The following is a 137720-nucleotide window of genomic DNA, read 5'->3' as shown; positions in this document are numbered from 1 at the left end:
TCCACAGAACCGTTGCAACGGGGGAAATGTCATTCATTTTCATTTGAAAGAAAATGAAGATCTAATAGGATTTCAACTGGAATTTAAATGGAATTTCACACAATGCTTTTTTCATACATATCTTTTATTAAATGAAAGAACCTTCCTGGAAAGCCAAACGAAAGTTAGTTACGGCAACTTTTCCCCAAAGTCACGCGCCCCAAACCCGTCAGAGCCATTGAGAACCATTAGTTTCTACCATTTTCTTCGAAGAGTTCCACAGAACTGGCGCTTTTCAGGGGTTTTCCCGTGGGTCAAACAATCGAAATTAAATTTATATTTCTTACAAACATTTTGCTGGGAGGAAAGACCTTTCTCTCTCTCTCTCTGGGTGGGTGTGTGTGTGCTGTAAACAATAAGCTAGCAATATCTTTGTATCTCTTTGATGATAGCAACGCCGGGGGCACACTCGGAAGTGCGCGTCAAGTGCGAAGCGAGAGAGAGAGAGAGGGAGAGGGAACGACATCCGGCAATGGGAAAAATGCGCCATAAATGGAAATTAATTTCGAATACATTTTCGATCGATTGGCGGGCCCTAGATTTCTGCTTGAACTTCACTTTAAGGCCGTCTCAGTTTCCAGCGATGGATTCCTTTGTTTTCGATCTACAGGTGGCGCCGTATCGCGTATCTTCCGGCGTGAAATTTGACACCTGCTGCTGCTGGCCGGAAACTCCGGGAAACTGCGGCTTGCGGTTCAAGCAAAAAGTTAATTATACGATATGGAAAAGGGTTAATTTTCCCGGCTCTTGTCTCTGCTTGGAGTGTCCTGGAGCGTGACATGTGTATCTCCTTTGCATCCAGTGGAAACATTAATCATACGCATCAGCGTCTACTTGTCTCCTCACCCCCCACACCCCCTTGGGGGGAAATACTTTCCTCCAAGGCATACTTTCTGCCGCAATTTGTATAATACTCAACTTTTCGATTGCATACTTTTTCCCACGAAAGAAACTTTTCAGCTGAAAGAAAATTCTTTCTCTCCCTCTTAATTTGCATATATTTCTGCCTTGGGGGTTTTCTTTGTGGGGGGCGGGGAGGGGAGGGGTCTGTTACCCATTTTTCTCCGTTGCAATCAAATCTTATGCCACACGCAAATAATGACAAGCTTAAGGCGCAAACAAAAAGTGGCAGCGGATACGCAAGGAAAACTAAGAAAATTGCCAGGGAATGGCGGAAAAGTTGCTGCCAGGCAGCTGGGTTTTTCGTGGAATTGCAAGGAATATAATTGAGGAAACTGATACGGCAGGAAAAGGGCTGCCGCTCTTAAGGCGATTTTCCAGATTTTTCCAGATGGCCGCAAATAAACTGCAATTATTTTTGTAGCCCCAATACCATTTCAAGTGCGGGAAAACCTTCACCTTTGGCCAGGAAAAGCGTTGAATTTGGCCAGGACTTTCCCCATTTAATGTGGAGACTCCTGACCCCCTGTGAGTGCTTTCCATGTCCTGAAAAATCTTCTCCATCTTCACACCCATTCCGCATTTTGTACTTGAAATTTTCTTGCCACAAATTGAAGCACTCACCTCGACAGCTGCGACACGGGTCACCAGAGAGGAGGAGGCAGCAAGAAGGCCTGCAGCCTCGGCTTTGGGCTCGAATGAACCGCTCCTCGACCGCTCTAATGGTTAACATAAATCATAAGCCAATTGACTGGCTCCAGCCCCGAAAGCTGCCTTGACTCCTTGAATGCCTGATGATGATCCCTTTTTATGGCATTTCCAGGCTCATTCGGAATGCGGATGCGACACTTCCTAAAGCAACAATATATGGGGATTTCTGCGGCGTTCTTTTTGGTTTAAATATTTTATAAACAAAAATCTACTGATGAAGGGAAAGGCTTGCGGCAGCGACAGCGACAGCGACAGCAACACACAGTTTGACAGGATTTGTGGCCATAAATTAATGAGCTTTTCTCATTGAGTTTTCCCTCTGGGAAACATCCGTGCCGTGCCTTGCCTTTCCTCTAATGTTTATTAATGAGTGAAGCCTCTTGTCTTTGATTTCTGGGCGTGTACACGCCCTCAAGGAAGCGATTGAATGGTGGGGGGGGGATTGCCTTTCCTTGAAAGCCTACCTTTACATTCTGTGGTTTCTCTTGTTTATGTTACTCTGTCAATGGCACACATGGCGTATGATTAATGTTTGAGAAACGGCACCCACGTGCGGCTGCCTCTCTCTCTCTCTCTGCCTGCCTGAGATTTTAATCGAAATACTAGGCCACAAATGCCGAATCGAACAGGCAAATTCTGTGGCAATTTACGATGATATTTATGCCGAATCAAGGGTCTTGGCATTGCAGCTGGCCTTGAGTGTGCTTCTGGCTCTGTTCAACATTTTCGAGTGCATTAACTCGCTTGAGCAGCACCAGATGCTCCTGCGCTTTGCTGCTAATGAACTTTGCTCTCGCATCCAGAAGTGTCTTATTTGGGCCCCATTTTAGCCATCTCTTATTGGAACTCGTCCATAATCCTGTCTTGGATTCGTGGGACGGCAGTTCCAGCGAAGTAATTAACCCAGAAAGTCGGCAGCAAGTCAAGGACTCAGTCGAGTGGTAAATCCCCCAACGAGAGTCCCACAGACACAATCCCACAGCTCCCATAGTCGACTCGAAGATACCCTTCAATGGGGGCAACGCCTATCTGTTTGTCCCTTCTGAGTACGGGGTAGCACAGGCGTAGAAGCCCTCTCTTCACAGGCCAATTGTTTGTGGGAGTTGGGATACAGCCAGACATCCCTTTGGCCAATTTCTGTGGATATTGGGCTGGAGCAGACACCTCCTCTTCGCTTCAAGGAATTTCTCTGGGCGGCTGAGGGGCTGAGACCCAGTCGCAAAACTGAGGCAAATATGTAATGAAGTCACGTAAACATTTTAATTTGGCATTAAGTCCGCTCCTTCTTCCTTATCCTGCGGATACACACGCACTCCAATATGGGTTCTATAAGTATATACATATATATTTACTGTCGCCCCCGTCATTCGTCAGCGCGTTAACTTATTAATGTGTAGAAGGTATCGTCCTCGTACTCGTAATTGAGAGGCTCATAACATTTGTCATTCCATTCAGTGGCCCGTTGAATTTCTCCTCTGCTTCTGCTTCTTGGGGTCCTTCTGCCGGCTCCTGATTTGATTGTGATTGTTGGAGGATACATATGGCAGCTGTACGATTTCCTTGCTTTCCGCAGCAGTTTCCCCCGCACTTTTCCCGAGCTGTTGTAAATATTTAATATGCACATCAATACATTCCAAAGAGGCGGATAGCTCATATTTATGGCCGCATCTTGAGTGCGTGCTAACATGTCGGCTTTCTGCCTCCTGCCTCCTGCCTCCTGCTGCCTGCCTCCTGCCTCCTGCTGCCTGTTGCCTGTGGCCTTCCCTTCTTTCGTTGGCCCCTCCTCTGGCGGAGAATCCTTAAATAGTTTCGAGGATTTGATGGGTTAACCAGCTTCCCCGAGAGAGGACCTTTTCGACTCCTTTTGAAGTGAATGCGGAAGGAAAACCCTTGTGTTTTCTTTGGTTGGAAAAACTTTAACGAATTATAAAGGTTTTTCTTTTAGGAAGAAGCTTTTTTGGGCAGATTTGCAATAATTGCAATAATTGATGCAAGTTTTCCCTGGTTTTCCCAGGGATGCGGACTCTCCCATGTGTCCGCTTCAATCGATTGATGGAACATGAATAGAGAGACTCCTCAATGGAAAAGTAAAAGAGCCGAACGGTCCTTAATCTGTCGTCAATCGTTGAAAACCCCATAACTCTCAACTAATTACAGGACCCAAAAGAACGCAACAAAAATGGACGAAAGTTTCCCCCCGCAATGAAATCAACAGCCAAGCACGCTCCTGGTGTGTGGGTTTTGTGGAAAGTTTTCCCAAGGCCATTAAGTGATTTAAAAGTTTTCCACAGCTTTTCGAAGGGGGTTTTGTGGGGGGGGGGGGGGGGACACCGTAAACACATGTCTGGTCTGGGGCCGGAAAATTGATAAATTTCCACCTGTAGATGGAAGATGGAAGATGGAAAATGGAAAATGGAAGACAGACTGACAGGCGGTACATCATTCAATGAAAGCAGCAGAAAGCACTCTTCAAACCGAATCTGAAGGCAACGAAGCATCAAAGTTCGATGCGAGAGTGGCACTTCTTTTGAGATTCTTTCAGCCTTTTTTTTCCCCCCCTGCCTCAAGGAAAGAACTCAGCCGCAGAGAGAGCGTCAACCAATCATAGAACAGGAAATGGAGATCCAATTGTTGGAAAAAATCTATGCTTTAGTCAAGTCAAAGTCCCTGTCTTTCTGTCCTTCTGTCTTTCGTTCTGGTTTTGAGATTTAAATTGAAATGCAATCCGAAGCGAAGCTAAAAGCAGGACTTAGCACACTCCGCACTCCAGAGTGCAGTTCAAGGACTTCGGAGAACACAAAGAGAAAGTAAATATATATGCAAATGCTGCCCGTAAATCCCCGGTAATGCAGGGGAGACTGCTGCAGAAGGGATAAAGGATAAACATCATGCAAGCCATTGAACAGAAATGACAAATGACGAGCTTTTTCTTTTTTTCTTTCACAGAATCGCTTTACGCTCTCATAAGTCCCCAAAATGATGCCGGAAAAGTCATGACAAAGCACGAAAGAGGCCAAGAAAAGCCAGCAAAAATCCTTCACTTGAATGTTTCGACCAAATATTTGCATTAAAATGTCATTTTTTCAGCGAATGATTGTAATATTTGACAAAAGCTGGGCCAGCTTTCTCATTAAAACCCCCCCAAAAGGTAATCACAGTCTAAGACCCCCACACAAAAATAAATATACAAAAAAAGAACCACAAAATTAATGGCCAACTGTCAAATTTATGGAATGCCCATCCGTCCATCCATCCATCCATCCATCCATCCATCCGTCCATCTCTGGTCTCTCTCGTTCGAGGGAATACTCGCACATTCCTTTGTGAGTATTATATTTTTTATCTTTGGGAAAACAGGCAGGAAAAATAACAAAAATCATCAAAGCATTCAACGAATGAACCTTTTTTTGGTCTCTAAATTAAGATAAATGTATATTTTTTGGGGGCTCATTTAGAGGAAAGGAAACCCTTGCCTTTCCTGTAGTTTCGGAAAACCCTGGCCGTAGTTTCCGCAAAACTGACCTTTCATTCAGCAGGGAGCCTTTCCTTTTTGTTTTTTTGTCCTTTCATAAATCATTTTTCACATTTTCCACTATCGCAAGCATGAAATATTTTCACTTAAATCATAGACTAGAGAAAGCACAGAAAAATGACTAATTATACTGGTTTTGAGGGAACAAAATACCCCCTTGTGCCACACAGGAGTCCCAGAAGCCCCAGCAGCCCCCACCAGCTGTGCTAATTATAATCATTTCTAGAGAATCACTTTACGGAGACACTGAGACAACATTCCACATGCAATTTGCTATAAATAACATCGTAATATCTTTAATCAGAGTATGAGCTAGCATTACGGAGGGCACACTCGTATTTGTTGCATTCATTCGCCTGCAATTTGCATAATGAGGGAACCGACCCCGCCCACACTGCCATAATCCTTCGACATTTTGCCCAGCTTCAGGCGAACGAATGTGGACATTATTCTGGCCAATTAGTGTCTCGATTTGCCTGCTGCCTGCTGCCCTCCTGCCTCCTACACATCACTTGTATGGACATACGATACGTCGTAATGCGGAATAATTTACGCTTAAATGGCTGATAATTTGACCTCTCTAAGGGGTCCTCTCGGCCTTAAATTTCATACCAAAAAGCCAATGAACAGTGTTAGTCCTTTATTAATTGTGGGGAAACTCTCGTCAATTAAAGCAAATGAAAATTGTGGTGCCTCAGGATACAGACATTGCCAAAAGGAGACCCCTCCCCGCCCATCAGAGTGAAGCATGTCGAAAGGTCACCATCATTCGCTTGAAAAATCCCCAAAAACCTGCTTCAAAAGGCACAAGACAATGAACCGAACTCTGATGTTTTCTGACATTTAAAAATACAATACTGAGAAGCGAGAATACAGAGAAAACTCTGGAAAAGTGTACGAGAAGAACCTCTTGGAAACAATCAACCAGATTGATGGAAAAACTTTAATTAACCGTCGGAAAGTTGTGCATATTGTTGTCCGAAATTTCAAGCATTCTCATCGGGAAAGTTATGATTGATAAAGTGAGAGGAGAGAGTGCCACATGTGGCAGTGGAACAAGAGCCGAACGGTAAACAAAGGGCTATCATAGAACGGCAGTGGAGCGGGAATTTCGAAGACTGGGATACCCTTATTTGTATTATTATTAATACGCACTGTTGCACACTTGTAACTTTCTTGGAAATACCTTAAGACCTGAAGGCTTTCTCACAACTAGTACTTATACTTCAACTTGTACATAAACTAATCGACTGATACTTCAACCTGTAATCTCAAGTATACTCCGTCTTATAATCCATCCTCCACTCACGCTTATTCTACGACTTATACCCTTAGATATACTCTTACCTATACTCCGACATGTCCTCCCGTCTTATACCGTCTTCTTCTTATACAAATGTGCTTTCACTTATACTACGGCCTATGCCTACTTACACTTTAACGCCGAATTATAATAATACGATGGATGTCGTATAAGTTCCCGTCGAATACTCCCAATTATGGCCTGACTTATACTCCGACAAGTGCATCCTTAACTTATAACTCGATTCGCACACTCCCACTCTTATACTTGGACTCATGTACTGCTACTCGTATACTAATACGCCTACTTTTATACTATTACTCCTATACTCCCACTCTTATACTCCTACTTTTATGCTGCGTTCTTGTACTGCTAGTCTTATATTTATGCTCTTACACTCCTCGTATACTTATACTCCAACTCTTATACCCCGACTCTTATAATCCTATTCTTATTCTACTTATCTTATGCTTATACATTTATACTCCGATTACTGCTAGTCTTATATTTGTACTCGTATACTCCTTGTATATTTACAGTCTAATACTCCCACTCGCATACGCACACTCTTATTCTCCCACTCGTATACGTACACTCGTGTACTCCCACTCTTATACGCCCATTCTTATACGCACACTATTATACCCCACTCTTATACTCCCACTCCTATACTCCCACTCTTATACTCCTACTTTTATGCTCCGTTCTTGTACTGCTAGTCCTATATTTATGCTCTTACACTCCTCGTATACTTATACTTTTATACTCCGACTCTTATACTCTGACTCTTATAATCCTACTCTTATTCTCCTTATCTTATGCCTATACATTTATACTCCGATTTTGTACTGCTAGTCTTATATTTGTACTCGTATACTCCCTGTATATATTTATAGTCTTATACGCACACTCTTATACTCCCACTCTTTTACTTCCACTCTTATACTCCCACTCTTATGCTCCCACTCGTATACTCCCATTCCTATACTCTGCCACTCGTATACTCCCACTCTTATACGCTCACTCTTATACCCACTCTTATACTCCCACTCTTATACTTCGACTTTTCTACTCCTTGCTGTACAAAAATCAACTATGCAAAGTTGCACTAAGAATAATGAAAAAAAAATAGATCGACTCGCCAATAAATACTTTAAAGGATCGCCGATCCTTCCTTCTTCGCAGTCCGAATCATAAGCTCCCCCCAAAGTCTTGCTACCCTCTGCAAAGGGTATACAAACACACTGACACAATAAACAATAAAAAGCTAAGCTTTTTGCATGGCAGTTGATTGCTCCGCATATTGTTTTGGCCTTGGTGCTGCTCACACGACAGAGACAGAGAGAGAGAGAGAGAGTAAATAGTTATAGTTTTTATGGGAAAAAGCAGGAAATCCATTAAACCAAAAGCTCGGTTAAATACTTGCCACTCAACGGAGACCGTTTTTGCCGGACTGAATCCCTTTCGTGGGGGGGGGGGGGGGGGTCCACTGACTTTTATTTTGTTGATTGAAAAAAGTTCTGGATGATGCTCGTGTAAATATTTTGCCAGCCTGCTGTTTCGGCCCTCCGTGATGGCTGATTGGATGCCGAATTGCATGGAGTTAAATTAAATTTTCATTTGTTGCCCGCAAAGAGATCTCCCGGTATTGAATTTTATATTTTTAGGCTTATGCTCCTCCTTAAAGCCGGGCGTCGTGGCTTTTTATAATCGTTTTGTTTACACGCAAGTTTATGGCGCTAGCGAGGGCGTGGCAGTTGCCAGTTGCCAGTTTTTACGGCCCCGTTTTGCGATGTTAGCGTAGGCCCAGCGTCCCCAGCGTCCCCAGCGTCCCAGCGTCCCAATGTAGTGGCAGCACAAGTACCGGGTACTTGTTCCGGAAAAACCCATTAAAAAAGATTGCTCCAAACAACGTGAAGAGTGTAAATGGTACGCAATCTTGTCGGAAAATGCCATAACATTATGTCCTTGGGGCTCTGTTGTCATCGTATTTCATAAACTACCCCATTCCTGGATGCCATAATCTCTGGTTAGGGCTTAACCAAATCTAGACCAAGGATAAAGGCTTTAACTCGGGCCCAGGACCCATCTGCTGCATATATTCCATCTCTACGCGTATTCAGATTTCATTCTGGTCCTGGGCTTCCGATTGCCGTCGATTTGTAGCGGCGGGGGGGGGCAGCCCAAGAAAAGTTTTTGGGTCCCGCAACGACCTTTGTCCTGGCACCTGACCGCAGGAGCGAAAAACTTTCATTTCCGCCTGCGGGGACACCTCCCCCCCCCCCCCCTCCACTGGATGGCAGGTGTCCGCCCGCCTCTGGGCCATCTACGGTGATGGTGTGCGAATGCTGCAACTATTTCCACATCTGCTCCACTCCTCTCGCAATCAGTGCCGCGATGCGTGCGCCTGTGGCTGTGGCATTATTTTAGACAGGGTGGCCAGGCCGCAGCGCCGTAAGCGGCGCGTGCAACAACTTTTTGCAACCGTAGATCTGTTTTTCAGCGCATGCCGTGACCATGCCGCATGTGCATCGACCATTAGCGGAGCGGACGAATACCATGCGAATACTCCACGCGCCCCCAAGGGGTATGCTCGATCTGCTGTGGGGCACATTCCGGCCGAATCCCGTACATATTTTCCCAATACACGTAATCTTTTATTCGAAAATCCTCTCTAGTTGGGGGTTTGTTTTCGCATAAAGAAAAAAAAACACATAGACTGGAGCTTGTGTGCGCGCGGAAAATGGACAAAAAATATGCTGAAAATCCGGGCACAACGGTTGCCAGTGGGCAACCAACTTTTAAATCAATTTGTTGCGGCGGTTGCAACATTAATTACGGGCCACGCACCCGAGCGACGGTTGAGCGGTTGCAACATTTGCATAACCCTTGCAGCTACCGCGGATTATGACCGACCACCGCTGCGGCGTCGATGATGAGCCGTTGCCACGGCGGCTGTGGGTAAACACGGGCTGCATTCACGGGCTGCCTGCGAGTGTACTCGCAATTAATTTGAATTCAATTTCGGCGAAAGCACTGAGAAAGATGCCAGGAATACCAGGAGTGGAGGGGATTCCAGCACTCGTCCCAAGAAATATTCACTGAACCTTGGAGAGATGCACACGGGTATCCCAAACCTTTCCTCGACTTTCCACTGACCGCACGCTCCCCAAATGCTTTTTAGTGCAAAAACAATGAAGCAACGTTTGGCTGCAGATGAAAATTGTAATTTTCCGCATCAATGCCGGCGATTTCGTATGCGTATCCATGAGTGTGTTCGAGTGCGTGTGCGAGTGTGTGTGCATTCATATACTCGTGAATCGTGAATCGTGAATCGTGAATCGTGGAGCATGTGTGTGCGTATGAATATTAATGCCTGCTTATGAATAAAACTTGCCTTTTGTGCTGATGCTCTCTGAAGCAATTTTCGTTTCTCGTTCGCTTTTCTCGCTTTTCTTCTACGCATTCGCATTGTTTGCATTAATTGTTGTTCTTTTGTTGTTTGTTCTTTGGATTTAATATGCCAGCAGAGAGGGAGGGGCAGAGAGAGAGAGAGAGAGAGAGAGAGCGCCATTAACACTGATTAATCTGCACTTAAGCGAACAAAGGGGAACGGGTCTCCCCGCCCTGCTGCACCCACCCAGGGGCTAGATATTAGCCAGGCTGTTGCACGACACCTTTTCGTGCCCCCAAACAGATCTTTACTGGAAGGCGACTCAAGGCGATGGCTGGTCAGAGTTTTCTCTGAGGGAGATATGGAGGTTTACTGCCTGCTATTCCAAGGAGTTTCCATTCGTTTGTTTATGGGAACAAAAGAAACCAAAGAAACCCAAAAAGCATCGGTGAAAAACCCATAGTCCCTGAGTTTCTTAACGAGCGAAGGAATACGAAGATTGGTAACAGGTTTAGGGCCAGTCCAAGGCACTTAAGCAGCGCCAAGCTTGCACATTTGTCACCTCAAGAGCCCCCATGAATACCTCTTAAAGATGCCACGAATATGCATTCAAACACACGTGTGATTAATGCCCGAAGCGAGCGTGTGAATACATTCAAACACTTGATTTATGCCCAAAGAAGGAGTCGGCTAATTGGGGAATATATTTGGGATCGAAAACACTTTTCCTTAAAGTTCATCAGCACCCAGAGGGGCAGAGAGAGGGAGATACAAACAGGGGAAAACACTTGTAGAAGTTCAATGTGTTTTTCATTACGGGGGATAATTAGAAGCAGCCATCTCTCCAGTCCCCAAGCCCCAATCCCCAATCCCCAGGCCCCGATGGGGGTAGCGCATAGCAACTAATAACCTCACAACTGATCCCACGAATCGCGGACCCCAGACAGATTGAGTTTTTAATTTAATTAAATCCCAAAGTCAAATGAGAGAAGGGCCCTTGGCCACTGCCTCCCTCCTTGGGCGGGAGGGAGACGGAGAGGGAGCGGGAGGCAGGGAAAATCCCAAAAACCTTTTGCGTCATTTGTCACAAAGGCAACGGAGCATTCAAACTGCGGCACAGATCAACAAAAACCAACAACAAAAACTGAGAAGAAAAAGTCCAGAAAAAAAAGGGAGGAAAAAAATGTATAAATTCTACTCTTAAGAGAGAAAAAACTAATTCGCATCAATTTCAGGGTCATTAAGTGGACGATTGTCCGCAGTCGAAGGAAAATGGATGAAAAGTACGGGTCATATATTCCGATGGGACGACGGACGGCCACGAGGATGATTGTTGAAACTTGTTTTTCTTTTTGGGCGGGAGAATCCTTTGTTTGTGCAAAGGGGATCTTTCGAGAAGAAAACGGCCATATCTTTGGGGAGAATTAACTTAAGACTCAACTTGATCAATTGCCTCCCCATGAAGAGGTTTCCCTGAAGAGCGTCCCCTGAAGAGCGTCCTCTGAAGAGCGTCCTCTGAAGAGCGTCCCCCGAAGAGCGTCCTCTGAAGACTGTACTCTGAAGAGAGTCCCCTGAAGGGCGTCCCCCGAAAAGCGTCCCCTTAAGACTGTACCCTGAAGACTGTCCCCTGAAGACTGTCCCCTGACATCTCTCCTACGAGTACGAATGAACTCTACAGATGAGTGTTTTGCCAATATTTGGGAGACAATATTGATGTAGGAAGATGATGGAGTGTAGGTGGAGTGCAGAAGGAGTCATGGCTGGAATTTATGGCATATAAATTTAAGACCCAATGGAAATGGAATGAATGTTTCTTAGGGAAGAGTAACGGCTAGCCTTCATATCATTCAACGATAACTTTCAGACCAATTTTCGAATTCTTTCCTCCTCGAAATCAGTTTTGAACTCGTCTCACCTTTTAAACCCTTTTCCATCGATTTATTCCAATTTATCATTTAATTTTCTTTGTTTCCTGAAGGGTTTCCTCTTCTTGCTGTTTGTTTAACCTTTCTTCCTGTCTGTTTTACCTTTCTTCTTGCAGGTTATCCCCCACCTTTTTCTCTCACTTTAGAAAAAACAAAGGCTGGCACCCTGGCGTCCTCCTCCTTGTTTCTGTTATCAACATTTACTCCCTATTACGTTATTGCTCATTCAATTGCTATCAATTTAAAATAATATTTACACACTCCGCACACATTCAAACCCCCCCACCCCCGCCGCCTCAGGCCCCGCCCATTTTCTGCGGGTTTTAAGGCGATTTTCCCAAAAACACACGAGGGAAAAGCGGTGGAGCGGGGGGAGCGGGGGAGCGGTGGAGCGGGGGAGCGGGTAGAGAGCGAGAAACCAAAACACGAGCCGCATATAAACATTCGCATTTTGTGTGCCTCACATGTCGCGAATGAATGGAATGGATGGTACTTTTGGGCGGGGGGTGGCGACGGAAGGGGGAGGAGACATATCTTGTGGTTACAGAACCTTCTCATCCACCTCCTCCTCCACTCCCCTCTTCCGTTTGTGGTTCTATATGTGTGCGTGTGTGTCTCGTATGTAGATTTCCCAAGTGCTTTTTTCGGTGTTGCCCCAACACTGGTGGCAGTGCGGCTATAAGCTGTTTATGCAACATTGCGCCGATTTCCAAGCGCGATAATCTCAGAATTGGATTTGCTAAGGAAGGGGGGGGGGGGGGGGGGGGGGCACACACAATGTCCTATGTGTGTGCGTGTGTGTGTTTTCCCTAAAACACAATTGAAGATTATTGGTTTATTCGTTGTTTATTGATTAAGACCAAGTGAAATTTTGGATATCAAGCTTTCTGGGAGGGAGATTTGGGAATGTTTAAATGAAATTTCTAAAAAGGTAATTATATCCTTGGGTTTTTCACACAAACTCATCTACCATGGGTTTTCCTTCCACCAAGAGCATATTTGCAGGTCTTTATTTGTTCCCTTCGATCATCTTTCCCTTAGAGCATCGCCAAGTCGTTGCCAGTGGGGCCCAGAAGATTCTTTTATTTTCCTTGAGAATCAATGCCTGTTATTCAAATATTTATTGCCGGGCATATATATGTATATCATTTCTAATTTTTGAATGTCTTGTGTCGGCATCTGCGGCCCCAGTTTACGGGCAACGGGCAACGGACTGAGGCTGCAAAATATTTACATAAAACATTGCTCGAGCAAGCGAAAAATTGCCAAAAGAAATATAAATTATTTGTTATAAATGATATGGGGGCAGCGGCAGAGGCAGAGGCAGAGCAATGCCCCCCGCTTGTCTGTGGTCTGTCGCCCGACAGTCCATTCCATTACACAGTCCATAATGCCGAAAGTCAATGCCAGGCGGCAGCTCTAATGGTCCTTTATCCTTTTTCCGCCTCGCCTGTCAACGTGTGGCCATTGTTGGGGCCCGGCACCTGCCTGGACACGCACTGCATTTCACACAGAATACAATTAAATGTCACACCTTTTGCAGCTAGTCCTGCAAATCCTTTAGGCCTTAAAAGCCAACACACAGGAGTTGTAGCCATCAAATCGAATGACACGCCCATCTAAAGCAATAAGGCGAGCTGCTGTCCCGGGGCCAGGACTCGACTCACTTCGTTTGTGGAGCAGTTAATTCTATTAAAATGTCAGTCGACAACAGGCAGAATGCCTGCCTGCCTGCTGCCTGCCTGCTGCCACAGATGCTGCTCTCCTTTCACTCGAACTGTCGCAGTCGTTCTGTTGTCTTAATTTGCATGCAAAATACATCGGGGGGAATGAGAGTCAATATGGGAGTGGGAGTGGGAATGGGACTGGGAATATGGCCGTGTGACGGCTATGGGAAGGACTGTACCCATTTCTGGGAAGGTTTCTGCCGTTCCGTTTTTGGTTATTTGAAATTCTGCAACAGTTTTCTGTGTGTGTGTATTCGAAACAAGTTGAAAATTATACACAAAATTGTAGTTAAAACATGTAAATTTATTTGGGCCTGTCATTTCGCTTGCCAGAAACAGAGAGCGACACGCCGAGAGGGGGGAGGGGGTGGAGCCCCTTCCTCCGATAAACAGCTGCTGCTGAAGAGAGACCGGGGGGGGGGGGGGCTACTCAATCGAGTTAACAGGGATTTCTGTTCAAAAAGAGAGAGAGAGAGAGAGGGGGGAGGCGGGGGGACTCAATTTTCGGAGTGCGAGTGTGCGTGGGGTTAGTGGAGCATTGGAGCCTCACAAACTGTTTGACACAATGGGGTCGATGGGCCGTTGTGGAGCTGTGGAGCTGCGTTTCAATGCGGCTCGTTGGTGGCTTTGGTGAGCCTTTCCGCCTGCCACCTGCCACCTGCCACCTGCTGCCTGCTGCCCGTTGTTGTTTGTTGTTTGTTGTGGGGAAAAAAGAATTGGTTCAAGGAGACAAACAATTGCAACGAACGGCACCGCGACCCGCAGCGCCACCGCATAAATGTCGTACAAAATAACAGAGCCACAACTCTGTTAACATCATACCTTTCCCCCACACACAGTTACTCGGAAAAGTACATGCACTGTTCATAGTTTCATGGGGGCATGGGTGCATGGGGCATGGGGCACGGGTGCATGGGGGCACGGGGCGTATGAGTGACAACAATTCCAGTGGAAGCGATTTTTTAATGAGTTTCGGAAATTGCTAAAACAAAACATGGAACAAAAGGAGAACAAGGAAAAGGGTTCCGTCTGTGGGTGAAACCGAAGCATTAGATACCCTAGATATGCACCCATTGATCGATTGATAGACGCCTTTGTCTCCTTTCTTATAAACACTCTTCATTTTCTTCTATATTTATAGGGTACAAATCTCCTCGTATCCTTCGCTTTCCAGAGCACAGAAGTAGCTCTTTTTCCTGGTTTTGGTTGGAAGTTTTCCTTTGCTTTTCCTACCTGTAGACACCTTTGAGCCAATTGCTGCAGCAACAACACAAGCACACAAAGCGGGCAAAAGGGGGGGCGAGGCGGGGGGGCGAAAAGTTGTAACCATTTTCGCAATATTTGTAGTCGTAGTCGTAGTCGAAGGGTCGCTTACTCCTTCACAATTGTTGAACGACGGCTGGTGGTCACGCCCCGCCCCGCCCCGCCCCGCCCCGCCCCGCCCCGCCCCACATCCGAAATGACAACAAAACACGCAACGGCCAAAAAGAGGGGCAAAAAGAGTTGTTGCAACACGGCAGCATAGACCTTTAATGAGGTTTTGGGGCACATTGCGTGCTGGCAAAGGATATACCATGCCCCATGCCCCATGCCGCATGCCCCAACCATCGGTGGAACACACATTCTTTCCTACTATTCATTTTTGCTATTGAAAAGCAATTAAGCGGCGGCTGAAACTTTCGGGCAAAACTCGAAAGTTTTCGCTGGCCGACGGTTTTTTGGGGTCACTGGACAGCGAGAAGGCTTTAAGCCACAATGGCATTCAGGGCTTAAACAGGGATTATTGGCTTCGAGAACATTGCAGGCCAACGAACTGGAAACAAACGAAAGATTTCCCCAATGCTTGCCACTTGCCGCTTGCCGCTTGCCACTTGCCACTTGCCACTCGTACTTGCTGTTTGCTCTTCTTGTCAGCTGTTGCCTTCCGTTTGCTTGCCAATCAATCAATCAATCAATCAATTACGAATGATGGCACGTGCATCTCGGGCGCCCTGCCTTTTCGCCTTTGACCCTGATTTTGTTGGCCCTAATTTTTGCACAAATAAATATTTCACAATTTCCTTAGGCCCCCCCCACCGCCCCACCCACCCAAAAATAAAATGCAGAAAGCATCAGAGCATAAATCAGCATGGGCGTCGATGGATCTGTCTTTGGTGAATAATTTAAGGCTCCGCCATTGCGTATACGCCACGTGTTGCGGAAGGCAGAGGCGCCGCCAAAGGGAAGCACAAGAAGTCGCAGATCTTTGGCCCCGGCCATCATCTGAAGAGAAACCACTTTGAAAAAAGGGATTTAAGGGGCAAATTATCCCTAGATTTTGATGGCCACGTAGAAAGCTGAAGCTCAAGCCCTTTGGACCTCAGACCTTCAGACCTTCAGACCTTCGGGCAACCTTTGGCTTTGGTGGAAGCCAGCACCTTGACAACGAGAAATGTCGCGCAATTTAATATTTTCTTGGCTGGCAGGGGCGGGGGGGAGGGGCAAGGCGGCCCATAATTAAAACATTTATCACTTTTCTGTTCTGTTGACAAATGACTTGACATTGTTTTTGTTTCTGTATTTCATTGTGTGGCACGAACGTGGGGCAGGCGACAATCTATTGCGATTTGGGTTTTGTATTTTTGTTGCGCATTTGATAAATTGGGTAAATTGGTGGTGGATTTGGCAGGAGGTGGAGGGGGAGGCTTAGGGTTTCCTTCAGGTGGATTCAGGTTTCGCATTACTGCCCTGAATATGCGCCACGTCCAGGGACAAGTCTTGAGGGAATCTTCGGGCGAATCAAGATGAAAGCGGACGAGGTTCTGCTTTCACAGGCCAAGATTTCTCTGAAGTTTCGCTCTGTTCAGGTGGCGTCAAACTTGTCCAAAGTCGAGCCAAAGCAGGCCAGTTTTCAGTGGAAAATGTCCAGCCAAAGCAGGCCAGTTTTCAGTGGAAAATGTCCAGCCAAAGCAGGAAGGTTTTCAGTGGAAATTATCCACCCAAAGCAGGAAGGTTTTCAGTGGAAATTATCCACCCAAAGCAGGACAGTTTTCAGGGGAAAATGTCCAGCCAAAGCAGGAAGGTTTTCAGTGGAAAATGTCCAGCCAAAGCAGGAAGGTTTTCAGTGGAAATTATCCACCCAAAGCAAGACAGTTTTCAGTGGAAATTGTCCATCGAAAGTAAGCCAGTTTTCAGTGGCAAATTTCCATCGAAACTATGTGACTTTTTTGGTTCCAATTTCATTGTAAAAGTGAGAATTTTCCCCCCTAATTAGAGACCTTTGCAGACACGTTGAATGCTCCAACATTCTTGGAATCTGCTCCATCGAAGGGCATGCCATCTATCAATCATAGTCCCGGATTTCCATGGATTTCCGTTAGTTTTCATTGAAAGCTCTGCAATTTATGGCCCAGAATATGCGCCAAACTCCTTTTGAAATATGTTTTCCCCCCAGGAAAGACATTGGCCTATAAACAAGGCGAGCATGTGGCGTGTGAGGTCGTCAAGAGCCGCAGCTGTCAATGGATTTTGGCTAACGATAACACATAAATATTCGAAGGGGGGGGGGGGGGGGGGGGGGGGGGGAATCTACGGATCGTCAAGGAAATTTCCTAGATGACAAACGCTATGGAAAATTCCCACATGACGGCGGGAATACACGATGGAAATGTGGGGAAAAAGACCTGGGATGAGATTTCTGTTTGAAGAAAAGAAACTTTTATGCCTTCGGACGAATTTTCGTAATCAAATTCAAGTTTTTTCCCCCTTATTAATGAACGATCAATGAGACAATGGGAAATTCCATGCGAGAGCCAGTGGAAAATTCATTGATTGACAGGCTATTCTCCGCCCGATTGGAGAGTGTGGAGGGGGGGGAGGAGGAGTGCCAGAGCGTGGCGTAAATCAATCAAAAGTTTTGACATGAAATTGCTCTGCAAAAATGTTCACACATCGAGCGACGCGAGGGGGCAGGCATAAATTACAGGGTAATTAGAGGGGGGCGTGGTGCCTCCCCTTCATTTGAATTTTCTCCTCCCGCTCGGACCCAGCAATTATGCTAATTTCTATTTTGGCCTTTGCCGCCAGTGCCCGGCCAGCTGTGGCGCCACTCGTTAAACAGTCGAAAATTTTCAGAGCCAAGGTCCAGCCACTCTCCATGGCCCCCCTTTTCCCGCCACCAAGTTCTAGGTCTCGTGCTCGGCGGCGGCCTTGATGTGGCGCTTAACTCAATGAAATTTGTAACAATTGCATTTGGGGAAAATGCTCTGGCCCCCGGCGTTGGTGGATTTTATAATTAACTGATGATGATTTAGCGGAAACAGAAGGAAACAGAAAATATGCTCTGCAGTGAGGGTAATATTTTCCATATTTTAACTGCAAAAAAAGGGCAAACGAATCAACGAATGGGGGGGTTTTTCACTTGAGCTGTTTTCCCCCTCTTAAATAATTAGTTGGGGTTTTAGGGAAGCTGGCAAACAGATAGTTTCATTGGCAATTGATTCATAATTGATTGGGTTTGGCTTGCGAAACACAACTGCCATTTCCTGTGGGGTTTTTACTCTGCTTTTGATAGGTTTTTCCCTGCAAAAACTGTTCGCTGTTGCCATTTTCCATTCCTCGGGTTTCCCTCCGTTTACTGGACTTTAATCCGACTGTTCTTTAGCTGCTTTTAGCATTAGCTTTTCGATTGTATTGCCACTCATAGGACATCAGTGACATTTCCACCTCTTCAGTAGGGTGTCTGCTTGAAGCCTTTTTAAAGAGATTTTCAACTTTAAAAAGCTGAAAGTTTATTCTTTTTTTTTAAGAATTTTCAACCCAAAAATTAGCTGGAATTTGCTGGAAGTTGCCTCAAAGAGAGTTCATTTATAAATTCAAGCAATAATCATGTATTCATTGAATATCTGTAATTTCCAATGGAAAAAGGGGTGTCCCCTCAGTGCTTTCCTTCATTAAAATCCATTTAAAATTTACCAAAAAAATACACATTAAATATATTAGCTCCATTAAAGCCCCATAATTGCCATTTGGCCAGCATAATTGGCTTTGGCATTGAGTCATTATAAAATGAATACGTAATTAGCAAATATTTCAATCCCCTGGGAGTTTCCGAGCTGCATTTGATTTATTTTTAAGAGCTGATAAATCCATAATTTCCACTAATTTAGTCTTAATTTTCACCCCTCAAACACTTTATTAATTTTCGCATTTGGGGAAATGGGGTGTGGGGGGGATGGGTCATTGTTTTACACATTTTCTTCTTTGGCTTTTCCGGGTTTATCTCTAACTTTTTCTCTTTTTCTTTATCCTTTTTTTTTTAGCAAATTAATTTAGCAAAAATGTATTTCGCATTAAATGAATCGGAAAATGTGCATTTATGGAAAATCTATAAATTAATGCTGGCCTCAAATTGTAATTTCCGCCAAAAAGAAAGTGATAATTATGCAAGGCAATGTCTTGGAGGGGAAATTTAATGCCCATCTGCGCCCGCGTCCACGCCCACGCCCACGGCCTGGTGGAGGTCCTTTATCAAAAATTTATGACAGTCCCCCCCGCGTTTTGGGGGGCGAGTGACACTCCCTCCCTCCGCAGTGAGTGATGAAACACTTTGAATTTTCTAATTTCCGAAGAGCAGACGGCACCTCCTTCCACGTCCCTCCTTCTTTGTTAATCGATTGAGGCATCTTTTTTGGGGCAAGTATCTTTTGTTTTTGCATTAGAAGCCATGAAGATACATCATATTTTAAGTATCTGTCGGCCATTGAACGAATGCTGAAGTGCTGGCCATTAGCAGGCTACAAATTGGGTCATCTGTTTGTGCTTTTCGTGTACCCTATATGCGCCAAAGAAAGATGGAATGTGGGGAGATAGAAATGGAAAACTCGTATTTGAAAGACGCTCCTTATGGCCAGGTTCCTCCGTGCTTGTCTGTGGAAAAACAAAGATTCAGGAGAGAACTTTGACACCACTTTGACTCGATATAGTCTAACCTTTTGTCTACCAGACACCGAAGGAGATACTAATAGGCATTCTGGATGCCTGGCATACTACCCGTGTAATAGGTACCGCATTCCTGTACCTGTGGCATCCCTTAGTTTAATCCTGAACCCTGAAAGATCTCCCTATTTCGCATCTGGGGCTAAAGTCGGAAAAGAAAAGGAAGATTCCTTCCCTTTTTACTCCCAGCAATCTATCTGAAAGGATTCTAGCAAAAGTTCCCCTATAATGGAGTCTAGGGACCATAAAAGCAGGACCATATCTGCCTTTTCTGTGGGAAATATGTAATAAAACGAAGAGTAGAGGTTTCCCCGATGGATGCATTCCCAATGGCTCTTGTGCTGCCCTTCTGCTGGGTATCTTTTATTCGTTTATCGATCAGTCCACTTCACTTTGACAAATACGCATTGCCCTGCCCTGTCCGCCCCCACCATTTGATTAAACTTACAATTAATCAACGGTCTCCAAACACTGCTGCCATTTGTTTTTCATTCACTTTTTACTGTCATTTGTCGTTTGCTACTCGTTTATTTCATTTAGGCCTTAATACCAGCAGAGTGCCAGCAGAGTGTCAGCAGAATGGCAACAGAATGGCAGCGGAATGCGGGCCAAAAGATGCGCGAACGGCGAACGAGTGTCTGCCTGATGTTTGAGTGTCAATCACAGGAGAGGAGCAGCTTAAAGGGGAAATGAAATTAAATTGAGGGCAGAATTTGGCAGCAGGAATCCTCCAAGGCCAAAACAAACAGAACTTTGAGGGAGTTTTCCTCTTCTTAGACTTTATTTTCCACAAGAAAAGATTTATGTATGTATTTTTTGTTGAATTTGTTAGATCTTAGATGCCTAGAAATCATTCCAATTTATCCATAGTTAAACTACAACTAAATGATGCGCTTTGCACTTAGACAACTGTATTTAGAGGGGGGTGGGGGAGGGGTAGGGGGAGGGTGTTAAAGGTCACTCTTAATCGTAAGTATCACCTCATCAAGTGGCGCCACAAAATGCGTTTGGTATGCTGCTCGGCTCCACCCCCCCCAAGCCCCACACCCCCCCCCGAAAGGCCAGGCCGATGCGGAAAGGGGCTCTCGATCCGCAACTGCACTGCCGGGGGGGAGTGGCGGGAGGCGGTGGGGCTTGGAAGCAGCAATAGAAAACCATTTTTTTTTATTTTTGTTGGTCTTTATCTAAATATTAGTTATTAATTAGGTATTACTTAATCTAAGGGGGCGGGGGAGGGGGTGGCTTACAGCCACAGAGCATCGATGGCATCCTCGACGTCGTCCTGCGGATGGATTTGTGGCTGGTCGTCGCGCGGCTGCTGCTCCTCGTTGACGAGCACCGCCTTGGCCTTCATTTCGTCGGTGGACGAGCTGTGCAGCAGGACCATCAACAGGACACTGCTGCGCCGCTGCGGCTGCGGATCCAGCTGCTCCTCGCTGCTCCCCGCGGCCGCCGAGAGCGTTCGGTTGGCTCTCAGCTTGCGCAGCCACTCGGTCGAGGGCCAAATGCACTTGCCACTGCCACGGCGCTGTCTCCGGCGGGCGCTGGCGGCAGTCCCCTTGGGCGCGGGCGCGGGCGGGGGCTGCGGCGGGGGCTGGGGCTGGGGCTGTTCCCTGTTCAACATCTCCACCATACTGATGTCATTGGCTGCAGCCACACCACATCCCCCACCCCCACCCCCTGGTGCTGTGGCCGATGCAGTGTTGGCGCGGCCGCTGCTCTCGTGCTACACATTTGTCACCTGCGTCGTGAGACCCACCAGATCGATGGCCATGCTCTTGCTCACGGCGTCCGTGTGGAGCAGTCGCTGCCTGCCGCCCCCCTCCCGCTGCCCGCCGTGGCGGCCATCGGCGTCGTGCTGCGACAGGGGCAGCCATCGCTCCAGCCAGCGGGGCCGGAACAGCAGGGTGAAGGTGGTGCGGAACTGCCGGCTCATCGAGCAGTAGAGAATGAAGTTGATGCTGGAGTTGATCAGGGCCAGAATGTCCATCAGGTCACCTGGAAAGGCAGGGATTAGAAGAGCCAAGGGAGCCCCAAGGGACAAGGGACAAGGGACCAAACACTCACTCAACTTCAGGTAGCACTGCAGAAAGAAGGCGTCCCCCAGGAGGGCGTTCAGCAGACCCATGATACCCTGGGGAAATTCCGTGATCAGAAAGAGCAGCAGCACCGCCAGCAGCATGCGCGTGGTGCGATCCGTCTGCTTCTCCTTCTCGAGGAGCTTGCAGCTCTTGGGCGTGGGCGTGGGCGTGACGACCTTGCCGTTGACGATCGGCTGCATGTCGCTGGCCGCGTGGCAGGCGAGCACCTTGCGCCGCCGCTTGGCCTCCAGCAGGGCGCCAATGAGCCGCACGGAGAGCACCGTCAGGGCGAAGCAGGGTATCAGCTTGATGAGCACACTGTAGATGAGGAACGTGGCGTTCCTCAGCTGGCGGTCGTGCAGCGCGAGGGCGCTGTGGTAGAGCTTGAACACGGTGACGTTTCGCACCCCGGGCAGGTCCCCCGCTGCCGTCGTGGTCGTCGTCAGAGGCACCACCGTGGTGAGCGAGGCGTTGCTGTAGCCCCTGTGCTGCATCCAAGAGATCTCCGGCGTCGTGCTGGACATCACCTGCATCGTGACGGTGTCCTCCTCGCGATTGTAGTCCAGAATGTACTGGCTCAGCGGCACCGAGTGGACCGTCTTGCCGCTCGCGTCGAGCGTCTCCAGGAACTTCGCAATGGCCGTGACGAGGTACAGCCACGGCGACACCACCAGCACGCACACCACATAGGCCGTGGCAATGGTTATCAGCGTCGTCCGCATGCCGCACCAGATGCGATTCCTCTGCGGATAGCTGACGGCTATGTAGCGCCACACCGCGAGGGTGACCGTCAGCCAAATGGAGATCGTGTGCAGCACCTGGGGGAACACCGAGTGGAACTTGATGAAGCAGGCCCACTCGTAGCTCAGCTGCCGCTCCCGCGGCAGGCGGGCGCTCAAGATGTAGTCGTGGATCGTGTAGGGTATGTACTCGAGCATCACCGCAAGGTCTGCCACCGCCAGGCCCGTGAGTATCGCGTTCGTCGGGGAGCGCATCTCGCGGCGGGTCAGTACAATGATGTTCAGCGTGTTGGCTATCGTTCCCAGCAGGCAGACAATCAGCGAGAAGTAGCCATGGAAATACTTGTAGCTGAAACGAGCAGAGCGGGGGAGGAGAGGAGAGGGCACATTCGGATTAGAGCAGCGATTCCCACACCCTTTTCCAGGGGCCATTACACACGTGATTGTATTACAGGCGATTCCCGTGGCCACGTCAAATCATTATGCAAATTGCATTTGCGATTGAAAGGGCCTACATATGGGCTGGAAGATACCCTCTAATGGGAGGGCGAATCTCATGTCTGGCGACACGAACATTTCCCCACAGAAGCCGAGTTTCTCCTGACGGAAAGAAGCTTCCTCCCTGCTGCCCAGAGTACAGGGCATCAAAGAGTAATTAATATGCAGACATCCCCAGAGCCAGACATCAGCAGCATCGCCCCTATATCACGCGTGGCCTTGGCCCCATCCCCGGTGCTTCCGCCTGCCCTTTTGCCCCTGGAAAAGCAAAAGCGACTTCGCACTTACTTTGTGTGGAAATCATCGATGGCAGTGCCGCAATAATGCGGCTGCGACATGTTCGTGACCATGATGAGGGCGATGAGGGCGATGGCGATGGCGATGATGATGTTGTTGTTGTCCAGTGAATGATGAGACCAGGAGCTGGTGGCTGGTGGAGCAGTCCTCTGTTGATTGACTCGACCGCCAACCGAGGGTCGAGTGCTGCGTGCGCCTCTTTTTTTGGGCCAGAGAGGCGGCGCCTCCTACCCCCTCCCCCCTGCTGTTCGCTCCCTCGCCGTTCAGCTGTTGACAGGCGGCAGCCAGCGGCTTTGGCGTCTCATTAAAATTACTGTTTTTATATTATTTGGAAACTCTCAATATTCCCAATATTTCTGATATTTAATATTCAAGCAGCGTGTCGATGTAGATTCCTGTAATGAGACAAACAGAAGGCACACGTTTTAGTGGCAGTGGCAGGACACCTACTTTTATTACGTGATGATGGGAAATGTTGCATGCCACATGCCAACGGAAATGCAAACAAAGTTCAAGGCGCGAGGGACCACAAAATATGAATGGTATAAATGGAAGAACCTTTTAGGCAGGGAATAGAAGGTGGGCTTTGTTTCTCTTCCAAAGAGATTATTGCTTATTAAAAGCGGCTTATGGAGAACCTGATTTGTGGGGAATGTGGATTCAATGTGGAATCATTTCCTTTCCATCAGACGCCCCATCCTCGGCCCATCCTCGGCCCATTCTCGGCCCATCCTCGGCCCATCCTCGGCCCATCCTCGGCCCTCCTTGAATGTGAGACTTTGCCCTGCCCTCCTCGAAACCTTTGGACTTGTGTTCTCGTAATTCCATTAGACAAATGGGAAAATATGCAACAGCAAACCGAAGGAGCGAACGGGGCAGGACACGGCACAGACTTTTGCCCCGAACCGGAAACCAAACTTTGAGTCATGCAAAAATATGTCCAACATTTAATTAAACGTGTTGTTGTCCTGCTGACTTGCTTCAATGGCTTTTTCAGCATTTTTCTCTAAGCTCTAAGAGAATTTTCCTGACCATCTGACACTTTTTCCATGGTGCTTCACTCACTCACTCGCTCAGTGGTTGGCCAAACAATTTTCAATGCTGTTTTCCCACTCTGTGACTAGGTGTTTTCCCCATAAATCCCCGTAGGCTTCGCAAATTCCATTGTATTCCATTGTTTGCAGCCAAACAAATACACAAAAACCGAAAACCGAAAAACCGAAAACCAAACAAGGTATTTTGTCAGCCATAAAGTGAAAGATTATTGAGAAAATATAATGAAATAAATTCAGTTTTCAGCATTTTTCCATGCATTTTCATCTTGTTAGGAGATTTAGTGAGGCGCAAAATCTCTCCAGACACCAGGGGCCAGGCACCAGGCACCAGGCACCAGGCACCAGAGAGAAAAGGGAGGGGGAGAGCGGGAGAGAGAGGGCGCTCCTTTACAGTGATTAAATCGTTACAGAGGAACGATTTTCGTCCAGGGATTTGCCCCAAAATGTGAGGCTTAGTTCTGACTTGTGGCAGCGGGCAAAAGACGGGGGGATAAACTCTGGCCCAAATGGGATATCCAAGTTTTATTTAAGGGAATAATTAATCCATTGAGTGGAAACATCGAAGAGGGGAGAATGGGTTTCCCTTTGAGGTGGGAAAAGCCTCCAGTATGTGGAAGTATTTGCCTAATTTCCCGGCACATCATAATTGAATTGGATTTCGTTTCGTGGAAAGCCCACACAGACCAAAAACAACTAGTAGAGGGTGTTCCGCTTTGTTCCATGGCTTTTCCCACTAATGTTACTAATACGCAACGTATGCCGCCCATTATCAGAACTTTCGGAACGAAACTTGTGCCACGAATGTCCCTTAAAGCTGTGCCCCAAGTCACGTAACGTGACTCTTCCTTCCCGCCCAGCAGACGACTTGTTGACGACGACAGAAACAGCAGCCACGAACAGCACAGGAGAGAATCTTTTGCTATACAGGTCGCCGGCTGTTCGCCTCCATTTGACAGCTGCCACTGCCACGCACTTAAGAGGGGGCAGCACTGGGGGCTCGTGGCACTCGTGGTCGCTTAATAGACAACACAACAGGCATTTAAATGATGTAATGAAGCCATTGGCGAAGGCTGTCATCTGCTCCGCCCCTCTAGATTATCAATGCCTTGCAGCCGCCTCCCCGCCTCCCCGCCTAATGGCCGCCGCCTGCCCAGGGCGTCTCATTTTAATTGCAATTGCGTGGCCACGCCCCTTTTGACACTTGCCACATGGTCTGAATGGCCCCAAATGGTTCACTCGAAAGGTGATTAATGCCCCCAATTGTCCTTCGATTCGGTGTTTGAATCGCATTAACAGCATTTCGATTGTTTCCCCCCCGTTTACAAATGATCTGTTTCGGAGATCCTTGGGGGGGAGGGCTTTGAGTGTAAAAGATTATCATTCTTGGTGAAGAAAAGAAGCCGAAACCATGAGCTTTAAAGTGGACAAACACCAGAAACATCATCAATGGAGACTTGAGAGTGCTGAACGATCATCCTCCAAGGGGTCCATCGAGTGCGGACATCCTTGGGGGCTTTAAAGTGTGGAAGAATAGCAGAGTCTCAACTATTGGGGACTTCAAGTGCTAAAGGGATAAGCCATTTCAGAGATGAGCAGGATTAAGGGCTGGATTTGTTGAGGCCAACGAATGTAACACAGAAAAGTTGTAATTTCCAGTCACAATTCTGGCCACAAGCCAATGGCCAATGGCTTGGCACTGGCAATGGGAATGGGAATGGGAATTGCCTTTTTCCATTCCCAGAACGCAAATTGCAGACCAAATATCTGTGGCATGTCCTCGGGGGCAGGCAGGCAGGCAGACGGCACTGCAGAAATGCTGCAGACTCTGTATTCTTTTCCGAGTTTTTGTGGGGGGTCCATCTAATGAGCATACATCTGTAGGTCTGAGGGAAATGTGCCAGGGAGTGCTGGGCCCTCCATGTGTGCCCTTCGCTGCCCAGGAGGACGATAGAGAGCCCTCCTGATGTGGTGTGGTTTGGTTTGCGCCAGACGAGCCACTGGAAAATGTACGAAAATGAAAAGCTTTGGCATACATTTTCAGCATTTTCCGGGTAAGCAGAAACATTAGGGAATGCGATACGAGAAAGATGGCTTACGGTAAGGTGGAGGAGGAGGAGGAGGGGGAGGGAAATTATGCCAGAAGGTAAACGTGCCACGTGCCACGTGCAGCCTGCTGCCTGCTGCCTGTTGGGGTCTCCATTTCAGTTTCAGTTTTTCGTGTGAGTTTTTCTGGGTCGGAAATCCGCTCAGAGAGGCAGTACGGGCAGCCGTGGCATGTGGCACAACAATATTTGTGGTTCTACTTAGCAGAGAGTGGGCTTTCTCTCTCTCTCTCTCTCTCTCTCCAAAAAAAGAGAGCGGCAAGGCAAAGGCCCAGGAAGGGGGGAGAAACCAATGAGAGCCGACGGCGGATCAGGAGTCCAGCGGAGCGAAACATTTAAGCGAAATAATTGAACTCTTGACACGCGGATACATGGCGGGACACACGCTCTAAATCGCATCCACCGCCATGATACCCTGGACAGAGCATTGCTGGAGGGTTTCTGGGGTCTTTGGTATGAGTGGAAATGTGCCGCCCTTCGGCTGCTCCCATTTAAACACAGTCCTTCAACGCTTTATCTACAGGGTATCCCTCCAGTGTGTTGTGTTTCCTATCCAGTGGTCCCCAGGGATCATTCTCTTGCCACGGATCTACAGGGTATCTTTTACTTTGATTTCCTGCTTTCTTGATCGTTTTTGACCGCCCCCCCCCCCTCTCCCTTCCTTTCTTCAACAATCAAAAACAAAATCGAATATGACTTGCGGTCTGAGGGGAAAAATTGGAAAAAAAAACTGAAACAATTTTTCCGCTTTGTGGCAGGAATTATTCCGACTCCTCCTGTGGCATGTGGCAGTGGGGGGAGCTTTGTTTAGGATGTGGCCTGTTGATGCCCGCCTTGGGGTGATTCTTTAATTTACTCCCACTCCCCCCGCCCCCTCCACCACCCACATTTCCTACTTTTCCCTCCCTAGAAATTTTCCTCGTGTGTAACTTGAAAATTCTGAACTTTTTCTTTTGGCTTTTTCTTTTTTCGGTTGCTTTGGTCTCTTTGGTTGTTGCTGCCTCTAATTGCTGTGGTCTTGGCCCCACCCCCCTCCACACCCCACAACAAAAAATTGTTGTATTATTTTTGCTACAATTTTTCCCCAATTTTTTCGCCCCATTTTTGTGTTCACTCGTGGAATTTTCAACATCCAATCCTTGTTTTTGGCACTTTTTCTCACTTTTTTTGACATCTTGTTGGTGTTTTTTTTTTTTTTCTTTTGTTTTGTTAAAGTTTTACCCGCAATTCTCTTCGTAGATTCTTTGGTTTCTTTGTTTTGTGTGCGCTTAATTTTTGCAGTTTCCCCAAAGACGCTTCAAGAGCTCAAGGAGGGCTTAAGGCGTTTTTTTTGGTGAAAATACTGTGTCCATTATTGGAGTCTCTGTTAATTCAATCGTTCATTGAATGTCTGATGGACAGCTGTCGAAATGAGAGAGACAGGCAGATAAAGAAAGAGAGAGATATGATTGAAGGATGGCCCAAGGATGTGAGAGTCCAGGACTCAGAAAGTACTCGTATCATCATGCATGAGACAAGAGCCTCAGGGCAGTGTATTTTCTTTTCTTTTGACACAAATGAGGCTGCCTTTCCCTTGTTCGCCTTTGACACAAATGAGGATAATTTCCCTGGGACCCTTGAACCCTCGACCCCTCGTACTAGGGGTCTCCTTAGTTCTTCTGTTGGTCTTCCTTGAGGCCTTTTCTTCACAACATTGCCGCAATGTATCTTGTATCTGTCACATTTGTAGCTACTTCCTGGATTTCCTTGATGGCATTTCCCTGGTTAATTTTTCCGCTCCATGCAGATTCGAAGAAAACCCAATTTTGGCTGTAACTTTTGTTGGTTCTTCGCGCTCTGCTCTCTTTATATTTGTTCATTGATTTCGCCGCTCGCCTCTCGCTTTTGGCCCTGATCTGCGGCATGTGGTATGTGGCATGTGGCAGGTACGGGCACGTGTGCGTGGCAAAAGCGTGTGTCAACAGACCACAGAACGAAATGTCAATGGTTATGGCGCCCTGGCGCTTTTCTACAAATATTTGTTTGACGGTTAAAGCGGCGCGAAAGTCTGGAACCCAAACATGAGAGCCATTTTGTAATTAAGCATTCACAAAACGCTTCTCCCGAAGCCCATGCAAACATGCCCTGTGCGGTGCGGGGGGGAGGGAGGCGTGGCATGAGCAAACACGGGCCGCCGAAAGACCGAAGGCCGCAAAGCCCGCGCCTCTGAACGGCATATCCTTCGCTGCCTCACGCGGAAGAGGGATCCACTCGAGGCGCGGAAATCCCTTTTTCATGCCATTGTTTCGGGTCAAGGTTCATGGTAATTGCTACAGTGTTTAGGCCACAAGCTCAAGCGGCGTTTTAGCCAGCCAAAAATTTGGGTTTTCCCATTGTTTTGTTTCGTATTAGTTTTCCCCTATCGGAAAAACCTCTTTTACTCGTAGTTTTTTTTGGCTAATTAAAAGCCTTGACAATACATTAATGGCCCTGTGGTCGGAATTTCAATTATTTATTTGTAATTTTTGGCCAGGGGACCAGGGGGCCGCGGGGGGACCGCGGGGGCGGGGGGCACCCACCCCCCTCTGGCTTTTCTAATGAAAAGTGGATTTTCGCATTAAATAATTATTGCCTGCAATAAATAGCACTTATCACTCGAAAAGTGGGCTAATGAAACCCACCAAATGGCAGGGCCTTTTATGATTGATGGACCATGCGCGTACCCTAGAGAATGGCATCCCTCGAATCCGATTGTTGGGCACCAACAAATATACGTATCTGTGCCTGGGTGTGGTGGCATTATCTTCGATTATATCATCATTTGGCGCCGACACTTGTTACCGCCCCCACGTCAACGCCTACACTGCCAGTCATAGGCATATGGCCCGGTCGCCTACTGCTGTGCCACTGGCACTGCTGCTTCAGCAATTCATTTCAATTTAGCAGCTCTCATGTGAGTCGACAGTTTTTCCCTGTTTGCTTTTCATATTATACCCTGGACAGAGGGCGGCACGGGCATGCTTGGACGACGGCTTGTACTCGATTATCGTGGGTTTGAATGGAACCAGGGATTCTAGACATTATTAGGGATATTTTCCATGGATATAGTTCCAAAAAAACCTTCTTTTCGCTGCTAAGATCGGTTCAATATACTTTTCGTAGAAACAAATAATTAAATTAAACAAATTCCTTACAAAACTTTAATTTCCTACAATCTAAACATACTTCGGGTGAAATTAAATCTACATCGGATCCACTATATAGTCGGTAAATGGACAATTACCTAAACCTATCTTTAATCCGTTGCATCCCCTAATAAAGCGTAGTTTTAAGGGGTATCTAAGGTCTCGCCCCCGGAAGGTCCGAGCCACTGGCGTTGTTTTTTTTTTCTGGTTTTAATTTGTTTGGATTCTATATAGCCATGAGGCTCGCACGGCTCACGCTGATGCCTGGCATGATATTATTAATCTGTGGAGCTTATCGCTGCTTGTTTATTGTATTGTGTCTGGGAGGAGGCCCATCGATGGTTTATTGGCAATGGACATGTTTATTACAGAATGCGATTCGTGGGAGTACTCCCCCACCCCCACCCCCCCGTTCGGTCGCTAGGCAGTTGATTAGCGGCATAAACCCCTGGCTATGGCATGATTTTTCCTTTGTTTTCCCATTTGTTTGTATCTCCATAGAATATCAATAAATTATTATATATTTATATGAGGCCGAACGCCCCAGACACATAGCGGCAATAAATCGAATTTTTCCCACCTCAAATGATTCGTTTTTGTTTTTTTGTGCAACAAAATATGTGTCTAATGAAGCATTTCCATTTGGGGAAAGCTCAATAATAAACACAACTTTTCACCCCATAAGCGGATTAAACAAATTTCAATGCAAGCATCGAACTTTTTTTATGGTGGAAAAAGAAAAGTTTGAATGATTAATTTGGCTAAAATCACTCCCTAATTGGCTTTCAGCTTTATTCGACTCCATTAAAAATACTTTGCTAATTGTTATGGCCCCAAGATGGGGCAGATAATCCACTGGCAAAAGGCACTTGCAGCCCCATAAAAAAATCACCCGAAATACTCCATAATACTCCATAATAATGTAATTGTTGCAATGCCAAAAGCTTCCGCTTTTCCCCCCATAAATTGAATCCAGAAGGAAGACGAAACCATGTTAGCAACTCGTTCTTATTTTTCCTGCTGCCAAATAAACTTTGGAGAAGATTATCGCAGCCTCGGAATCGATGGGGAGACGCCACAACGGAAGCACCGCTGCTCCCCAGTGGCGGCTGTCAGGCAAAAGGAAAATAATATCCGTTGCTGGTCCTCCGAAAAAACCAAAGAGAAAAGGCTTGGGGGGGGAGAGAAAGAGTTCGGTCTTCTTCGGGCTTCTTCCTGAATCAATGATACTGCAGTGGGTACAAATCTGTGGAAGCACATGTTGGAAGCACGTCCTCGTCCTGGCCGCGACATCCTGGGGAATCCCCCCTCCCCCGCGCAACGGGAATCGTGAGCAAAATACGTTTGCCAAAGTCTGCTCAATATTATTTTTCAATTTATTATCAAGTACCTGCTACTGCGGCTGCCTGTTTGCCCCCCCTGCCCCGCTGCCCCACTGCCCCCTCTGCCTGTCTTCGCGTTTCGCGGTTCATCGGTTTTTATTTCTTGCAAAATTTTCATTCTATTAAAGCGCCATCAATTGCTGGAGGCTGGGGGCTGGAGGCTGGGGGCTGGAGGCTGGGGCTGGGGTAGACGTCAGACAGAAAGCCAGGCCAGACAATCGGCCGCGGGAAAGCCATCAAAAATTTAGTTTGTGGAAAAAAAGCAAAAGATAAATAATGGCTTTAAGTGAATTTTCCAGACAGTGAGTAAAATGGGATGCTTATTGAATGATTTCTGGGATGCTTTCGCAGTTGAGGAAAACTTGAAGAGATTAATTTTTCCTTTGCTTTTTTTGGCTTACCAAAAATATTACAACTTTTTACATTTTCACGTCAATAAGCGACAAGAAGTAGCCAGTTTTTAGCCCAGTTTGAAACCTTGAAAATTCATAGAAAACACATAGAAAACACTTGGTAAATTGTGCTGATAGTGAAAGTGGAGAAAGTAAAGTGCCATCAATTTTTCAACAAATTAAATGAATAAAAAAAGAAGACCAGATGGCACCCGAGCTGTTTTTATTGTTACACGAATTTAATGAATAAATTTAGAATCCATTCCAGACATTCGTATTATTTTCTGTACAAGCAATGTGCCCAAAGATGGGATGTTCCCCCAAGATTAGATGTGCCCGTATGATTGATCGCTCGCCGGAGCTGCTCCTCTAGGCCCTGTCTAGTCCTAGACCTAGTCCTTGCTGGTCCCAGCCATGGAAAACTCTCGCCCTTTCGAATGAATTTCTGCTGGCGAATTGTTCACTAATTTACGCAAAAAAGTTTTCTCTGCTGAAATTATCATGAATTTTTCGAGTTTGTAATTACAAATAATTTTTGTGAAAAACAATGCGCCACGAGAATTCTTCATCGGGAATACCTTTCAAAGCGAATTCCGGCGAATAAGGGCTCTATGGGCGAATGAAGAGCTGCTTCGAAGTGCATCAGAAAGAAGGGGGAAAGGGGGAAAGGGGGGAGGGGAGATGCGAGATGGAGGCACTTTTCAGATGAAGAGATTTTCATTTTCTATTGCAATGGAAGCGGCACAAAAAACCAGAAAATTATTCCCAATGACTGCAGCTTTTACATAAAGTAAAAAAAAAATTATAAAAAGAAAAAAGGAAAAGCGGAATTTTTCCAATGAAGGCTGTGCGCGCGTGTGTGTGTGTGTGTGTGTGTGTGTGGGCGGATAACTTTTCATTTGGCATCAACATCCTTGGGTTTAGTCATAATGCTTCAGTGGTGCTCCACCTGCGGCTGTTGATCCCAGGAGTTTCCCATTCCCCGCCATCAATCGCATCCCCATGGCATGCCACCAATTGGGGCATTAAAACTCATGCCACGCTCCATTAAACGCCGGAGCCAGGGCCGTGCCATCCATACTAATACATATACTAATACTAATCAGATGTGTGTGTGTGTGGGTGTGCTATAATGTTAATTATACCCTGTAGTAACCATAGAGACGAAAGGGGTATATGCGCGGAAGGGCAGCTGCCAGGCTTTCGCCTATGCCATCCATCCTACAGGGTATCCGTCAGTCGCAATGGCACAAAGACTGCCTTGCGTACTTATTTGTATGCGGCATACTTTGAGGAGAGTCCCCCAGCACTTGGGAGGCTGCTTTTCGTTACGTTTCGGGTGTCCCTTCCGCCGCGTGTGTGGGCGAATAATATTCATTAGAAAATTACAAAAATGGTTAACGTTAACGCCATTTATATTTGTGGCTGCCGCACCCGTGCGCCCACACCTTTGCGCCCACCCACCCCGTCCCCCTCCCCACACGCGACCTTGAGCATTATTTATGTTTATTTATATTTGTTTGGCCTCAGTCCCATTTCCGAGGCTTTCCCTGGCTTTTGCCTATTTTGAAATGGGTTCTAGATCGCATTTTCTGGCGGTGGCAACACCATGCTTTGCTGCCACTTTTAAAGACATTCTTTTGGGCTGGAAAACCCGGTTGGGGGGGGGGGGGGGGGGTCGTGTCCGTGTCACGAACAGAAGGCGCTACATAAATTGCATTTTTTGCTAGTTTTTCCCCAGTGAAAAAAAGAATAAAGATCCTTTATGGCCGTCAGTGGCACACACAAGGGCGTGGGGCAGCCGGGTGACAACATTATTGGAATTAACGTGAAAGAAAAGTGGGAAATGCTGGAAGAGAAGGGCTCCCCACCCACAGAGAAAGCCACTCAACGGAGCTCTGTTTTGTGCCTCTGACTCGCCTTTAACTTGTTGACTTTTTATACGAGTATTGCTCATACGAACTGTTATCCAGGCACACAGAACACACACACACACACACAGACACACAATGGAATGGAAAAGCGTACTACATGCTGCAATTAAGTTTTCTCCCCAGGGGATGCTGCTGCTGTTCCCCGAGAGGTGTTTTCCCTTTTGAGGTTTTCCCGTATCTCGTATCTCGTATTTTATGGCGCCGTACTTCTGTACCAAAGCAATTTCTATGGCTGCCTCTTATGTGCGCCAAGGTGGGGCCTTTAAACCGACTGAAGTTGCAGTCGCCCAGTTGATTAAAGAAAGATCTTCGCCTTCTGCCTTCTGCCTCTTGTGCATTGAGAAATATGCAAAATGAAACAAAGGATTCGAGAGAAGGGCTCTTCTCGTTCGGCAAATGCATATTCAACCAAAAGGGAATACAATGGAGAGAGTTGCCAAAATTTGCACAGTTCTTCGCCAAAGGGCCGGCCCGGAAAGGGGAAAGAGGAACTGCAGGTGGACAAAAGCTCGGCTATCGCGGAACTGTGCCAGCCGAAAGGAGCTGAGAACTCGACTAAAACTGAAACTTAACTGAATGGGCCACGAGAACGTTTCTGTCCTTTCTCCTTTCTGCTTTCTCTGAAAGTATTTGCTGGGCTGCTCCACATCCCGAGGCGCTCCTTTGGCGGCAGCACCACTTGAATTCTTAAGCGGTTTTCTTTCATCGCACCTGCCACCAGATAAGCCACATTTCAAAAGGGAAAATGTTTTAATTAAATTAAAGTCCTTCTCCCAAATACTCGACACAAAATCTTCTCTTCAAACAGAAAACCGAAAACAGTAACAAAATAAAAACACAATTTGGGTCAAGTATTTGGGCAACGGAAGAAGGAGCTTGGGAAAATTACACTGGACTTTGAGTAGTTGCTTTCTCTGAATGTGAATGTGAATGTGAATTTTAATGTGAATGTGAATGTGAATCACAATGTAGCACGGAATAGAATTTGCTGCATTGTGGGGCACTGCTGTTGCTGCTGTAAGTGCACCGGAGAGCCGTCGGAGGTGCCAGCGTGTGCTGTTCGTAGGTGACACTAAGACAAGGCCAAGTGGCCCGGTAACTGTAACGCACTTTAGGACGCTTGAGACATGTAACACACACACACACACAGCAGAGCAGACAGCGTAACTGAGAGACCAAAAGACTGAGAGGTGGAGAGACCCATGGCAGGAGCATTAAGTAGAAGGACTCTGAGATAATACGAGACAGAGAGTGGGCGGCTGAGTGGCTCCTCTGCTCGGAGAAGTCGATTTTCAGACCAGGCAAAGTGTTTTCTTTTCGGACAAGAAACGTAAAAGAATACAAGCCGTGCATGCGACTATGCGATACCCCTTACCCTCCTCGTAAGGAGGGTGTGAGGCTCTAAGTAAATCTTGGTATTTTTCTGGTATATATTTAATATACTTTGGTTTTCTCTCTATTTATTATTTGGTACTTTTCAGTATTTCTTTTGCATTTTCGGTATATTTCGGTATTTTTTTTGGTATTTATTTTGATTTTATTATAAAATATCGTTGTAAAAGAATACAAGCCAAGGAACTCTGTGGACAACTCGTTGCGTACCCCTTACCCCGTACGCTCTCAGTCATTTTTGGTATTTTTCTCTGCGTTTTTCTCTGTATTTATTATTTGGTATTTTTCAGTATTATTTTTGTATTTTCGGTATTTTTTTGTTATTTATTTTATTTTATTCTTCCTTTTTCTTTCGATTCGCATAACACATATACCCTGGGAGAGTGTACTCCCCACAATTACAGGGTATTTGGGAAACTTTTAGCATCATCTGAAAGCCGAAAGCAAATGTTTGAGCACTAAGTAAGTGCCCGTGACTGTCAGTCAGAACTGCCACGCCCTCACCACCGGCCCACGCCCCAAAAAGCTTGGCCATTGACATGCATTTTCATGCGACTGCATGGCATCGCGAGATTAGAAGGACCCTCTCTCTCTCTCTCGCTGGCCATTATTCCACCTTTGAGAGCGGGAAATGGCTGTGTTTTTCCACCTGCCTGAAATTGGAAATGCGTGGATTGGGATTCAATAAATTGCCAGCCTCTGACTGGAAGCCTGAAGGAGATTTTACAGTCCGGTGTTGGAGTCCTGGTCCATTTGGAGCATGACTCGCAGAAAAACAGAATGATTTGTGGGCCTAAAAAGGAGCAACAGCTGTGGCAGTGGCAGTGGCAGGACTACTGTTGATTGGATCGATGTCATGGGGCCACTAATGCCATTAGCTCAATGCAATTGAAACGTTTGAGAGGGCTGCTGCCACGGCAATCGATTACAAAGCGAAAGCCAAAGGCAAAGGTGCGGGCGCCGCACCACATCACACGATGAATGAATAAATGAATGAATTAAGCGTGTCGGTTGGCCAGAACAAGGTCCAGAACAGAGCAGAGCATTGATGACTGGCATGACATGCGGGTCTTTTGGCCATCAAATGGAAGAGGTGGAAGGATGACTAAACAAAGTGCCCGTCAGAGCTCTCGTTGGGAGAACAGAGCACAGAGGACAGAGGAACGAAGCGAGTCAGATAGTAGAATCTGCCATTCAGGTAACTTTTAAATTAAATTTTAAACATTTCAAGTCAACAAATGTCTGCCCGACTCGCACATCCCTGCTATGTTTTACCAGCTGTGAGTGTTTTCCAAGGAAAAAGGGCAACGCGGCAATGGGGGAGGGGGGGGACGGGGAACAACAGCAGGCTTCCCTTAGATCTTTTTTAAACCCAAGAGCTCACGTCTCTCGATGTCTCGAAGCTAATGTCAACAGCAGGTAATGTGTCCTTAGTGTTTCCTGTTTGTGTCGTCGTCGTCGGAGGGGGGGGGCAACAGGGAGCGGCCGGAGAACTTTCATCCTTCTGTCTGGCATGCTTCTGGCATACATCTTCTATTCATATCGTTGCCTTGCCATCTGTCTATCTTTCTATCTGCCGTTCCGCCTCAGAATCGCTGTCTCCACGCTGCAATTGCCATTTCTTTTGTTGCATGCAAAATGGGAAGACAAATTGTGGATACTCGCGTGTGTGTGTGTGTGTGGCCTGTAGCTGCCTTTCCTGATAAGCACTCACGTATGCAAACTATGGACTGAATACTGGAACTCCCAATAACGGGACAAATAAAACAGAACCAGCTTTTCCCTTAAGGAAAACGTGCTAACAATCGCATGAAACTTGTGCCTTGCCACCATGTGTGTGTGTCTGTGTCTGTGTGTGTGTGTGTGTTGCAGGAGCAAAAAACTCATAACTCAGACAAGTGCCGGGATTGGCCTGTCAATACGAGGAGCGCACTACAGTCTGGACAGGACATAAACTTGTGAAATATAAAGCTGAATGTTGTTAAATCGTAACTTTCTCCGGTCAGCGGCATCATGGAATTGACAGAAATCTTCCCGAATAATGAGGGCCATGTCACCACCACTTATGCGATGTCTATATCTATATCTATATCCACGAGATTGTTCGAGCTTCATGGAGCATGGTGGAGCAACAGTTCTGGTGTCTGGACTGTGACTGCCACAAGCGCTCCACCCACGCGCTGCCACGCTGCCTGCCACGCTCTGCGGAGCGTTTGTTCGTTTCTTTATAATCTTTTAAGGGCCGGCTGTCTGTCGTCGCGGCTTTTGTCTTGTGCCGTTTGCCGTTTGCTTTTGGCTTTTGTCCTGTTCTCTGTAGTTCTCTGGTCCTGTCTTGGGTTTGTCCATAGTCGTCGTCTGTCGCTGGTTTGTTCATCTTTCGCTGCTCGATTGCTGGCCAAACAAAGCACTTGAGCTTAAAGACCTCCCCCAACCAGCGCACGGGTTGTCGGGTTGTCGGGTTGTCGGGCTCTCCAGAGCCATGGCAATAGTGCTATCCATCCTTCATCAATGTAATTGCATTCGATTTATCTCTGGCTGGCTTGCCCCGAATCGAATGCATTGACAAAGTCGAATATTTCTAATCGAATTTCCAGCCAAACAACATTCTGTCTCTTCTCCGATTGAATCCCTGTTGATGTGGAAGATTGTCGAGCTGATGCCATAACCCTGCCACATGATTGGGGCAGCATTTAATTCCATTAAAGCCGATCCGCCTCAAGGACAGGCACGGACTGTTTTGGTTAGAACGAATGCATCTTCATAAATTATATTTAAATGCAATCATCATTTATGGCTGAAATGAGATTTTCCTGCCAACAACTGCAGCCACCCACCGTCCCCCCACCCCTGAAGGCAGACACACTCCTGACAGATTGCAGCATGCAACCAGAGATGGCTTTTCCTCGCTGGCGTATGCGTAATATTTGACTGGATTTATGAAAATGCTACTTTTCCGACAGAGCGGAGGGGGAGGACGGGAAAGCGGAGCGGAAGTGATATAAATACAGCATCATGCATGCGGAAAACCAGTGCAAAACTATGTCTGTGTGGGGAGAACTTTTGCGATTATGATGAGGCTTGTCGGGTTCTTCGGTTCTTCGGTTCTTCGGTTCTTCGGTTCTCGGTCTCCGTTTCGTTCTCTGACCTTGGATCTCTGTCGGAGGAGCGTTGCATGCAACATACATTACGCAGAGTATCCTCTTCTCGTCGATGCACTCGAAGAGGCACATACGCTGTAAGCCGCAACCCTTTGGCCGCCTCTGCGACCGCTCTTCCCCCCTCCCCCTTCCCCTGCCGCTGATTTATTTCAACTGTTCACCCGCTTGGCCTCGTACATGAAATATTGATCCGTTTACGGGTGCCCCCTGCCCCCTGCCGCTTGCCCCTTGCCCCTTGCCACTGCCCTTTGCTCTCAGCTCGTGCCCTGGGCTCTACACACTTGTCCTCAGGGCTCGGGGCAGGCATTCGCATATACTTAAGCTCTGTGTTTGTGGGCAACACCTTCCCCATTCTTCTGCTCTGCGTTTGGGGGGCCGCCTTGGGCTCGGGCTCTGTTCCGCTCTGTCTCTCGGCGGATGCCTGATGAATGGAGGTCTTTGGTGGCCTCCACTTTTTTTTTTATCAAACCTTGGGGCAGACACAGGCCTTTCCCTTTCGCTTTGGTGGAGCGTCCCAAGGAAATGAGCATAAATCTTGGCCAAAAGGAACCCAGGGAATGCCCAAATGTTTGACCGAAAATCATTTGAATATAAACTTAATGTCGGAGTAAACTCTTTTCATTATTTACTGGGCGAAATGCAAAACTTTTTGCGAGGCACAAACTTTTCAAACAGGCTGTAAAATGTCCTCACTTCCTTAACAAATTTGTGTGTGTGTGTGTGTTTGTGTCCTTTTGCCCCCTGCAGCCAGAGGCAGAAACAGCAGCAGTTTCGCATTTAAGTTCAACAAAAGTGACATTATTTTAACGAATTATGATGTTTTTGTTTGTGCCGCGTGTGGGGGAGGAGGGGGGAGGGTGGTGCCACATGTGTGCGTTAAATATGAGGCAAAACCCAGGGAAAACCATGGACTAACTTCATTTGCCAGCCAATTAATTGAAGGCTCATCAAATTAAATGTTTTCCCAGTATTTCTTTCTTTTTCTGCTCCTGCCGACTCCTTTGGCAATTCATTTAAATGATACTCAAAACCGAAACCGAAACCGAAAGAGAACGAAGACCCAAAAACATGTAACCGAAAGTTTGTCTTGGCCAAAACGCCAAAGCCACAATGGCAGTCGGCACGTGGAGGGGAAAACCACTCTTCCATTCAGTGGCAGCCACAGTGGACAATTACTGTCTCATCTGGCGGCATTAGCAGTCGTCGGCGGCGGGACTCTCCAAGCGAGAGAGACTCCTGACTCTGGCAGTTGGCAGGCAGCACGAAAAATTAATTAGCTGCCTGCCCAACTTATTTGGGAGGTCTTCTGGCGACCCATAAGTTCAACGGAGGCCGCCGCTGCCTCAAAGCGGGGCTGGAAAGTGGTACTGAATGTGGCATAGGAGGGACTGTGGATTCTGGATTGCGGATTGCGGATTTCGGATTGCGGGCTGCGGGCTGCGGGCTGCGGGCTGCTACGGCTATTGACTTTTGACACTGACATGCAGTGATGGGTACGACAGCGCCCCCAAAATTGCCAGCAAATACAACCGAATAGGCACCCGCCATTAGGCGGCACAATTTATGGTCTGGCCGGGCGAAATCTGCGAGTAAATGTGTCAACAATTCGACTGGCAATTAAAGCCAGCGGCCATGCACATAAATTCACTCACATTATGGCCGCTGTGCCATCATCGCAGATCTCGGGCACATGCTTCTAATTGTTGCAAGCTGTTGTTGACCCTGCCCCCTGGCTACGCTTCCTGGCCCTGCCACTGCCACTGGCACTGGCATCTCTTACTCGCTGTGGCAGTGGCATTCATAAATTGCAAGCTTTATGCATTGTCTTGCCTCTGTTATTGACGCGACGTCTTTTGTTTGCCTCGTGCTTTGTCGCTGAAATGCTTCCGAACGCAATTTCCTTAAAGGGAAATACCATGGACGAATCGTATTTCGACTAAAAGATACCTATTATTCCCTAAGGAACGAAATAATAGAAAAAATATCGGCAAAATACTCGAAAACATCAGAAAATACTAGAAAATATACCAGGAAAGAAGTAACGAACTATACATAAAATACAAATTAGACCAAAAAAAATACTAGAAAAATCTGAAAGTACAAACAATACACAAAAAAAAATACAAAATTCTAGAATACCTAAATATCTGAACGTTCCTTAAAAATGGAAATAATAGAAAAATACCAGCAAAATACTCGGGAACATCAGAAAATACTGGAAAAATACCAGAATATAAGTAAATAACCATAATTAAAATATAGATTAGACAAAATACAAAAAAAATACTAGAAAAATCGGAAAATAAAAATAATACACGATATAACAAAATACTAGAATAAATACCAGAAACCTTGAATAAAATACTTAAATAAAATACTAGAGTAAGTACTAGAAAATATTGATTTCCACTAAGGAACAGAACGAAGGAGAAAAACTACTCTAAAAAGTAGTGTGTGATATATATGAGGGGAAAAACTAAAAAAAATACTACAACCAATTTTTTTTTTAAATAAACAATAAAAAGACTCCTGCCCGCTGCAATGCACTGGATCGTTGTGGATCCTCAGATCTTCCTCCCGCTGTTACAAGCGACTGCAATATACCCTAGAATTCTCGATGGTGCCAGGGTATAATTAGAAAAGTTTCCCTCAGACGAAACCACAATTCCGGTGACTATTGTGGCGCTGCCTTTTGGCCTGTGCAAATATTTCTGCAACCTAAACCTGTCCTCCATTGTGGCCCTGCCGCCCCCAGCCAACCCTTTGCACTGCCCCGCCTCCCTGTGCCTCTGTAGTTCTATAGTCGCTGCACTCTCTTGAATGTATTTCTATAGTTGACTTTTATTGTTTTATTTACGGTTGCCCCATAAAAGCGTGGCAGCAAACGAGAAGCCAGAACACTTCGAAATGAACCCAAAAAAGGAGTCTAGAGCACAAAATGCAAAAATATCGTCAGTTCTTCTGTTTCCTTTCGCATTTGTTTGAGCATTCTGTGTGGAAGTACTTGTCTGTTTGTTGCCCCCTCTTCACGGCTGTTGGGTTTCCTTTCTCGCCCCGCATTATCACTGGAAAATTCAAATTTTATTAGTGGTCCCCACAGTGTAGCACTCTTTTTACGACTCCGAATGATATAATTCCTGTTTGCTTTTGTGGCATCACCATTTCCATTCTCTTTTTATTGACAGCAACATATAGATTTAAACAAGATGTGCTCTCTGTGGCTGTATCTCTCAGGTTGCTGTGTCAGTGTGTGGGTGGGAAAGTGCTCCCCAGTCGCTAGTTGTCGGCCTTCGGATTGCACTTCTGTGTGCGGCCACACATAGATCATAAAAATGCTACACCAAATTTATGGCCAAGAGACGGCCAAGCCAAATGCTATCCCAAAAGTATGACAAGGCAAAGATCTGTAAAGTTTCGCTAAGACACTGAACGGCGGGTGGCTTACGCTCTTTGGCTGGAATTAATTGCAAAAGTTTTTCCCAAATCAGAGATGAGAGACGAGCAGGGCAGGGCAGGGCAGAGCCGAGCAGAGAAAGGGCTGTAGGGCTGAACGGCTGACAGGGTGGGATTTTCTGAATATCAATTTCGAAAATAGTTTCAATTATTCATTAACTTTGCCCAGCGAATACTCTCTCAAGCTCAATCTCAATCTCAATCTCGAGTCTGTTGTTCCCTCATAAATATTTGTCTTAAAAATTAAAAACCAAGTTATTTACATTGGAAGGCAGGGTTCTTAAGCTCATTTTAAATTTATTAGACCCCCCCCCTTGACCGCACCCGCACCCGCACCCGTTCCTTCATCTTTTGTTAACTTTCTGCTGTGTTCTTACGGTGTGCCGTTTCTGTGCCACAATTATTCGTCGGCAGAGGTAGGACCTACATCAATCTTGAAGATTACGCACAGATACAATTTGCAGAACATTAAGCAGCAACAGCAGTGTTCTCCCAATGGAGAACCAGAACCAGAACCAGAACCATCATGGACATTATGCTAATCGGATAAACCTTTTTCTGCCTGATTCTCTGGGACATAAATGAAATATAACTTTGGGTCCCCACAGGCGGCAGTCAAGCAGCAGCAGATGTTAGATTGCAAGAAGAATGGCCAGAAAATCTCTTCTGCCGGCTGGCCATTCCCCAAGTTCATTGACCAAAAGAGAAATTATTTTCCACTCACCAAAAGATGTCCAGTTGGAAGGTTCGAAAACAGCAAAATTCACTTTTAAGCCATCGAATGCTCAAGATTTTAAATCGAATCTAGGATTTATTTGAAACATTTCGGAACATAGTTTTGGCCAGGAACTAACTGCATCTGCCATCCATGTGTGGCCCGTGTGGCAGTCAGTCAGTGGCGCATCTTTGCTTTCACACATACAAAAAACAAATGAATTTCCAAGTAACCAAAAAATGTCGAGAAAATTCCGAGAAAAGCGTGCGTGCGGCGCAGCTATGGAAAACCAACTGAAAAACTGCGAATAACGTATGCCGCTGCGGCGGCCCCAGACGATTGTCGCTGTTGGCAGCACGGAGCGCGGGGCGCGGGGCACGGGGTGGCACTTTCGTTGCTCGGTATTTCCTGCGCGCCTGTCGAAAGTGTTGCCAGCTTTGTGGCGTCGGCAGTGGAGTCGATCAGCTGTTTTGCTTAGCGCCGGGTTCCACACCAGATTGAAGCAACTGGTGCAGAACAGCGTCCACACGGAATGGGATCCACAGCAACAGCAACGTGTGGACGGCGGCAACAGCTGGTCGGTGGACTTGTTGAGGATTTTGCAGACTTTCCCAAAGAGAGGCAGCCCCAGACCGAAGAGCGACCCCTAAGAGAGAGCAAAGAGAGAACTGCCAGCTCTGTGCAGAATTGTCTTTGGCCTTTGCAAAGACATTTTGCTGTGGATCGCATTCGAAACGGATTCTTATGAATGAAAAACCCCCAGTGGACCCAGTGAGCCCTCTACGGTCCGAAGCGCGCCAAAAAGTTGTCTGTCTGCCACTTGCCTCATATTCGGAGTCTATTTATGCCACAACAACTTTTTTGCTGGTCAAATTTATGGTAGAACCCCCCACCATATGGCAGTTTAACCTTTTTTTCCTGCTGTTGGCCTGGGCGTATGGGGCTATAAATCATCCAATGATAAACCTACTTTCCTCACTCTCCGCCACTTTTTTGTTGTTGTTTATTTAAGCCAACTACAACGGAGTTTTAATAGACCCTCCCTCTGGTTCCTGCAGGGTGCTGGGGAGGGCGGAGGGGGGAGGGGGCGATGGGGTGTAAATGTATCTAAAAGTACCCGTTCGAGTGGTCGTAAAACTCGTATCTTCTGCTGAGGGATTTGAATTTATTTATTTTCTCTTTATTTTTGTGCATTTTTCAAGTGCTTTATTGTTGGAGATTTATGCGCTAGGGGGGCTAAGGGGAGAGGGCCCCAAATGGGGATTTATTCGTGAAAATATATGCTTGCATTTCAATTTACTCTCCCCCTCTCTCACTCTCCTATCCTTTTTGAGCATATGTTGATTAACTTAAGCTACTATTTATGGCAGGATTTTCACCACTTTTTTGCAGACATTTTCACACGAAAACGTAGGCCAGAGCGTTAAGATTGATAGAGTTTACCAGAGAAAATTAACTTAACGGGAATTCATGCCTGAAAATCCTAAAAGAACACTAAATGGAGGATGTTATGGGCGGAAAAATCGTATGTAAGTGAGAGGAAAAGTCTTCAACAAATCAAAGAATATGCCTTTAGGTTTTTGTCCGCCTGTTTTCGTACCTTTTTGATATTTGGGGAAAGAAATTCCATGAAAATAGACTTAAGATCAATTTATTTTTGGTAAATTTGGAGAGCAAAATAGTTATAAATTTCCTGCACATTTTTTGTATATTTTGTATGGGGCTGCCAAGCTTTTTGTCATATTTCCCCTCAAACAGCATGGAAAAATGGTGAAAAATTATTTAAAATTCAAAAAAAACAGCAAATTTAAGCCACATTTAAGCTACTGTACTCATACTTCCCCTTGATTGACGTGCCCCCAGGCGGTGGCACTACCAAAAATTCCACCAGCCGCAAAAGAAACACATAATCTCTCTTTTCCCCCGCCCCAAGAAAAAAAATCATCCTTCAATTTATGTCACATTTCGTACAAGAATCTGACATTTCAATCTCACACCTCCGCTCGTGGGGGCAGGGGGCAGTGCGGGAGGAGCCCTCAATTATGTGCCTCTAAGTGCCGTTAAAACCAAATCAATAATATTTCCCCTTTTCCCAGGAACCACCGACAGCACCGGCAGCACCGCCAGCAACGTGCAGAGAATGGGGAATGAGAGGAATGGGGAATGTTGACAATGTGGAAATTTCTGTGGAAGGAGGAAAAGGAAGGAAAAGCCTCCCATTAGAGATGCAGGGTAAACGCCTCCTGCTTCCTCCCTCCGAAACAGCCTCCTCCTACCCCACCCCCGCCGAGTGAATGAATTGTGAAATGACATTCAATAAGCATTCAAACATTCGTACATTCGAGAGATGTTCAATTATTTTTCAATTGCATCGATTTGCGGAACGACTGCGAGTATATTCCGGGCTAACAAAAGGAAAATGTAATTATCCTCGTGGCCCAGGGAAAATGCAAAAATTGGGGATTGGAAGATTTGCCTTTGTTTGCACGTGACCCATTGAAAATAAGCCCGAAAGATGGAAGGCGGAAGGCGGAAGACGGAAGTCGGAAGTCGTTTGGCAGTCACTTTTGTGGCAGACAGAGCTGTCTCTGTTTTGCTGGCTGCCGGCTGCCACATGGCCCACATATTGTGTGGCCTGTGGGCGTGTATCTATCTGTCAGATGGTTAGCTACTTTGCATTAAAGCTGCCCCAGAGAGCCAGAGAGAAGCAGCAGGAGCGTTGAGAACTACAATATCCAATCCGATGGCTGTCCAGCCATGGGGCTCGGCTCTGACTCTCGATGGAAATGCGTGTTAGCGCGGGTAATGGCCCCAAGTTAAGAGATGGAAGGGGAGAGGAGGTGGAGAAGGAGGAGGCTGGGAATGGCCAAACGGATGTGTGTGTTTGGGGTCTGGGAAATGCTGACTTGACAGCGGACACAGCCCCAAAAAGCGTAGCACAGACAGGCAGAGAAGCGTAAGCCCCAGGAGCGCTATAATCTCTAACCAATTCACATGGAAATGGAAGGGAAATGGAATGGAATGGTGGATGGAGGGACGTATCTCCACTTAGGCGGCAGACGGCAAACGATAGACGGTAGATGGCAGCCAGGAGTATCTCTAGAGCCATTATCTTGGAAGACTTTGAAGAGCATCAAAGTTAAATCAGAGTGAAATCTCTGGGAAATGCCAACTATTCTCAGCTTTAATGTGCTCTCTCTCTCTCTCTCTCTCTCTCTCTCTCTCTGCCTTGCTCTCTGCCGTGTTGATATTTTGTTAACAAATTTATTTGCAAAACATTTTCATGGTTTCGTTTTTGGCATTTTCCACAGCTCTCCCAGTCCTTTACAGTCTTTCGATTAACCAGAAAAGTGCTTCGAATGTTTTGTTCAGCTTTCGAACACAAAAGAAATCAAAGCATTCTCTGAAATGTTGCCATTCCCTTCCCCTACCTCCCCCCATCCCTCCCTCCCTCCCTGCCTCCTGTCAAAACCCATTTCAAGTGGGCGCCAGAGTGTAGTGTCGTCTACTACGAACCTACAAACCGCAGGATAAACATTCCCTACACCTAACCCATGGATAAGCTTCCCCACATTCCCGACGGTAGTCCCTCCCGAGGGGAGGTCCTGCGGCTGACAGCCTACGTTTTTTGACAGTCCCAAGTCGCAGTCACTTTTCAGTGAGGAGATTGGCAAAGAAGAGAATACTCACTCGTGCTGTCAATCTCTCGTATGGATTGGAGTTGATTTAGCCACGGGGATAAGGCCTTAAAAGTGTACCCAACTGTCAGATAGAGCAGCATTTAGACATCATTCGAATGTCGGGGGACATGTTGCACAAGATGGGGCGAAATATATTCACTCAAATTGAGTTTTCTGTCGCTGTTTAGGCCGTCTATCTTTTCATGATGTTCCTGAGAAGGGAGCCTCCCTTCCCTCCAGGGGGAGAGGAGTTGAGTCCCCAAAGGGACCTTTTGTACGCCGCCCCAAAGTGCAGGAAAATGCCTTCTCCTTCTCCTCCTCAAAGTCCAGGAAAAATTTAAAATTGCACGTCTTTCCGCGGCTTCTGGCCGTGGCTTTCAGCATTAATATAATTACAGTCTGGGGTTTATTTTTTATTTTTTCGGTGGACCCTCTGCAGCGGAAAATCATTTGTCAGTCTTTCTGCTGCTCTGCTGCTGTGCTGCTGTGGCTGTCATCTGTTGTCAGATGCTCCTTTGACGTCCTTGATGCCACGTTTGCTTGCAACTTTTGCTTTTACCTTACCCCTTTCTCAGACAGAGAGAGCGACGGTCTGTCGTGGCTGCGGTTCTTGCAAACGAAACACTTTTCTTTCTTAACAAATTTATTTGTAATTCTATTTTATTTATCCGCCTTTGTCACATCAAAGGGCAGCCAGCGCCAGCCTTTGGGAAAAGCACTTTCTCTTACGAGAATTTCCTTTCTTTGCTTTCTTTTCTGCAAAGCTTTTTAAAGGTGATTTGGAGTTGTGAAATTAAATTTCAATTATTTGCAGTCAAGAACACATAAGTGAAAGATACTTTTCCATTTATGGGTATCTTTCTTTTTCACTTTAATTTAAAAAAATCTCTAGATGGAATTACGGGTATTTTTGTACAGAATATTCCTTTGACTCGCATTTTCTTGTTCATTGAACTCTGAAAAAAAAGGTTGTCGTCTCTTCATTCATTTCGCAGTTTAGTTCAATCAAAAAGTTATAAAGCTCTTCGCAAAACTCGAAATAATATTTCCCCGCACCCCCCCTCTGGAGACCTAATTAAGCAAAATATTTGTATACTTTGTTTTGTATTTATTTAGTTTTTTTTACCTTTTTTTCTGTATTCATTTGCAGCTGCAGTTCTTTTTTTTTCCTGCTTTTTTGTTGGAGTTGCTGTCTTTCGACTTTTTTGGGTGCCACGCCCACGCAGTTCTGCGTTTGTAAATCAAGCGAGAGACAAGTTTATCGTCGCTTTTGTTGCTGGTGTGACAGCTGCTTCCAGTCCCAGATGAGGCAGAGAGAGGGGGAGGGAGAGACAGGCCACAATTTGGGGCAACGGCAGGGGTTCTATCTATCTATCTATCTCCCGTGGTTCTTTCGGGGATTAAAGGGTCAGAAAGGTGACCTTTCCATGAGCACTAAAGAGTATTAAAGCACTAGGAATAATGGATCTGTGTGGGGACACTGGGTTCTACGATGAAATAACTATCGGTACTGTCGGGTATCGGAGCAGGAAATTCACTTTGGGCAGAAGTGTGCAGTACTGCCAGTAGTGATTGCTCAGTGACCTTTGGACCCCCCCAAAAAAACCCCTTCTCAATGAGTGCGAAAATTGCGAAAAAGGCGTTGCAACATTGTGTCCTGGGCGCTGGCGAGAGTGGGCGTAATTAACACGCCACGAAGCCATAACGAAAAACCAAAGGACAAAGATCGCAGAAAGAGGACGACAGAGAGGGAGAGGGAGACAGACAAGAGCTGCTGATTAATTGATTTTTTATTGGGGGAAACAACTCTTTCGACGCCTTTCGGCTGTTTCCCCAAAGTGAATCGGAAGCCACTGCAACGCTGACTCGGCGGTAGACTGAATGGAGGAAGGGAGCCCCCTCCAGACAGACGCCACGGCCTTGCCCGTGCCCGTGCCCATGCCCATGTCCGTGTCCGTGTCCGTGTCGTGCAATTTATCAGCCAACTTTCCAATTAGTGGTAGCATTAAAGATGAACAGAGAGAGTCGACACAGGAGTCGAGTCGCGCGACTCGCGTCTCCGGGGCAATTACGTGGCCAACTTCAGTGCGGAGCTACCGAAGGAATGGCGGCGCCAAGTGGCAGAGCAGTTCCGCAGTTCCGTTGCGGGAAAACGATATGGAAATGGAGCAATGCAATCAGGGCATCCCCATCCTCCTGCATGGGCAATGTGTTTGGCATGGAACCTGGCGACAGATCAGACAGCTGCAATTTGCTTTGTTCATTTTAATATAAGAGATTTTTCAACACTCTCTAGGAAAATGTACAGAATCCAAGGGAATTCGAAGGTTGACTCTTTTAAGAGGTACGATACTCTATAATAGATCATTTCTGATTTAATGATAGGGGAACAATCTATAAAGATCTATAAAAAAGGTCCAAGAAGCTATTTCCTACTGAATTCTGTATTTTTTTGATACAGAGATGTTCAGGGGTCATATATGGAGATGCTATCGAACTTCTCTTCCCTTTTCACTCCAAACTTTGGGCATTTAAGGGGGTTTTCCTTTAAGAAGGTCCGAGTATTGACCTCCACAAATGTGAGTATCGTATGCCAATGGTCAATCGAATCGAATCGTAGCTTAAGGCTATTCCAAACTGTAACTGAAACTGACTCTGAAACTGAAGATAATTTTGGCAATGCAGAAAAGTTGAATGAACTGCAGGACACCGAAAAAAAACCCACTGGAAAGCCATCGAGTATCCCTTGGATATTTATTTACTTTACTCTTCCCTCTCCCACTCGCTCTCCCTCTCTCTGTCTGTCTGTCTCTCTCTGTGTGTTTGAAGAACAATCAAATGTTTATTTTCTTAACTTAGATAACAACAGCGAAAAACAGTGGACAAAAGTCGTTTAGTTTATGTACAAAAACTGCATTCAAGAGCGCCCGAAAAAAAGGGGGATTCGATTCTCATTCTCCGGCGCGAAACAGCATTTTCCAGGGGCTTGGGGGGGAAATGTTTTGTGTGTGTGTGTGTGTGTGTGTGTGTGTGTGTGTGTGGACTGGTATATCTGTGTTGAGTGCTCTATGGTCCATGGGGCGCTCTACCAGCATCCCTGCATGAGACCCAACTGCTGTATGGCACCACAGCCCACACGGTTCTGCATATAGTCGGGGAAATTGCTCTGCAACACACGCATCGTGTTCCGTTTGTAGTCGGGCACCGCATGGGTCACCAGCTGACACGTTTGACTCCTGTACACGGGCTTAAAGTTGGCCTCCGCGAAGGTGGAGTTCGTGTCCCAGCGATAGACCTCGGCGTCGCCTTCATTGCGGAAGAATATGGCCGAGCCGTTGTCGGTGCCGATGATGACCATGCGAGTGGGTTTCTTGCCAAGATCTAGGGGATACATAGAGATGGAGGAATGCGAGAGATAGAGGGAGATTCAGGACTTACCCAAGATACGGCCATCGGCAACGCCACTGCGAAGGTACTCGGATTTGAGGGAGAAAAGCTTGCTGGTGCTCAAGTAGGTGAAGTACAGCTCGGTGGAGCCGCAGTCCCTCCGGATGAGAGCAATGTAGAGGACATCCCTCGAACGGCAGCCGGCAGAGACAGCCTTCGGGAGGACCACGCGGAAGCCGCGATCCGCCTGCAGATTATAGACGATGATGGCACGGTTGGCGGCATCGCTGACGTACACAAAGCAGCCCCCATCCGGGGCATAGTCCACCACCAGATACTGCAGTCGCGAACTGCTCGACGTGAGGCCCTCCAGGGAGACTGTCTTGAGGACCTTGCCCGTCTTCACGGACATGGCCACCACCTTGGGGGCGCACTTGCGCACGGGGGTCTCGAGGGTGTTGACAATGCCCGTGTCGAGGACCCACAGCACCTCGTTCTGATCCACCACTAGATCCACGACGGACTGGAGGGCCTTGCAGTTGCCCTCCTCCTGGAGATCCCAGCAGGGATACGGCTTGAAGGTCGTGGAGCAGGTGCCCGGCTTCACGCTCGTCTTGACCAGGGTGGCGGGCACTCCCTTCCGGTAGCGGGGCAGCGCCAGATAGATGGTGTCCCCAATGAGCTGTGCCCGTGTCGCGATCACATTCTTGGAGACGTACTTCCCCGAGCTCTTGAACAGCGACTTGGTGCTGGCGCAGGGGAACTCGAACTGTCCGCCCGTCCACTGGATGGGCTGGGCGTCGGAGTGGGCCCGATCTGGGGTCCACAGCCCGTACTTTGTACCCTGCGCGTGGCACAGATCTGCCGCCCAAAGGAGCACGACTGCGGCGAGCCAAGGGAGCCTCGTCTTGAGTGCCATTCTGTGATGCTGGGGCTAATGCTGGGGCTTTTGATGGGTGCAGACTGCTGCAGACGACGTGTGCGGCTATGCTCTCAGACTCCATTAAGTGTCGTGCTTTTATAACCATAGTCGCGCCACCAGAAACGTTCCAGGGCATCGTGCAACGTGCTCTGCCGCCGATTCTCAATTTCAAAACTAGCAAAAACAACAGCAAAAAAAACCAGCAGAGAACCTTGGCCAAAAGTTTACTCAACGCGAAAGTGGAAAAATGATTGCTGGCTTCTGTGGTTAGTGCTGGAAATAATTAAAATAGTTTAAGCGCAGAAACCGCAACAAGTGGCGCCCCACCCCCCCCGTTCAAGGAGCAGCGGCAGCAGCAGCAGCAGTGCGGGAGAATGTCCTCCAAGGAGGATGTCCTCCAGCTGCGATGGGCAGCCAATGAAGTGATTGCAATTATTGTTTGATGGCCCCGAGAAAGCCCCACAAGTGTCGTCGTCGGTGGCCGGTGGCCGGTCGTCTGTCTCCTGATTGCCGGCGGTATTTTTAGCTAATTGATTATGTGCACATGCACAATCTTTGGAGAATTGACCCTCTCGGATACTGTGATTTAACGAGCTGTAATTTTCAAAGCCGCACGATGACTGCAGGCTTTGATTGTGGAGTGGAGCGAGTGCTCTGTGAAGTGGAGCGAAAAGTGGTCTCCTTGTTTGCCCGACATTCCCGTAATTACCCTCTGAATAGGGTTTAAGCTCTCTATCTGTCTCTCTCTCTCTCTTTCTCTGCTCCAGTCAAGCATTCAACCCGGAATCATGGCATGCCATGCCACACAGACATGGCCCATGGCTCCAACGTGTTTGGCATGTCAAATTGTCAGCCAAAGACCCGCATTCCCCCTCAATAGCTCAATGATTTATATGCCACCAGCAGCAGCAAGCAGTCGGCTCCCCCCACATGGCTCCACAAATTTACCCGCAAGAAAAGCAAAAAAGAAAAAAAATCGAATTGATGACAAGCATTTCCGGGATAGCCGCTCATCTGACACATAATTTATGTAAACCCCCCACCCACCCAGTGGGGGCGGGCGATAAGAGATAGCCCCTACCGCTGACCCCCATTAGCCACCACCCTCCCAGTTGTCACCTTTAGGCCACACACACACTCACACACACACACACACACACTTTAGTTGACAGGTTTTTTTTATTGCCGGTTTAACGGGGCGTATGCGTCATGAGAGCAAGGGAGAGCAAGGGAGCCACGCGAGAGCGGGATTTATGCAAACTCCAACAAAATACTTCTTTAAAACTCTCTTCCCCCCACCCCCCACTCTTAGCCTCCTCCCCTGCCGGTCGATGGATGAACTTTTATATATGCCAATGCTCGTAAAATTCCAATTGAAAACGCAAATAAGCCAATAATTTGTCCGGCCAGAAAACAAAACAAAGCAAAAATAAACAGAAATATAAAGCAAACAATATAAAGAAGAATTCTTGATAGACAAAGGGGATACCTCTCCTCTTATAGGGAGCAGAAAACGCAATTTAAAGACGGGAAAACCCCAAGAAAACTAAAGAAAAATACTTTACTGGGAGCACATTTGGTACATTCCTATAGGGGGACTCGGTAGATCTGTAGTAGACCCCAAAAGGGTGTCCGGAAGCAGCATAGACCTGCCCGTCACATAACCACCGACCACACCAATATACCCTTCCGGAGTGCGAGGCCCAGCTACAAGAAGAACAATAAATATTGTCTGTGGTCACGTTTGAATTTCTTTGGTAAATGGGCCGCGACTTGTATTTAATTTTACGAGTATTTATGCAAAGTCAAGCGATTTAAGCGACAAAAATCACATAAATTACGGCCGCACGAGAGTTTATAAGATATTCTGCGGAATTAGAAGAAGTTTTGCAAACTTTCGCTGAAGCTTAAGCCGAAGTTTTGGGCAAATCTTTCAGCGATTGACCCTCGTTAGTCACAGAATATGTAAATGCTGGAGCGGGCTTAAAGTTTTGGCCTACAGGGTACTAAAAGGGCACCCGATAGAGAGGGGTATTCATCCGGCCATCCAAACATATCTTTAGATTTTTGCTGACTTTTCCCCCATTAATGACCATCGATTCAGCCCCTAACCAGTGGAGCAGCTTTGGTTAATTGAAATTCTTTTTGTCAGTGCTTTCGGAGTGCATTATTGGCGGGGGAGGGGGAGGGGGAATCCACTGAACTAAATTGAATTGTGGGTGTGTTTTCGTATTTATGATCTCAATGATGGCTCCCCACTGATGACAGCATTCTAAAACATTCCCCGTATTTATATTTACGCATCTCTCAAATACCGCAAGTAGAATAACATTTTGCGAGCATTTTGGCTGTCGACTTGTGGGGGGTTTCGGGGGCCGGAATACACTTTCCTCGAGGCAAAAAACATAAACGGAAACCCTAATCATTCGCATCGAATTTTCTAGATTTTCCCATTAGTGGCTTGCAGTTCATTCCGCTTTTCTATGCCATTCTCTATAGAGTGTTTATCGCTTTGCCTTTCGTATAATTTTAAATTTTTTGATATTTTTGCTGTTATTATTTATATTGAAACGCATAAATATTTATCTACAGCTCAGGCTTCAGCTTCAGCGTGCGGCTGATGGCTGATGGCATCGTTAGACAGAGAGGGAAGGCATGAAAGCATCAGAAAGAGGGAGACAGACTCTGTCCGACAGATTGGCAGACAATCCACCCACACACACCCATACACACCCACACACACACACACACACATGCGTTGCTGTGGGAGTGTGCTTCGGTGCCACATATTTGGCAATGACCATCTGAGGGCAGCGGAGACGAGCAGCGGCTGGGAGGGAGGCAGATTATTAAAACGAATTTCACACAAATTCAATCTGCATGTAATTTGGAATTATGGACAGACCAGCCGAGACAGCTCTCTCCCTCTATCCCCCTCTCTATCCCCCTCTCTCTCTCTCTCGCTCGTTCCTTCTCGCTCTATCTCGATATGCAGCGATACGGAAGCCAAATCTTTGAACCCTCCGAAAAAAGGGTTCAACATTTTTGTTATTCTTTCGTTTATGAAAATATTGACCAGCCGGTGGACGACAGATTAAATTTTTGCTTGCGAGATTTAATGGAGGGGCAGGTCGTAATTCAATGCACGTGCTGGCGGCGGACACTGCCACTCCACGAGGCACAGACAAAGGCGACGAAAGAACAATGAATGGGTGGCCCGGGAAGGAGGCCCAGGGTCAGACCGCCCTCCCCGCCAACCCCCGCCACCCGTATGTATATGTCAACGCGTTTTATTTGATATTATTTGATGCGTGGGCGTTCGGGGAGGGGTTGTGGGGGCTGTGGGGACTGTGGCATGACCACGTATTCCACATGTATTCTTCTTTACGAGAAAGGATAGGTCATTGTCCCGGGAGGAACGGACACCTTTAATGGGTGCCATAATCCCGGGGCGAAATAAAAAAGCGACGTGAAAAAAGTTGTGTTCCAAGGGGGCACCCGGATTTGAACCGGGGGCCTCTCGATCTGCAGTCGAATGCTCTACCCCTGAGCTATACCCCCAACTTGAAAACAGGCGCCACTGAGATGTATTTCAAACCCGAATCCGAGACCGAGTTCGAGATAAAAAGCCACCCAAAATAGGCACCGAAGCGGCATCAATATCTGGCAGATTGTTTATCAATTTACACGGACGGCCTGGAGTTGAATGGAACGCAAATAGTGTAGTGCTCGTCCCACAGGGGGGCAAAGGAGTGCCCAAGGATCTCGTGTACGGGTGGGCAGGGGGATGTGTAGGAGAACTTATTTTTGTATCTTTGCTACGTGCCTCAATGGGAATGTCAATCATTTGCAGCCTCGTTCTCTGCGTGTGCATGTGCGTGTGATTCATACTTTTCCATTGAGTCTCTCGCTTTGCCTCTTCATTGATTCTTTTGCCTTCTTTGATTCCGATTCTTGGAAAATCTTATCACAGAACAAGTCTGGGGGCTGGTGGGGGGGCAATCTCTTGCTCAACTGATAGCTCCAGAGCCCCGGACAGATGTTTTTGTCAGAAATCGAGACTTTCTCGTACCAAAGATGCAGGTCACAGAGGAGCAGCAAAGGCGGCATTTTGGGGCAACACTTTGGCAATAGTTGCGACATGAGCCGTGAACTTTAAAGAGCGTCCAATCGATCGATCGATGGCCAGACAAAGAGCCAGCCATAGCCACCGCCACGGACACAAATTGCCACAATTTTAAATTTGAAACCAATGCCAGCTTCCGCATTGCATAGAAACAGAGCCAGCGGAAAGAGAGAGAGAGAGAGAGCGATGGAGCAGAGGGTGTCCAATGGGGGGGGGGGGAAAGGGTACTGGGTGCTGGGTGCATGTGTGGTCTATTCAATTTCCGGGCGTATGGTGCGGCCAGACGTGCAGACACATGTTTCCCCCCATGTTTACCAAGCAGCCAACGGCCTTGCCACAGAACACGCACCGACACGAACGCTGCATGCAAATCTGCAGCATTTATATTTAAAAGCAGAATGCAGAAGCCCCTCTTCAGACAGACAGTTTTCATCTTCGTTGTGGCTCGGCGCTCGAACTTGGCCAAAAAAACGGCTTGACGTGTTAACCGATAAAGAAATATGGCCTCCCAGCTGCTGCACCGCCCACTGCTGGTGGTCTCCACCCTCCTGCTCCTGCTCCTCCTCCCCTCCGCGCCAGTGCAGGCCGGCTACAGTTCCTCCGGCGGCGATGAGTCCTCCGGCGGCAGTGCCTCCAACTCGATTGGGACCAGCAAATGCGACAAGAACCCGCTGGCGGAGCTCACCTTTCAGCTGAGTGGCAGCAACCTCCACTGGCCCTGCGACTCCACCAAGAACATCTACGTGCAGTCCGGCCGCTATGTGCCCCGCAACGTGATTGTCACGCGGGCCCAGCTCCAGAGGGACTCGGCATTTGTGGCACTGCCGCGCTACAAGCAGGGCGTGCCCTTCACCCTGGGGAAGGTGAATCTGAAGAAGGGCGAGTGCCTCGCCAAAATCGCACCGTATCCGTGCTGGGCCATACAGGAGGAGGGCAACTGCCAGGCGCTGCAGTCCGTCGTGGATCTGGCTGTCGATCAGAACGTGAGTGCAATTAACTTTAGCATTGTTTCAGTGGAGAAATTGGAAAGTGGACAGTGGAAAGTGAAGAGCGTCTCTCTCTCATCCAAAACTGCAATTTGTTTCATTAATTCTGCATTGCCACGTTGACACTTTGCGCGCCTCTTTGATGGCTTTAAAAATGCGTGTTTCCATGCATTTTTTGTGGGCTAAAGGAGAGGGTAGCAAAGGGTACATGGGCTAGCAGACGAAGACGCTACTTTGGGGCACAACCCACCCTCTATCTCTCTACGGGAATAAGCCCCTCTGTCGCATACAGGGTACCTTTTGAGTCTCGGACTCCCCCTGAATTCCCCCTGAATTTTTTATCGCTTCTCAGCGAAAATGGCTTTTTTAATCAAATGAACGACAACACGAAAAGCTTCAAATAAAGTTCATGGCGGGCAATCGGTGCCGAAAAAGTCAACGGAAAGAAATAAACGCAAGGAATGACAAAAACCCCCCGCCATAAAAAACGGAACTGCAGTGTGAATGGAATATTATAAAAAGGGCAAAAGGTCGTCCTCCCCTATCCTGCCAGTCCTTAAACGACGAACTGCGAACTGCAGCTGAAGCACCATGTAAATGCGATGCAAAAAAAGTTCTGGGAATTAATTTTTGAAGCGTTATGCCAGAGTCAGTGCCAGGGCCAGTGCCAGAGCCAGAGCCAGGGCCAGGGCCAAGCGCCTGCCTGCCTGCCATTTTGATGAGCCATTGGCCAAAGCTCTTTTTGCGATTTCAATTAACAAACAATCTGCTATGGCTATTGCTGCTGCTGCTGCTGCTGAAATGCTTGACAGCTTTACATTTTTGTGTGTTTGTTAAATACTTAAATTATGGCAAAGCGCGAGAGAGATGTGATCGATGGGTGTATACCCAGGGGTCACAGAAGACTGCTTCATCGGGTGCCAAAGTTTGCTGTATGACAAACAGGCGTGAATGGAGTGCCCAAAGAGGTTATTCCTATACCAGGGGAATGAGCAATCTTCGTTTCTTGAGCACCCTTATCCAGGGTATTCGTCTCTCCTCGTGTAATCCCCCTCCTCTGCTCCACCATTCAATTCCTGGCTCATTTAAATGCCATCCACAGAATTGCATTCCTCGCTTTAGCATTTCGATTGTGCAAAAGCATTTCATTATTTTATTTACACAAAAGTCACAACAAAAACAACAAGTGCATTCAACAAATATTGAAATACCCACATATCTGATGTGATGTTATGTGATGTGATGTGCTGCAGTCGGCAATAAAAACAATTGAAATGTGAGAAGAGGAGAGGAAAAAAGTGGTGGGGAGGGGAGAGGAGAGGAGAGGAGGGGAGATGTAAAACAACAATATGAATAGCAATAACTGTCAGACAATAGCAACAATTGGGTGGCATGGCATGCGAATTTATTTATTTATTTGTGGACACAATTTTTGCAATACACAAGAGATATTAATTTGATTGTCATTCAGCGGGCGATGAGTGCATTTCGATGCGCCGTCCATTGGCATTTCAATGGACATGCAAACACGAATTAAGGATACGTTTTGATGGCTTTTTCTTGATGGATTGCAGGGTCTGCTCTGGGCACTGGATGTGGGCATTGTCAATACGCTGGAGCAGCCGATCCGTCGCTGTGGCCCCAAAATAGTGGCCATCAACACGGCCAACCACAAGGTGGTGAAGAGCATCGATCTGAGCGATCTGGTGACCGCCGAGAGTCGACTGCAGTTCATAGTCGTGGACTATTCCAAGGACAACAAGCCGTTTGTGTAAGTCTGCGGAATATGCCCTGTAATCTGTATCTGTATATGTGAACCGTGTGTTATCCCTGCAGCTATGTGGCCGATGCTGGGGCTCGCAGCATTCTCGTTTATGACATCACTGGGAACAAGTCGTACCGCATTGTCCTGCCCAAGGCGACGGCCCCCACCAGCGACGTGCTGTATGTGGCACTCACCTCCAAGGCGGATGGCACCTCCACGCTGTTCTTCAGCTACCTGAGCTCGCCGCGACTGTACTCGATCAAGGGCGAGTACTTGCGCGTGGGCCAGGGAGCGGGATCCATCATCGACGTGGGACCCAAGCCGTACGGCAAGCAGGCCGTGCTCCTGGGAGCCGATGGCGGCACATCGCTGTTCTTCCGCTACAAGGGCGAGAACGACATTTATCTGTGGGACTCGGAGACGTGCTTCAAGGCCTCCAATCTGCAGGAGGTGCAGCGCGGCGGCGACTGCCGCCTGTCCACCCAAGTGCTGCCCGGACACAAGCGCTTCATGTGGGCGCTGGAAAGTAATTTCCACGACTTTATCTCGGATCGGACTGGATGCAATGGTGCCTCCATTGTCCTGCATCCAGTGGTGAAGGAGTGCGATGACTGATCATCGAAATGCCTTGCATGATTGCTGCTGCGGACTGCAGTTTATTTATGGTTAAGAATCTGCTCGAACTGTTTTTTGTTATTTGGGAGAGTAAATCGTTTTTTGTTCAACAAGTTCCTGCCTCGCAAATTAATTTCGAGAGGCTGAAAATCGTCCCGATGGGGCACGTTCCGGTGGGGGAGCGCTTCATCGTTGCCCCAACCGCATCGCAATGATAGAAGGTCGAGCAGTCGGTCAAATCGCCAACCATGCCCACGCGCTGACAGATGCCGGATCCAGTGGTGGCCCCCGAATCAGAGGGCACTTCTCCGTCGGCATCTACGGTGCCTAGGCGGCACACCAAATGCTGGGCATCAAAGTACGAGCCATCGGGGCAATTCTGCGTCTCCAGGGTTCCATTGATGCACAGGCAGTACTCATCGCTGGCCGTGGAATCGGGACACTTGGAGATGGCGAAATTCGAGCAGGATCTAGCCACGGGGGTGCTCCTGGGCGTCAGATTCCTGGTGGGAGTCACACAGCTGTAGCCGTTGAAGACGTATCCCTCGGAGCAGCGCAACAGTAGCGGGAATAAGGTGCCCTCCGAAGAGGTATCCCTCTGGCAGATGTAGTAGAATCGACTGTCCGCCGGCCAGGCGCCCGTCTGCCCTGCACGACTGCAGGCGTACTGGACGTCCGAGCACTGGTCGCTGTCCTTCGGCAGGGTGCAGCTGTCGGTGAGGGTGGAGTACGCGGCTCCATTCGCACACTGGTGGGGGGTGTCCACGTTCTGGGCGCTGCACTCGTGGTAGTTGCGGCATTCGTACGGATCTGGGAACATTCCCGGCTGCTGGCAGTAGAACTTTCCGCGCTTTGGGACGTGGCACTTGGACTGCCAGGTGCAGCCAAAGGTGCCCTCGTCCGTGCAGTAGAAGCTGTGATCCGACTCGCACGTCATCATCGTTTGCGTCTCCCACTGGCCGTTGCCATCGTGCAGGCAGTAGCCCAGCGTGGAGCAGTCCACGCAAATGAAGCCAGCCACACGCACATCCTGACAGGGATTGGACGCCTCTCTAGCTCCCAGATCGAAAGGATGCACTGCCGCTCTGCCGGCCAGGCACTGCCCAATGAGCAGCAAGAGTAATTGAAAGGATGGCCCCATCTTGAAGACTGTGATGCGGGACTCGTTTGGCCAGGTCTTATATAGCGCCTCATAATCGCAGGGGAGAATGTTTTGCACTTAATTGAAAAAAGATAAACCTGGAGAACTTCTGCAGAATAATGGATACTTCCGCAGTTCCAGAGATCTACGGCCGACCTTGGCTTCGTCGAAGTTCAAAATTTGATTTAGAGGCGAATAGTGAGACACACTCGTATCTGCGGTAAGGTACACTTCGATTCTTTATTTATTGATAATTATTACAATCGTCGCTAGCAAATACAAGTCACGAAATACACCGAACCACCTTCAGGGCTCAGCAGGTGCCCAAAACACAGGAGGACTGCTCGGGTCGGTAGTAGGTGCCGTCGGGGCACTGCATGTGCCGGAGGCTGCCATTCAAGGCCGAGCAGTAGTAGTACTTCCTGCAGTCATCCATGTCCGCCATGAGACCCACGTGCTGGCAGCTGCTGGGCATCACCGAGAAGTCATTGTCATTGGGGTCAACGACCTCCCCCGGCTGTGAGGGAACTTGGGGCAGCGTGTTGGTGGTCGAGCGGCAGACAAAGTCCACAAAGGTCTCTCCGTCGTTGCAGCGATGCAGCGAGGGATAGATGACGATCGTGTCGTTCAGATTCTGATTCACCGTCGACTTGCAAACGTAGAAGATGTTGGAATTGGTGGGCCATGGGGCCACGTAACCGGCATGGGGACAGTGGTACTGGCTCTGCAGGCAGACGGGATCTTGGAGCGTGAGCGTGCACTGTCCGGTGCTGGCATCGAAGGCCTTGTCGTTGCCGCAGTCGACGGCAGCGGCCACTAAGGTGGCGCCCACAAAATAGCACATGTGATACTTCTGGCAGTCGTACGGATCCGGGAAGATGCCCTGCGAGGTGCACTGGAAGTTCCCCTCGATGCCAAACGGATGGCAGGGTCCCGTGTCGTTGGTGCAGGTCCCCTGCCGGGCATTGCAGTAGTAGCCATTGGCCACATCGCACGATTCCACGGGAATGTTCACCCAGCCATTCGAATGGCGGACGCAGGTGGCCAGCAGCTCGCAGGACTCGCAGATGGGTCCAGGCGTCTGACGGCCCTCGCAGGAGTTGGCCTCCCGGGGCTGAACGCGTCGTGTGGTTACCACGGTGGCTGCCATCATCAAAGCCAGAACATTAAGCAGGAGCTGGAATATAAAATGTGATTAGTAAAGCTCTAGGTCTAAGATTGAGGGGATTTTACCAAGCTCAAAAGGAATTTCCTGTGGAACATGATGACGTTTTCTCTTTGTTCTTTTACGTGTGCGCGTCTAGCCGCAATGAGTCTCTCGGTTTGTCTGTGCAGATAGGGCCCCAAGTGGCAGCAATAAACGAGGAACACAGAAATATCAGGTCTTAAGATAGCACGCAGAGAGTCTTCTTTATATCTGCGGTTCGATGCGTGTTTGTTTGCCTATCAACTTTCGAAAGTTAATAGAAGTTGGGCAAAGTACCAAACCAATCAGAGCAGCAACAACTACCAAAAACTGAAACTGGAACTGGAATGCCGCAATGATGAGTAAATGATCCATATTTACCCCAAAAAAACAAATGTGACAACTTCTGACCCTATCTTCTATCTTCGTTCGCGAGAAGTGTTTGTTTAATGGGTAAATAATAGTATAATTGGCATAGAAACAGAGAAAGGCAGAGAAACGCAATGTAGGGCACTTAGAAAATGTTTGCATGCTAATATTTGGCTAAATTTTTACGAAAACACATTCCCTGGCAAAAAACAAAACAATTTCAAATTCAAATATTACCGCCAAACGGTCATACAAAACGATAGAAAGCTATCGATTTATCGAAGTTTACGTACATCCCGAGATAGCGCACGATCTGTGTTTTTTGAACACAGCGACAAACATCGGGTACGCAAACATCGATGTTTTGCGGTCAATTCGGGATATTTTAGCCTCGAAATTTCATCAATCTACTCCATATAATTTTTGGGGGGTATAGAAACTTCCATACGCAGGATTTTTCAATTTTTGCTCTTTCAATTCGTGCCTGAATTCATATCTGTTAAACAATTTCCCTTTGGCGCGCAGTCGATAGTATCGAAGGCCAATTGTTGGGACTTGCTCTCTTTTTGTAGTGGGATTTGCTCTCTTCGTACAAGCTTACGGTTTACACCTTGACCGTTTTTTTAACCTTATTTTATAAACAATCCACTAAAAGGCAGCCCTTACAATTGGAGAAACTTGTAGAAAATTGATTCGTCAATCGGATAAAATCATATGTTCAGGGCTGAGAGGCCCGACTAGCTAGTAATATTAAGCCGCATCTCAAAATCTGGGAATATGATTTCCGATCATGGACAGAGATTAACCCATATTTAAATACCACACGAGCATTCAAGAATTTTAGCGCAGTTCAGGTGTATCTTTGACCTATTTCTTTCCCTCTTTCGTGGTTTTTTTTTGCAAGTAAAACGAAAGGATGGACTAGATCAGCAAGAAGAATTTATAAAAAGTATTAAATTTTGCGGTTTAACTCGAGTGGTGCACGTGTTTAAATAAAGGGTGCTTAAGTGGGTTAAGTTCGTTTTTCCAACAACTTTTCCTTTTTCGAATAAATGAAGAAATTGGCTTGAATCACAGGGAATTTGGAAAATAATTGGCAACAATTATTGTATTACTCATTCGGTAATCGTCGTGTCTGCATTTGCTTTGGGGTACAGCGGACAGCGCCCCATCAGTCGCCCAGGATACACACATCCATTGGCCCACGCGTCGCCAACGATCTGAGTCACAACACAAAGGAGCAGCAGGCACATTGGGTGCAGCAGCAGCAACAACAGACGAGTCGAGACGAGACAATGACTTCAAAGAAGACAAAGCCAATCCCTAAATATAGGAAGCCGGGAAATTTGGAATTTGTGCGCGAGGATGACTACGTGGAGTACTTTATATTCCCGAAGCTGCCCGATAATCTCACGGATGAGTTCCAAGTGAAGGAGAAATTGTTGCGCATCAAAACGGAGATCATGGAGATTGTCAGAGAGCTGGTCGTTCAGCGGAGCTACATTTGGCACAAGGATGAGTTTCAGCTGCAAGTGCGTACTGGCAGTACCTTGGAACGCCTTCTAAATGATGAAACCAATGTGGCGGAAGACGACGAAGATGGTATGACGGGCCCGCCCCATTGAATTCTATAAATAGCCACAAATATCAATCAGAATGTTCTTTCTCTTCAGGGGATCTGCCACCTCATTTGCACGGGGTAACCCACTACGGCGACAACATTGGCGACGAATGGTTTATTGTGTACCTTCTGTTGGAAATATCGCAGGCACGCGGTGAATACATTGCTCGGGTCTGCGATTCCGATGGGGAATTCGTGCTAATCGAGGCGGCCGATGTCCTGCCCGACTGGGCCTCTCCCGACACCTGCGAACAGCGTGCCTACATAGTCAACGGTGCCCTCCAGCTGCTGCAGAACTCGGCATCCACCAACCCTGACAAGCCCATGCCCGTGCCCATCGCCTTGCAGCGTATTCGTCTCAATCCCAACCTGTATCGCTGCTCCACCGATGTCCAGAACGTACTTAAGACCCGTCTCAAGGAGTTCCTGATTGCCATGCCCCACTACTCCATCCATCGCCAGATCGTGGAGGTGCCGCACAGTGCAGCGCAGCTGCTGAAAACACGCCCCCAGCTAGTGGCATCAGCTGTGAGGGCGTTCTGCGATCGCGACACCGAGGACATCAAGGCGTTGAGAACCATGAAGTTTTTCCCACCGGAGGCATCTCGTGTCCGCACAAATGTCCGATTCACCCGCTGTCTGTACGCCATGGTGATGCACAACCAGTACACGCCGGAAAGGCGACTCGGCTGGAAGATCGCCGACGAAGTGAGCCAACCAGAGCTCCACAAGGAACAGATTCTGGGCGTTAAGTTGGCGTGCGGCCTGGAAATCCTAGCCACCCAAGCCCAGCGCGCAGGAGATTGTGCCCTGGAGGATCAGCCTGCCTGGCGGGCGTATCTGAGGAGTCTCGAGGGCAAAGGCTACTTCCGGGACAACATCGAGGGCAGTGCGGAGCACACGCGCCTGCTTGGCAAGGCCCAGGAGTACTTCAAGGGAAATCAGGATCGGTTCCGCACCGCCAAGCGCGTGGGAGCCGAGGTTCTGGCGCTGATGCTGCACCCGTCCGATACGGCCTCAGTGGCCCTGCGCGATGAACAAAACAATCTACTGCCAAGCGATAAGGATGATTGGCTCAGTATTACCGCCCACGATCTGGATGCTCTGCTCCAGGATCGCTACGGACCGAACAAACTCTACAAGCCAAATGGCGATATGGACGCCGAAGAATTCACGAAGCAGCTGAGCGACTTCCTGGATCAGCAGTCGAACTTTGAGGGCATTGAACACGCCGGTTGCGAAGCCCCCGACTTGGACTCCGATGATGACGAGCCGGCGCTGCGGCAACCAAAAGCATCCACGTCTCAAGGATCGCAGCTCAGAAAGAATCAATCCATGCGCAAGGCCTGTAACCGCAACTCTTTAATCCAATCGGAGGAGGCGGATAGCACACACGTGAGGAACTTCCTGGACTTTGTTATCCCAGAGGACAACTGGGACTCCAACTCCGAGATGAGTGACTACGCGGATGACGACGATATCGAGCGCAACTTCGATGCTTTGTCCAGCTCAAGCACCGGCTTCCCGCTGGATCGCAGCATCCAGGCGTACATGAAGAAAATGGATCGGGAATTGTCGCAGACCACCATTGGCAAGTCCTTCCAGGGCAAGAAAGCCGCCACCCAGGCAGATGAGGATGATTTCGATGACATTGAAGACTTTGAGCCCATCAATATAAATGTTAACACGCTGAAGAACATGATGGACAGCTACAAATCGCAGGCGGGTGGCGCAGGCCCGGTCTCCAATCTGCTCAGTGCGATGGGTGTGGGCATGTCGGCGGCAGCGGCAGCGGCAGCAGCACCCGAAGACGATGCCAATGATCTATCAGAGTCAGCCGTGTGAAAGGGTAGTAGGATGGAAGCATACAGGTATCTTTTATCATTATGTCGTTAAGCGAAATGAATTAAAAATATGTATATTATATGTATGTGTATAATTGATCAAACATCAAACATTGAGAGTACTTATACTAATTTCGATTGCTAATCCTTGGATGCTGGCACAAAGTTACCGTAGTCCCGTCTGACCTTGATCGGTGGCTGATCTCTGCCATGCGAGTCGTTGCGCGAGGATCGTTGATCGAAGGAACGTTTGCGGTCGCCCCCACCAGCACCACCACCATGGTGGTGGTCGTCTCCACCGCCACCACTGCGCTCATAGCCCCCGTCGCCATCTCTACTACCGCCTCCATGATGATGGCCACGATCTCTGCGCTGATATACATCGTATCTGTTCCGATTGCGATTGTGATTGTCTGAAAGGAAAGGATACACAACTATATGCAAAGGAAACCACTTTTGGACTGGACGTACCTCTGTATCCCCCCCTATCGTGGTTATTGTGATGGTATCCTCCGCCTCCGCCTCCTTCACGCCTGTTCCAGCCACGATCTCCGCCGCCTCTGCGATTGCCATTGTATCGATTGTTACCAGAGTATCCTCTGCCACCACCGCCGCCTCCTCCCCCACCGCTCATCCAGTTCCCGACTATTGGCGGCCCGGCCACTGGCTTGCTGCAGTGTGCCATAAACTCGTCATCGTCTTCTGTGTAGCGCGAGCCAAACTCAGCTTCGCATTCCTCCAGGAAGTTCAGATCCTTTACGGGCTGACGATTTATTTTACGATTCGGATCGACCATATTAACTTCTAGTGGTGGCAGTTTCTAAATATATCGCTGATGGTGACAGTTTCTCAATATCGATGCTGTTATTGAATATAAAATGAATATCGTTGTTGCGTCTAACAGCTCCCGCTCGGGGGACTAACAGTGCTAGTTTTGCGCCTAACAGCACGCTGTGGGCGAGTGGAAGGAAAAACACGATAAATTGCAAGACTGCGGGTTGCGGGGGCGTTTTTATTAAAGAAAAATGCCATTAATTAGTCAAATGTACATATCCAAATGCACCGACATCCAGCAATAAGCAGTGTATCATGCCGCCGCATCGTGGCCACAGTCAAACGCAAAGAAATAGCAACGCACACAACCTGTACGACACCACGCGAAGGAGGAGCAACAGCAGCCGCAGGAGGCGACTTCAGTAGTCATGGAGCAATCGGTGTCCGCACGCTGGCTGCGACGATATCGGCCGGTTTTGATCATCCTAGTCCTCATCTTTGGCATCCAACTGTTCCTGGCCTACAAGTCGGTGGACATTGGTGGTGGCAGCGGCTCCGGACTGGACGTGGACGCCGCCCAGCGCTCGCAGCGTGATCTGGCCTCGAATCCGGTGATAGCGGAGCCGCCAGAGAGCCTCCCCCGTCCTGCCAGGCTAACCGCCAATCAACTGGGCTTTCAGCCCGAATGTGATATCCAAGCCAAGGAAGCAATATCGGCGCTGCAGCGCGCCAAAACGAAAGACTGCCGCCAACATATCGCACAGATCGCCTGTTCCATACAGGCGGGTCGCTTCTATGCCATCCAGCTGAAGAGCAGCTGCCCGTCGGGCAACCACACAGCCAACGTGTCCCTCGGCTGTTATCGCGACGAGAAGGATCGCCGCCTGCTCGGCGGCTACTACACCAGCTTCAAGAACTCCAATTCTCCCAATCTCTGCCTGGAGCTTTGCCTGCAGAGCGGCTATCCCTATGCCGGTGTGCAGTATGGTCGCGAGTGCTTCTGCGGCTTCGATACTCCGCCCAAGGCCGCCAAGCTGCCGGACTCCAGTTGCAACATCAAATGTCTGGGCAATGCCAGAGAGATCTGCGGAGGCTTCTATGCGATGAACATCTACGAAACGGGCATTGCCAGTGAGTACAGTCGAGTGATGGTCTTTTAACTGGACTCGACACTAAACGAATCCAATCTCTTGCAGAATTCACTGCCCAACTGGCGGCGAGCACCCCACCGACGGGGGCCAAGCGCGTGCGGATTGCATTTCTGCTGACTATCAATGGCAGGGCGCTGCGTCAGGTGCATCGACTGCTGAAAGCCCTGTATGCACCCGAGCATGTCTACTACATACATGTGGACGAGGTAAGTCCGAATTCAAAGTCAATGACCGGATTCCGGCAATTAAAACGTGCGCTTGCTCGACGATTCTGCCAATTTGCACAATTTAATGCTGGACATTTGTTGTTGTAGCTGAAGGCTGGGATGAATTGCTATGAAATATTCATTTGACTGGGGCTGGGGGGTTTTCTTTTAGCGACAAGATTATCTGTACCGCAAACTGCTAGAGCTGGAACAGAAGTTCCCCAACATCCGCCTGGCCCGCAAACGCTTCTCCACCATCTGGGGCGGGGCCTCGCTCTTGACCATGCTGCTCCAGTGCATGGAGGATCTGCTCAAGTCCAAGTGGCAATGGGATTTCGTTATAAACCTAAGCGAGAGCGATTTCCCCGTAAAGACGCTGGACAAACTGGTCGATTTCTTGAGTGCCAATCGGGGCAGGAACTTTGTGAAGGGCCATGGCCGGGAGACGCAAAAGTTCATCCAGAAGCAGGGACTGGACAGGACCTTTGTGGAGTGTGACACGCACATGTGGAGGATCGGAGACCGCAAGCTGCCCGCCGGCATTCAGGTGGACGGGGGAAGCGATTGGGTGGCCCTCTCGCGGCCCTTTGTGGCCTATGTGACGCATCCCAAGAAGGAGGATGAGCTGTTGCAAGCGCTACTTAAGCTATTCAGACACACGCTGCTCCCAGCGGAATCGTTCTTCCACACGGTCCTGCGGAACACCCACCACTGCCACACGTATGTGGACAACAACCTCCATGTGACCAACTGGAAGCGGAAGCAAGGATGCAAGTGCCAGTACAAGCACGTGGTTGACTGGTGCGGCTGCAGCCCCAACGACTTCATGCCAGACGACTGGCCCCGGCTGCTGGCCACGGAACAGAAATCGCTGTTCTTTGCCCGCAAATTCGAGCCGATTATCAACCAGGCAGTGCTCCTGCAGCTGGAGGAGTGGCTGTATGGGCCCTATACCAGCGAATATCTGAACCTCCATGGGTACTGGCAGTCGCTCTACCATCACGAGGATGTGCACGGATCTGCGGATGACCTCGCCAGATCTGTGGGCGACAGCCTAATGCGCCTGGCTGGCGGTCAGGCCAGGGTCGATCCTCTGGAGTTACTGGAGCTCACGCACTACCTCCACCGGGATCAGTACAAGGGATTCCTAGTGCGGTTTAGTGCCAGGAGGGCCACCGGGCAGGATGTGCAATTGGAGACGCGAGTACGACCCGTTCAGCACGGAAAGCTGGCGCGGAATGCTCGCTTCAGCAAGAGATTACGCAACTTCGAGGTCTCCACGGACTTCGACCAGAAGGAGCAGGTGGCGCGCAACTTTGGGAAGCTATTGGGGCCACAGAGTGACTTGGTTCTCAGCTACACGTACCAGGGATCGACGGACTCCGGGGCTGCCTCACACTCGTACAACCTCACGCTGCTGTGGATCGATCCCCTGGGTCGCCTGCAGGACTTCAACGAGCTGCATGTGGAGGACTCGTCCACCGATTTAATCAACCACTCAAAAACTCTGCTCAGTCATCCCATCACACCTGGTGTATGGACAGCGAAGCTGATTGGACGCAGCTCCATCTATGCGCAGCTCAAGTTCCTGATTTCCCCCATGGCCTATGGGAATGGTGAGCCCCTGGAGACGACCCCAGAGGCGGAGAAGCGGAACGGTGGCCTGGGCATAGCCCTGCCGGACGACTTTGAGCTACCAGTGGAGTGGCAGCAGCATCTTCACACCGACGACGAGCAGTTCTCCCTGCGCGAGGAGGCCTTGGCCAACGGAAAACTCACCGGTCCGCCGCTGCACAGGTGGATTGACGATCTGGTGGGTAAATTCTTTCAGCTCAGGGAAAGCTGTGTGGTGGATGCTGGCACAGAACTGTCGCTGCCACTCTGCAGTGACGTCCCCTGGAGCTCGCTGGCCCCCGATCCCAAGAGCGACGTGGATGCCCTACTCAAATGAGGGAAAAGCTCTACTCTTATTAGGTCCATTGTATTGCCATTAATCCATTTTGTTGTTATTAATTTTCTAGTGTAAATACCTTTTCATGTCTCTGGGTGTGTATATCTCAAAGTGCAAGAATCTACAGATTCAGATTCAAAACTCAAAGAATTACTCAATTTTTATGCTCAATGCACCACCAGTAGGGTTTTTTTTTCGTAGTTTGTGATAAATGTGTAAACTTGAAACTAATCGCCATCTTGACTCGGACACTCGGCTTGGGGGAAGCAGCAACAGCAACCCCTTCCAAGTGCAGATCCACCTCTTTGTTTTTGCTTTTTAGAGCATTTTGCAATATTAAATAGCCATTAGATTAAGTTAATGACGAAACAAGGTCGACGTCCGTCGCCTGCTTTGTGAATATGCCGCAGCGCACCGGACAGAACAGGACAGAGACACTCTTCCCCATCCATTCCACTCGCAGAGTGGGGAGCTTGCAACCAAAAATTCGAGATATAAATAAGGTTTAGCTAGATCAAATTCCGCAACTAAGTCATAAGATAGGGCCGTCACTATTAACTCTCGCTATTAAACTCTGTAAGCTCTGTGTATTCATGTAAAGTTTCTTCAATTTTTTGATTCACATATCAATATGCAACGCCAACAAGTTATCCAAAATAAATGAGCAATTCTACATGTACTAAAGTGATCGGTCGGTGAATCGGTATTTCGGCAACAATTTTGTGTAACCAGCACCAGAACAGTGGTTCATCATAATCATAATCTATCTTCATCTGTTGTTTTGGGGGTCGGATTTCTGGACCGGACCTTGCTTTGCTCCTTCCTTGCAGGTATTCTATGAGTTAAGTAGGTTTAGACTTAAATAGACTTAAAGCCAAGGCTATTTGTACTGCCGTTTGCTGCTGGAGCGGACATTAGATGCACAGATCCTCATCGGGATCCTCGTCATCGAAGTCATCATCGGCATCGGGTGTGTAAATTATATTGCCCTCAGCAGGCTCGCTGGTGCTGAAATGGCAACATATTTAGTTGAGAGACAAATCGGAATTCGATGATGGCTCACCGTTCGTATGGCAATGTGAGAGCGTTACGCGCCACTACTTCATCCTCGTCCAGTTCTATTTTGAAGGTGCTGCTGGCCGGCTCTGCTGTCTGATCAGCCTCCGGCGATGGCTGCTTGGGCGAACCAACAGCTGCTGGACCGTCCAGAGGCGTCACTTGAAACTCTGTTTTGGTGATCCGGCACGCGTAGCGTTTGTTGGACACCCCGCCGCCGGGCTTGCGCGATATCAGCGATAGCAGAGTCTCCGACTCCAGGCGGAGAATCAACTCGGCTAGATACTCGCAGCCGGCGAGGATGTACTGCGCATGGTGATGCTGCAAGTGCTGGGGCGAGGCCCAGAGGAACACACGTCGCACGTGCTCCGAGCGACGCAGCCTATTGAGGAAGCTGAAGATGTACGCGGGTGTCTGGTAGCACAGCAGGTCCGCCAATGTGGGCAGTATGATATTGTATTCGGCCTTTGTGCTGCTGGTCCCCGTATCCGTGGTAGGACCGGATTTGAAATCCGCGGCCTCTCCAGACTGGTTGTTGTTGTTGTTGTTGTTGTTGCCGCACTCATTCAGCAGCGCCTCGTAGCTGGACACGTGCCTCAGATTGCCAATTGGCAGCGTTTTGATTGTGCCCGCCTCCTGCCCCTGCTCGTGCAGCAGGCTGTCAATGAACCTAAGGGCAATGCGCTCCCGATTTAGTTCATCTGCAACGAGGAAAACGCAAAGGGAATGTGGCGGCACTGCTTATGCACTTGGCACACTTAATTTGTTGGTTGGGGCTCACCTATTATGAAGACCACCTTTTGTTTGGTCACCAGCAGGTTGGAGAGCATTATATGTGCATTTATTTATAACTATTTATGTGAGAAATCGTACAAAAATTGTACACTTTGCTTTGTTGTTGTTGAGACGATGCGATTTCTGTTAGCCAAGAGGCGTTAGCGTGTTTTGTTAGCAGCGATATTTTACTATCACATGCTGCCAAAATTTCAGAGTCAATACAAGCTAGGTTCGAAAAAATTCCAGAAATGGCTAAAACCGGAACCATAGGGTGAAACTGGAAATGAAGGATGGTCCCAGTGGGAATCGGAGTGGAATCATTTTGAACATTTTTTAAATGCTTATATATGCAGCTATTTATGATATAGCCTTAAATATGCTAAAGCGGCATCAGTGCTGCACAAAATACCAAAAACGAAGGGTCACATTGATTCTGGCTCGTATAATCAGGGCTGGAAAATAGATGTTACTAAAAGTCAGATTGGGAAATGGTAATTTAATCTTGTTAAACTTTTGAATGTTAGTTGAACTGAGAACTCATTTTTACATTTTTCGGCGAAATGTTATTTCTTTGTCTGACCCTCGAATTTTGCTGTCGTTCCAGCCCTAGTATGTCTGTGTCCCGCTTTTTTCCAAATGAGTGAGCAAAGCAAACTTGTGCGAGCATTTAGACCATGAGTGGATCGATTTGTAACTTGAAACCCTTAGAGAGTGAAAGCCACCTGACCTTGCACTTGATTTGATAAGGTAAATAGCCGGTCAATGAATTCATGACGTTGTCGCAGCCGCTGCTGACGTCGCGAAATCTTGTTTTTTTGTGTGTTTTTTTTTTGGCAGCATCTAGTGTTGTTTTGATTATTTGTGTGTCGCGTGTGGTCCAGCAAAACGTTTACAAAATTAGTCAAAGTATAGTACATATTGGACGCTGACTAAGTTTGAACTGTAAGTACTGCTCTACATATACATATTTCTAATCCACGTATTAAAATGTACGAAAGTAGAACGTTGTCTTTCGCTATCTTCCATATCCAACAAGTGGTTCCCAAGTAGTTGTGTGTGTGTGTGTATTACTGTTAGAAAGCGTTTGCGTGTGCGCTTGCATGAGTGTTGAATGTTTGAGCTTTCAAACAAAAGCTCTATTATTGTGGCTTGCAGCCAGCAGGCACAGCAGGCACCCAGCATGGAAGGGCGGGCTCAACAGAGGGTGTAGGGTGCCGCCGCCCACGCAGCAGCCTTTGCAGACATTTTCACTGTTTTTCCTCCCATATGGCAGCGACAGTCATTCGAACGCAATTCGTTCAACAAGTAGAGAGTGTCGCAGCAGAAAAAATTTTGCATTTTTCCATTGTTCTCCGACAACTTAAAGTTTTATAGAGTGCTGAAAAGATAAGAAGAGATTCAACATTTACACCAACAGTATTATCTGAATCGAAAAGAAAGTAATAAGCATACGCCATGTTGTTCTCCCTGGGTAAGTGCCCCATCATCAAAAATCAGTCAGTGCCGCGCGGAGAGGGTGCGGGTACTCGTGTTAAAGAAGGAACTTCAGATGTATATCACATTATTATGCATAGAACATTATAGTCAAAGTCGCAATTGAAATGCAGCTCACTGACGGACGGGGCATCAATAGAGTAAGAGGAATGCAAAAGGTGCCCACCACCCACCTTCACCCCCTTTCGAACAGCCATATCTGGTCTGGTGTGGCATACTAACCAGAGTTTTTCCCCTCACACTCATCTACCCTCGCCCGGACTCCCCCGCCCTTTCATATCCATTTAAATCCGCACTAGTACAAACTAAACAATTAGCTACGCTTTAATAGCACCAACACATTTTGCCGTGCCAGGCAGTAAAAGCTCTTTTGGTGTATACCCTTGAAGGGGGTACATAGTATACAACACGGAATGAAGCATCCCCGAATCCATTAAGTGTACCCAGGAGGAAGTCGGCTGATATAGTCGACACAGCAATGTCCGTCTGTGCTTTTTCTCAACGAAATAGAGCCTTAAGAGTGTACGGTAAGGTCCGATTTAAGTCGGACCACAATGTCATAAAGTTGTCGTTGGAAACACGCAAACACAGTCTAACAAGAAGCCATTTTGAAGAGTCGTCGAATTTCAAGGGTATACAGGCTTCGGCGCGCTGAAGTTGGCTTTGCTGCCGTTTTTAAGCTCCGGCGGGCGGCGGCTGGAAAACTTTAAATTCACTTGCGCATTGCACGTTGAGGCGTTCGGTTGTACTAACTCGTCGTATCGCATCGTATCGTAGGTCGTGTCGCTGATCCCAGTATCGTAGTACCATAGTGCTGTATTTTTTTAGTAGTGTTGTTGTAGAGTTGCTGTAGTGTTGTGTCTTGTGGCAATTAACCGTTAGCGTTGCATGCCATTTGGTGAACTATTGATTAATCAGTGCCCCCGAACCAGAAGCCACCAACCCAACCACCGACCACACCAGAGTCCAGCAACTATGTCAAAGGATTCGGACATAGAGCAGGCGGCGGTGCCCGCGAATGAAATCAAAGTGGAGCCAGTAGCCGCCACGCCAGAGGAGCAGCTAACATCCTCCGGGACGACCACTGCAACGACAGCCACTACAGTGATCTCCGTGACGAATGGGGGAGGAGAGAAGGCGGCGGCTGTGGCGGAGAAGCCGCCCCAGCAGATAACTGCTGTGGAAGTGGCCGCTGTGGCAGCCTCGGCCACAGTAGCAGCAGAACAAGTGCGCCCAGCAACAACCATTGGAGGCATTGAATTGGCAGCCAGCAAAGGTACAACAACCACACACAGCAACAGCCAGCAGCAGGCCAGACCAGACCAGACCAGAGTCAGGGGCAGACAGGTGCAGACAGTGAATGGCTTTGCAATTCGGCTGCAAGTTTGATTAGTGCAAAGTAAAATCAACAACCTGCCAGTGCTACTGCCACTGCCACTGCCAGCAACAACCACAAGAGTTTAGTTTAGTAAAAGTTATAACAAAACGCACAGACAAACACATAAAGAGAGAGAGACCGTTAAAAACTGCATTGCCATTGCCACACCTCCCAACATGCGCCCGCCACGATGATGATCATCATCATCATCATGACGATGAGCACGACTCGACTTCAAGTTGAATTTCACTTTAGTTTTTCAACAGACATACTCGTACTCGCACAGTATATAAGATATACATATACCTATACCTATATATACATATTCATATATAAATCTCTTTGCTTTTCTTTAACTCGCTTTATTTATTTTACTTTTGCTGTCTTCACATTTTTTGTACGCTTTTCCAAAGTCGTCATCGGCGGAGAGGTTTTACTTTTCATCTTTTACGAGTATGTAGATTGTTTCTTTCAAATTTTGCGCACGATCTGTTGCAACGCTTTGCTGATCAGCCCAGACAGACGCCCTGGCACGCCCACTTAACCGTCATAATTAACAATCATAATCATTAATTAATATGCCAATTAATTTCACTTCTGAACGAAAGGATAAACACACAAGCCCGAATCTGGAGCATCGTATTCAAATTTATTGGATAACTGGGGGACACGCGTGCCTTTGAAGCAACGTAATGTCTCTGCCCCATACAGCATACAGCAGCAAGGGGCAATTTACGGCAGTTTACATCTAACAATTTTCCTCACTTTTGATTGAGTTGTCATTTGCATACGAGTATGACAGAGTTCAACATCTGATAAAAGGCCTTTATCGAGGGTGACTGCACCAAAGATTGTAACGTAGTACTACCAAGGTTAATTTGAAGTCTGGGGATACAATTCTTTTAGGGATAGATAGGCAGATAGATAGATAGATGTTTTCCCTAAACACACTTCCAGTCGCCAAATTTCCAGGGGAATTTTTAATTTATTTGCAGGTTTTATGAAGATGCAAGATACAAAATACTCGAACCACGATGCTATTTAGAGCGTTTTGATATCAGTCCGTTGGAGGAAGCCTGCTGGATGCTATCTAACAAAAACATACGAATATTTTGACAGAATGTTCGTTTTTTCGTTCGTTCGCGATAACAGAAAGTTTACTTTCTTTACGGCGTCTTGGCAGACACAAATTTTGACTTCGATAGCATAAATAATTGTTAAATAAACAATCGTAAATGTTTACGTGAGTCTTTTAGGAGAATTCAACCAGATATGGGATTGTAAGTGTAAGAACCGAGTGGTTCCAATAATTCTGTGTGTTTTTTTTAATGTCTAGATCTCGTTCAGGGTATTTATTTATCAGAATCTCAGATTGCTGGCGACAAAGCAGGGGCTTTGTTTCTGGTAGCCACATGGCTACTGATGATGCTCCAGATCGAATGTCTGTCTGGCTGCCGGGGAAAGTGGCATGTGGCATGTGGCATGTAGCATGTGGCAGGGACTATTCCGCCAATTCCAAGCAACATGTGGGCTATAATCATTGTTTATGGATTATGTAGCAACTACAGCAGCTTTGTAATCAACGAATGTGGTTATCAGCACTGGATTTTATGGTTTTTTTAATCACCTTCAGAAGTATAGGCCAGAAGGCAGTTGTAAAGTAAAACCGAATAATTTAAAGATGCAAAGGGAGGGAAAAATGTATGGCCACTAAACAAATGTTGTTGATTGGGAATATGGAAAAGCTTGAAGAATCATAGAGGGGATGGAATGCGTGCGTGTGCTTGTGTGTTTAATGATAAGATCGCATAAAAGTGTGGCAAAAGAATGCTCGGAATTCTCGGGGGCATATGGTTAATAGAGTTTTTGAATTCTATTTTTAAGAAATACTCTTTCTGCCTCTCCCTCTAGGCGGCACCAAATCCAACATGGATCCGGCGCTGATCAACTTTAAGGTGCTGTACGTACTGACGCAGCTGTGCGGCCTGACGATGATCGTGCTGGTGGGCACCTGGATAGGGCAGCACTTTGGCGGACTGGGTGGAAGTTCCAATCCCAAGCTGGAGTTCAACTGGCATCCGCTGTTCATGACCATTGGCTTCATCTATCTGTATGGCAACTGTGAGTAGAGCTGCAAGCTGCAAGCGGAAGAGGTGCAGACCGCCGACAGCAGACTGCAAACTAAACTCCACTCCCATTTCAGCCATTCTGGTGTACCGAGGCTTCCGCACCACGCGCAAGAAGACCCTGAAGCTCACCCACGCCGGCATCCATATGGCCGCCTTCGTTCTAACAGTCATTGCCCTGAAGACGGTCTTCGATTCGCATAACCTGAACAGCCCGCCCATACCCAACCTGTACTCGCTGCACTCATGGCTGGGCCTCTCCGCTGTGATCATCTTCTCGCTGCAGTACGTGGCCGGGTTCGTGGCATTCCTCGCACCGGGGATAAGGGAGAACTACAAGATTGCCATGATGCCGCTGCACATCTACTTTGGTCTGTTTGGCTTCGTCCTGGCCATTGCAAGCGCCGTCATGGGCCTCACTGAGAAGGCAATCTTTGCAATGTGAGTGGATCTTTGATTTGCGATTTTCTGACAATGTCTAAAGTATTCCCTCTATCTGCAGCACTTCTCCACCGTACTCCACCTTGCCACCTGCTGGTATCCTGGCCAATGTAATTGGAGTCCTGTATGTGGTATTTGGTGCTCTTGTGGTCTACCTGGCCACGGAGCCGTCGTACAGGCGTAAGCCCATACCCGAGGACACGGCTCTGCTAAGCTCCGGCTCTGCCAATGAGTAAGGCACTGCTACTACACTGCTACACACACCCCAAACCAGCTGCTATGCTTATATTTATGCTCAAAACTGTGCACAAAACCCAAACGAAATGGAAACCTGATACGATGTGGTGCTCTGTTGACGATTCATGCTGTTTATTTTCGTTGAGATGCATGTTTTACCCCCTAGTATCAATATATATTTAATGTGACTATGTGTAATGGAAAGCTATCCACATACTTATACACAGATTACCAGTTGTGAAAAGACGTCTGCGAGTGCTCAAATCGAACGTATTTAACCTCATATAGAACATTTGCTTATATGAATATCTATGTGTGTTATATATTCTTAATAAATCTATATTAATACTAAGTGAGAGGTGCAGGATCGGTTGGCTCCTTCTCCTACTCCCCTACTGGGACATCGTCGACATTTTACAGATAATCGACCGTAACTGTCTCTTCAGTGCTATCTGAGGACGTCTCGGCCTCTTCTTTATTGTGCTGAAACTTCAGGGAGTCATCCAGGTCCACCAGATATGTGGGATAGTTGCCCAAGCCTTTCAGCCAACGTTGCCCCCGATAGGCGCACCTGATGTTGAAGCGACGCAGCACCTGGGCAGTGGCCTCGGCCACCTGGATAGCGCCCGGTAGTCCGCTGCTTGTCAGGCGGGATGCCATGTTAACGGTGTTGCCCCAAATGTCATAGTGCGGCTTCGAGAGGCCCACAACTCCAGCCATTACAGGCCCATGAGCGATGCCTATGGCGATGTGAGACTGCGGTAAGAAATCCGGGTACTTCCAAAAGGTGGGAGGGGGACAGATCTTACCGATTTTCAGGAACCCCCGAGAGCTTTTCGGCAGATCGAGCTCGTAGAAGATATCCGCCACCTGGATTTGGTTCATGATGCGCAACAGATTAACGGCAAATTCGGTCATGACCACAACGGCGTCGTCCAAAAATACGTTACTTTCAAAGCCCTCTGATGCTGTTGCCGTTTCGAAGCGTACACTATCTGCGGATATTAACTATTCAAGAGCTTGCTATGGTAAGAAGATGGAAATGCCCACTTGATCTATTCATTGGCTCCGAAGTATTCTCTTTTTTGACAGGAATATTGATCGAGAAGTCGGTATAATGATCCACTTCGAGACCACAGGCAGCCAAGTACGTCCAGCCCATCACTTTGATCTTCTCGATCTTGTATTTGTGGCCAAAGTTCACCAGCAGCTCGTCAAAGTAGCAGATGAACTCGTGCAGCACTCGGATGCCAGCCCGGTCAGCCTCGTAGTTCTCGATGGAGGCGAACATCACGGCCACATTCTTAAAGTTCTCGTAGAAAAGCTGATCGTTGCGTCGTCGCTCAAGGAAGGTGTTGGCTACATGCGAGGGCAACATGTTGGCCATAATGATCTTTATGGACTTTGTTGTGTCCTCTGTCTGCTTTCGCTTCTCCTCGTAGCGCTCTCGGATGCTGCAAAGAAGGTAGGCAATTGTATTTTGTATTGTATTGGATACGGTGGATGTGGATGCTTACAAAAAGGTCGCCTTGTAGATATAGGTGGAGTGACGCTGCTTGATCGAGAGGGCTATAAAGTAGGCAATCAGATACCAGGTGTGGGCCCATTCCGCCTTCAGGTTCATATTTGTGGTCTCCGATCGCTCGAAAGCGAATCCGTAGTGGGCGTGGATGGTGAACAGGTGGCAGCTGAGGATGAGCAGACCCAGGCCCATCTTGAAGGCCAGCGCCATGGCACCGAAGTAGAACAGCAGGCTGAGCACAATGATCACCGATTGAGTAACTACCCAAGGATGGAAGCACATCATCTGAGGATCCTCGTCGGCCAGATCCGACTCGATTAACTCAAACTCAAACTCGGCCCTGTTGCACGATAGCTGTGAAAGGGAGTGAGATTAGCTTTGACCACCAGTTAAATCAATGCGAGTGGAGGAGGTTGCCGATGCGTACCACGCCGTTCGAGGAGATTATGTAGACAAGAAGAATGACAAATGCGGAGAGTGGTATGCCGACAAATATCGACTGCTGTTCGATATGCTCTGACACCCGGATGAGCCAACGGTTCAGGAAGAAGGAAGGCTGCCTCATGGGCGTCAGCAGATGGTACTGGACCCACAACTTCTTATAGCCGGCGGTCAAGCAGATGAGCACAAGCACAAACAGTATCACAAACAGCTCTTTGAAGTCCATGGACCTGCGAATGTGGATGATTATATGGGATCGAATCAGGTCTCTCAGTTAATTCTGCATACAAAGGCACTGTAGCATTCATGACGGTGATCACCACTGCAGCGATAAGCACAACGACTAGATTGTACTTCATCAGCAGGTCTGGCATTTTCATAAAGGCGCATTCCCTGCTCGAGCTGTGAAAGTGCAGCAAACAAAGGGAGATCTGGGAATTGAACAGTTGATCCTCGCTGAGGTCCTCTCCGTTACTTTTCGGTGCTCGCCAGATGTGGATGCGTCTACGGGAGGTATCTTTAATACAAAACAAAGGGGATAAGGAGTGTAGGTGTGTCTTCTCACTGTCCGACCGGCATGTGTTCCACCTCGTTTACTATCGTTTTCTGGGTCATCATCTCAACATCCTCGTAGATATTGCTAAAGCTCATGCGGAACGAAGTAAGCGAGACATCACTTGAATCCTGCTCCTGATCGTCGGGGTCTATAAAGTCGGAATGTCGACTACTGACCAAATACGTGGTGACCTCCGCCTTCTGCAATATGCGGTCGTTCTTGGCGTTGTCTGTGCCATCCTCGTATACGTACTCGTCGTTCAGCAGGTTGAGAGTGCGATTGGAGATGTGTACCTTGCCCGGCTCACCCCACATTTCCAGGCGGTTGGTGATATCCACGTCCTTCGACCAGATGTCGTAATGCCACTTGATGTGGCCAATGACCCCAGCGAACACCTCGCCCGAGTGCACACCGATGCGCATGTCGATGTCCAGCTTTCGTTGCTCGCGGACCTCCTGAGTAATGCTGATCATGTCGAGGGCCTGGTCCACGCAGCACCTGGCGTGGTCGGGGTTGTATACGGGAATGCCGGAGACACAAATGTAAGCATCCCCGAGGAACTTGATCCGTAGCGCGTTGTTCCGCTTGGCGGCCAGATCGTACTTGACAAACAGCTCGTGCAGGATCTCGACCAGACTCTGCACATCCAAGGTGTTGGTCAGGTTCGTGTAGTGCACCATGTCGGCTACCAGTATGGACACATCCGGGTGGGGTTCCACAAAGAGTTTGCTGCAGGCGGATCATCAGTAAGGGAAGGTAAGGGAAGGGAGTCCTTAAAGTACCGTAATTTCGGGATCTTTTTACCCAGCCGTTCATCCTCGATCCGCATGCAGATATCCTCCTGCAGTGTATGCGCCACTTTGGCTGGCATAATGGACTCCAGTAGGGCTTTTTCGTTCTTCATAACAACCTTGAGCACAATGCCTTCGTAGACCAACTGATGGCGACTGAGAATAATGCGTCGTACTTGGAATACTCTCATCGTGAAAAAGAAAGACATTACGAGATTCTGGTAAAGGAGATAAATCGCATAGCACAGGAGGTCAGCACTGAACTTGCCCAACCGCCTGTACGAGCAACAAAAGTACACCAGGGATGCGGTCAGTCCCAGGATATAGGGCCTGCCTTTCTCTAAGAACGCAATCGGCAGATAAAAGTAAACAGCAACCAGGACAACGTGATCGTAGCAGGCCAGCAGCGGCTTGTAGTCGCCATGAGAAATTAGCACAAAGGTGTCTGAGTGGAGCACAGATCATATATCTAACGAAGAACTGAATCAATTTCCTACCCGTAATTATTAGCAGAAAAACCATCACCCAGCTGGCTATCATGTTGAAGACGTAGTAGTTGCGTTCGAGGTTATCCTTCAGGCAAACCATCATGACCAGTGGCGTCAGAACAATTACCAACAGGTAAGGAATCAATGCATAAAACCGTACATTCTGAAATCATAGAATATCGTCTTTTCAGATCCAGTGCAGACCGCCAATGGATCCTCACCTTGACCAGGGTCAGCAGCAGTATAATGTGAACCATCATCAAAAATTCTATGACCATAATAAACTGAGCCGCATTGTTGGCGGCCAAACGCCTCATGTAATGCCACACGCAGCCTTCCATTTGGAGCGCCCGGCACTTTGCCTGCAATGTACGAGCAGATAGCTTGAAATACTCGCCCCGTTTTTGCACAGTTCATTTACCTCCAAGTGCCTCCATTCTAGGGTCCGAATGTTGCCCAGCGAGCGGCCGTCTCCCACATCCTCATTAAAACTCGGCCGTGGAGAATCCATTGTGATTGTGCTAATATATATAATATAATTAATATTTTGTTTCTGATTTAATTACAAGCTACAAATAGCTTGATATCCTATAGATATCCGATAACTGAAAGGGCATGACACGCCCAGATCGCCACGAAAATAAAGAAAACCAAACAAAAACATGTTTTTTATATGTATGGCATACTTTTGGGATGTGATAAAATTTTTTTAACTTTTCAGGCATAATTTTAGGCTGACCCAATGGCTTAGAATTGCCACGTGACGGTCCTCACTCAGGAGAAAAAGGACATCGGAGGATTGTACGTCTAGTCGCAGAGGGGAAACTAAAATTTTTCAAATCGGACTAGAATTGGTGTACCTAAAGCGATTAAGCTGAAAATTAAAAACTTAAATGGCAATATCCTGGTTGTCCTTGAAGCCAAAGTGGTTGCAAGCGATCAAGGACACTCTTCCGATTACGATGAGTTTTGGCACTCCCAGATCGGACAAGATATAGCGGAGATATAGCGGATTAAATATGTATTTTCATGATGTGTAAATTAACATTTTCGGAAGGCTATATCTCAGACAAATGGGGCCAGATTGGCGAAGGACCTACTCTCCCAGGATCCTAGGGATCCAGCCTGTCGGTCGGCATCAAAATCTCGACCACGAAAATGAGGCCGATTTTTGACAAATTCAATGATGTAACCATCATGATTTTTTGCGAAAATCGTGATGAGCTCGATGTCCTTTTTTCTGATGCTAATCGGTTGGCAGGACTCTCCCGCTCACGAAAAGACATGCCGCGCCCAGATCGGCCCATCAATAGTCGAGATATAGCGTGCAGAAAAAACCAGTATTTTCATGATGTCTAAATTAACATTTTCGGGAGGCTATATCTCAGGCAAATAGGGCCAGATCGGCGAAGGACCTACTCTCCCAGGATCGTGGGGATCCAGCCTGTCGAATGGCATCAAAATCTCGACCACGAAAATGAGGCCGATTTTTGACAAATTCAATGATGTAACCATCATGATATTTTGCGAAAATCGCGATGAGCTCGATGTCCTTTTTTCTGATGCCAATCGGTTGGCAGGACTCTCCCGATCACGAAAAGACATGCCGCGCCCAGATCGGCCCATCAATAGTCGAGATATAGCCTGCAGAACAAACCAGTATTTGCGTGAAATGCAAATCCACTTCTTCGGAGGGCTATATCTCAGGCAAATAGGGCCAGATCGGCGAAGGACCTACTCTCCCAGGATCGTGGGGATCCAGCCTGTCGAATGGCATCAAAATCTCGACCACGAAAATGAGGCCGATTTTTGACAAATTCAATGATGTAACCATCATGATTTTTTGCGAAAATCGTGATGAGCTCGATGTCCTTTTTTCTGATGCCAATCGGTTGGCAGGACTCTCCCGATCACGAAAAGGCATGCCGCGCCCAGATCGGCCCATCAATAGTCGAGATATAGCCTGCAGAACAAACCAGTATTTGCGTGAAATGCAAATCCACTTATTCGGAGGGCTATATCTCAGGCAAATGGGCCAGATTGGCGAAGGACCTACTCTTCCAGGATCGTGGGGATCCAGCCTGTCGAATGGCATCAAAATCTCGACCACGAAAATGAGGCCGATTTTTGACAAATTCAATGATGTAACCATCATGATTTTTTGCGAAAATCGTGATGAGCTCGATGTCCTTTTTTCTGATGCTAATCGGTTGGCAGGACTCTCCCGATCACGAATAGACATGCCACGCCCAGATCGGCCGCTGTGTAGCCGAGATATAGCCTGCAGAACAAACCAGTATTTGCATGAAATGCAAATCCACTTCTTCGGAAGGCTATATCTCAGGGAAATAGGGCCAGATCGGCGAGGGACCCACTCTCTCAGGATCGCGAGGATCCAGCCTGTCGGTCGGCATCAAAATCTCGACCACGAAAATGAGGCCGATTTTTGACAAATTCAATGATGTAACCATCATGATATTTTGCGAAAATCGCGATGAGCTCGATGTCCTTTTTTCTGATGCCAATCGGTTGGCAGGACTCTCCCGATCACGAAAAGACATGCCGCGCCCAGATCGGCCCATCAATAGTCGAGATATAGCCTGCAGAACAAACCAGTATTTGCGTGAAATGCAAATCAAAATATTCGGAAGGCTATATCTCAGGCAAATAGGGCCAGATCGGCGAAGGACCTACTCTCCCAGGATCGTGGGGATCCAGCCTGTCGAATGGCATCAAAATCTCGACCACGAAAATGAGGCCGATTTTTGACAAATTCAATGATGTAACCATCATGATTTTTTGCGAAAATCGTGATGAGCTCGATGTCCTTTTTTCTGATGCCAATCGGTTGGCAGGACTCTCCCGATCACGAAGAGACATGCCACGCCCAGATCGGCCACTGTGTAGCCGAGATATAGCCTGCAGAACAAACCAGTATTTGCATGAAATGCAAATCCACTTCTTCGGAGGGCTATATCTCAGGCAAATACGGCCAGATCGGCGAAGGACCTGCTCTCCCAGGATCCTAGGGATCCAGCCTGTCGGTCGGCATCAAAATCTCGACCACGAAAATGAGGCCGATTTTTGACAAATTCAATGATGTAACCATCATGATTTTTTGCGAAAATCGTGATGAGCTCGATGTCCTTTTTTCTGATGCCAATCGGTTGGCAGGACTCTCCCGATCACGAAGAGACATGCCACGCCCAGATCGGCCACTGTGTAGCCGAGATATAGCCTGCAGAACAAACCATTATTTGCATGAAATGCAACTCCACTTCTTCGGAGGGCTATATCTCAGGCAAATAGGGCCAGATCGGCGAAGGACCCACTCTCTCAGGATCGCGAGGATCCAGCCTGTCGGTCGGCATCAAAATCTCGACCACGAAAATGAGGCCGATTTTTGACAAATTCAATGATGTAACCATCATGATTTTTTGCGAAAATCGTGATGAGCTCGATGTCCTTTTTTCTGATGCCAATCGGTTGGCAGGACTCTCCCGATCACGAAGAGACATGCCACGCCCAGATCGGCCACTGTGTAGCCGAGATATAGCCTGCAGAACAAACCATTATTTGCATGAAATGCAACTCCACTTCTTCGGAGGGCTATATCTCAGGCAAATAGGGCCAGATCGGCGAAGGACCTACTCTCCCAGGATCGTGGGGATCCAGCCTGTCGAATGGCATCAAAATCTCGACCACGAAAATGAGGCCGATTTTTTACAAATTCAATGATGTAACCATCATGATTTTTTGCGAAAATCGTGATGAGCTCGATGTCCTTTTTTCTGATGCCAATCGGTTGGCAGGACTCTCCCGATCACGAAGAGACATGCCACGCCCAGATCGGCCACTGTGTAGCCGAGATATAGCCTGCAGAACAAACCATTATTTGCATGAAATGCAACTCCACTTCTTCGGAGGGCTATATCTCAGGCAAATAGGGCCAGATCGGCGAAGGACCCACTCTCTCAGGATCGCGAGGATCCAGCCTGTCGGTCGGCATCAAAATCTCGACCACGAAAATGAGGCCGATTTTTGACAAATTCAATGATGGTTACATCATGATTTTTTGCGAAAATCGTGATGAGCTCGATGTCCTTTTTTCTGATGCCAATCGGTTGGCAGGACTCTCCCGATCACGAAGAGACATGCCACGCCCAGATCGGCCACTGTGTAGCCGAGATATAGCCTGCAGAACAAACCAGTATTTGCATGAAATGCAACTCCACTTCTTCGGAGGGCTATATCTCAGGCAAATAGGGCCAGATCGGCGAAGGACCCACTCTCTCAGGATCGCGAGGATCCAGCCTGTCGGTCGGCATCAAAATCTCGACCACGAAAATGAGGCCGATTTTTGACAAATTCAATGATGTAACCATCATGATTTTTTGCGAAAATCGTGATGAGCTCGATGTCCTTTTTTCTGATGCCAATCGGTTGGCAGGACTCTCCCGATCACGAAAAGACATGCCACGCCCAGATCGGCCCATCAATAGTCGAGATATAGCTTGCAGAACAAACCAGTATTTTCATGATGTCTAAATTAACATTTTCGGGAGGCTATATCTCAGGCAAATAGGGCCAGATCGGCGAAGGACCTACTCTCCCAGGGTCCTAGGGATCCAGCCTGTCGAATGGCATCAAAATCTCGACCACAAAAATGAGGCCGATTTTTGACAAATTCAATGATGTAACCATCATGATATTTTGCGAAAATCGCGATGAGCTCGATGTCCTTTTTTCTGATGCCAATCGGTTGGCAGGACTCTCCCGATCACGAAAAGGCATGCCGCGCCCAGATCGGCCCATCAATAGTCGAGATATAGCCTGCAGAATAAACCAGTATTTGCATGAAATGCAAATCCACTTCTTCGGAGGGCTATATCTCAGGCAAATACGGCCAGATCGGCGAAGGACCTACTCTCCCAGGATCCTAGGGATCCAGCCTGTCGGTCGGCATCAAAATCTCGACCACGAAAATGAGGCCGATTTTTGACAAATTCAATGATGTAACCATCATGATATTTTGCGAAAATCGCGATGAGCTCGATGTCCTTTTTTCTGATGCCAATCGGTTGGCAGGACTCTCCCGATCACGAAAAGGCATGCCGCGCCCAGATCGGCCCATCAATAGTCGAGATATAGCCTGCAGAATAAACCAGTATTTGCATGAAATGCAAATCAAAATATTCGGAAGGCTATATCTCAGGCAAATAGGGCCAGATCGGCGAAGGACCTACTCTCCCAGGATCGTGGGGATCCAGCCTGTCTAATGGCATCAAAATCAAGACCACGAAAATGAGGCCGATATTTTACAAATTCAATGATGTAACCATCATGATATTTTGCGAAAATCGCGATGAGCTCGATGTCCTTTTTTCTGATGCCAATCGGTTGGCAGGACTCTCCCGATCACGAAAAGACATGCCGCGCCCAGATCAGCCCATCAATAGTCGAGATATAGCGTGCAGAAAAAACCAGTATTTTCATGATGTCTAAATTAACATTTTCGGGAGGCTATATCTCAGGCAAATAGGGCCAGATCGGCGAAGGACCTACTCTCCCAGGATCGTGGGGATCCAGCCTGTCGAATGGCATCAAAATCTCGACCACGAAAATGAGGCCGATTTTTGACAAATTCAATGATGTAACCATCATGATATTTTGCGAAAATCGCGATGAGCTCGATGTCCTTTTTTCTGATGCCAATCGGTTGGCAGGACTCTCCCGATCACGAAAAGACATGCCGCGCCCAGATCAGCCCATCAATAGTCGAGATATAGCGTGCAGAAAAAACCAGTATTTTCATGATGTCTAAATTAACATTTTCGGGAGGCTATATCTCAGGCAAATAGGGCCAGATCGGCGAAGGACCTACTCTCCCAGGATCGTGGGGATCCAGCCTGTCGAATGGCATCAAAATCAAGACCACGAAAATGAGGCCGATTTTTTACAAATTCAATGATGTAACCATCATGATATTTTGCGAAAATCGCGATGAGCTCGATGTCCTTTTTTCTGATGCCAATCGGTTGGCAGGACTCTCCCGATCACGAAAAGGCATGCCGCGCCCAGATCGGCCCATCAATAGTCGAGATATAGCCTGCAGAATAAACCAGTATTTGCATGAAATGCAAATCAAAATATTCGGAAGGCTATATCTCAGGCAAATAGGGCCAGATCGGCGAAGGACCTACTCTCCCAGGATCGTGGGGATCCAGCCTGTCGAATGGCATCAAAATCTCGACCACGAAAATGAGGCCGATTTTTGACAAATTCAATGATGTAACCATCATGATATTTTGCGAAAATCGCGATGAGCTCGATGTCCTTTTTTCTGATGCCAATCGGTTAGCGGGACTCTCCCGATCACGAAAAGACATGCCGCGCCCAGATCGGCCCATCAATAGTCGAGATATAGCCTGCAGAACAAACCAGTATTTGCGTGAAATGCAAATCCACTTCTTCGGAGGGCTATATCTCAGGCAAATAGGGCCAGATCGGCGAAGGACCTACTCTCCCAGGATCCTAGGGATCCAGCCTGTCGAATGGCATCAAAATCTCGACCACGAAAATGAGGCCGATTTTTGACAAATTCAATGATGTAACCATCATGATATTTTGCGAAAATCGCGATGAGCTCGATGTCCTTTTTTCTGATGCCAATCGGTTGGCAGGACTCTCCCGATCACGAAGAGACATGCCACGCCCAGATCGGCCACTGTGTAGCCGAGATATAGCCTGCAGAACAAACCAGTATTTGCGTGAAATGCAAATCCACTTCTTCGGAGGGTTATATCTCAGGCAAATAGGGCCAGATCGGCGAAGGACCTACTCTCCCAGGATCGTGGGGATCCAGCCTGTCGAATGGCATCAAAATCTCGACCACGAAAATGAGGCCGATTTTTGACAAATTCAATGATGTAACCATCATGATATTTTGCGAAAATCGCGATGAGCTCGATGTCCTTTTTTCTGATGCCAATCGGTTGGCAGGACTCTCCCGATCACGAAAAGACATGCCATGCCCAGATCGGCCGCTGTGTAGCCGAGATATAGCCTGCAGAACAAACCAGTATTTGCGTGAAATGCAAATCCACTTCTTCGGAGGGTTATATCTCAGGCAAATAGGGCCAGATCGGCGAAGGACCTACTCTCCCAGGATCCTAGGGATCCAGCCTGTCGAATGGCATCAAAATCTCGACCACGAAAATGAGGCCGATTTTTGACAAATTCAATGATGTAACCATCATGATATTTTGCGAAAATCGCGATGAGCTCGATGTCCTTTTTTCTGATGCCAATCGGTTGGCAGGACTCTCCCGATCACGAAAAGACATGCCGCGCCCAGATCAGCCCATCAATAGTCGAGATATAGCGTGCAGAAAAAACCAGTATTTTCATGATGTCTAAATTAACATTTTCGGGAGGCTATATCTCAGGCAAATAGGGCCAGATCGGCGAAGGACCTACTCTCCCAGGATCGTGGGATCATCATTTTTTGACAAATTCAATGATGGCTTCATGTGACCGCAAAAGCCTGTTTGTTTTGGAGTCCTTATCAAGGATCAAGAATGTTTGTGCGCTATTTAAGGACCGATTATGGGCCCGTTATGGGTTCCTATGATCAGAAAAAGTCCTTGATTTTAATGGAGTCCTTGTCAAATTTATTTAGTTTATTTTGGGTATTATAATGTAAGTATTTATATACATGGAAGCTTAAAATCGAATATCTATTAAATTCAGCTAGTCTTCTTTGTGTTGGGGCTCGATGGACGATGGGGCAGGAACTCGTATTCGCTGTCGGTGCCTATTATGTAGGTGGGAATGTTGCCACGCCCCTTGACGAAAGTCATGCCCCGATAGTTGCACTGTATGTTGAACTCCCGCAGCTTGATGGCCGTGTTCTCGGTGACCTGGATCTGGCCAGGCACCCCCGTGGAGTCCATGCGCGAGGCCATGTTGACCGGGTCGCCCCATATGTCGTAGTGTGGTTTCGATATTCCCACCACCCCGGCCATAGCCCGGCCGTGTGAGATGCCGATCCTCAGCATGCCGTAGTCGGTGCTGCCCTCGTACTCTGTCTGCATGTTTTCGGCATTGAAGCGGCGCATGGCCCGCATCAGATCCAGGGCAAACCGTGCCATTACCAGGACCACCTCATTGCTACTGTTGCCGACTTGCTGTCCAACGTTGCTAGTGCGCGGGGCACTAGTTATCACATTGCCCTCGTACTGCCCCCGTTCCAGGTCCAAGTCCAGGGCAATATTGCTGCCATTGCCGTAGGGGACGCGGTGGATTCCGTCGGAGTCGGAGGTGCGCCCCCCGTCGTAGCGACTGCGACGACCATTGGGCATCAGCGAGGCGTTGCGGAACTTCATCTGCGGGGCGTTAACCTGTTCGGAGCGGGACACGTCCAAGCCACAGGCAGCCATGTATGTCCAGTTGGCCACCTTGATCTTCTCCACGCGCAGGCACTGCGCATATTTGTTTAGCTAATGGAAGAACCGGGGAGCTAGTTAAAAACGAATAATGAATCCCCGTGGCATGGGCGAGGTACTTACCACATCATCAAAGTCGCAGATGATCTCGTTCAGTACCCGTAGTCCTATCTTGTCCGTGTCAAAGTTCTTGATGGAGGCAAACATCACGGCCACGTTATCGTACTCCTCGTAGTAGAGCTGGTTCTGCAGCTGCGTCGACAAATAGAAGTCAGCTGGAATGGAAGCCCTAAAGATCAGTGCAAGTTTCTAAGGTTTACTTCTCCGTAAAGGACTCACCCACGTGCGACGGCAATATGTTGGTTAGCAGCACTTTGATGGTGTCGTTGGTGATCAGGGCATCCTCCTGCTTCTTCATCAGCTGTCGCTTCCAGCTGAAGGGCACAGGAAGAATTGTTGTTGGTAGGTCAAAGTACTGAGAAGAAACTTAGCCATCCTCAAACTCACTTGTAGTCCACCTTCGCTATGAACTCCGTTTGTCGCTCCATCAAGTGGAAGATGCCCAGCGTGATGATCATTAGCAGAATGTGCGAGTACTTGGCGTTGAAGTTGACATTGGTGGACGGGCTGTTCGCGTAGATGTGGTTGAACTCAAATATCACCAGCGCTGCATAAACTATCGTAATGATGGTGGAGAGGCAGACCTTGATGATGAATGGAATCCGTGTGAACAGAAAGGACATGCCAATAACCAGTGTCATGCAGTTGGTGAGGATCTGGGACAAAAAGGGACAACAATTTGACAAAAGAGTTCCTGAGCGAATGGCTCATGACTCACCCAGGGATGAAAGCAGAAAAGCCGATCTTCTACGGTGGGATCGCTATCCTCGTAGTCCTCGTCTTTGCTGCAGCCCAGCACTTGCATGGTGGCCACAGCGCAGTAGGATAAAATGATGAGGAAGTAGATAAGGATGCGGAGGAATAAGTTGCGCTGCATCACATCCGACATGTTGAAGAGGCAGCCACTGAGGCGACTCGTGGGGACGGACACCTCTGCGTCGGACATGTACATTATCCAGAGCTTCTTGTACCAGGAGACGATCAGCAGCATGGTGAGCAGGATAATGGTAGTGCCATCGATGTACCAGTAATGGTATCTCGCACTGAAATAGGACTATTGATTACACTGGGAATACTGCGAAGATTATATAAGAGTATGGCTCACTCCTTGCTCAACAGTTGGATGGTCAGGAGTCCCATGTAAATCACCCAGGCGAGAGCAATGCTGTACTTGAGCATCACATCCGGCTCCCGCATGTACTGCATCTCCCAATTGCGGGTGCGAAAGAACAGACAGAACGAGCTGATGTTGCGGCGGAAGGTCTCCTCCTCAATCTCGTCCTGGGTGAGACGAGTGCTGCGCCGAAACACTTTGGTGAGCCTAGACGAGAGAACAATGACACTGGATGAGGGGCAAGCTGGTGTGCTGGAGTGAGGGTTAGAGTATACTTTATCCGACCGATGGGCATCTTGTCCAGCTCGCGACACATCTCCAGCTTGGCCTGGTTGCGCACCTGGTTGTACTGGTGCAGGGTGGAGTTGTGCATGAAGTTCGACTTGTTGGCCTCGCTCAGCTTCTTGGCCTGGCGCTCGCGCTGCACGCGTCTCGGATCGTGCATGGGGGCCTACAACTTTCGATTCGATGTAAGTGTGCGTGTGGTATCGCAGTGCCCCCAAAACCCTAAACTCGCCCTTGGGGGGATGTGCTCGTACTCACGCGCAGTGACTTGATCAGGAAGGAGCGAATGCCATGCTTCTGCAGCACGGGATCCTCGCGAGCCTTCTCCGTTCCGTCCTCGAAGAAATACTCGCCGTCCAGCAGAGACAGCGTCTTCTGACTGACATGCACGCGACCCGTGGCCCCAGTAGCCTCCAATCTGTTGGCAATGTCCACGTCCTTGGACCAAATGTCGAACTGCCATTTTGCGGCTCCAATCACCCCCGACAGCACGTCGCCAGAGTGCACGCCGATGCGCATGTCGATGTTGAGGTGCCGCTTCTCTCTGGAAATAGAGGAGAAGCTGTAGCAAATCATTGCGAGAAAACAGTGCAGGGCTAGACGAACCTGACGTCGCGTATATCCTTGATCATGCGCAGGCCCAGGTCCACACAGCACTTGGCATGATCCGCATTGGGACTGACCAGCCCTGCCACGCAGTAGTAGCAGTCCCCCAGGAACTTGATCCTCAGCACATTGTACTCCTCGCTGGCAATGTCGAAGCGCACGAAGAGGTCGTGCAGCGCCTCCACCAGCTTCTTCACATCCAGAGTGGTGGTCAGGTGGGTGTAGTTGACCACATCCGCATACAGAACAGTGACGTCTTCATGGGGTTCAATGAAGAGGGTTCTGTGGAGAGGATCATACGAGTAGAAGAATATGAGAACGAGGAAAGGAAGGCGTTGACTGACCCGTGATCCGGCTGTCGCCATCGCTTGAGGTTCTGACTGTCAGTAGTCCGCTGCGTATCTACGTGAGATCGCTGCTGGTGCTGCTGCTTGGAGCGTTCGATGCGGTTCTTGACATCCTCCTGCAGACGATCGGCGATCTGGTTAGGCAGGATGCTGAGCAGTAGGCTCCGTTCTTGGTCGCGAGCGTAGCGCAAGAGGAGATTCTCCTCCACGTACTGCCGCCGGTCGAGGAATGTGGTGCGCAACGCGATGTCCCGCATGAGGCGGAAGAAGATGCCCAGCAGGTTGACGCAACTCAGGTAAATGGCTTCGTTGAGAATGCTATGCATCTGGTTGTCCTCCTTGGAGGTGATCACGAATATGTAGTTGATGATGTAGCACAGGGTGACGGCGGATCCGAGCACGAACGGCTGCAGCAGATACGGCACCGGCATGAACATGTAGATGGCGTACAGGGTGTAGGCGTCGTAGATGGGATTCAGGATGAAGTTGTGGCTGGTAGCATGGTACACATTCAGGCCGATGTCCATCAGCACCATCACGCAAACGGCCAGCCAGGAGGAGACGTACACCACCCAGCCGTGCTTGCTGACCAGCTCGCTGCGGAAGTTAACCGAGAGGATTAGCCAGATGACCACGCCGGAAGCTATGTAGGCGGCCATATCCACGTACACGAAGGTTATGTCCGGCGTCGTCAGCAGCAGCAGGGTGTGCGTGATGGTGACCTGCAGCTGGATGAAGATGAACAGCGAGAGGTAGCCCACCCGCAGGCGACGCATGTACAGGTCGTACGACTCCTCCAGCTCCAGGTTGCGGCATTTGCGCTGAAAAGAGAAGGAAGAAGAAAAGGTTGTATGAATATGTATAGATTATAGGGCAGGAATTATGGTGATTGAGCAATTGCCTTACCACCAGATACGACCATTCCCAGTTCTTTTCATTGGAGAAGCTCTGCGATTGATCGTTGGAGTGCGCCAGGTTAATGGTGTTCGTTCGATTGTATTCGATGGCCGAATCAAAGTAGGAATTCATGATTGCATTCGTAGTCGTCAGGGGCTGAGCATTTTCGTCTATCCCCGGCAGCTATCCACAATCCACAATCCTTAATCAGATTCCAGTCGGATCTATGGGTATTATCAGATCAAACCACTGAAAACCATCCGCCAGAGGTACAGAAAAGCAATAACAACAAAGCCGCCCCAATAACAATTGAATCACTCAATGGCTGGGGACTTATCTGGGGTCTGCGGGTGAGAGAGTAGAGTAGCTAAAATTACGAGTACCGTACCGTACCACCTCTCTCGCTCGCTTGCTGTTGCTGTTGCTGTTGCTCTTGCTCTCTTTCCCCCTATCTGAGTCTCACCACGGGATTTGGGTCTCCCTCCCGAATAAAACAAAGTTTTGTTGCCTTTTTTTTGTCTGATGCAAAAACAGCAGCTAATTTAGCAATTTGTCTAATGTGTTGTTGATTGTGTGCTAATGATTTGTAAATCACACTCGCAGGCACACATACACACACACGCATGCACACACACGTAGACTTCCCATGTCCATTATCAGCTGCAGTTGGCCGAGACGACCGCAACCCGACCACGCTGATCAGACAACTTTATGGCTCTGTAATTCATTTATTGCCTTTCGCACGGACGGACACACGGCACTGGACGGAGCGGTGGGGGCGGAGGAAGCGGAGGCAGCGGAGGGTTCGATCGCACTTCACTTTCGTTCGGCAATAAATACGATAATAATTACTGAAAAATTAACACCACTTAAGCGCGTTGCGCTCTAAACAAGCCAATACACAAGGCGGACAGGTATCACAAATTACTCTTTGGCAAGGGCTGATAAGCGGTCGATTGCTGCTCGTTGAGGCTTACGCCAGTGGCTACGCTACGGGTGATATGTACTAGTACGCGTTACCCGTACCCGTATTCTCCTTATAAGAACCGCACGACCAATCCGCCTGAACTGCTGCGACCAAGTGAGCTGCACACCCCGCCCGAGCACACACCTGTCGATGGTTGAGTGCTAAGTGCTGAGTGAAGAGTAAAGAGAGCCACTGGCTTATCAGTGTGAAAAGTTTTTGGGTTGTTGATTGATGGGCTGTGATGGATGATGCATCCATCCATACATTCACCTATTAAATTAAGCAGATAAGCGTTGACTTTACGTCAGATAAACAAGCTATAATGGCCTGCCACTTTGACTGCAATGCAGGTACCGCAGGTAAAACCAATCAGTATACATTTCAATTTGAACTGCGCGCGCAATTGAAGCGCGCCAACGCAAGTATGAGCAAATACAACCCTGTGCCAGAAACGTGCTCCTTTTTTCATCGGTAATTTTGTTCAAAACTTGTTTTGCTAATATATCTGATATTGAAATTGGTCCGTTATTCTTAAATTAGATCAGAAAAAGCAAAGAGCTAGTTTACCATTGAACTTCTGCGCGTAATAAGCACGCGCTGGCCATCATCGCAGAGAGCATGGGTGGGGTAAAATCTTGGAATATTGAATTTGACTCAGCTTCTCAAAAAATTATTTTTGGCAATCAAAAGCGATTCCCTGCTCAAAGAAATTGTTTAAATGAAATTAAATATGTTTGTCATCCAGGCTCTAACGACCGATTTCATGAATTTATTGTACATTTTTGGTAGGTGTACATATGTAAAAATAGTCCCTAAATTGCAAGTCTCCACGAAATGTTGAGGTTTGCGGTATTCTTGCAGATACCGAAAATATGTATCGGGTTCGAGATATACATATATACAGTAATCGAATTAAATGCATGAATAGTTAAAAACATGTCAATCTGAGAAAAAGACGTTGTTCAAAGCAGCTGAATAATAGAACAGAGTTTTAGCATTAATTTAAGGAAATAGAGTATACAAATGTCTATTCTCCATAAATGCATGGTTGATAAGTAGTAAATGTGTAGTTACCGTGTAAGTGTAAATGTACAATGTAAAAACAAGGACATTTTGGGTTTTCCCTCTTTCATTTAAACCTTATTTAACTAACAATATAATAAAAAGGAGTCTTTAAAAATAGCCAATCTTGTAGAAAATCGATTCGACAATCGGATGAAATGATGTGGTTAGGCTGAGGGTCCTAGCTAGCTAGTAATATCAAACCGAATATCAGAATCGAGCGAATATGGACAGCGAACGATTAGCCCATTGTCGACCAGCGGGTATTTAAATACGCTCCACGAAAATTATGCATCTTGAAGAATTTTGGCGCAGATTAGGTGGAAGGATAAGATTGATCTACAAGAAGATCTTACAAATAGTATTATTTTGCGCGGTTTAACTTCAGTTGTTTCCCCGTTCAAATAGAGGCCGGCTAAGTTCGTTTTTTTTTCAGCGGTATATTTACGGTATATTTTTGAAAATCAGAGGGTATATTTCGGTATATTTCTGAGGGTCAGACCGTATATTTTATCGATAAGTCGATTGCTAGAATGTCAATTTTGTGAGAATTATTTTTGTTTTTTCCCGTGCGTCGTGTGTTTTCGTGCGTGTTTTTCGCTTCCCATATAGAATAATCCCTTTTATAGATATTTAAGAGTTTGCAGATTGGGCGGAAGTTGCAGCTGCAATGTCGGCCTTTACAGAGACCGCGCTGATCAAGAAATTGGCGGAGCTCAACAGCAGCCAGCAGAGGTGCAATATTGAAAAAAATCACCGCAACAAATGTGTATAGCAAATTCTGATACCCTCTTCTGTTTCAGCATCCAGACCCTGTCCTTGTGGCTGATTCACCACCGCAAGCATAGTGCAACTATAGTGAAGACCTGGCAGCGGGAGCTGGAGAGTGGTGGGTAGAACCCCACTCCCTCACATGCAGAACCTTCTTATATCATTCTTGCACCATTCCAGTGCCGGAACCGAAGAAGCTGACCTTCATGTACCTGGCCAACGATGTCATCCAGAACAGCAAGAAGAAGGGGCCCGAGTACGGCAGGGAGTACAGCAATGTCTTGGGAAAGGTGTTTGCCCACATCGGAGAGAAGTGCAGCTCCGACAAGCTCCTGGGCAGTCTGGGACGCATCCTCAACATTTGGCTGGAGCGCGGCGTCTACGATGCCAAGGCAATAAACGAGTATCGTGCCCGCCTGCACAGGGAGTCTGGAAGCAGCAAAAATGGCAGCAAATCGCACGACGCCGAAGCCGGGGAGCGAGATAAAGATCACAGCAGCAACGCCGGCGGCGGCGGCGGCAGCGGCAGCAGGTCAGAGAAGTCAGAGCGGAGGGAGAAGCGCAAGCATGAGGAGCGCCATTCGAAGTCGAAAAAACCGCGACACCATCACCAGAGCAGCAGTGCTCCAGCCCCAGCAGAAGAACCGGCTGTAGAGCCGGAAAACGGGCACACTCCTCCCTACCTACCACTGGGTGAGCCGCCCGAGCCGGAGGAGCTGATCAAGGCTCTCACGAGCATAGAGAACTCGGCCTCCAGTGATGCCGAGGTCAGGGAACGCATTGCGAAGCTTCCGCAGGAGATATCGGAGATCAGTTGCATCAGCAAGCTGGAGGATAAGGACAAGGCGAAGGCCTTGGCCACTCAAGTGCGTCTCTTGGAATACAAAATGCGAGTACTCGCAGGAAACCTAAACGTGTCTTTTTATTTGTAGGTCAATGAGGCCGTCGATTTGCTCAACGAGTACAATTCCCGGCTGGCAGCCGAGATGGAGGAGCGCACCAAATTGGCCGCGATGCTGCGCGACTTTCAGGCCGAACAGAAGGAGCTGCTGGCCCAGGCCGAGACACGACTCGATGTACGTTTCCCCAATCAATCAATATATAAAAGGGTGGAACTCAGTGGCAATATGAGTGGTGCTTACAGCAGAGAAACGCCTAGAATATGTTAACAAATTTAAGTTCGACCTCTTCCTGATTTAGCGAATAAGATCATGTGAGCCACTCATATTTCTCACACCCCGCATTACCTCCTAACTATCCTGCCAGCATGCTCGAGGCCTCTTTTGGGCTATCGTTTCGATTCTGTACAAATTATATATCTTTTGCTTTGAATTAAACAAAATTCCAATTAAATCACATCACCTATCGGTGCAGATTTGTGCAGTTTGCAAGCAAAAAATATCAAGCATCGTCGCCTAATGCTCTGTGTCTCTATTTGCAGGAACACAAGAAGAAGCTGGCCAAGATGTTGGGCCTGCAGAAGGAGATACACGATCACCTCTCAAATTTGCCGGATCTGACGCAGCTGCCAGATGTCACGGGCGGACTGGCACCACTGCCCTCCGCAGGCGATCTCTTCAATGCCCTGCATTGATCGAATGACGATGATAGATCGATCCGAGTGCCGTAGAGTCCGAGTCACTTAACCAGCAACTACTTAAAGAAACCTTAAATTGTACACGTACACACAAACACATACACACACACATACACATACACACACACACAAACACACACACACACAGACACATACAAAGCTTCATATACTTGCATATAATCGTCGTAGCTGTCCCCGGACCGAATCGCACTCCAGCACGCCCCCAAGATTATTGCCCAGATTATTATAGTCCGCATATTATATTGACGGTTGAATACAGAATTTAATTACGAGCAACTTACCGACACTCCCACCAGTCTTTGCAGTGCGTGCATTAGTGCATTACGTAGTTGGCGGCCCCCTGCCACTTTTCGGTGAAGCCAATGATGTCGGCTATGCCACTGCCCGGGGACATCTTCACGGCCACCGAGAACTTGCTCCAGACGTCGCGATTCACCTGGTTGCTCGACGACTGAAAGGTCACAGGCTGACGGCCACGCACCGGGAATCCACTCAGCAGGCAGGGCAAATCGTTCGGGCCCAGGCTGGACTCGTACAGGCCACGATCATCTGTGGGCAGCTGCTGATCCACCTGCTGGTCCATGCTGACGGCCAGGACCCATTCGCGCACCTCCTCATGGAGGCTGGGCTCGTTCTTCAGGTGAATGTCCTCGGGCAGGGGCACGGAGCTGGGGAAATCGGTGCTGGCCAAATCGGAGTGATCCACCAAGTTGCCAGAGCCCTCCTCGATGGCCTCGCACACGTCCAGATAGTGGTTGAGCATGACGAAAGCCTCCGCCTCTCGTCCAGCCTGCCGCAGATCCATGCCCGCTTCGTAGAAGCCCTTATCCACCGGCAGGATATCCGTGTGCCGCAGCAGTGCCAAGGAGAGCCGCAGGGCCACTGGTTGGAGCGCCTGCACCTCCTTGCAGGCTGCTCTGGTGGCATAGTAGTGTGCAATCAGGAGAAACTGCTCAATGCCGGCCGTAAACTGGGTCTGGGCCTGCTCCTGAGAGGCCCTCAGCGATTGCAGCAGGCGCTGGAGAAAGTCTCGCAACTGGCGCCACAGCGAACCGCCCTCGGACTGCTCCTCCCTCAGGGCCAGACAGTCGAGGGCGATCCGCGTGTAGATGTTGAAGTGCGCCTCGATGGGAGGCGCCCCATAGCTCAGATACAGACCTAGGGCGTTGCTACAGTTGCCCTCGCGGATGAGCTGGGCCGCGTACACGGCCACGTACTTCTGCAGCACCGAGGGATTCAGCTGCTTGGCCTTCTCCAGGCATCGCTGCCACTGGCCCTGCTCCGCCAGGAGATCCAGCGCCGAGATGATGTCAATGTCCGCCAGCTGCTCGACATTCCCCTCGTGCTTGAGGCACGACTTCTGCTGCTGCTCCACGTAGGCGAGCAGCTGGAGATCCGCATCGATTTCTTTGGCCAGCCGCCGGGCCTTGCTCCACTGCTCCGTCTTGATAAAGACATCCACCGCCTGCTTGGGCATGTCCGCGGCCAGATAGAGCTGTGCTGCAGGGCCAATCTGCTTGATGGCCAGCAGCCGTGGCCCCAAGGCCGTAGCCAGCTCCTGGGCGTCCTGTCCCTCCAGAAACTGGTTGCAGATCTCGGCGGCACGCAGGAGGGCCCTCTCCAGGGTGGCCGCATCCTCGGCATTGGAGGCATCTATCTGCATTAGGCACTCGGCGGCCTTGCGGAACTGTTCCCGCTTCGCGAACTCCGCCGCTCGCTGCAGATAGGCACGGGAGTCGGTGACGGATTCCTCCCCCGTCTGGGCCAGTCCTCTTTGCAGCTGCGCCTGCAGACGCCTCAAGTCATTGAGGGCCGAGGGATAATGCTCCTCGGCTATCCGCAGGGCATCATCGTACAAGGACTCCTGCTTGTAGTGCTCTACGATGAGATCCGGCCGCTGGGCGCGCAGCAACAGAGCCTCGTACTCCTTGTAGTTGCGGGTCTCCAGAGCGGCCGCCGCCTGGCCGATGAGCACCTCGCCCACGACATCCGGCAGATGCTGTTCGGCCACGTTGAGCGCGGCCCGCCAGTCGCCGGCGTGCTGATACATGAGGATCGCCTCCTTGGGCTTGTGGGCCTTGAGGAACTCCACTTCGGCCTCCTCGAACTTGCCCTCATCCTCGAGGGACATGGCGATCTTCAGGTGCACCTCGTCCGTGGGCTTGCCCGCAAAGCGGCACAGCTCCATGGCGAACTCGAACTGGCCCGAGTCGCAGGCGAATCCCACGGCGGTGTCCAGCAGTCCCAGTTTGCTCAGCAGTCGCACGGCGCTCTCCAGGGGCATGGACTTGGCCCACATGTAGGCCACCTGCTGGCTGGCCCCGTCCGTCCCCTTCTGCTTGGCCACGCGGTAGCCGTCCTCCCACCTGCCCGAGGAGCAGTACATGTGCACGGCCGACTTCCAGTCCCCCGAGGCGATGAAGTGCACCTCGGCGTTCTTCAGTTTGCCGCGCGACTCCAGCTGCCGCGCCAGATGCAGGTGGGTGCTGTCCAGCAGATCCTTGTGGTAGCGTTCGACCAGCCGGATCATCGAGTCGTACAGCTCCCGACGCTTGTACATGGCTATGGCCAGGTCGGGCTCATTGACGGCGATCAGAACCTTCTCCGAATCCCGGTATTTGCCCTGCTCCTCCAGGGTGCCTGCCATCTGGACGAACAGCTCGCGCAGATGCTCCGGCTTCAGGTACTTCTCCCCGATCACGTACGCCCGCTCCCACTTCCCGTGGCGGTTCAGCAGCTCGATGGCATCCTTGTGGAGGTTGGCTCTCACCAGCATGTCCTCGGCTCCGTCCAAGTCCCCGGCAAAGGCCAGGTGCTTCGACAGATCCAGGGCATAGCGCTGTATGAGCTCTGGCTCGTCCAGGACCTTGGCTATCTGCACAGCCTTCCGCCATTGCTTGGCGCCCACCGCCGCCTCCAGGGCCTTCTGCGTGGCGCCCGCCTCGATATAGTGGTTGATCGAGGCGTCCAGCTGCTTGCGACCCACCAGCCAGTCGCCCCACTCCTCCTCCAGGGCCGTCACCTCCTGCGGCTCCACGACGCGCGCGAGCTCCAGGGCCCTGGCATACGCACCTCCCTTCCGGTAGAGAGCCAAAGCAGCCTCTGGCCGGGACAGGCGATGGGCAATGTCGCCCGCCAGCTCGTAGAGCTCGCAGTGCACCAGACCCTCGGTCACCTGCAGCATCAGATGCTCGTCCTGCAGCAGCTGCGGCGTCTTCAGCGCCAGTCGAGCAGCTCTGGCCGGCTTATTCGCCTTCAGGAACAGCCCCATGGCCTGCTGCAGTTCACCCTGTTCCTCGAGCACTTGGCCGGCCTTCTCCGGCTGCTCGCTGCTCAGCAGAAAGTCCATGTGCTGCTGCTTCAGCTCCGCCAATCGCGCATATCCCCGCCTCTCGGCCAGGGCCACAGCCTCGTCCCACATCCGAAGCTGCTGGTACATCCTCAGGGCCGCCTCGATGTCGCCCTGTTCGAGATATATGCGCTCTGCGGTGCGCAGATCGGATGCCAAGAGAGCCAGCTTGGCCCGCACCTCGGGACAGAGGATTCCCGGTGAATCGGTGGCCAGCTCGAACGCGTCCGCCTCCTGGATCATCTCGGCTAGGTAGAATGCCTTGGACACGTTTCCCAGAGCGGCATAGCAGCGCTGGGCCACTCGCAGATTGCCGTCTTCCAGGGAGATTATCGCCAGGTTGTGCCACATGGCCTTGGCCGCCGGCTTGTCCCCAAGAGACTCCAGAAAGTGAACGGCTCGTCCAAAGTCGCTGTCGTTGACGGCGGTGCCGAACTCCACGAGTCCCTCGTCCAGCTGGTAGCTGTGCTCGCTGGGGCCATCCTGGGAGCGCACCACGGTGCGACCCTTTGGGCGGAGACATAGGATACACAAGTTGCGGATGCATTAGAAAGTGGGGACAGGATTAGGGGGATTAATTAGGGGGATACTCACATTCTCGCGCACCACTTCGATGGCCTCGCCGCGGATGGTCTGCATGGTCACGTGCTCCGGCAGATCGATGTTGTACCAAATGGCCAGATTGGTGTGGCTCTGGGCCACCACCACGTCGCTCTGGGGGACCCACTGGACAAAGGAGATGTTGCTGAGGAGGGTCTGCTTCTTGCCCGTGTAGTTGTCCACCAGCACGAGACGCAGTTTCTTGTCGCGGAACAGAAGCTTGTGGGCCGTCTCGCTGAGCTCCAGCCAATCGATTTTGGTCTCGTGGTTGATCTGGCCGCTGGTGAGGCGACTCTCCAGGTCCACCACGCAAATGGTCTTCGCGTCCAGGAGGAAGGCCAGCTTCTTGTTCTCCCGGGCATTGCCGCGCTCGTTGAGGCGCACGGAGATCACGTGCGGATTGACGAACTCCGTGCGCACGGAGCCCAGGATGCAGTTGTCGCCGTACTCCACGAGACTCAGTTCCCCCACATTGAACACGAGACAGACATTGGGGTTCTCGAAGTAGAAGCGCTCGTGGTGGCCGGAGGCTGTCCAGGGCACTTCGCTGGCCAGGTTGCGCGTCAGGTCGCAGAGGATCAGGGACTCCTCGGTGCGGGCCACCAGGTAGTTGTCCTTGCCCATGATCCGCACATCGTCGATCTCCAGGCCCAGCTGCGACTCGATGGTCAGCTGCTGCGTGGGCTCGGCCAGCGATCGCACCAGCAGCTGGCTGGGCGCCACAAAGATCAGCTCGAACTTGTCCTGCCAGATGGTGCGCCTCAGCACGGACTCGAACAGCAGGACAGCTCCGCTGACGGAGCCGAGAGCGAGACGGGCACCGTCCCGACGCCACAGCAGGGCGCTCAGCGTGTACAGGCAGGACACCTCCTTGCTGGCACTCTCGCTCCAGGCTCCCTGGCGTGGACTCCAGGCGTAGATGCGTATGCGATCGTAGCTGCCGAAGGCCACCGCCTGCCCGTTGGGGCTGCAGGCGGCCACCGTGAACTCGCGTTCTCCCTCGGTTCGGGAATAGTCGAATGTTCGTAGCTGGCGACCCTGAAAGTGGAGCACATAGGTAAAGGTAGGTATCATATTGAGGGAATGTACAGATGACTCTTGAATCTCTTACCATCGGGTCGTAGAAGACAATCCGCTGATCGCAGCCACCGACACAGAAGCCGCCCTGGGGCCAGGCCAGAGCGAACGGCGGCACCGGATGCTGGACCACTCTTCCCAGGGGCTCGTTGGCGTCGTCCGTCAGAAAGTAGCGGATGATGGTGCCATCGTTGTGGCCGCTTAGGAAGCCGCTGCCCTTGGTGTTGGCCGCCAGCGAGATGCAGATGCTGTCGCCACCGTACAGACTCTGCGATTTGTTGCTCTTACTGTGCAGGGCACGAATCTTTCCATCTTCGAGGCCTTGTCGTGCGATAGATATGTACTTGATTGAAGATGGGTTCCATACAGATCGAATGCAAGGGGGATGAGGATTACCTGCTATGATGGCGCCAGAGGAGAGCCAAATGAGAGCCGTGACGGCACTGGCCTGCGGGAACTTATTGCAGATGACCTTCTTGTCGTTCCAGGACTCTCCCAGCTTGTACACGTAGACGATGCAGTCGCTCTGTGCCACGGCCAGGCGGGTGGAGTCGGGACTGAAGGCCAGGCCCCGGATCACATAGGAGTTCTTGCCATTTGCCGAGTTGGCGGGCTTTGTGCTGAACTTGTCGCGTCGCTCGCCGGCATCGTCGTACAGCAGGATGTGTCGATCGGCGGTGGCTATGGCCAGCTTCTGCTGGTTGGGCGACCAGGCCAGGCCCGCAATGCGTTGGATTTGCTCCTATGGGACAAGAAGACAAAAAGTGTAGGGATATATTTAGTTTTTCCCATAAACGCGCCTTACCTGACCCTCCAGCAACGTTCGCAGGTATTTCAATTGCATTTTGGAGTTGGATCTTAAATTATTTGCCTATCGGACTGGGGTTTGCTGGTGAAATGTTGTGAATGTGAATTTTCCAGCAAGTGTTTCCTCTTGTTGTGGCTCATGTCAGTTGTTGTGGCAACCAGGAACCCAGGAACCAAGCAACCCAGCAGCGCAGCAGCCCAGCAACCCAGCAGTCCAGCAAACAATTCACCCCCGCATCGTGTTGTAGTCTGTTTTCTTGGCGCTTCCGTTTTGCGCTTGGCATTCTAAATAAATGGCCTTTGTTCGGGAATGCAGCAGGTGCCGGGCCTGCCACAGGACAGGATGTACGACAGGCGCTCCGAATGGGGGTGGGGGTGGGTGGGCCCTTTGTTTCTGCTCCTCCTCCCCCTCCTCCTGCTGCTGCTTCTCTTGTCGTCGAGGCAAACGGACAAAGCTGTTGCTGCCTCTGCAGACATCGCTGCTGCTGCTGTTGCTGCTGTTGCTGCTGCTGCGTTGTCCTAGTCCTGGCAGCAGAGCGAGCTCCTCTCCGCCGTGTGCGCAGGCCCCTCGAACAGAGGAGAGCAGCCAGCGAGAGAGCCAAATTCATACAGGTGTGCTAGAAACGGAACAGCAGCTGAACAGCGCATGACCTTGGGGGTGGGAGTGAGCCTGAAAATGGTATAAAATTTATGGACATTACAAGGGTGGCCTGCAAACTGGTATAAATCAGCCCTCTAGCGGCAAATTTTCATGTTTTTATAGCAAACATTCTGCTTAACAATAATAGCTACTATACTATCTACTTATACTAGTATAACAGATCTGTTTCGCTGCTTTGAGAGCGAAAGTTAGGCTACAATACGGAGAAACATTTAAAACTAATGAAATGAAATAGCAGAGATATTGTAATACAGATAATTAACAAACGGAAAGGACACGGAAAGACGAAAACTGAAATGAAATTGCGAAACAAGCAAAAGCAAGCAGTTCCACGGAGCCTTTTTGCGCACTGCTTGAGATGGCACACACGCTATTTGTGAACTGCTTTTGCTTAGGCAACTACTGCTTTCACTGCCTTCACTGCTTGTGAATTATGTCCTGCTTGCAGTGCTTTCGACTGCTTGCGACTGTTTACTCGTACCTTCTCCTGCAGGAGCTTTTCGGAATTCTGACCGAAAAACTTTACCACACCATTTCCCCAGCGCATCCTCTCAGCAAAGCTCTCAGGCTACGCTCTCGTTCGCCCACGCTAATTCTGAGGACTCTCTCGTGCATTCCATTCGGCAGTTGCGTTCGTGAAGTTCGCGAACGTCGTCGCTTCATCGCCTTCTGTCGTCGTGGGGCAACATCGTTTGCCTTGGCCAAAGTCAGAGGCAGGATAATGCCGCCGTCGCTGGCGTTTCTGCTGCTGATTATTTTATTCTGCGGCATAGTCTCTCCACTCAGGGGCCAGGAGCAGAGGCCAAAGCCAAGCCAAGCCCACAGCAAGCGCCATCCTGGCTAATGTATGGCAACGCATTGTGGCAGGTCGCTGGCTGGCTTTTTGGATCCGCACCGAGCCGGGTTCTTGGTTCTTTTGGGCTTGGGCTTGGACCTGGGCTTGGTCTCTCGGCCGCCTGCCGCCTGTCGCCTCTGCTGCTGCTCTTTGTGCTGGCATCCCTTTAATGAGTTTCATTAATTAAAGCTACTTTGTTGCCACTGCTTGTTCTGCTCCTCTGATGTATGTGCGTGTGTGTGCGAGTGTGTGCGAGTGTGTGCGAGTGTGTGCCAGTGTGCGCGAGTGTGCCCGTCTGTGTGTGGGAGTGTGCATGAGTAAACATGCAACATGAATTTTGTCCTTGACTTTTAATGGGTTTATGACAAAAGCGTTACCCAAACCCCGCACCCGCCACCGCCCCCACCCCACCCCACCGTCCCGAAATATAACATGGCTAATGTGCAGGGCGTTCTCATCTGTTTCTATGTGTGTGTGTGTGTGTCCTCCTCCTCCTGCCTGCCTGCCTGTGTGCGTGAGTGTGGGTAAAAGAGTTGTTAAAGCGGACGTCTGCCGGAAGCTCTTGTGGGTGCCATTTTGGTTCATGTTCCATGCGACGCATGCCATTTTTTTATCTCTTTTCCTTTTGCCATAAACCATTGCCAGACTTTTGTCTCTAAAACTTGGCTACTGCTGCTTTCGCCCCTTAAGGTTTCCTATCCTAGTGTCCACCCACCACCCCACTCCCCTCTGGTCTGGGCTGGGCTGTCATTGTTTCCACGGTTTTCCTTCCTCTGAGATGGCAGTCGTGTGGCGGTTGCCAGCAGCGTTTGCCTCTGCCTTTGCCTTTGCCGTTGCCGTTGCCGTTGCCGCTTTGTCGCTTTGTCGCTTCTCTTTGGCTGCCGCTGGCGCTGCATTTTTCGCCACTTCCGTATCCGTTTGATGCTCGGTCCTGCTTTTGGCCAGCTTAATTTGTCGACTTATAATTTATAGCATCTCCTCGAGCAGTCGAGCCGTCGAGCCGTCGAGCCGCCACTCAAGATGCTCTCAATTAGGGCGTTTATCAGGTGCCAAGCAAAAAGGAAATGAAATGCCTTTCGCCACTCGTATTTTCTCCAGCATTACCCATTTCTCTCTCTCTCTCCCTCTTCGTCTCTCTGCTGCTCTGGTGAAACTATTTAAGCCAACTTTTAGCCAGAGCCACAGGAACTGTTGGCGAGTCATAGAGCTGTTGGCGAGCTAATTCGGCTTTAAGGCGGCAATCTGGTTAAAACTCTCTCATAGCCGCAACTCAACTCAACTCAACTCAAATCTGGGCATTAGTCCTTGGCGCACTTTCCTGCCATCGCATGCCATGCAATGCAAGGCGAAAAACCGAAACTTTTTCCTTCAACTTTGGGTCACACACACACACACACACATACACACATACACATTCTCGTTCAGTCACTCACACAGTCAGAGAGTCACTCAGGGGATGCCCCAGACCGTGCGTAGAAAACTGCAACAAACTCGCGAACACCGAAGCCCGCGAACAGCGAAAGTGCGCGAAAAATAACAGCAGAAGCGGCAGCAGCGGCAACAGCGGCAGCAACGCCAGTCGAGTGGAGTCCGTCCGTGGGGGGCATAAGAGAGTAGCAGAGGGAGAGAGAGAGAGAGAGCAGGGATACCATACCAAGCTTACGGGGCAGCGGGGGAACGGGGGAGCGGGGGAACGAGTACGAGTACGAGTGCTATGCATAATGAATAACATTTTCAAATTAGTTTCCGGTCAGTGGAGATTTTAACGCAGTTTGTCAAGCGCATAAAAGAAAGCCAGCCAGCCAGCCAGCCAGCCAACGCCGCAGGGTGATTTGACTAAAAAACAAGATGAAAGGGAACGGAACGCAACGCAACGGAACACGACGGAAAGGTCGAATTCGAAAAGCCATTTGGAGATACATATGTACATAGATATGTACTCGCACTCGCACTCGCACTCGAGAGTCTCCTTCCTTAAGAGGCAGATATTCAATTTGTAATCTGATCGGATCGGATCGGCTCTGAGCCTGGAAACCTATGGCATTAAAGCTGCTCGAAATTATAGGCCGCGGCGCCCCCTCCCATCCCCTTGAGCATATAATTAAATGCTCCTAACGTGCAATCAAAGCGATTTCCATAACAATAATTCCCGGCAATGGCGATGGGCTCGGCGATGACGATGGCGACAGCAGGAACGGGGAGCGTGGGTCAATCATTTAACAGGCCCCAAGGAACGGAAGGGAGCTCTGTGTGTAAGCAAGCATAAAGTGAAAATAGGAAAAAATATGGAAAGTAAAAGCGGAATAATAATGTACAAAAATGGCTCTACATCTGCCCATTAGGATGGGGGATAGCAACGGAATCATGAACTGGAAATATTCCGCCTGCTGGCGTAATGAAATCAAAATACGAGAATGCCTTCCCGCCCGTCACCGGGCTCCTTCCTCCGGACTTTTGCCGACTTCCGAATCTCCCACGCTTATGTCCGTATTCCCATTCCCATTCACGTCCAAGTTTTTCAGTGTGTGTGTGTGTGTGTGGGTGGGTCTGGCAACAATTTGCGTTAAAAATTGGCACAACAATTGCAAAATAATCACCTTGGAGAGCTGGAGAATTGAGTGCCAGAGAGATGGACTAGTTTGCCTAGTTCCGCTTTACTGCCTCCAAGTTTTGGCCAGGGAGCAGGAGCACGAGCAGTAGCAGGAGTGGAAGCCAACCGAGTGCAACCAGCCAGCAGGCAGCAGGCAGCAGCCAGCACTGGAGGCAGTGGAAGCAGCTAAAGAATTCCCCTCTGGTTTAGCAGCTTAAAAGCATTAAAACTGCACTCATGGCCAGTCGGGGATGGAATGCGGATTGTACGTAATATGATGGGTACAGCTCTGGTACTGGGTATCCCCCAACGCATCTATTCAATCGAAAAAACGAAGCAATCGCTTTGATGGCTCACGGGCATCATTTGCAGAAGCCAGAGCAGCGGAGCAGCGGAGGAGCAGAGCAGCAGACCATGCCACGGGCACTTTTAGCCAAATGAAATGTGGCACAATGAACTTTACTGGCCAAGTCCTTTGGCCCTTTTTGGCTCCCAGCTCCCGGCTCAAGTCATAATTTTCCAACGGCGCGTAGGAAGATAGATGGTTTGTCCGCGATACGGGCCAAGCGTTTGTTTCATTTCGTTATCTCCGTATCTCCTGGCTGCTGGATGAGCTGCAACATTTTCGCGATTCCCTGGACAAAGTTTAAGCCAATGCCAAACTTTGGCCAATTACGTGATTAACAAATGCTTTGGGGGCCCAGTCCTAGCAACCCTCATCCTCCACACTGCCGTGCCCTCCCCCATGCCGTTCTGCCAATTAAAGATGTAATTAAAAGGGCCCCAAAATGTTTATCCAAGTGCCCGTTTTCAGTTCATCTGATCGAGATGGCCATAACTTATTCATAACCACATTGCGGCCTGACCGGAAATGAACGATGCTGGCCACAACCAAACCCGAACATATCGCACATAAAAGCATAAAAACTAAACCAAAGCCAATGTCTGGACACAATTGGATGACCTTTTTGTGCCCCCGCCCCCGCCCCCCCGCCTTTCAAGAGGGTATTATGATTTTGAGCAGATGTTTGGAGTGCGAAGAGGGAAATATTGGAAACACTCGTATTTTATATATAATTTTGAGCAGCATTGGGAGACGAGTAGAAATGGCCTTCATGTGGGACATTTATGGCTGAAACTTAGGGGGAAACAAGTGCAGGAGGTATCCTTTGAAAGTACTTATAAATCGGAGCACAGTTTCCCAAGGATATTGTTGATCCAAAATCGTACAGATCGTTGGGCAAGGGTATGCAAGCCCTCGGCCCTTTGGAGGCAATCCGTTCTTTCCTGTTTTGGATTGTCACTGGAGGAGGAAGGAGGAAGGGGGAAGGAGAGTCTTGCCCACACAAACACACACACACACCACACACACACCCTCTCGCACACAGTCCCATGCATGAATGGCGTTTGTGCGCTTTATTGTTGGCCTGGCCTGCCGTTTCTGCCCTGCTGCTTCGGACAAACAGCCAGCCAGCCAGCCAGCCAGCAGAACAGAAGCGGGGGCGGAAGCGGGCGAGAGGGTGTGCTATTAGCCAAAAGGCCTGCCAAATAAAAGGGAAACAGTTGTACGAACAGACACACACACACAGATGCACAGATGTACAGATGTACAGATTCATATTCATATATACTTTATGTCGCGATGTCAGCATGAACACTTTACGTTTCATATTTGCCAGGCCACTGAGCACACTCCCCCATACGCGACAGAGGGAGAGAGAGAGAGAGAGGGGTTGGGGGTGGGGGTTGGGGGTGGCGGTGGTGGGGTATAAAAATGCGAGCGAGATAGAGCGTTACATTCGAGTTTCGTTTGTCGTTTTCCTTATGCAAATTAGCCTTCAGTCAGTTGACTTTTTCCCATCCTCCCCATCCCCCTCCCCCCACGACTGACTGCCGCCGCCACCGCCGCTGCCTGCTTCTGTTGCTTTTTGCATAAATTTTAAATTTCTTCCTTTATGCCTGCTTTCTTCTTGTTTTTTGCAGCAGCATCAGCATCAGCCGTATTTATTCCGAAACATACTTTTATGGGCGCTGGCTGTGACAACTCCTGATATGTCTGTCGCTGTCGCTGTTCCCCCGTCCTCCCCCCGCCCCCCATCAACTCTGTTTCAGTCTTATTTATGCACTAACATTAAGAATTATTAACTTTGATAAGTTATTGCACTACGACCTCTCTCTCTCTCTCTCTCCCCGTCTCCTTCTCTCTCCCCCTCTGTCCTGCTCTCTTCCAGCCGATTTCTTTTCATTTTGATTCTGTACATGTGCGGAAATTTTATGTGACACTTGAGAGATTTATGTTCGGGGCTGCCGTCGAACAGTAGGCGAGCTCGGCTTTGGCTTTGCCTTTGGCCTGGGGGCGTGGCACATTGTTGAGTTTTCAAAAGTGCCACCAGAAAAATGCCAAACACGTGCGTCGCTGCCCCGCCGAAGGCGCTGGCTTTGGCATAGTCGCCAAATGAAATCCTTGGCCATATTAATCATACGCACCGCTGGCCAACAAACAGTGCTCTCAGTGCTCTCGGTGCTCTCGGTGCCGCAGTGCCTCAATGACGAAAATGTTAATTAATTTTCAAACCTATCGCCGGCAATTTCGCAATATTTGACATTTAATTTGAGTGTCAACTGAGGAAAAGTTCGCACCCCAGCACCCCCCCAGCACCCCCCAGCATCAAACAAATGCCCAATGAAATGAAATTAATTTCTAGATTTGTTTGTCTCATCATCGCCTGTTCATGTCCATCCGTCCGTCCGTCCGTCCGTCTGGCTGTTCTGCTTCTGCTTGTGTCCTGTGACATTTATTTGGCGGAGAGCTGACAAAAAACACCTTGGCGACAGGCAAATGAATGTCGTCGAGCGTTGGAAAATACGTTCACAGGGTCGCGGGTCGGGGGTCGGGGGTCGGTGGTCGGTGCCGGGGCTGCGGGGAAAGCCGCATTCGCAGCTAGCGAATTCTGAAATGAGTTCCAGTTTGAAGTCCGCAGTCTGCGTGCTGTTTATTAATTAATCTCGCAACTGGCAGCCCCCTCAGAGCCGCCCCCCCCCCACCCTTTGGATGGTGGATGGTGGATGGAGCAATCAATCTAAATCGCTTGTCAGCGGCCCGCCATAAATTAAATGTCCGACTATTTTGTGCATTTGCTGGTTGAAAGCACTCCATATCCTGTCGTGGTCCTGCCGTGGTTTGGCCGTTGTCCTGCCACGCTCCCTCTCCCTATCATTTCTGTCGCTCAAAGGGATGTCCGCGCTCCAATTAAATACCAATTGACTTTGACGGACGCGGGCCTAAAATTGTCAGGGTTTTAGTTAATTAATAAATAATTGTGTTTATGAAAATGAACAGCACGTTCTGTTCGGCCAGGTGATAATTACAGCGATGGCAGCGCAGAGATGGGATCCCATCCGCATCACGCATACGCCGCATGGCCACGCCTGGACAAAACAATTTCGGTTCGGAGGCTGCTGTCCTGGCGAGAGAGAGAGGACAATTTTCTGGTACGCCCGCCCCTTTGTCGGTGGACGCGGACTCCCCGTTTTGATTGATGGTTGGTTATGTCGGTTTGTTCCGTCAGATCCAACCCCACCCCCCGCCCCAGACCCAATCCCAATCCCAATCCCCCCAAAGCCATGTCCCAGCGGGCGCTGCATATTGTTTTTTTTCTGGGGTTTTCTTTCTGGGTTTGGTTTTGTTGGTCTGGTTTTGCTGGTTATTTGGCCAAAGGGTCATGAATTCGTGATGTGGTCGCCGGGGCAACAAATTGAAGTGGCTTTGGCACAATGTGTGCTCAATGATGGCATTGTGAGTGGCACAAAAAAGGGCAGAGGGCCGGGCGGGCAGGCAGGAACAATGCAGTTGCGGTTTCCCCCACTTGGAGGAGACAGAGAGGGACATGCCAGCCAGATTTGAGGTATTCTATTAGGGGCTTTGAGCATGATTACAACGCCTTTCTTTTGTGCGGGTCGACATCTGATTGATAAAGCCAGCAGCAGCAGCAGCAGCAGCGGCAGCGGCAGACACAAAAAGTGGTTGTCTGGATCCACAATAACACGAATCTCATTAATCATACGTATGCATAATGGCTCTTGTCGTACAAGGGACAAGGAGCATCAGCAGGAGATGGAGATGGAGATGGGGATGGGGAAAGAGTGGTGGTCCGGGTCATGCCACATGGCCATTGGCGAAAGGCGAACACGGGACAGGGCCAAGACTAATGTAATGGGCCGCAATATGTTGCAGGTGGGCGGTGGGCGGTGGGCGGTGGTGGGTTGGGCGCCCCAAACTAGGTTTCGGTCAGGTCAAAGGTGGCAGCTGCTCTATGCGCCACCCCCTCACCACCCTCCCCCCATAGCTGGCTAAACATAATCATGTGTCATTGTCGCCTGTCCGGCTCCTCTGTGATGCTCACCTTGGTTCGGTTCGGTTTTTGCAGCATCTCTCGCTCTGCTTACATTCAATTTATCCCCCAACCCCAACCCAGCCCCTCGCCCCACCCACCCCTTGACTAACAACCATATCGTGTTCCCCCGTGTCTGAGTGTGTCTGTGTGAGTGGGGGATAATTAAAGGGCCTTGCCCGTATACTTCATCAGGATCATCCACATCCACATCCACCACCAATTACTTTTGGGTTAGCAAATTTAATTATATGCAGAGCACACCTTTTTGGGGCATCGGCTTTGAAAAATTCATTGGGCCATGAATTATGCGTTTTTAATTGCTGACCTTCCCCCCTACCCCGCCCTGGGGGGCGGCACAATCGAATGGCAGGAGGAAAAGTGATCATCGCTTGATTCATTCGAGGCCAGCCAGCACCCAGCCTGACCCAACGATTCATCTTCGAAGGGTCGCTCGAGGGACAGGCACTGGGCCCCGGGGACTGGGGACTGGGGACTGGCAGCCAGGACTTCATTAAAAACAGCTCAAGTGGCGCTCTGGCCAGAAATGTGGAGCGCACTTTAAATACCTCGCAAATCGCACACCGAAATGGCCGCCGTTTTAGTTTTTCTGTTTAGCCCGGCCACAGAATGCCGAGCATCCATCATTCAGACACTTCCGCCTGACCGGAAATACTCGAAGGATGGATGGTAGAGAAGGATAGAGGAGGAGTGGGGGGTGGGGGTGTGCTACAAACATTGACATTTGCCTTGCATGTTGCAACATTTCGTGCTCGCCGTCGATTTCTGTTTGCCTTCTCGCAATGTCAATTTATTTGGACTGCAAAACGCCAAGCGGCGATGGAAATTTAAATGTTCGAAATACCAGCAGAGAGCAGAGAACGGAGAGCAGAGAACGGAGAACAGAGAACAGAGAACTGTGAGCAGTGAGTATTTTTTTTCGTCGTTTGTTTTGTGTGCGGTCTTTTGGGGATTTGCAGTAGGTATTTGTGTCGAATCTATTGGGGGGGAGGGGGTGGGGGCCCAGCCCTGTGGCATGTGGCATGTGGAATCAATGCAAAACAGAACAGAACAGAACAGAACAGAATAGAATATAGAACAGAATGGAGCAGGTTAATCGTGTGGGCAAAGCAGAGCTGAGCGAGCGAATCGAATCGAATTGAATTATGTGGATTAGATTTCGCCAATTTAAATTCCAAATTGATCAGATTTATCGTTTGTCCACAACTATTGCCCGAGCATCGACATCGATTCGAAATAGATTAGAGCTTAAGTGATTCTTATTTTGTAATCAACGTTCTGCATTGTGGCTTTCGCCCCCGCCTCGCATTCGAACATTACTCATCCGACGTGTGTGCCGGGCAGAAACTATTACGAAAAGACTTACGGCTTGGGCCATAACTAATAAAGCCGAATATTATCTGGTGCTCCCGCTCTCTTTTACGGCCCGATATGCTGTGCTGTGCTATGCTGCAAGGTGGCATAAATAACTAAAATGCCATGCGGCTTATGGGTTGAGCACTCTCCTTCGCTCTCCCACTCTCCCCCCTCTACCTTTCGGCCACTCCAGTTGGTCTTAATAACTCTGGCCCGTCGGTAAGTAGGTGTTTAGTGGCTATTATCATCTCCGTGTGTGCACGTGTACTCGCACCCGTACTCCGGTGTACGGTGCACGGTGTACGGTGTGTATATATTTTTGAACTCTTTAGCATCAATATTTTATGTATTATGCCAACAGATTATGATTAATGGCCGAGGCGCTGAAATGGCCTCGTGCTCCTTTGGCTCACTCCTCCTCCGCCTCCGCTGAATGGAGGCAATGGGGGAAATGGTAATGGGGAATCCCATTGTCTTGGGAGATTCATATTTCATGGCTGAGCTTCAATCCCCCCCCCCCCCCCCCCCCCCAGAGGGGTGCGGGTGCCTGGAATTACGTTTAAAAGTGTTTAAGTGGCGCTCGCGCTAAGTAACAAGTTGAAAAATTGCAAAGCACGCTCGTAAATTTGCTCGCCAAAAGTGAAAAGTAATAATATACAGGCATTATAAATGGCTATGCGTCCTTGAGGCGAGGGGCGGGGGGGGGGGGGTCTCTGCTGCTGCTTCTACGGGTGGCTGGTGGTGGGTGGACAGTCAGGTGAGTAAACGGAGCGGTGAGAGTGAGTCAATGGCCATGGCCACCGCAGAACATCAAAGAGACGACAGAGAGGAGAGACAGCAACAGCAACAGCAACCGAAACCGAGGGGCAGGGAGGCAGGGAGGCAGAGCCAGTGAAGCAAACGAAGCACACACATACTAACACATATGCATATGTCCTGGCTGTACAAGTATCTCTGTGTGTGTGTGTGTGTGTGAGCCAAGCATTTCAAAAGTAATTCAAGCAAGAAAAAAGTTGGGTAATTGAAAGTTTGCCCATAAAAATTTGTCGCTCTGCGAATGAGAAGGGGGTGTCGTGCCTGTCTCTCTCTCTCTCTCTCTGTCTGCCCCTCCATCTGGCGCTCTCCCTCTCGCTTTTGGTAACTTTTCATTATGCATCCCCTGCCATAACCCCCCCGTCTCGGGCCATTATCTGGAGCACTATCGAGGCGCCCGAAACTAGTTGAAGTGCTTGAATTGTTTACGTTGATAACTTTCCTTTTTTTGTGTTCGCTGTTGCCATCGAACACACCCTCCTGGGGGGCAGGAGCAGGGACAGGGTGTATAGGGGGTGATGGTGCTGTGGACTGTTGGGGTTCATTTCCAGAGACAGAAGCAGAAGGTGTAAAGTAGTGCCTAAAGAACCTGCCCTCGCTCTAGGGTATTCCCCCCGTCGAGTGTCCAGACCAGCAGAAACAAAGTTTGCCGCGGCATCAGGCGCTTCGCTTCTTTCACTCGCTTGTTTGGGGATGGATCGTATCGTGCCATCGTTTTTATGGCTTGGCATAATGAAAACGCGAAAGCGAACGCAAACGCGAACCCGATTGCAGTTTAAGTGCACTTTCAATGACAACAACACAACAGGACGAGCCTGGCCCTGCTGCCCCTGCTGCCCCTGCTGCCGTGCTCTCGGGGAGCCACTTGAAGCGGCCACAACGAATTGCCAACATTGATAAATGGCTAGCGGGTGCACATCTGAGCCGGGGACACAGTACCAGGACGAGGACGAGGACGAGGACGAGTACGAATGCGAGTGCGAGCGTGTCTGGAGCTCAAAGCCAGGGGACAGACCACAAAATAAGCGTAAATGATATGAAGACATATCGTAAAAGCAGCAGCAAATTGGAAACTGAAACAGAAAACCCCAAAACACACACACACAGAGACACACAGAGACACCCACACACACACGCACAGATGATGGAAACAGTCACATGAGATCTGCTCGACACAATCTGTGGTATTCTGTGGTATTCTGTGGCATTCTGTGGCATTCTGTGGTGGGGCTTAACACCAAAACCAACTCGCATAAAACGAGTGAGAGAGTGAGAGAGAGATTGTGGGGGAAGGATGGGGGATGGGGGATGGCTTTTGTTGGCTTTAAAACTGGACCACACAATGTAATAAATTAGATTTACAAAACTTGATGCGAGAAATGCCGCCGCCAAATATTTAACACCAATCAACATGAGAGCGCAGGAAACTTTTTGGCCGCACGGGCAGGCCAACAAGCAACAAGGTCCAAAGCTGGCTTCCGAAGGAGTCCACAAGGCAGGCAAAACAAGAGCAAAGAAAAAAAAAACAAAGAAAAAAAAAAAGGAAAAACTTTGCCCTTTTCACGTCGACTCGCGGTGCTCATTGTCTCGAGTTGTTCAAGTCGTTGTCCTTGTCGCTGTTGTCCTTGTTGTCGCGGGACATTCGCTGGGCGTAGACGAAAGGTGTCAGCAATGACAAACACTTTTAACTAACCAACTTTTGCTGGCTTGTTTCATTTCGTTGTGACTTACTGGCTCCGGCTTTCTGATTGTGTTGCCCCGATACCAGACGACGACAGTTTAACCCATGCAAACAGCAAACTTCTGCGGGGCCATGGCCCCCAAGCCCAAGCCCAGGCCCAAAGATGCCCGGCACGGAGTCGGTGGCGGATTTTGTGGCATGTGGCATGTGGCATGTGGCCTGTGCCTGTGCCTCCTCCTCTCCGCTAATCATCGCAAAAGCAATGGTCTCTGCAATCTCGTTTCTCGTTTCTCGTTTCTCGTTTCCCGCTGCCCAAATGGGGCCCATCAATTTTACAACTGCTCTGCAGCTGGGGTCGCGAGAGGTGGGATACAGGTGAATCAATCACACGCATTATGCGATGGCTTTGCTTTTTGTGTGAAATATATATTTCGAGCCGCCGGGCTCCACCAGCGAGACAGGAGGAGTCGTGTCGTCTTAGATGGGCTCTGATGGGGGCAGGGGGTTTATTTGGATTTTGGCTTACCCCATATACTTTTTATGGCCCATATGGTGTGGGTGGTGGGTGTAGCCCCTGATTTTTATGCCCCTCTCTGGGGCCAGTGTTATTACTTGTAAGTGGGCGAGGGGCAGCCCCCGTCCCCCGTCGCCATTTTATGACCTGCTCTTCCTCCTCTTTATGTATATTTCACGTCATTTGCTTGGGCTTTGTCATTCCGAAAAGAGTCTGAAAGGGGCTGGGCAGGCACGGACAGAGGTGAGAAGAGCGACTGCTTAGGCACACATTTATTAGGAGGTCTTCGGGAGAGCTCTTCTTGTTTAGCCCCGGATGAGATGATGGTAATTGATAGTTGCTCTGTCTCTCTGATCCGAGCACTGCGGGGATCTGTGCGGCGGGAATGAATGGCTCGAATTCCACATAAATTACTTGTGTAATCCTTTTCGCAAACGTTGATCTACTCTTAAGGGCTTAGCACGCGTGGAGAGCTGGACAAAAAGCTTCTCTAAATCAAATTTTTATGTAATTGCCGTCTCCGCAAAGGACAGTCCTCAACGAATATTATTATTTTTGTTATTTTTTTCGTAATTCTTTGTTATTTTTACGAGTATTGCTGCTGAAAACATTTAAATTCCATTGTTACGAGTATTGTGACAAATTGAGGCGGCAAACAAAGGAAGAAATTAAAACGAGTTAGGAACTGAAGGGCCAGCGAGGGTAATGCATCGACTAGGGGGACATCCTGTACTCGGCTTTGGCCCGAAATCTGCCTGTAATCCATACGTGCATGGAGACCCAGCTTGAACGAGTACAGGATATCCCCTGGGACGACAGCGTCGCCTGTTCTCTCCCGTGTATGCCTCTCTCTTTGGCCACCCAGCTGGAGACCCGACTGGGGAGTACCCTGTACTTGGCAGCTGCCCTCTTTGCCCCTGTAGGGCATCCGTAGAGGGTATCCGTTTCGCCCCGACTGCTGCCGTCTGCTATCTCCTGTGTAAATGTATGCTCTCTCTCTCTTCCAGCGCTTGCCCTCCCCCTCGCTCCGCCTCGCTCTCCCTGCACCTCTGCTCCGACTGCAGTCATGGCTCGTGGATTTGAATAATTGTGCAGCAGCGTGTAACGGTACATGGCATGGGAGAGTGGCAGAGTGGCAGAAAGGCAGAGCGGTAGAGCGGTAGAGCGGTAGAGCGTGTGTGGGAGTGCGAGTGTATGTGTGCTCTCAATGTTGTTGTTGTTTCCGACTCCTCTCCGCTCGCTTCTCTCTCGCTGCACAAACATGCTTTTTCTCACTTTCCATTCAGGCTCCCAGCCTCTCCCTCTTTCGCTCTCTCCATCTCTGTTGCTCCGCCCAGATATGTGCTTTATTTTGTTATTGTTAAATATGTTTTGCTGGCAATGATACCCTTTTTGCGGAGGAGGGTATGCCGATTGTTGGCAGTTGTTTGCGGCTCATCGAGGGATGCAGAAGGAAGGGGCCAGAGCATCCTCATTAATTGCTGGAAATCCTTCAAATGAAACGAGGGGGACCTTTGTGAGCCGCGGCAAGGGCCTCGGCTCTACTTTTCCACTTGCCACTTGGCAGCTGGTATACCCGGTCAGTACTGTATGTGAGCCTATTAGTTATGCTATAAATCAAATATATTTTATAAGTCGTTTGCTATCGCTGTTTCCAAAAAGATAGATTTGATTTGTTGGCCAACAAAAAAATTCCTTAAAAATCTGGCAATCCGTTTAGGAGATTTGTATTTAATAGTTTCCAGCTGTTTCCATTTTTATTTACATTTGTGGCTATTTTTCTATTCTCACACCAACACCAGCCGTTTTATCTCGCCAGAGGGCGCACACTGCACGAGGAAGAGTGTGTCAGAGAGAGAGAGAGAGAGAGAGAGAGAGAGAGAGAGAGAGAGAGAGAGAGAGAGAGAGAGAGAGAGAGAGATTGAGTGAATGCCATTGCAATTTCCTTTGTTCCTTCTGACCAGATCTAATCGGCAATCTGGTAGATCCTTCTCTATGATTTTGCGTTTTTGGCTTTCTCCTTATTTCGAAATGCCGAAATGGATGCCACAGTTTTACGTTCTTTATGGGGGACGTTTGATGTTTGAAACAACCCTGATGCAGGGTGATATTACAGGAGTCTTGATACGAAATGATGTTGCTCTAGCTCTTGTAGTCCCTGAGATCTAGGCGCTCCTCGTGGGGTCGGAAACCCTTCCTTCTGTCCATCTAATATACCCCTGTCTTCTTTGAGTAACGGGTATAAAAAGAGGGTATCCGATTCTGCGGCTTTCAAAACTAACAATCCTTTCATGTTTTACATTTTTGTTGTTTTTGTTTTTGTGTTTTGGTGAGTGTGTTGCTGCTGTTGCAACATTCGTGGGGCAAACAAAACGTTTGTATTTTGTTGCCGGGGAGTCGTTGGGTATGCCGCTGCCGCTGCCGCTGCCGCTGATGGTGTTTGTTGTTTGTTGTTTTTGTTCAAATTAAAAATGATTTAGATGCCAGCAAATTGAGTTCACTTTGGATATAGTTTTGTGTGCGTTGTACTCGTGCTCGTGCCCTGGTTGTGGCCCTGCCAATGCCCCTGCCTCTGCCTCTGCCCCCGCCTCTGCCCACGCCTCTGCCTCTGCCTCTGCTCGGCGTGTAATTTAATTGTTTGATATTTTCCAACACAGCCCACTCTTTGCATGACATGCAAAAACCGAATGTCCTGTCTGTCTGTCTGTCTGTCTGTCTGCCTGCCTGTCTGTCCCTCTGTATCGTTTCATTTCAATCAGGCTTTGGCCATTGTTTGTTGTCAGTGGATGTGAACCCAAAAGGAAAATGCAATTTCATGGCTCTGCAACTGTATTTTTATTCCTTTTCGGAATACTAAGTTTTTGCATATAATAAATGTACATACATTCGTACAATATATGAAACAATATCGCATATTGTTTGCCTTCCAAATGCCAATTCTTGCTGGCATTGCAATTAGACAGAAGCGAAGCATGGGGGCAGGCAGCCAGCATCTAAATTAAGCCCAGAAAAATGCAACAGAATTGCTGAGGGACACACAAAATATGTGCAACATTTCACTCGGCTCGGGCGAAGGAAAGGAAAGGAAAGGCTGGCTTTAAATGATCTCGTAAAAAGAGAGAGACAGGGAGAGGCGTAAAAGGAAATTTACGGAATGTTTGCCTGCCCCTGCCCCTGCTCTTGCCCCTGCTCCTCTGTCCATCGGAAGAACAGACACAAGACACAAAAAAAAAGAAAAAACTACAACTTAAGCACCCACCCGGAAGTGCCGTTTTGGAATTTGTGCCGCAGGAGAGAGAAAAAGGGTCAGGACACTCCACCCAAACACACACACTCAGACACACCCACACAAAGTGTTCCCGAAATCACTTTCGTTGTGATTTTTGGGTCGGCCCAGGTGCGAAGGGCTCGACAAATAGTGGTTTATTCTCTAAAGGGTTTCAAGTGCGGCCTATCCTGTGGCCATGTGGCATCCTGTGGAAGTGTCTATCGCCAGCGAACGAAATCGATTGCCAGAACAAATAGATACACACATCTCTTTTCTCTTGTCGAGGGGGCACGGGGAGACACACTCACTTGACTGGACACTTTCATTTAAAGCCAACTTTTGGGCCATAAAAAGCTTTCTTCTACTTTCATTTCAGCCCCCTCCCACCCTCCAGGATTGTTCTCATCTTTTTTTATGATTCCGTCTGTCCCTTCCATAAAGATTGCTGCCAAGCAATTGAATCCATTGGCCACGATTCCCTGCCCTACTCTGTCCCGCCTGTCCGCCAGTTTTATAATCAAATACATAACTTTATTTATGCTATATTCCCGTGCCCCCCACCCCCTACCCCATTGGGCCAAGAGGCGCTACAAAAAAAGTTTCCACCAAATTTGCTTACATTGGCGAAAACAATAAAATTCCATTGTCTAGGAGCCAAAGGATCCCAAGGAGAAAAAGGATGCTCCGGGGCTGGCCGGATGCTATTTTGTTAAGTGCGCGAATGTTGGCGCATAAATAAAAATATAATTGAGCCGAAAGCACCCCCCATCCCCCAGCCAGCATCCCCGGCATTCCAGCAGCCCCTTGGCCCGTGGCCCGTGGCCCGTGGCCCCTCCGCCAAAGATCAGATTCCTGGCCACATGGCCTGAGGCATGCCACTGCCGCTGCCACTGCCACTGCCGCTGATGAGGAATGTACAATCCTGCCTCCGCTCGTTCCGCCAATATTGATATTGATTTTTGGTCCAGTTCAAATAAATTAGCTGCCATTAATTGGAAATGCGGGCAGCGGCGGAGACACGACCCACTCAAGCAGCAGTGCACCAATTGGGCAGCCAAGAAGATTCGTTGCCAAGGCTTAATTGATTGGCCTCGGCCTCGGCGCCCCCCCATCCACCCATCCACCCTCCCCCCTCCACCAATCGTTAGTTGTCATTGCATTTAATTGCATTGGCAAAAGAGTTCCACAGCCACCTCCACAGCCACCTCCATCTCCATCTCCACCTCCACAGAGAAGCAGCTATTAAATAGGTAGACACTCCTCGCCTCCATGGGGCACCTTGCAGCCTGCAGCTTGCAGCTTGCACCTGGTACAACTTTTATTCCATCGAGGCAATTGAATGCTCAACTTGTTTTAGTTGTTGTTGTTGTTGTTGTTGTTGTTGCCTCGACTGCTGCCGTTGATGCCTCGGATAATTGAATTAAATTAAAATTGCCTGGAAGCCATGCCCCATACCCCATCCCCCCCCCGTCGACCCCCCCCAGCCAGTCTGCCACCCTGCTGCCCCGCTTCCCTGCTGAGTTGGCATTAATTTTATTTTATAGAAACTTCTGTTTGCGCGCTGGGCCATTTAAAATTTTAATTGAATTTATTGCACAAACTGTTTTGTAGTTTTTGATTTTGTAATTAGTGCACTGTCATGCGATGCTGGAGGTTTTTTGGGGCATAAGTACTGCAAAAATTATACCATGCCGCCCGCTTAAGTATGCTTAACAAATAATTGGATTACATACATGCGTGTACATGTGTGTGTGTGTGTGTGTGGTGCAAACCGAATACACGCGCCATATCCGACACTTGTGGCGCGCATCAGGCATCAGAAGTGGTAAGCATATCGTAGATGTGGCACATAGAGGGTCCTCCATTTCGCAGGGATAATCTCTGAAATGTTGCATAAAAAGAGGCCTTGGCTGGAAGATAAAGCTCAGAGCATTCCGAGACCCGAAACCTTTTCAAAAGCCCAATCAATGCCTCGGACAAAGTGGAGCCTCATTAGAGTGGACATTTTTGCAGGAACAACAAAGGTAACGAGTGCAAACACACAGCCCCGCACCGGGCAGTGGCATCAATCACTTTGCCACACACAAAAATGTCATTGCATACAAATCGCAATTAATTTGGACCCAGAGCCAGAGCCAGCCCCCAGACCGAGGCAGCACCCAACTCTGGTGCACCGCCAACCGATTGTCGTGTTTGTCTTTCTCCTGTTGCAGCTGCCACTGCAGCAGAAGTAAAGGCAGAAGCAGAAGTCTCCTGCTCTCCCTCTCCCTCTCCCTCTCTCTCTCTCTCCTGATGCCACTCGGTATCCATGGCATGGGCATGGGCATGGGCATGGCTTTCCCATCGGCAAAGTTGTCTGCCGTGTTTGCTTGCATGTCAAATTCTCATTTCATTGAAATCGACAAATATTGACTAAGAACTTCGATGCAATCAACGCTGCTGCTGCTGCTGCCTGCTGCTGCTGCCAGCGACTTTTCCCAACGACAACTACGACAAATGGGCGTGGCCTCTCGACATATCTGACGGACGGATGGACGGGTGGACGGGTGGACGGGCAGTAGTAGAAAGTAACAGATGAAAGCCGTCTATCAGTCAGTCATTCAGATATTGGCATGGCAATGAAAGTGAAACTCAATCGAGAGAAAGAGTTTCAGTTCCACTTCCAGGAATCAAGAGAAGTCTGGTCTGGTCTGGTCTGGTCAGGTCAGGTCAGGGAAAGTGAAAGTGAAAGCCAGGAGCATTTAAGCGGAAAAGCGAGACTCAAAGCTGGATCTTATCTGCCAGGACAACGAAGGACGACAGGCAGGGCAGGGCAGGGCAGGGCAGGGAAGGCACTTAGTTATTAAAACATTGGCCCACAAATTGCTACGCAACTTTTTGCTCAATAAACTAAACTGCAAAACGGTCCATGGCACTTAGCCCGATGCGAGGAGGGTGGGGGGGGTGGAGGGCGGTATAAGACAGGACACACAGAGAGCACAGGACTCTGAGGACCTGCTGCTTAGACACATCCTTTGAAGCCATGCCCCGGCAGCCTGCCCGCCCCCCAAAAACACCTGGGGAACGGAGTCAAAAAACAATTTTCGCTCATTATCATTTCAACATATTGTATGCCCAAGTGTTTCAAATTGTTCCAAGAGCGAAAGGCAGCGGCAGCAATGGAGCAAGGACGAGAAGGAGGACGAGGTGGCATCCTGATGAAGAAGTTTTCCCTTTACATTGTTCTTGTTGTCTGTCGGAAAGGTGGTGTGGCAGGTTGGCAAACGGCAAAACGGCACAACGGCACAACGGAAAACGGAAGGTTGTTGTAGGTGCTGCCTGAAATCACTATGCTCATAAATGTGCCATGAATAAATTAACTCGCTGAAGAGCGCCAGAACCCCAAAGCCGAAGCCGAAGTGGAAGTGGAAGCCGAAGTCGAAGCCGCAGCCGCAGCCGAAAGCCAGAAACAAAGCCCCAGCCACCGCCGCAGAGCGAGACAACGATACAGGGTTTAGAGGGACGGAGAGAGACAGAGAGAGAGGATGGGGTTGGGAGGGCATTCTGCCTTAGATTTCAAGCGAATGATAATAATAATTGAGGCGCTCTGCGGCCCAAGTACATTGCTTAGATAATAACAGTGTACGAGTGCGTGTGCGTGTGTCTGTGTGTGTGTGTGTGTGTGTGTGCACTGAGAGAAAACTATTATATTCCGGGATCTACGGCTCGTAAAGAATATCTGTCCATCTGCCTTGGCCCTGGATCTCGCCGAGAGCAGCCATCAAATGTGTTATTCCGACTTCTCCAAGATGTCCTTGAGGATAAGGCCTGATTTAAAACGTTTCTCACATGCTCTCCGACAATAAAGGACACTACTCAAAAGATGATTATCCCAGCTATCTGGAAGAAAACTTCAATCGTATCTGGCGTTTCGGATACGATTTTGTAGTCCCCCAGAGGGCATTGAGTTTTCCATTGATTTCCCTTTCATAACAACCGTTTTGTTGCTCATAACAACATCATTATTTCGAGAAACAAACAACAACCAGTCGGATCGATTGCCTCTGTCGCTGCAGTCCTGTGAGAGTCCGCCATGTCCTCGATACCGAATCGCGCCACCATCAGGCAGGCCTCGGTGGCCGCCCGACAGCGCCAGAGCCGCAGCCACCGCTTGACGCGCCACACATGCTTCACGATGAAGCGGGCCGCCATCTTCCAGGTGCGCAAGTCGCTGGTGGAGTACGTGGACGTGGAGCTGGCCGACATGGAGACGTCGGTGTTCTACCAGCGCATCTTCATCCTGGCCAAGAACGGGTGCCTGGAGCCCGAGGTGGAGGCGTTGACCGAGGTGGAGGAGCCGCCCACCAGTGCCGCGGAGGCGGAGAAGAAGGAGCCCGAGCTGATGGCCGCCGAGGAGGAGGCGCCAGTGCCCCTGGACGAGACCACGCAGGGCTCCACCACGGAGATGTCGCTGGCCAAGGCGGAGGGCACCGAGGAAGCGACCGCAGATGCTCCAGGCGAGGGGCCTGCCACACCGCAGTCCGCACAAGATCCTACACAGCGCGTGAACGCGGAGCCCGACGCTCAGGCGGAGGTAGTGACCCGGACCTTTCGCTTCAGCGATGAGTTCGTCCAGCCCTCGGACGCGGCGCTTGAAGACGAGGGGGAGGAGGAGGAGGAGGCAGAGCCAGAGCCCGAGGCGGAGTCGGAGCCGGAGCCCCCCAAGGCCAGGGACTACTTCGAGACGTTCTGCGAGAAGTTGCAGCAGCTGCACCACAACTGCCAGGCGGAGGCCTTCACCCCGGATCCCGTCTGCGGGCTCTTCATCTACATGGGCGACTACTCGCTGCTGATGCTGGAGGCCAGCGAGGACATGATGGGCTGCTTCTGCCGCCAGCTGGTGGCCTGCAGCGGCGAGTTCTGGCTGAGCAACCGCGTCTTCCAGACCGAGGATCACATCAAGCACCTGTACACCAAGGAGCTGACCTTCCGCCGCATTCCCGGGGTCTTTCTCAACGAGAAGTTCCCCACCTCGACGCCCACGGATGAGTACCTGATGGGGAAGCAGCACATGATCATCAAGGAGAAGCTCCTCATCATCTGCCGCCTCATAGCCGAGAGTCTGGCGCCCTCCGAGCCCAGTCCGGACCCCGACAAGGAGCAGGACCACCACCAGACCGTCAGTAGAGTCCCCTCCCGCCAACGCTTTCAGGAGCTTGAGGAGGAGCGAGAGCCGGAGAAGGTCCTCAGCACTGCCGCCAGTCGAACCGGGAGCAAGGCCCCTAGTGTGGCGCCCAGCACGACCCCCAGTGCGGTCCCCAGTACGGTCCCCATCATGGTCCCCAGTAGGGCCCCTAGTGTGGCCCCCAGTATCGCTGCCAGCACGGCCGCCAGCGTGGCGGGTTCCCTGAAGGCCAAGTCCTTGGAGCAAGTCGAGTTCCTGTCGGTCGACGTCTACCGCAAGTTTCTGCCGGAGATCCAGCGCATCGAGCTGGTGCTGGCCTCCACACGCTTCTACTTCACCCTGGCCGAGTTCCTCGACCTCTACGGCACTGCCCCGCAGACTCCCGACGAGGACGGCCTCTTCTGGCCCATCCAGAACAACTACACGCCGCCCAACATCTTCCGGCGCACTCCGTTCGACATCAACCTGACATTCGCCGACTACGTGGCGGCCAAGATGAAGACGGATGACGATCATCACCGGGAGTCCCATCTAGACTTCGACGACCTCGAGCAGATACCCGAAACGCAGCAGCGACCACCAGAGGGGGACAGGGAGGCCGGTCCTCCAGCCCAATGAATGGGTTCTCTTTCTCTCTATCTCTTTCTCTCTAACAGTTTTCTTTTCTTTTTGTTGTTGTTGCTGTTGTTGTGTGTTCCAAGTGTTTCTCTCTCTCTCTCTCTCTCTCTCACTCTCTGTCTTTAAACGATTTGTAAAATTAGGATCTGTTTTAGTATTTATCCGGCGAATGACAGTCTATTCCAATCAAAAATTATTGTAAGCCAACAAACAACAATTAAATTCAGTAAATTGCTACCCCCGGCTCACGCGCATTGCCTAAAATATCGCACTACCATATCGCTTCGAGGAAAGATCTGCAGATAATCATCCCCGGCGGATGCTTCCAGACCTCAGAGGAGGATCTGAGTGAAGGGTGGCCATTGCCTGATCTGTTACTCGGATTTTTCGCCCAGTGTGGCAGCCATCAGCATCGTCATCGTCATCGTCATCGTTGTGGGCTGTTATCTCTGGGACTCGCGTGCTCGGTTACAATGTTTTCGGCTCTGTGCACATGACTGCATCCCATTCTGTGGTTTGGGGATGGGGCTGGGAGTCTGTATGGGGACAGGTTGTCTTGTTTTGGCTTGCCACTTGAATGGCTCCGACTTTGTTAACATAAACATAAATTTGTGTGTGTGCTCAGCCGCGGAATACTCGTACGAGTACGAGTACTTGCACTCCCTTCTCCTCCACATGTGTGTGTAAATGGGGGGAATGGCTTTGCGGAGTGTGTGGGGGTTTGGCTTTTAACATAAACCGCATCAGACGCCAGCTGTCAGCTGTAATACCGTTGGAGCCTCCAGCTGTCAAAAGACGTGGCTGCCATTTAAAGTCATTCGAAAAGAAAAACATGAAAAAAACACGAAAAAAACCACAAAAACCAAGGAGGAGAAAAGCAGAGGCTTAGTTTCGCAGAGGGCTAAAGGATTTGCCAAAAAAGGGTGCCAGAAATCTCTGCTGCCCTGCTCTTGGGCCTCAACAATTAAATTAAATTACTGCAAAAAGAGAAGAGAGCACAACGAGAGGATAGACCGAAAAACATGTTTAGAAATTGAGCTGGAAAAAGTTAATTAAACTTTGTGGCCTGTCCTCGGGCCTCAGGGTTGAGGCTTCAGGCTTTAGGCTTTTGCCTTTGCCTTTGCCTCGGAGGCTGCTTCTGATGTTTTTGGGGCGGACATGCACTGACAAGGACACAATTCAATCAAGCGCCGCACCCGGAGACGGGATAGTGTCAGCGCATAAACAAGGACATTGCACTCCTGGGTGCCACTGCCACTGCCACTGCCACTGCCTGCAGGTCCTCGGTCCTCTATGCCACTATGGCTGATGCCCCTAAAAACGAGAGGCAAAAACCCAAAAACATTTTCCGCTGCAGTTTTCATAAACTGCCAGACAACGGCGGGCAAGGCCAGCCAGAGACAGGCGAGACAATGACGATAAGCCGCTGCTGCAGTGCAGCTTCCCTCCCTTCGGCACTCCCCACTCCCCGCCACTCCCCGCCACTCCCCTCCACTCTCCACTTTCCCTGGTGTGGACACGAATGCGGCGGCCCTGGACTCGTAGTACAAGAATGTTGTTTCGGTTACCGTGTGGTGGCCCCACAACTTGAGGCGCAAACTCATAAATTACACGACAGTGACCCCCCTACCCCCACCCCCCCTCCGCACCACACTCCTCCCAAAAAAAAGGGTCTAAAAAGTGTCTAAAATGACTTTTGGCTGCTGGTGTACTCGCATGTAGTCGTACTTCTGGTGCTTCCACTGCCACTCTGTTGCGGCTTCCTCCATCAAAAGTGAAACTGTTTGCTGCAGTCGCTTTGGGGGCGCTTGGGGCACTTGGGCGTGGCCGCAGCCTCAAAGCCTTTGGTCTGGGGCGCCCAAGACCAAGGATAATTTGAGCCAAACTCAATTTGCTCAAATACCCTTAGAAAAAGAGCGAAGAAAATTGTGGAATCGACACCTTGCAGACCTGTTCTTTAGAGGCTGCTCGAAAGAAGTGGAGAGAAAGTTTCCAGCATCAGCAGAGCCTTCGTCTGTGGGGGAAACCCAGCCCAGAGGCAGGGCAGGTCCTTCCCTATACGGGTAGGCACATCATCGGATCATAATCGATTCAATGAACCCTTCACAGAAAAGCTGCACGGCTTAAAAACCTACAAAATGTTAATCGAAAATACTTTCTAATGAAGTTTGACGTTAGGGCATTGAAAACTTCGACCATCCGCTGCAGCCTGTTTGTTTGCAATGTTTTCAAACAGATAAAGAGAGAGAGAGGGGGAGAGAGAGAGGGAGAGAGAGGGAGAGAGAGGGAGAGAGGGAGAGAAGTGAGAAAAGAGTGAGCAAACAAGAGCAACTAGCAACTAAAATATATATTATGTGCAATGTAGACAAAAACGAAAACAATTTTGCGGCGCGATAAACGAATTTCCAGACTTTTGTTTCTGCCCCGCCCCCCCCACCCCCCGAAAAGTGCAGCAGCAGTGCAGGAGCTTAGTGGAATGGATTTTTTGTTGGCAGCAAGAAGGCAAGTCAAGGATAACATGGCTACATTCTCCAGATTTGCAGGCAAACAGCAGAGAGGCTGTCCCGGCCCCAGATCCGGGTCTGGCGTGGCATGGCATGGCGTGGCGTGGCATGGCGTGGCATGGCATGGCATCGCATGGCCTAAAGCGGAATTGTAGCCAAGACAGGGCAGAGGAGGGGGGCGGGGAGTGCTTCTGACACGAGTTTAGATTGCATTGCCCCCCCTCGACAACGTTTGCGAACATTTCAAAAGCCTCCTCCGATGGAGCAGCAGGCAGCACCCGAATCCAACCGAAACGAGTTGAGAATGGCAGAGAACTCTCTCTCTCTCTCTCGTGAGAGAGCTGGGGTACGGTTGGATAAGATCTGCCAGGAGTGGAGCTGCAATTAGTCAAATGAGCAGTGGATGAACCTCATATTTCACAGGGGGGATAAGACATCTTCTGGCATGTACAAATATAGGAGTACGTATAACCCACGTACCGAGAGATGTAGGACCCCCAAGGCGCCACCAGCAGGCAGCAAAAACTTTGCCAAAATATATATATCGACTGGACCCAGAGAAATCGCGTGGGCCTCTGCTTTGCCGCGTTCATGCGGCCCACATTCATCATACGCCTAGTGCGCCGAAAGAGCTCTTTAAATCAAATTAAATGCTCCCAAGTTTATTTCCCAAAACAATTTCCCTTTGCCATGTGGCCATGTGGCCGTGTGGGCATGCGGCCATGCGGCTTTGCCTTTGCTAGTGCCTTTTGCCAATCTGTGTGACATGGCAGCAGCGGAAAAAACTTTGGCCATAAAAATGCTCGAAATGTCCTTAAGCCGCAGGGCGCGTCTATAAATCCAGTGGAAAAATATGAAAGAAATTAAAAATAATATGGCACATAAAACCGCAAGCAGCGCACAAGGGCGGTGGGTGGTGCGGCGGCGGCGGGCGGTAGTGGGAAATTAAGCGTGAAAAAAATCAGTGAAAATGCCTGGAAAATAGAGCGAAACATATCCTCAACGACTGACGACTGACGACTGAAGGACTGAAGGACTGGCTACTGGCTGGCAGGCTCTGTCTGGCCTTGGCTGTGCAGACCGGATTCTGCTCCGCCCACCCGCATCCTGGACAGAGAGGATTTTCCATTTCCATTTCCATTCTGAGGGGGTTTTAATTCGGCCATTAAGGGTATCTCCGTTGCCTATCCCCTGCGTGTGTTACATACATACATATGCAGAATTCGTGTCTATGTGTGCGTGTGTGTGTGTCCTTCCATTCCCCTTCCCCTCTCCCCCTCTCCCACTGTATTTGTGTGATTCCCTCTTTTGTTTATCTGGAATTTGTCTGTCGCCATTTTATTTTTTACACTTTTTTCCACCCTCCCCCACCCCTCTCCATATTTATTATCATGTCGGTTTTGGTTCTCGTTTCCGTTTCCGCTTCCGCTGTCGCTTTCCTGCTCTAATGAAATCCTCTCCTCCGAGTGTCCCTTTCTTCTTTTTTTTTGCCTTTTCGGAATGGAAAATGTTTATTATGTGATTATGCTCGAGTTTAGCGCCCGTAGCACCCGACTCTGGCTCTGGCGCTGGCTCTGACTCCAACTCTGGTCTTATAACAGAAATTCCTGCCATTTCCACATCCATTTCCCGCTCCGAATGCTCCTCCACTCTCGACTGTTGACCGGCGGCGGCGGCAGGGCGTACTGGATTTTGGCCTTTTGCCTGAATTTGTTTGTTTGTTGTTTTTTTCCCGTTCTTTAAAGCTTCGTCATCCCCATCTGTAGGTCTGTCGCTGACTGGGAGGAAACAGTGCGTGGGCCAAGGGGATGTTGTCGTTTCAAATTACATTGTTACAAGTGTTTTGCTGTCCCCGGACTGGGCAGTCCCTGAATCCAGTATCCTGTCATCTTTTTTAAAGCCGTTCTCCACTGCAGCGAGGATGATTTATAAGTGGGCGAGCGAACAGCTTAAGCCGCCCGCTGTCTTGTTAATCCCAATGCTAAAGTTCATTGAGGCAGATATCAGGTTCGAGGCTCCGCGGTTCGAGGCTCTGAGGTTCGAGGTTCCGAGGCTCCGAGGTCCCTGGTACTATAATTGGATGGACTTTCCGAGAACACTATCATCTCATGTCTCTGGGCAGGGGGCGGGGGGCGGGGGGCAGCGGGGGGGACTGGGCCAGCCACTCATTAGGTCTGGGAGGAAGGGCTTGCCTCGTCCTGATGCGTTTCCAGCTTACAGTTATGTAAACTCCGAGCAGTGCAAAGTTCATTGGTTCTCAAGAACTTTCATAAATATTTTTAGCACTGTCAAAAACACTTCAAGTGCGGGATTTAATTACGACTTTTACTAGGATAGGGGCGGCCACGGAGAGGGACGAAAGTAGAGGAAGTAGAGGGAAGTAGAGAGCGTAGGCTGGAGGAAGCTTCTTCTAGGCAAACACATCATAGTGGCACATTTGGCAAAGTAAACATCAAAAGGAAAATCATTAAAAAGCATTTCCAAGTCAGGCACACAGCAGGGGGATGCTTGGATGCTCGACTGCTTGGATGCTCGACTGCTTGGCAGCTCGACTGCTTGTGTGGGGGCTGGGGCTTCTCGGGAAGGACTGGGACTGCTTCATGGGACGCCCTCTCTGTGTGCCAAATGCTCGGTAATTAACTGATCTGTCACATAAGTCGCATTAACACAATGTTATAAATGTTCCTGCAGCTGGTTCCTTGTGTCTGCCACAACGGCACACCCCTGCGATGTACACACGCCACGCCACGCCACGCCACGGCACGCCCGGGCTGCTCACCCTTTTGTCTGCGAGTCGTGGCAAGCATTGCATGTCAGCCACATTAAGTATACGCCACATGCGACACATTTACATAGATTTGCAATGTTCGTGGCATACAAAATTGTGGCAAGCTTATTAATTCCACCACGTGACTCGCCCCGCTCAACTCTGCTGCCGTCCTCATTCCCCCCTTTCTATTCTCCCCTTTCGACTCTCTTTCTGGCTTATTGCTAAAGTTCTTTGGCGGCATCCAAAGTTTGTCCCGAACTTGCCTCAAATCTAGATTAATTAAAGCCCGATTTGGTTTCGGACTCTGTTAAAGCCCCTCAGCCATGGTCCATGGTCTGCACTCCTTTTTGGCTGTTAATTAAATTGCCGGCCGGCCGTGTGCAACCGTAAATTGAGTTAATTTCCATACAAATCCAATGCGGCATCAAAGCCGCAAATTATCTTCAATATTTTTCCCTGTGCAACATTCTTTTTTTTTGTGCCACTTTTGCCTGCTTTCGCGAAATTGAGTCGGTGGAAAATGTCGGCAAAAAACAGGAAAAATCTGGTTGGCTTTTGATTTAATGCTACGGCGACCATGACAAACGATATGGAAACCGGAATGCAGTCGGACCAGAGAAAACCATACAAAAAAAATAACAAAAAACAAAAAACAACGTAGGAAAAACCATAGGCGGTATCCGACAGGTGTACATACCCTTTCAGAAGCAGGCTCGTTCCCTTTTTGAATCTGAAACGAGAAGAAACACTTATTAAAAGGTGTAAATGGATAATCCAAGGGCAAAAGGGGGCAGCACAGGGCTTGGGCGAAGGCTGTCGAGTGCCGTGCAAGGCTCTCATGAATGTCGCACTACCCTCGAAATAAAGGCGACTGCAATTAATTTGAAATTAATGATTGCACTTGCAACAGTCGTTGTTGGGGACACCCAATGGGTTGGGGCAAGAGCATAATGGTACATTTGGACGGTGGCGCGTTAATAAGTGAAATGGCATCCGATGGCCTTAACCTTCAGCCTCCCATGACTGGGGGACTGGGGGATCGGTCTGTGATTGTTCGAATAGAAAATAAAACCAGAACACGCACACAATTATCACCTCAAAATATTGATTATTAAGCGCATTTCAAATGCCATTTAAGCGACGCCCCAGCCACAGCCCCAGCCCCAGCCCCAGCCCCACTTGTGGGGCACATCTGCAGAGACAGAGAGAGCTGCCACGTTGTAGTTTTCGTATTGAGTGGCGGATCCGAGTCCGGATCCCGTTCTGGATCCGCCTCTTCCTTGACGTTCATTCGTGTTTAGCAAATTTTTGTTGGTCTGCTGCTTTGCATAAAAAAGTGACAATCCATGGCTGTCTGTCTCCCTCTCTCTGCCTCTGTCTCTCTCTGGGCGTCCCTTTCTGCAGTTGTTTAGAATGCAGAGCGCCATTTGCGGCTGCTAATGAAGTAATTTCCAGGCATATCACGCATAATCCAAAGCACGTGAGCTACTTACAATGTAATTCGTTGTCTATTTGTCTGATATTGAAAAACGTTCCCCTCGTTGGAGCAGACACAGGATGATTACGGTGTACGGTGTACGGTGCACGGAGTGGGGGGAGGGGTTAAACCACGCCCTAACCCCCTACCCCCCACCCTCTAGCACCGCCATGCCATCCGTCAGCACTTTGGATTCCATGCCACGGAATGCTGCATACTCTCAGGAATGAAACCGAAGCCAAGTCAGGGTCGGATCGGATCCGGGCAGGGTCTGACTGTTCAAGTGCAATTCATTGTGATTATTACGTGCCATGCCATTGAAAATGCTTGCTTCCACACATTGATTCGCCATCGATGATGCCTGCCCCTCTCCCTACCCCCCCCATTGATGCCACAGAATGTGTGTGGATGCCGATCTGGCATTCTCGTGTGCTATTAATTGCTAACAGCATATTTCAATATGTGATTCCATAAGCACCCCCACCACCCCCACTCTCCACCCCCCTCTGGGGGGCACACAGCTTGACCATCAGGGCAGGGCAGCCAAACAGCTTAATAACTTAATGCCCGGAAAACTTTCACACCCGCAGAGAGGGGCGAGAATGGACAAGAGAGATAGCTGTGGGGGGCGGTGGCAAGGGCGGGGGATATCCCTTGCCCCCTCCCACCACAAGTAACGATTACAATCTCAATTACTTCGACCTTCTGCGGCAGCCATGCCCACATACACCCATAAACACCAGGCCACATTGGGGCGGAGGGGGGGCAAATTAACTTGAATGGATCCCTGCCACACGCCCCATGCTCATTGGCATTTGGACTGCTAATCTCTGGGGCCGAACCTACTCTAATTATACGCCAAATAAAACTCACTTTCGCAGAGAAACTTGTTTCCGCCTGGGGTTCAATATTTATCGACTCGGAGTGGGGGAAAGCCCTGACTTGAGCCCGGGCTTGTGCTTGAGCTCTGTTGCGGCTTCCAAGTTCCGGGACATGCCCAAGGAATTAGCCGAAAGGTGGGCCAGGGCGGGGTGTCCTCCAATTCGAGCTGGTTTTAGTTGCATTCGAAACTTGGGCTTTCTTTCCCCCGAAACTTTGCCAAAACCCGTGTCTAGAGTCGGGATTTTGTATCTCTCCCCGTGCAAGTATATCTTTATCGACAAACGGGAAACGGGCTCACTTTATTGTTTCATCATTTGGACACTCGCTTAACCCTTGGACCTTTTCGGATGCTGCAAAATATATCTCTGCGGAAACAGAATGAAACAAGACAGAAATATTGGCAGAAATATTCTTAAAATTAGTTTCCCAAGCGACAACATCTTGGGGTAAGGCAAGAGATCGATGTGCGGGGAGGCCCTTGAGGCACGTTTCCAAATGAATTCCGCACAGAAATTAGTCACAGACTAGGGGAATTAGAGCGACTAAAATGAATGATGGGAGGCCATACGTTTAGCAAGCCATTCGTTCACACTGTGCTCTAAGAAATATCTGTAGTTCCATCTTTGGGAGGAATTCCCTTTAAAATTCTGCCCCGAAGAGCGGGCCACTTAGGGGAATCCTTTCTATCCTGATAAGCGTATCAACTGTGTGACAAAATGAACATAAATCAATGGCTGCTTACGCCAGACACAGACCCCAACCCAGACCCCGACCCAAGGCAAGCTTATTACGTATACGCCGCGAGTGACGCTCTTACCATTATATTGCTCTTAAGCTCTTCTCTTCTCTTCTCTGCCCTTCTTTTTTATCTATCTTTTTGCTCTCTTTTAGCTGCATTCTTTAGTGTTATTTTTTGCAAGCTGCAGCAGAAGCAGCAGCAGGGGCAAGAACAACGAAAAATATGAGCATAAAAAATGCTTCAGGGTTAAGTTATCTGCGTTGTCTGCTGAAGCATGCCACATGGCGTATGCGCAATTTACGAGAAGCGCCCGGACGGAGCACAGCACACAGAACTATGTGTTTATTGGTGGCACGTCCGTCCAAAGGGTTTTGTGGGCAGAGAGAGGGGCAGGGGCGAGGGGGGGGGGGGGGGGGGGAGCATAAAAGTTGTGTGATAATAACGAGAGAGCTAATGCCGCACTCAAAACACTTTCCCCCAACAGTTTTACAGCCTTATGCTTGCCCCATAAACTGGACCTGCTGCATAAGCTGTGTGGCAGCCAGCAGCCCAGCAGCAGCCATGAGTATGAGATTTCCACATGCAACTTAATTTCTGGCAGGAATTACTCCTACAGCTGGCAGCCTGCAGTGCAGTGGCTGAAAAATGCTCACTGCATAAAGCACTCAAGTGTGTGTATGGGCGAGTCCTTAAATTCTCCACCCGGGGGGGGCAGCCACATGACCTTCGTACCCGACTTGTCCACATTGTGTGGGGGGGGGGGGGGGGGGGGGGGGGGGGGGGAGTGCGAGTGCGAGGGACGGAGTGGGTATATTAACTATGTTGAAGGGTCTGCTGTGACATTTAAGCAATCCTTCTGTCTTTCAGACCTACTCCTAAGGGAATACGAGGGTGTATGGCCCCTGCTTAGGCACTTTCATTGGGCTTTGCATTCGCATTCCCATTCACATAAGTGCACTCAATCTTAGTCTGGCATTCTGGTTCTTCATCCTGGTATTTGATATTGAAATATCCCACAGACGACTGACTGTTCACTCCCCACTTGTCGGTCCGGAAAATCTGTGCAATGTGTGTGCCCAGCATTTGTCTTTCATTTTCATAGTGCATTGTGCCCTGTGCCCTCTGCCCTCTGCCCTGTGCCCTGTGCATTGTGTGGCGTCCTGTTCCCATGGGTGTGTGTGTTGGCCTTTGTTTTGAATTTTTATTTGACATTTAATGGCATTTGTGGCATATTTCAAGCTCTGCTGTTGCTGTTGCTCATGCAATTTATTGCATACTCCCGCCTCCGGCGTCCAGCTGCCCCTTTTCGAGGCGCGACTGTTGACGCTCAATGCTTCGCCCCCAGGAGATGCATGCAACAGTTGCGGCGTGCTGTAATTTAAGTGCGCTCTGCCTTGAACTTGTCCGTTGAAGGGGAGCAGGGGGGGGGCGGCGGTCAAGGAAAAGCGCATTAAAAGCGCATTTTTAATTAAAATGAAAGCAATGTTGAGGGCTTTAGGGAAATGCGAGAGGGGGGGAGAGGCGGTGAGGGTGAGGGAGAGCTGCCATATCTGCTGTCTGCTGTCTGCGGTTCTTGGTTTTCCTTCACGGTTACCCCGAGACGCGAGACGGAATAAAGATTTAAGCCGCTGACCGCAGAAAATTAATTAAAATTATTTTAAAATTCCCGCCCAGAGAGAGCGGCAGGAAATGGATCAGGACGAAACATGGCCGAAACTCTTCGGCTGATGCTGATGGTGTGCTGATGACTGTGGGGCATTTATATGGAGCATGTGTGTGGGGCAAATACGAGTATGTTATGCATTTCCCCCCCCCCCCCCCCCCCCACCGAAATTTTGGGCTATTTGAATTGTGCAAATCGGATTTGTACGTGCCTCCAGAAAACGGGGTAACCGGGAATCGTGGCATTGGACAAATGTTTAGCCAAGCGGTTTTCCATCCATCCATCCAAACATCCCTCTAGCTCTCCCTCCCCCCTTCCCCCTTCACCATCCACCAATGTGTGCTCTGTGTGTGTGCGTTTGTGGTTCTTTGAGCCAACATTTTGGGATCCCGGCCAGGCATCCAGGCATCCTTCTGTTTGCCTTTGGCTCCTCGCAGTCGCATACATTTCGCTTACATTTCGCTTTATTTACTTGCATTTTTTGTGTGTTTGATTTCGAATTTAGCGCGCACAATTTGGCTTTTTTTCTTGTGCGTTGCATACTTTAAGGCATTCACTTGAGTGTGTGTGTGTGTGTGTGTGTGTGAGTGCTGGCAAACGGTTCGCCCCGCCTGGCTGACTGCCACTTTGACCCATTTGGCAGGGGCCAAGCGGCAGTCGAGTCGAGTCCCAGCGCGAATCCACACGGCATTTGACTTCCATTCGACTCGACATCATCCATTTGCATGGACCGAAACGAGTCGCCAAACGAATTGAAAGTTGCACACACACACACGCCAGCACACACACACACACACACACAGTATCCCGCAGTAGTTTCGATCCTAGGCTGAATGTCTGAATGGAAGTCAGACACCGTTTGCATACTGCCGACAGCCACTGTGTCCTCACATGTGATTATATTGTTTGGGCAACCAATGCCCTCCCTCCCTTCGAATTTATAGGCCTTCGATAGTTTATTGAGTGGCTTGTAATAAACATTTGCTGGTTTTGGCCTGTGGAACAGACTCCAGCAGACAGACGGACTACACGGCGTATGCGCATTATCTAGAGACAGTGCGGAATGTGAGGCATGTGGCGCCTGGCTGGCCCGTCCAGTCCGGCACGGACCCAAGCTGCGAGCTGCGGCCAAGGCCCAAGGCCCAAACAAGTCCAAACATCCGAAAATCCTGCACGAATTTCGAAAAAGAAAATTTGCTCAACTTAATTGATTTTAATTTTTAATTGGTCTGATATGCCATGTATATGTGTGTGTATATGTATTTCTAATAGTTTTTTATTGATGGACTTTGCGGCTTGTTTTTATTTAATCGAATTCGTATTCGTTTATAGCCCAAAAGCCCAAATTGGAGCCAGATATCGAGTATCTTTTTTGTGGCCACACATTTGTCGACTTGGAAATCCGCTTAAAAATATATGTATGTTTCAATATACACTCGTATGAATGGAATATACATATTTGTGGATACAGTTTTGTGTTCCGCACAATGGGAATACATTTATATATTATATTGATATTTTTATTGTATTTACTGGAATTGATAATTTCATTTTCGTATTCATATTCGTATTCGCATTCGCATTCGTTTTCGTTTTCTTGTTCGTTACGATTTTATTTTGCTTCATTTTCGGTTGATTTAAACTCGAATATTTATTTATTATTATTTATTATGCGAGATCTGCTCCGCTCCGCTCTCCGCTCTCCGCTCTCCGCCTCGTTTGGCAATTTGATTAAAATTTATTCTGTATTTTGCCTCTGGATTTTTTTTTGTTTTCTCTGTTTTGCCCCATTTGTTGGGGCTTTCTGTGTGTTTTTGTGCATTTTAAATGCAGTTTAAATGCATCAAACTGTGGAATGTCGATGCCATTGTCGGCTGGTGGGGGCTGGCGGGGGTGGTGGAGGCTGGGGAAATTCGTTTTGGTGGCAGTCAGTCGCTTCATTAGCGCTGCTTAATTGCCTCGCATTCAGTGCTGAACGGTTTTCAAATGGTTTCCTTTGTTTTTTGGGCTGCTGCCGCCTCAAGCAATTGTCGAGCACAAATGATGATATGGGTGGAAAATGAGAGGCAGGCAACCAAGCAGGCAGGCAGGCATTTAGGAAGGAAGCAAGCAAGGAAGAAGGGATGGCAATTTGCTGTCATTTTGTAAATCATTTACATGCCATTTTTCCCTACCAAAACAGGGATGCTTTCGTTTGCTAATTATCATCGCTGCTGTGCGACTACGAATCCGCGTGGGTGTGCAATGGAATTCGGTGGAAGCGACACAGCAATTGTTGCTATTGTTTCCTGCAATCCCCCAGCTGCGATGCCATCATGGCAGGCATCAATTAAAGACTCAATAAAATTCAATTGAATGCTCTGCTCTGCTCTGCTCTGCTCTGCTCCGTCGCTCTCTCCCTCCGATTGAGCCACTAATTGAACGTCCATAAAAGTCGTTTCGATGCGGTTTAACTAGCATTGAGCCAGTGACTGTCAAACTGTTTGGCAAACTGCAAAATTGTCAATTTGTTTGCGGATGCATTCGCAGATTGGAGGATGGCTGCAAAAAAAATACAAAAAAAAAAAAAAAAAAAAACGCTGATGGCATTGGGAATGTGGAAAATGGGAAATTGAACAAGAATATGCCATATAAACTGATGTCGGGGGGGACGGGGATGGGGATGGGGATGACAATTAAAAGAGTATTTGAGTTGGAAATTGCAGAGAGGAAATCTTCTGAAAAGGACATGTCCATTGTGCTCGTAATATGAGGAGAATTCCATCATCGATTGGCGCCAAGAGGGGAGGGTAGAGAGGGGAACAGAATGAAAGCAATTCCAAGAGAAGCAGAGTCCAGGCCAAGGACTTCCGAAAAGAATTCATCTGTTGCAGTAAGGGAAATCCTTAACGATTCCCTCGACATTCTTCCGAATCTCCAAATCTTGATCTTTTCTTCCACCAATTTGGGATCAAGAAAACCACGAAAATTCGTGGCTTCCTTCAAGCATTTGTCGACTGTTTTGTGCGCTCATTTCTAGGAGGATGCACAGCACACAAAATACACTTGTGCGGCGGCATCATTGCCACATTGCAGCCACCACAATGGAGTCGCCTCTTATTTTCGGTATCATTGCGCAGAGCAAACTGCTTGGGCAATTAATACAAATGACGTTGATGAGCAGCGGGAGGACGATGACAGCGATGGGGATGGCGATGGCGATGGCGATGCTGCAGCAAAAGAAGCTGCCACGGGATGCCGCCGCAACGGGAAGTGGCAGCAGAAGAAAGGGCCGGCGAAAGGCAACTGCAACTGAAAACCGGGGGAGAGGGGTGGGGTAGGGGGAGGGGAGAAACGAAGGGAGCTGCAAGGGAGCAGCTGCAATCTCAACTTCACATGCATGAAAAATGCAGCTCATCTTCTTAATGCGCGCGACGTGCCACAGCAGGGGCAGGAGGGGCAGCAGGGGCAGCGGGGGCAGGGCACATGGCAGTTAGTGCGGGTGGGGGGGATGCAAGAGGAGCAGGAGGAGCAATGAAAGCAGCTTACAACCGAATGGATGCTGCTTACTCACACTCAACCCCCCCACAACCCCCCGGCCCCTACCCGCCGATGCCTTGCTGCCTGCCTCCCCTCCGTTGCCCCCTCCGTGGCCCCTCTGTTGCCACTCTGTTGACTTGTTTGTTTGGCTTGGATTTTCCCTATAGCTGTTGCTGAACATGCTCTTTTGGCTGCCTTGGCAAATTACCTCCAATGGTAGGGAGGGCGGAGGGATGGAGGATCGGGGAGCCAAGTTTCTGTGTGTGTCTGTGTGTGGATTAACGCTTTATAAATTGTTAATTATAATGAGTCCAGCGAGAGAGCGAAAGAGAGGGAGAGCTCCACTAACAATAGCGACATGATTTACATGAGAGCTTAACGTTTTATGCGGGCAAAACTAGTTCAGAAATGGGCATAAGACGAGGAGGAGGATGAGGAGGAGGGGGCCCAGGAGGAGGGGGGTCCGGCTATCCCCGAGTATATGCATGTATGTATATCCCCCATAGACACGAGAAGCCATGGCCATCGCCACGCTCTGTACCTCATTATGGCCAGGATGCCATGTGTCGAGTCGGAGGATGCCAGGATGTTGCCTTTGGGCGCTTATCCGACTGACATTTCATTTTTACACATCAACAGCTGCCGAGGCAGCACCACAGCACCACCAAGGAGTGGGAGGAGGACGGGGAGCACGTACCACACATGCCCAGACCCCCTGCGGCCATCATACGAGTTTATAGAGATATGGAATTAGAATTACAGCCATAACAATCACGATTATAATGACAACGAACTCGTTAGGGATAGCAGCAAGGCAGCAGGAGCAGCGGGGGGGTGGGGCCCTGGATGTGGGCGGTTGGATTTGGTTGGGATAATTTATATGCAGCTCAAGTGATGATGCAAGCTTACAACTAAAAATTTCCCCTCATTTATAATGCAATGCAGAAAATGCTGCACACAGCCCCCCCCACAGAGCCCCACATTGTCTCCTTCAGGGCGAGACAGAGAGAGACTGGGAGAGAGAGAGAGAAGCCAGCACACGCATTACAGACACGTGCTTAAGAAGATGATGATGATAGATTTGCGAACAATTGCTGCGCTCAAGCTGAGCCAGTTCTGTCCTCCTTATCGCGGCCGAATGCCGAACAATGGCAGTGCTGCTGCCTGATGCCCCAACGGGGGACTCCACAACGAACAGGGGATGCCCTCACCATGGAGAAAGAGCTTTGGATGGACGTGAAAGAGGGCAAACAGGGGGAGGGCATAAGATACATACAGCAAAGGTT

The 137720-nt window shown here is 49.0% G+C and overlaps 15 protein-coding genes and 1 non-coding gene across 28 annotated transcripts; 6 read left to right on the top strand and 10 right to left on the bottom strand.

The window, feature by feature from the left end:
• Positions 1–20549: 20549 nt before the first annotated feature.
• LOC6601192 lies at positions 20550–42101 on the bottom strand. The gene is given in 4 exon segments (XM_026994148.1): positions 20550–21505; positions 21575–22677; positions 23115–23518; positions 41880–42101. Coding segments are annotated over 3 exon segments (1920 nt in total). The 5' UTR covers positions 23177–23518; positions 41880–42101; the 3' UTR covers positions 20550–20750.
• Positions 42102–48387: 6286 nt separating this feature from the next.
• On the bottom strand, positions 48388–49877 carry LOC6601191 (major royal jelly protein 1). Its single transcript, XM_026994150.1, has 2 exons — positions 48989–49877; positions 48388–48931 (listed from the first exon to the last, which is right to left on the bottom strand). Exons 1-2 carry the CDS (start codon positions 49854–49856, stop codon positions 48636–48638), a joined length of 1164 nt encoding a protein of 387 aa, XP_026849951.1. The 5' UTR covers positions 49857–49877; the 3' UTR covers positions 48388–48635.
• A 3471-nt stretch (positions 49878–53348) lies between these two features.
• Trnac-gca lies at positions 53349–53420 on the bottom strand. The gene has a single exon. It is a non-coding gene; the product is annotated as a tRNA-Cys (tRNA).
• Positions 53421–54422: 1002 nt separating this feature from the next.
• On the top strand, positions 54423–57464 carry LOC6601189 (major royal jelly protein 1). The gene is made up of 3 exons (XM_002026185.2): positions 54423–54968; positions 56546–56742; positions 56808–57464. The coding sequence occupies exons 1-3, from the start codon at positions 54486–54488 to the stop codon at positions 57349–57351; spliced, it is 1224 nt and encodes a 407-aa protein (XP_002026221.1). The 5' UTR covers positions 54423–54485; the 3' UTR covers positions 57352–57464.
• On the bottom strand, positions 57458–58492 carry LOC6601188. Its single transcript, XM_002026184.1, has one exon. The coding sequence runs from the start codon at positions 58490–58492 to the stop codon at positions 57458–57460; it is 1035 nt and encodes a 344-aa protein (XP_002026220.1).
• Positions 58493–58767: 275 nt separating this feature from the next.
• LOC6601187 lies at positions 58768–59761 on the bottom strand. The gene is made up of 2 exons (XM_002026183.2): positions 59726–59761; positions 58768–59669 (listed from the first exon to the last, which is right to left on the bottom strand). The coding sequence occupies exons 1-2, from the start codon at positions 59753–59755 to the stop codon at positions 58806–58808; spliced, it is 894 nt and encodes a 297-aa protein (XP_002026219.1). The 5' UTR covers positions 59756–59761; the 3' UTR covers positions 58768–58805.
• A 1368-nt stretch (positions 59762–61129) lies between these two features.
• On the top strand, positions 61130–63623 carry LOC6601186 (protein ecdysoneless). The gene is made up of 2 exons (XM_026994166.1): positions 61130–61649; positions 61721–63623. The coding sequence occupies exons 1-2, from the start codon at positions 61343–61345 to the stop codon at positions 63511–63513; spliced, it is 2100 nt and encodes a 699-aa protein (XP_026849967.1). The 5' UTR covers positions 61130–61342; the 3' UTR covers positions 63514–63623.
• Positions 63586–64308, bottom strand: LOC6601255 (RNA-binding protein cabeza). The gene is made up of 2 exons (XM_002026181.2): positions 63984–64308; positions 63586–63925 (listed from the first exon to the last, which is right to left on the bottom strand). The coding sequence occupies exons 1-2, from the start codon at positions 64306–64308 to the stop codon at positions 63654–63656; spliced, it is 597 nt and encodes a 198-aa protein (XP_002026217.1). The 3' UTR covers positions 63586–63653.
• A 186-nt stretch (positions 64309–64494) lies between these two features.
• On the top strand, positions 64495–68085 carry LOC6601254 (xylosyltransferase oxt). The gene is made up of 3 exons (XM_026994149.1): positions 64495–65417; positions 65483–65643; positions 65816–68085. Exons 1-3 carry the CDS (start codon positions 64715–64717, stop codon positions 67592–67594), a joined length of 2643 nt encoding a protein of 880 aa, XP_026849950.1. The 5' UTR covers positions 64495–64714; the 3' UTR covers positions 67595–68085.
• A 76-nt stretch (positions 68086–68161) lies between these two features.
• Positions 68162–69515, bottom strand: LOC6601253. The gene is made up of 3 exons (XM_002026179.2): positions 69432–69515; positions 68658–69351; positions 68162–68602 (listed from the first exon to the last, which is right to left on the bottom strand). Exons 1-3 carry the CDS (start codon positions 69478–69480, stop codon positions 68509–68511), a joined length of 837 nt encoding a protein of 278 aa, XP_002026215.1. The 5' UTR covers positions 69481–69515; the 3' UTR covers positions 68162–68508.
• Positions 69516–70066: 551 nt separating this feature from the next.
• Positions 70067–75409, top strand: LOC6601252 (cytochrome b reductase 1). 6 transcript variants are annotated; one of them, XM_026994160.1, is made up of 6 exons: positions 70067–70174; positions 70265–70369; positions 71854–72197; positions 74211–74420; positions 74503–74866; positions 74928–75409. In XM_026994160.1, exons 3-6 carry the CDS (start codon positions 71897–71899, stop codon positions 75100–75102), a joined length of 1050 nt encoding a protein of 349 aa, XP_026849961.1. In that variant the 5' UTR covers positions 70067–70174; positions 70265–70369; positions 71854–71896; the 3' UTR covers positions 75103–75409. The 6 variants fall into 6 exon arrangements, with proteins under 6 accessions (XP_026849961.1, XP_026849962.1, XP_026849960.1 ...); XM_026994161.1 differs by having other exon boundaries at positions 70067–70369; positions 71857–72197; XM_026994159.1 differs by having other exon boundaries at positions 70067–70369.
• LOC6601251 (adenylyl cyclase X E) lies at positions 75404–79412 on the bottom strand. Its single transcript, XM_026994158.1, has 11 exons — positions 79323–79412; positions 79123–79263; positions 78911–79064; positions 78405–78858; positions 77632–78351; positions 77355–77570; positions 77053–77296; positions 76621–76979; positions 76154–76557; positions 75913–76098; positions 75404–75843 (listed from the first exon to the last, which is right to left on the bottom strand). Exons 1-11 carry the CDS (start codon positions 79410–79412, stop codon positions 75518–75520), a joined length of 3294 nt encoding a protein of 1097 aa, XP_026849959.1. The 3' UTR covers positions 75404–75517.
• A 7139-nt stretch (positions 79413–86551) lies between these two features.
• LOC6601250 (adenylyl cyclase X E) lies at positions 86552–91794 on the bottom strand. 7 transcript variants are annotated; one of them, XM_026994154.1, is made up of 13 exons: positions 91744–91794; positions 90727–90941; positions 90490–90641; positions 89818–90417; positions 89474–89755; positions 89126–89411; positions 88858–89033; positions 88574–88789; positions 88187–88511; positions 87856–88124; positions 87688–87782; positions 87472–87623; positions 86552–87402 (listed from the first exon to the last, which is right to left on the bottom strand). In XM_026994154.1, exons 2-13 carry the CDS (start codon positions 90847–90849, stop codon positions 86650–86652), a joined length of 3429 nt encoding a protein of 1142 aa, XP_026849955.1. In that variant the 5' UTR covers positions 90850–90941; positions 91744–91794; the 3' UTR covers positions 86552–86649. The 7 variants fall into 7 exon arrangements, with proteins under 7 accessions (XP_026849955.1, XP_026849953.1, XP_026849954.1 ...); XM_026994152.1 differs by having other exon boundaries at positions 89818–90641; XM_026994153.1 differs by lacking the exon at positions 91744–91794 and adding an exon at positions 91181–91310 and having other exon boundaries at positions 89818–90641.
• A 1551-nt stretch (positions 91795–93345) lies between these two features.
• Positions 93346–95415, top strand: LOC6601249 (regulation of nuclear pre-mRNA domain-containing protein 1B). Its single transcript, XM_002026175.2, has 5 exons — positions 93346–93481; positions 93550–93635; positions 93698–94383; positions 94450–94593; positions 94959–95415. Exons 1-5 carry the CDS (start codon positions 93417–93419, stop codon positions 95109–95111), a joined length of 1134 nt encoding a protein of 377 aa, XP_002026211.1. The 5' UTR covers positions 93346–93416; the 3' UTR covers positions 95112–95415.
• Positions 95416–95448: 33 nt separating this feature from the next.
• On the bottom strand, positions 95449–101141 carry LOC6601248 (intraflagellar transport protein 172 homolog). 2 transcript variants are annotated; one of them, XM_026994168.1, is made up of 5 exons: positions 100967–101141; positions 100558–100903; positions 100196–100482; positions 99079–100122; positions 95449–98991 (listed from the first exon to the last, which is right to left on the bottom strand). In XM_026994168.1, exons 1-5 carry the CDS (start codon positions 101003–101005, stop codon positions 95449–95451), a joined length of 5259 nt encoding a protein of 1752 aa, XP_026849969.1. In that variant the 5' UTR covers positions 101006–101141. The 2 variants fall into 2 exon arrangements, with proteins under 2 accessions (XP_026849969.1, XP_026849968.1); XM_026994167.1 differs by having other exon boundaries at positions 100196–100903.
• A 19967-nt stretch (positions 101142–121108) lies between these two features.
• On the top strand, positions 121109–122920 carry LOC6601247. Its single transcript, XM_026994165.1, has one exon. It carries the CDS (start codon positions 121171–121173, stop codon positions 122878–122880), a length of 1710 nt encoding a protein of 569 aa, XP_026849966.1. The 5' UTR covers positions 121109–121170; the 3' UTR covers positions 122881–122920.
• The last annotated feature ends 14800 nt before the right edge of the window (positions 122921–137720 follow it).

Source organism: Drosophila persimilis, unplaced genomic scaffold, assembly GCF_003286085.1.
Source record: "Drosophila persimilis strain 14011-0111.01,24,50 unplaced genomic scaffold, DperRS2 tig00001296-arrow-arrow-pilon, whole genome shotgun sequence".
NCBI lineage: Eukaryota > Metazoa > Arthropoda > Insecta > Diptera > Drosophilidae > Drosophila > Drosophila persimilis.
The sequence above is the reverse complement of the archived record's forward strand: the minus strand, read 5'-3'. Positions and strand labels throughout refer to the sequence as shown.

Excerpts from the sequence above, each read along its gene's own strand:
- LOC6601191 (XM_026994150.1), bottom strand. The coding sequence starts at position 49,856 with ATGGCACTCAAGACGAGGCTCCCTTGGCTCGCCGCAGTCGTGCTCCTT. Across the intron at positions 48,932-48,988 it reads TGCCGATGGCCGTATCTTGG|ATCTTGGCAAGAAACCCACT; the intron begins GTAAGTCCTGAA and ends TGTATCCCCTAG.
- LOC6601189 (XM_002026185.2), top strand. The coding sequence starts at position 54,486 with ATGGCCTCCCAGCTGCTGCACCGCCCACTGCTGGTGGTCTCCACCCTC. Across the intron at positions 54,969-56,545 it reads ATCTGGCTGTCGATCAGAAC|GGTCTGCTCTGGGCACTGGA; the intron begins GTGAGTGCAATT and ends GATGGATTGCAG. Across the intron at positions 56,743-56,807 it reads AAGGACAACAAGCCGTTTGT|CTATGTGGCCGATGCTGGGG; the intron begins GTAAGTCTGCGG and ends TTATCCCTGCAG.
- LOC6601188 (XM_002026184.1), bottom strand. The coding sequence starts at position 58,492 with ATGGGGCCATCCTTTCAATTACTCTTGCTGCTCATTGGGCAGTGCCTG.
- LOC6601187 (XM_002026183.2), bottom strand. The coding sequence starts at position 59,755 with ATGTTCCACAGGAAATTCCTTTTGAGCTTG. Across the intron at positions 59,670-59,725 it reads GGAAATTCCTTTTGAGCTTG|CTCCTGCTTAATGTTCTGGC; the intron begins GTAAAATCCCCT and ends TTTATATTCCAG.
- LOC6601186 (XM_026994166.1), top strand. The coding sequence starts at position 61,343 with ATGACTTCAAAGAAGACAAAGCCAATCCCTAAATATAGGAAGCCGGGA. Across the intron at positions 61,650-61,720 it reads GGCGGAAGACGACGAAGATG|GGGATCTGCCACCTCATTTG; the intron begins GTATGACGGGCC and ends CTTTCTCTTCAG.
- LOC6601255 (XM_002026181.2), bottom strand. The coding sequence starts at position 64,308 with ATGGTCGATCCGAATCGTAAAATAAATCGTCAGCCCGTAAAGGATCTG. Across the intron at positions 63,926-63,983 it reads CGATAGGGGGGGATACAGAG|ACAATCACAATCGCAATCGG; the intron begins GTACGTCCAGTC and ends CTTTCCTTTCAG.
- LOC6601254 (XM_026994149.1), top strand. The coding sequence starts at position 64,715 with ATGGAGCAATCGGTGTCCGCACGCTGGCTGCGACGATATCGGCCGGTT. Across the intron at positions 65,418-65,482 it reads CTACGAAACGGGCATTGCCA|AATTCACTGCCCAACTGGCG; the intron begins GTGAGTACAGTC and ends AATCTCTTGCAG. Across the intron at positions 65,644-65,815 it reads ACTACATACATGTGGACGAG|CGACAAGATTATCTGTACCG; the intron begins GTAAGTCCGAAT and ends GTTTTCTTTTAG.
- LOC6601253 (XM_002026179.2), bottom strand. The coding sequence starts at position 69,480 with ATGCTCTCCAACCTGCTGGTGACCAAACAAAAGGTGGTCTTCATAATA. Across the intron at positions 69,352-69,431 it reads AAAGGTGGTCTTCATAATAG|ATGAACTAAATCGGGAGCGC; the intron begins GTGAGCCCCAAC and ends TCCTCGTTGCAG. Across the intron at positions 68,603-68,657 it reads CTCACATTGCCATACGAACG|CACCAGCGAGCCTGCTGAGG; the intron begins GTGAGCCATCAT and ends TTGCCATTTCAG.
- LOC6601252 (XM_002026178.2), top strand. The coding sequence starts at position 71,810 with ATGCCATTTGGTGAACTATTGATTAATCAGTGCCCCCGAACCAGAAGC. Across the intron at positions 72,198-74,210 it reads TGAATTGGCAGCCAGCAAAG|GCGGCACCAAATCCAACATG; the intron begins GTACAACAACCA and ends CTCTCCCTCTAG. Across the intron at positions 74,421-74,502 it reads CATCTATCTGTATGGCAACT|CCATTCTGGTGTACCGAGGC; the intron begins GTGAGTAGAGCT and ends CTCCCATTTCAG.
- LOC6601251 (XM_026994158.1), bottom strand. The coding sequence starts at position 79,412 with ATGGATTCTCCACGGCCGAGTTTTAATGAGGATGTGGGAGACGGCCGC. Across the intron at positions 78,859-78,910 it reads TTTTCTGCTAATAATTACGG|ACACCTTTGTGCTAATTTCT; the intron begins GTAGGAAATTGA and ends TGCTCCACTCAG. Across the intron at positions 76,980-77,052 it reads TAATCTCCTCGAACGGCGTG|CTATCGTGCAACAGGGCCGA; the intron begins GTACGCATCGGC and ends TCCCTTTCACAG.
- LOC6601250 (XM_026994152.1), bottom strand. The coding sequence starts at position 90,849 with ATGAATTCCTACTTTGATTCGGCCATCGAATACAATCGAACGAACACC. Across the intron at positions 88,790-88,857 it reads ATGCCCATCGGTCGGATAAA|GCTCACCAAAGTGTTTCGGC; the intron begins GTATACTCTAAC and ends TCTCTCGTCTAG. Across the intron at positions 87,783-87,855 it reads ATAGCGAAGGTGGACTACAA|CTGGAAGCGACAGCTGATGA; the intron begins GTGAGTTTGAGG and ends TGTGCCCTTCAG.
- LOC6601249 (XM_002026175.2), top strand. The coding sequence starts at position 93,417 with ATGTCGGCCTTTACAGAGACCGCGCTGATCAAGAAATTGGCGGAGCTC. Across the intron at positions 93,482-93,549 it reads CTCAACAGCAGCCAGCAGAG|CATCCAGACCCTGTCCTTGT; the intron begins GTGCAATATTGA and ends CTTCTGTTTCAG. Across the intron at positions 93,636-93,697 it reads GCAGCGGGAGCTGGAGAGTG|TGCCGGAACCGAAGAAGCTG; the intron begins GTGGGTAGAACC and ends GCACCATTCCAG.
- LOC6601248 (XM_026994167.1), bottom strand. The coding sequence starts at position 101,005 with ATGCAATTGAAATACCTGCGAACGTTGCTGGAGGGTCAG. Across the intron at positions 100,904-100,966 it reads GAACGTTGCTGGAGGGTCAG|GAGCAAATCCAACGCATTGC; the intron begins GTAAGGCGCGTT and ends CTTGTCCCATAG. Across the intron at positions 98,992-99,078 it reads TCGAAGTGGTGCGCGAGAAT|GGTCGCACCGTGGTGCGCTC; the intron begins GTGAGTATCCCC and ends CTCCGCCCAAAG.
- LOC6601247 (XM_026994165.1), top strand. The coding sequence starts at position 121,171 with ATGTCCTCGATACCGAATCGCGCCACCATCAGGCAGGCCTCGGTGGCC.